Genomic DNA, 121821 nt, shown 5'->3' on the forward strand with positions numbered 1-121821 from the left:
CCCAAAACTGTATTTGTGCAATACTGCATTTGCCTGTTAATTTTGTCTCTGTTGTTGGTAACATGGCACCTGAATAACCTTTTTACGAGGCAATCTGCAGTGCGGTATACTTTATACCTAGGTTCTGAAGACTAATCCACTAATGTATATAGTTGGAACATTATTTACCCAGTTACTCTGAACAATACTTTAAGTATCTGTTTTGAATTCCAATTTTTTTTATTGGTGTCTACTCATGAAGTCTTTGTAAAAAATATGAAATCATGCTAGAAATAAGGCACTAATAAGGCACTAATAGGCACTAATAGCGCCTGGAACAGAACAACATCCGTGATGTGTGGAGAGGTCTAAAACACATCTCGGGCCACGGTGAGGCTGGAAATGGTCGCCAGGTCACAGGTGACCAAGCCTGGGCAAATGAACTGAATCTGTTCTTTAACAGATTTGATTCTGCCCAGCCCCCAGTCTCCATCCACACGGCCCCCTCTTCACACCTTTCCAGCTCAGGCATCTCCTCCCAGCTGCAGCTGTTATCATCTCAGCACCAAGCAGTCCACTCTGCCCTTCCAACTGAAGTAAAGGGACCCCCCCAACGACTCACAGCACCAGACCAGCCACCGCCCACCCACCCTCCAACCCCCCCTCTCCCTCACCCTGAATCAGGTTAGGAAGGAGTTAAGGAGAACAAAGGCCAGGAAGGGAACAGGTCCTGACAACATCACCTCCAGGCTCCTCAGGGAGTGTGCAGACCAGCTCTGTGTGGTGATGCTGTTCATATTTAATATGAGCCTCAGACTGGAGAAGGTACCAGTCCTCTGGAGGACTTCCTGCCTGGTTCCGGTTCCAAAGGTACCTCATCCTAAAGAACCGAACCACTTCAGACCTGTCGCCTTAACCTCCCACCTGATGAAGACTATGGAGAGGATCATCCTCAGCCATCTCCGCACCCAGGTGAGCTCAGCACTGGACCCGCTGCAGTTTTCATATCGACCAGGCATCGGGGTGGATGACGCCATCATCTACCTGCAGCATCGGGCCCTGTCTCACCTGGAGGCCCCTGGGAGCACTGTGAGAGTCATGTTTTTTGATTTCTCCAGTGCTTTCAACACAATTCAGCCATCACTGCTGAGGAGGAAGCTGGAGGTTGCAGGTGTGGACCAACATCTGGCTGCTTGGACCATCAACTACCTCACAGACAGACCACAGTTTGTGAGGCTGCGTGACTGTGTGTCTGATGTGGTGGTCTGCAGCTCGGGGGCACCTCAAGGGACTGTGCTCTCCCCATTCCTGTTTACCCTGTACACATCAGAATTCATCTACGACTCCCACCACTGTCATCTGCAGAAGTTCTCAGATGACAGTGCCATTGTGGGCTGTGTATCAGGGGGGGATGAGCAGGAGTACAGGGGTGTCATCTCTGACTTTGTTGGCTGGTGTAAAATTAACCACCTGGTGCTAAACACCAGCAAGAAGGAGCTGGTCCTGACTTCAGGAGGTCCCCTACACCACACTCACCGGTGAACATCCAGGGTTCAGACATTGTATAACGGTTTACAGTATCTTTGCCTCTGTTTGTTTCCTTGTTTTTCTGTTTAGGTTTGAGTTACTTCCTGTTTTATTTTGTAGTATTTCCTGTTTTGTTGTTGTTTCGAGTTTTACCTTTCCCCGTCAGTCCTGAGTGTTTCCACCAGTGTCTTGTTTCCATGTATGTATTTAAGTCTTGTCATTCCCTTCCTCCTGTGCTGGTCCATATTGTGCTGTTCCTTGGTTTCAAGCGTTGTGTATTTTCAAGTTTCGAGTTTCTAGCCTGCTTAGCAGTGAATTTTGGTTTGTAGTCATTTGTTATTATTAAAGCCCCGTTCCCCTGCAATTTCCTGCCTCCTCTCCTCTCTGCGCCTGGGTACTTCCCTTCTCCCCCGTAACACATTGAGGTTGTGGACACTTTTAAATACCTTGGTGTTCACCTGAACAGCAGACTGGACTGGTCCGACAATACGGATGCTCTGTACAGTAGGGGCCAGAGTCGCATTCACCAGCTGAGGAGACTTAGGTCTTTTGGTGTGTGCAGACAGCTGCTGAGGACCTTTTACGACACTGTGGTGGCCTCAGTGGTCCTTTATGGAGTTGTGTGCTGGGAGGGGAGCAGTGCAGGCAGAGACTTGAAGAGGCTTAACAAACTGGTTAAGAACGCCGGCTCTGTCTTGGGCTGCACACTTGAGTCCATCGAGGAGGTGGCGGACAGGAGGATGTTAGCTAACATCCATCATGGATAACTCCTCCCACCCCCTGCACCAAACTATAGAGGCGCTGACCAGCTCCTTCAGCACCAGACTGTTGCACCCACAGTGTAAGAAGGAGCGCTACCGCAGGTCATTCCTCCCCACAGCCATCAGACTGTACAACACCGTGTTAAAGGGACACTGTTAAAAATATCAATGTGAACGCACTTTCCTCACTCATACGTGATACTTCGATCCCTAACACATCAAACCCTGATCAACTCGTCTCCTCCTACAACAACCTTCTTTTGGACTCTCTCAACCATCTCGCTCTGTCAAAACTCGCCCTGTCTCCTTTTCCAAATCTGCTCCCTGGTTCACCCCAGAGCTCCGTTACATGAAAGCCAAAGGTCGCCAGCTTGAGCGACTCTATAAAAGAACTGGCTTAACAGTTCACAAAGAAATCTATACATCACATATCACTCAGTATAAGGACCTGGTTTCTACCACAAAAACAAACTATTTTTCTGAACTCATCTCCACAAACAAACGCAACTCAAAAACTCTCTTCTCTCTGATGAACACTATTTTCAACCCCCCTGACTCTCTCCCTCCCCATTTCTTTTCCATTGAAACCTGTAACTCCCTCATGTCGTTCTTTAACAAGAAAATTCAAGTCATCCATCAACAGCTTAGCTCTTCTCTCCTCCCTCCCATCCCTGACTCTTTCTCTCTCAATCACATGTTTTCCTCCTTTCAACTGCCTGACCACGAGGAAATTTCCTCTCTCATCCTTAAATCCAAACCGACCACCTGTTCTCTTGATCCCCTCCCAACATCTTTAGTTATAGCCTGCCTCCCATCTCTCCTTCCGCTCATTACTGCCATTATTCATTCCTCACTCTCATCTGGTACTGTCCCATCACTTTTTAAAACGGCAGCTGTTAAACCCATCCTGAAAAAACCCGGTTCAGATCCCAACGTATTCAATAATCTCCGTCCAATTTCCAACCTTCCCTTCATTTCCAAAATTCTAGAGAAAATAGTCGCCTCTCAACTCTATGATCATCTGAAACACAATAATCTTCTGGAACCTTTTCAGTCTGGCTTCCGCCCCTCCCACAGCACTGAGACTGCTCTGCTCAAGATCACCAATGATCTTCTCATTGCAGCTGATTCTGGCCTCCTCACCATCCTCATCCTCCTTGACCTGAGTGCAGCCTTTGATACCATTTCTCATTCCATCCTCCTCCAAAGGCTCTCCTCCCTTGGTATCACGTCCATCCCCCTCCGTTGGTTTCAATCCTACCTCTCTGACCGCACCCAATTCATTCATCTTAAATCATTTAAATCTCAGCCTTCCTCTGTCTCTTCTGGTGTCCCCCAAGGTTCTGTCCTTGGTCCTCTTCTTTTCATTACTTATCTTCTTCCCCTTGGCAATATCTTCCGTAAATTTAATGTTAATTTTCACTGTTTAGCGGATGACACCCAGCTCTATGTATCCAGTAAACCTGACTCCTCTCTTCCACCCTCCTCTCTCCACTCCTGTCTATCTGAAATAAAAAACTGGTTCACCTTAAACCTTCTCAAACTCAATAGCGATAAAACTGAGCTACTTCTAGTATGTTCCAAATCCACCCTCTCCAAAGCCACAAGTCTAACTCTTTCCATTGATTCATCCTCTGTCTCCCCCTCCCCTCAGGTAAAGAGTCTGGGTGTCATCCTAGATAGCACCTTATCTTTTCAGTCCCACATCAATAACATTACTCGGTCAGCACATTTCCATCTACGCAACATTAATCGTCTACGCCCCTCCCTCACTGTCCCCTCTGCTTCTATCCTGGTTCACAGTCTGGTCACTTCCCGTTTAGATTATTGTAATTCTCTCCTCTTTGGTCTCCCACAAAAAACCCTCAATAAGCTTCAACTGGTCCAGAACTCAGCTGCCCGCATCATCTCCAGAACCCCCTCCTTCAGTCACATCACTCCAATTCTCCACCAGCTGCACTGGCTCCCCATAACCTCCAGGATCCAATTCAAACTCCTCCTGTTCACCTTTAAGGCCCTCCATAACCTGGCTCCTCCTTATCTCTCCGACCTCCTTCATCTCAAAACCCCCTCTCGTTATCTTCGATCCTCCTCCTCTGTTCAGCTCTATGTCCCTCCCGCCCGACTCGTCACAATGGGAAGCAGAGCCTTCAGCTGCTCTGCTCCCAAACTCTGGAATTCCCTCCCTCCTGACCTCCGTAACATAGACTCTCTGCCTACTTTCAGATCTAAACTCAAAACCTATCTGTTCATTTCTGCCTTCCCATCCTGATTCACTTTTTATTTTTTCTACTATTTTTATTGTGCTTTTAATGTCTATTTTTAACCTTTGTTTTGTAAAGTGTCCTTGGGTTTCTTGAAAGGCGCTTTAAATAAAATGGATTATTATTATTATTATTATTACTCCACGGTCCCAGGGGTGTCTTTCTTTCTTTCACTCATTGATTCATTTACTTTTATTGCAGTTGCTGTTTTTACAATTTGTACAATTTACAATTTGAAAACAAAAACATTTGACCACTGCAGGTTGTGATTATTATTGTTATTATTATTATTAGTAGTATTTAATGTTTATTTAATATGAATCTCATTTTCGATAATTTCAATAATAATTGTAATTATAATTTTTAATAATTTAATATTCATAATAATTTAATATGAATGTCATTTTTATGTCCTTTTTTTGATGTTATATTATATCGAATTTTTCTGAATGTCGTTTTTGCTGCCACAGATATATGAAATTTCCCCATTGTGGGATTAATAAAGTCATCTATCTATCTATCTATCTATCTATCTATCTATCTATCTATCTATCTATCTATCTATCTATCTATCTATCTATCTATCTATCTATCTATCTATCTATCTATCTATCTATCTATCTATCTATCTATCTATCTATCTATCTAACACTGGTTTAGTTATGTCATTTAACTCATCTTTATAATGTATGTTATCAATTTGCTTTCAGTATTTTTTTAGGATGAGGACATCTTTTCCATCTCTATTGCCTTTGAAATATGTGAGTATGTTTACATATTTGAAGTAGATATTTCAAGTCTTTTATTTTGAAATTTCATGTCTGTTTATTAAGCACTGTGAAGTTTATTGGTTGGCAAAATAATTTATTATCATTTATTTTGTCTTTTAAATACATCTGTCTTAGAATCATGTAATAGTTTTTGTTTTTTCCTGAAACAAAAAAATCGGTTTTATTATGAAGCCGAATCGTGTATCCTTTTCTTCGGGTGACGTCACTGTAACGGTTCCCAGCAGCAAATCTGAGCTGAGAGCTGCGCAGCCGCTCTGCGCATCCGTCAGCTTGGCCGTTGCGGTCCCACGCAGCCATTTGTCTCAGCGACAATTTAAAAAAAATAATCTCCCGAGCGGCTTCTGTCTGAGTTCAACATGCAGCCGCGCGGGGGTCGTCGCATCCGCACCTTAACTTCCGGCTGAAATCAGCGTTAATGAAGTGCGAGCTCTAAACTTTCCCCCAATTCGACGCCTGCGCAGACAAAAGAACCCGTCGCCTGTATTTCGCCGCGTGCTGCTTTCGTCTATTCGTCTTCCCTGTCAGCCATGGAGGGAAATTTGCGGGGAGGCGACGTCGCAGCCATGCACGTGAAGACGGAAGACATGGATGAAAACCCATCTGCGCCGGTTGTGGGCAGCCAGGAGCCGCCTGCGTCCTGTGGAGATGCCGCATGCAGAGGAGGAGGGGTGGAACAGACTGCAGAGGAGCTGGCTGAGGCGGAGCTGCAGGCCGCCGCTACACCAACCCCCCTGCTGCTGTGTAAGCGCAGCTCCCCTGATCCCGCAGTCACATCTGCTCCAGCTGTGCTGTGATACAGCGCTGATGATTTTCTGTGTCAATCTGCTGTTTTTCTGCACAGATCCAGCGAACACGGATCGCTTCTTCACCACATCTGCCGATGGAAAAACATACCTGAAGATCTCTCCAAGTAAGTCCACAACCACGCGTGGAACTTAACAAACATAAAGCAAATTTCTGATGCCGTACAATGGAAAGTGGGAATTTTTAAACCTGACGGCATGAATTTTATTTTGGGCTTTTACATCTATTTTTTCTTTAAAAAAAAGATAAAGAAATAAATTAAATAATGATAAAATAATAAACACCTGCCAAATTTAACCCGTGGTTTGTCTAAGATTAAAATGGTTCATAATTCTACTGAACCCAAAATAAAGTTTTGTGAAGGTTTTTAACCCCTTTTTCTGAATTTTTGTGTGGTTATGACTCTATCATATAAGGTCCAACATGCTTTACAGTCCCTGATGGCAGCTGGATGGCTGCGATATGCATTTTTGTTGCACCAGTAATGTTAGATGGGATTGTGTGGGGCTGTATAGCAAGAGATTTAGGCTAAAAACGCCATAATCATGGTTAAAAGGCCACAGGGAACACTTTTACTAGGGTTGGGTTGATAAAATCGATTAATCGATCTCAATTAATCCAAGCTTAATACATCAATAATTGATCCATAAAAGTAGAGTTGATCTTTTATGCTTTTTCTTTTCCGGTAACAGCAGTAAAGTGAAAGTCTGCTAGCTTGATGATAACGTATAATGGAATTTCCCATAGGACGGCTAATACTAACGCTTGGTTGAGCTAACCATACATTGCAAACTAAATGAACAGCTTTATATACTCGCAGGCATGAATTTTCCAAAATCTTTTAAGGAACGATTTCTTTAAGTAAACATTTGTGGTCTTAAGCAGTGGTCCCCATACCCCGGGCTGCGGACCGGTACTGACGCGTGGGTCATTTGGTACGGGGCCGCTGAAAGAACAAAATACAAACATTACCTTTGATCATTCCCGTTTTGTTTATTTTCTGATACTGAAGTTTTATTTGGGAAAACTACCGGTGTTCACCACACCCGTCTGTCTTGATGCGTCATGTGACTTTAAATAGCTGTTCGTATTCCTAAGTATATGAACTTAGGAATCCAAAGCCCAAAGTTAATGAAAAACGAACAAAAAAACATATTTGGAAAGTTTCTCTGATGAGAAAAAAGCCAGTAAGGAACCTTAACAAGGGTCTCCGACCAATATTCCAACCATAACACCAACTGTTTTAAGCATAAAACTTTGTTTGCTTAACCCTTGTGCTATCCAAGGCACGTCAATTTAGGAGTGGGGTCTTCTGGACCCTACAAGACAGTGCGCTAGACCTTTTTTTAGTGATTCTTGATTCACTGGTGTCCTTGGATTACATGAAATCCTCTCCACCTTTATCCACCTTTGTCATGGTAGGGATAACATGTCAATGTAAGAGTGGGGTCATCTGGACACCCTAAGATAGCACAAGAGTTAAAACATTATTTTGTACTTGAAACTCAAAAACAGGTGCAAACAAACCAATTTTATCTACAGAAACTGAAATATATATGCAATTAAAACAATATCCTGATAGTTTTTTTTAATCTGTGCGGCCAGTGCTTTATTCTAGGCAGAACCGACCCGGAAGATGGGTTAGGATTAGGTTAATACTTGCTAACAACATTTAGCCACGGATGAACTTAAACTGGCATAACATCAGGATTAGGTTAATACTTGGGAGTCTCCTGGGAGACACGGGTCTCATTAGTCAGGAAGTTTGCTCACGCAGAGCAGCCGAACGGACTGCAGTCCGAACCCTTCTATGGACCGCACACCATAACAAAGCACCCTCCCCTCCCTGCGTTCATGAAGCTACGAGACTCCAGCTGCTCTGCTCAGAGACACGGTTAGCTCGTGTGGAGCAGTAGATTCATTCTAACAGCCACAGATCTTTTTACAAAGTGGTTGTGGCAAAATCTCTCTATAACACTACAAAGAATAATGTCAGACACAAAGTATGAAGGAAAAGAACTTTAGGTTACAAAAGAAAACATGAAATTTGTCCAAGTACCGTAGTGTGACAGTTTTTGTACCTTCACCGGCTGGCTTTTGTGGCACATTTTTAATGCGGTACCCTGCTCTGTTTGGAGCGCAGGAGAGAGAGAATTAATTTTGAGGGAAAATTGTTTTGATTTAATGTATGTTTGAGTTTCAAGTGCAAAAAAATGTTTTGAGCACACAACATTTTTAAAGTTTTACACTTAAAACAGTAAGTGTTGCGCTTGGAATAATGGCACAAAAATCACTCCACAGATATACCCTATTTTTCTGACTATAAGTTACTCCAGAGTTTATTTCGCAGACGCCAAAAAAAAACATAATAAAGAAGAAAAAAATCATATATAAGTTGCCCTCAGATGAAATTTATTTAACCAATAGTGGAGCAAGAAAGAACGTTTTATTTTGAAAGGCAAATCATATTATGGAAATAGATATTAATAGATTGAATATTTAGGTAATGAAACACAGAATAAGTGTCTAAAATGTTAGCACATCAGGTGAACAGTTTAGATAACCACAGCATAAAGAGTCAACTAAACTCCTTATCACTTTAAACCATTGCATTCTTTATTCTTTGTGTCGCTTTGGAACAACTCCACCGTGGTCAGTAGCAAATAATGAGACACAGACCCACAGCGCCTTCTAGTGATTGTTAGTGGGAAAATAAAGAACACATGAGGATTTTTATTTGTAAAAGAAATCACATGTTTGTTGTACCCTGGGCAACACTATTGAAAGACAAAAAAAGACATACTCTGAAAAATACGGTACCTGTAACAATTTCAAGTTTTTTTTTAATGCACCTTTAATGTTATTAACCATTAACAGTTTTATAAAAACAGTTCAAATCAATAATGCCATTTCTGCTTCCAGCTGCCATGATGCCCTCTGCTTCTGAAAAGACGCTTTCCTCCGGCTCAGACTTTTCCTCCAAAGCTGTCTTGTGCCTCATAGAGGCTGTTGGCCGCCGCTGGGGCCTCTACGAGACCCGTGAACGCTCGCAGCTCTTTCAGAGCGTCCAGGAGGAGATGGCCTCTAAGGGACACATTCTCCCCGTTGAAAAAATCCGCCGCAAGTGGAACAACCTCATCGTCACTTACAAGAGGGTTAAAGACCGCAGCCGTGAGACAGGACATGCTAAGACGTCGTGGGAGTTCTTTGATGTGAGTAGGGACCATGTTTGGTTGACTTGGTGTAAAAACCACATGGGGATTATTTGTCCGGGTGGATTAAAACTTCATAGAGTCGTGTACTTTTTAAATCATTTTAGCGTCTGTTTACTTAAAAAAAATCCTACTGAAAACAAATGTTAGTGCCGATCCCTGGACCTGAATTTAGAGGTCCTTTGACATCTTTCCAGGTTAGCAGATTGCCTTTCTAGCATGTTCATTTATAAAAGCTCAAATTTCTAACCATTTAGCTGTTTTGATTGGTTTGTGTATATATAAACTTTTCGTCTCTACTGTATATATTTCCCCAAAATTCCCTTTTACTGGAGACAGACGAAGCAGCGTCTTTCTCGTGACAGCTCAGGGCATTGGCCCTTGTATTGGCCCTTGTATAGAATGAGGTCTGGTCAAGAAATATTTTTTTATGGTAGCTCCTCCCACACGCAGCAGGAGCGTCCGATCTATGAACGCACTTTTGGACAAACTTCCAGCAGTCAATTTGACGTGACAGAACAAATCTGGTGGCTGCAAATGTGACACCTGAATCAAGTTTAACGTGAACACAGCAAACCATTGTCAGTAGAATTGAATAGTAAGGCAAAGTACTCCCACACGAATGATTTAAATGATGGGGGGGGGGGGGGGGGGGTCCAGTGGCACGCATGTGTTCTGACCTGATCTGTACAGATCACGGATCAGCTATGATCCATTGCACCCCTAGTTCCTGCTAAGATTATTAACTCAGTGTTTACATCCTTTTGACTGCCGTAACTTGTCAACCACGTGCGCAACTCCAGCAGATTCTGTTGCAGAGAAAAGCAATTTTGCACGTTAGTAATGCAGCGCACATGAGTGCACAGCCGAAATGAAAATCTGCTTTTTCTCTGCGTCAGAATTAGCGAATTCACATTGATTGCGTGAAGGGTGGAAGATTTTCGTCATGTGTGCAAACAAAAAGAATGTGTGGGCTATTCGGGTGTCATCAATCAGTTGACATGGCGTCCAGATTTATGACTTTACCAAAACATTTGATGCCAGCTTTGTGATAATCTGCGTTATTGTCATACAAACACTTTAAACCCTTGTGCTATTCTAGGCACTTTAACATTGGGAGTTGGGTCATCTAGACCCACTAGACAGTGCGCTAAACCTTTTTTCTTCAATGATTTGTGAAACTCACTGGTGTCTATGGATTACATGAAATCTTTCCACCTTTATCCACATTTGTCATGGTAGTTAGAACACGTCAATGTAAGGGTGGGGTCATCTAAGATAGCACAAGGGTTACGATTAAATTTGTTTGACAATGTGAATAATAAGGAAAACTTCATCAACGGCATAAGGATTGGTGCTGGGTGAAGGCATACCAACCAAACGGTTAGAAGATTTTCTGGTACTTACCTGTGACTTTCTTTTTCCTCACAGCTGATGGATGCCACGCTCTCCGACACTATTGGCACACAGATTGTCACCAACAAAAGACACAAAGGTGGGAACCACGTTTCAAGTCTGCCCACTCCCATAACAAAGCTCGCCTCAAAGCCCGGACAGCTTCCTCAGGCAGGGACCATCATCCACTCCAACAGTGACTTTGCCACAACTGCTGGCGTGGAGTCTGTTGCTATGGGACCCATCACAAGCCAGATCATCTCCAGCACTGCTGCTAGCTCCTCTATGTGTGCAGCGACGGTCAGCCAGATCAATTCTCCAGATCTTAAGCCACTTATTGTCCTCAATGGTGACATAGTTACCAGCAGTGTTCAGCCAGCGGCCATCGTACCAGCTCCACCTTTTCTTCCCCCGCCTTGTTTCACAGAAGCGACCTCTACTGCCCCTTCGCTTGGCTCAGCTAGCAGCATAGAACTCACCGCATCTGGTTGTACAAGTCGCAAATCCTCAACATACCCATCCGGCGTCATTCCTTTTCGCTTGAATACGACGCCGCTCCCCCACAGTCAGAGCATGCTTGGGCTCCCGTCCCTCCCACTCACATCTACGTCGTCCGTTCCCACCTCGTCTGCATCGGCCAATCCGGGAGGTGAAGGGAAGAACCAGAAAGGGAACAAAGATTCAAGCAATATCACCTTGTTCCAAGAGGTCATGCAGCAACAGGAGGAGCAGGCCTACCTGGACCGGGTGGCCCGGCGCAGGAATGAAGCCAGAGAGAAGCGGCGCGAGAGGCGGGAGGTGCGGATGTCGGAGTCCCTGAGCAGAATAGCCACAGCTTTGGAACTGCTTTCCTCCAAGCAAGACACAGTCATTGCTCTTCTCCAAAGGCTGGCTGATCGGAAGTAAAACTAATAAGACTTTTTGTTTCTATTCTGATAAAAACACACCTCAAGTTCTGCTTCTTTTTTATCAAGAGTTGTCCTTGTGGAATTGAAAATTGAATTAAAAAATGAACAAATGATAGTGTGTCTTATTATAGCAGTTTAATTTTATATTATTTTATATTTATTGCTATCATGAATCCTATAAGAAAAGTTACAGGGTAATGAAAGCAAAACAGATAATTAGACAAATTGTTATCATGAGTCGGCTTACCTCCTTATCCTCTTATGATAGAGTATTAGGGCCACTATAAAAATAAATAAATATAACTAATAAAATTGTAAAATAATGAGAAAAAAAAGTTATTATTGTACGAGAATAAACTTGTAGAATTGTGAGTAAAAGAATAATTTTTACGGTTATAAAATTATAATTTCATAAATAATAGGTTGATAATTTACAATATTAAGCATTTTTACATTTATGGGGTAAGAGGTTGTTCACAAAGGAAAATATGAACAACCAAAAAAAAATATATATATATATATATATATATATATATATATATATATATATTATATTATGTTTCCGTGTGAGAAACGTGATGAGTATTATAATCAGTTTCTTCCGCATTAGTTTCACAAATATGGAAATACGAATTGTTTTAATAAATAAAAATTGATTTATCACAAGTATTTGGAAAGACAGAGAACACAATTTTGCCCCTTCATAAGAAGATTCTTTACCTACATGGAGTGGATTTCCGGTGGGCGAGCCATTTACGTCATCGGCAGTAGAGCTGTAAATGATGTAAAGAACTCAGCCTAAATGCATTATGGGTCATGGATTCCTATGACAAAAGAAAGCCTCATGGCGTCACCATAAGTGGCTGCATTGATGGATTTAGTCCGCATGTGGATGGAGGCTTACACCATAACCTGACTATACTTTTAACCCTTGTGCTATCCTAGGCACTTTAACATTGGGAGTTGGGTCATCTAGACCCACTAGACAGTGCGCTGAACCTTTTTTCTTCAATGATTTGTGATCTTCACTGGTGTCCATGGATTACATGAAATCTTTCCACCTTTATCCACCTTTGTCATGGTAGTTAGAATGTCATGGTGCATCTGTCAGACTCTTCCCCCTCTCCTCTCCGCTTGGTTCCCTGATTCAGCCCAGCTGCCACCACTCAACTCATCATCACCGCCTACCTACTTAAGGAACTCCTGGACCAGTATTCATCGCCAGTCCATTGCCCCTGATGGTGCTCATTTTGGTCTTGCGTCTAGTTCATGTCAAGCTACCTTGTTCCTAGCCTGCACCTATTTTATCTTCTTACCTTTTCTCCAGGAAATCACAAACCACGAGTGGTCGCCTGAATCAGCCGTTGTCTGGAAACCTCACTCAGTCTGCTTCACCAGTCTCACCACGAGCCTCAGCCGATCATCCAACTCCATAGATCTCCACCGACGCTGCCCTACGGAGGGATCCACCAGTGACGCCACAAAATCCAGTCTATCGTATTGTGGACCACACGGAAACTGCTCACTCCCTAACTTTGCTGGCAATTAAATCTTCTTACACACCAGACCAGCTTGCTCCTGTGTTTTCTTCCGGGTTCCAGCATCTGGGTCTCTAATGTTCTGTAATCATGACATAGAACACGTCAATGTAAGGGTGGGTTCATCTAAGATAGCACAAGGGTTACAAAGCATAACTTTTTCATTGTTAAAATATAACTTTCTTTCTCATGATTTTATGAGTTTTTTCTTGTAAAATTGTTACTTTTTCTCCTGAGCTTACAACTTTTTTCTCGTAAAATTAGGACTTTACTCTCAAATGTATGACTTCATTCTTGTAAAGGTGCACCTTTTTCCTCATAATTTTATGACTTTATTTTCCTAAATTTGTTTTTTCTTTCATGGTGGTCCTAACATTCCGGATATTGGCCAGTTTGTCACCAGATGTAAATTGAAAAACAAACAAAATCTGTGTTCATCAATTTTTATTAATGTGCATGTAGTTTTAGCACTTTGACTTTTTGCATTGACTTTGTGACTTTGACCCTAGATGATTTTTTTATGATGACACCAAAGTGAAAATGGTGCCATCATAAAAAAGTCCCAAAGTCTTTCAGCCCGGGGGACCTGATCACCTAAAAGGGAAGATTCTTCGTGGTTATGAGAGAGTTAAATCAACCTCCATCCATCCACCCATCTTCAGATCCAGGTGAATCCCATTTGGAGTCATGGGGTTGCTGGAGCCAACCCAAATACTGATGGATGAAAGCTGGGTTCACCATGAACGGGTTGCCAGTCTGTTGCAAAGCCACGATCATAAACAGCCATTCATGTTTCTAGTTTCTCCATCAATCTATTTTAATATTTGGTTGTGCCTTCCAAATCCCTTCTCTACCATTTAGTGCAAAGGCAGATAAACAAACATAAAAATGTGCCTCAAGACAAAAGATTTGTTCAGGTGCCGGACAAAGAGTATGGCATACTTCAGTCACTAGATAGCAGCCTTTGCCTGCTTCATGCAGCAGCTGGAACATCTATGGCCCTTTAAATCTACATAAAACTGTTGTAAAATGAAGTCAGGCTGCTCTTTTGAACCAAGCAGAAAGTTAGTCTGCACAATTTCCACTTAATAGCACCACCCTCTTTCAACTGGTTTCACTTTAACTTTGAACCTTTAAAGAAAAGCAACTGAGAGAGACCTGATGAGCTTTTTGCAGACAATATAGTATCTACAATGAAGCGGGACGTTTCTGATGTACCACAACAAGATACGTATCAAGGTAGGTGTTAAGGGGGTACATTTGTGAGATTCTTAGTTTCTATTGAAGCAGTGACATAAAATATTCTTTGCTTCATGTGCTTTTTTGCTAAAAAGAAACCAAAGCTAACATGGTTTTGTCTTTTTATTATGGGGGATAACCACTCTCAAGATGATAGTCTGGGTTTACACATTGTCAAGACCAGTCAAAGGTCAACCAAGACAAATAAAACTGTTGAAAAAACATTCAAAACATGAAATACACAACTCACAATAAGTTATTGTAAACAACTCAGTGGACGTTGTATATCCTAGACAATTTTGTGTGTTCGCAGATCCCCTGAGGATCATGCTCCTTGGAAAGAGCGGTGCAGGCAAGAGCTCGAGTGGAAACACCATCCTTAAGAGGACGGCTTTCACATCTGACATGAGGCTGAAGAGAGTCACAGCCCACTGTGAGAAGGAGGTTGGGCTGGTTGAAGACAGGCAGGTCGCCATTATCGACACACCAGGGCTTTTTGAGAAAGATGGAAACAAAGACGAAATCATGCGGGAGATTCTCATGCGGATAAAGCTCCAAGAACCAGGCCCCCACATATTTGTGTTAGTGGTCCCCCTGGGAAGAATGACACAGGAGGACCATGACACCAACACTCTGATCGAAGCAATGTTTGGCCCCAGAGTATGGGACTACACTATCGTGTTGTTCACTCATGGGGATCGCCTGGATAAAAAAACGATCAATGACGTCATCAGCGAAAGCGATGATAACCTCTGCAACTTCATACGCAAGTGCAGCGGAGGCTTTCATGTCTTTAACAACAAAACCCCAGAAGATCAGACCCAGGTGACACCACTCATGAAGAAGATTCAGACCCTGATAGCCCTAAACGGAGGCGGCTACTACAAAACAGAGCTTTATCCCAGGAAGGAGAGAAAAATCAGGGAAAGACAGGAGAGCATCCTGGCTGAGGAAGCTGCCAGCATTCTCAAAAAGGAGGAGAACCTCAAAACCAAATTTGAGGGGGAGGAGCTAAACATGAAGATGAAGGTGCTGTGGATGAAAGAGGAGGAGCGTGCAAGAAAAAAAGCTGAGAATCAGATTAGAAACAGGAAGGTTCTAAACTGCTTCTTGTTGGTAACGTTAATAAGTCTGCTTCTAGGCTTGACTTTCAGTGGTCTGAAAATATACCTGTTGACAGGGGCCGTCATCTGGATTGGGCTCTTCATGTTGCCATATTTAATTTCTTCTGTAGGAAAGCCATTCTTTTTAAAGAACAAGTGAAACTAAAATGTACGGCTAAAGAGTTTGGCAAAGTTTTATTTTTTCTTTTTTTTTGTATGTGTTTCAAATTTCAACAAAATTGTAATTTACAAAATATCAGTTGAGAAAATTAATTTGACTTTTTTCCTTGTAAATCCATTATCCTTGCAACAAAAAGACCATTTTACCGTTATTTAAAGCATAAGTAAGATATAAATCATTGTAAATTTATTTTCTTAGTTCCTTAGTAATGTATGAGACAAGAAGATTGTGATGCAAAATCTTATATAAAAATTCTTCATTTTTTATGTTAAACATACAAATTTTTTAACCATACATTTTTTGTCAAACATACACATACTTGAAATTAATTAATCAAACATTAAACAATTGAACAAATTTGCTGTATTTAAAAGTTCCATCACATAAATCTGCAAGGCTGCTAAGCTAAACAGCAATATGAAACACTAGCTAGCTTAAGCGCAATATTCTGCAGAAATAAAACCATTTCTTCTTTATTTTCTAAGCATTGGTTATTTCTCCTGTGTTTTTTAATCAATTATTCAAGTGCACAGCCATCAGCCTTTTATCACAAAAATGGACGCAAACCCTGCTCCAAACATAAAATATATAAACAACTAAAGGTGCAAAACTAATTTAGTTTCAAATGTGACACATACTTTTTTTTCATTGACACATGGTATGTCAAAATCTTTAAAAAAAAATTATATTTGTAACAGTTCAAATAAAGCCAAATAAGAATTTGGTGGATTTTTTAACATCAATAAAAGCGGAATGTGGGGTACAGTACTAGTCTGTGTATTGTTTCACACCAACACCCTTCATATCCCAAACTTCCATTTCAACACATGGCAGAAATTCAGAAGTATTAAATACCGTTCCACAATTTTTTTCTTTTTACCAAAATATAATCCAACGCATAGTCTGGTGTGAAAGTCCCACAGGATCTTTGCCCTCTCCTTCTCTACCACCTTTGGAGGTGTTTCCCATTTTGACCTTGGGGTTTCCAGTCCATATTCTGCACACATGTTCCTGTATATTATTCCAGCTACTTGATTGTGGCGCTCCATGTATGCTTTACCTGCAAGCATCTTACACCCTGCAGTTATGTGCTGGATTGTTTCAGGCGCCTCTTTACACAGCCTACACCTTGGGTCTTGTCTGGTGTGGTAGATCTGAGCCTCTGCTCTCCAATGCCTGAGACAGTCACTGAGCACACTGTCAGTTGGGGCCTTGAGCTTGATTTATTCATCCATCTTGGATGTTTCATCCTGGATTGTGGCTTCTACGCTCACTAGTCCTCGGCCTCCTTCCTTGCGGCTAGCATACAGTCTCAGTGTGCTGGATTTGGGATGGAACACTCAATGCATGATGAGGAGCTTTCGTGTCTTAACATCCATGGTCTGTATCTCTTCCTTTGGCCATCTTATTATTCCTGCAGGGTATCTGATAACTGGCAGTGCATAGCTGTTTATTGTCCGGGTCTTGTTCTTTCCATTGAGCTGGCTTCTCAGGACTTGCCTCTGCTGGACCCCTAATAATAAGCAGCTGCTTCGGGGATGTCCATTTTTTCCATATTCTGTATTATGAGGGGATTTGTTGTTTTTGACACATTGTGGAAAAATAAACTAAACTAAACTAAAAAAAAAAACTAAATTGGTGGTATTCAGCTGTAGCTGTCTATCTATCTGTATATATGTATGTGTGTGTAGGTGTGTGTGTGTATGTATTATAACATGGGATAATTAGTCATGAATTGATTGTAAAATAAATATAGGCCAACATATGCATTAGTCCAAATTCAGATGGTTTAATTATAATTACCCTTAATCATAAATGCTTATTAGCTCTACATTGCATTGCATCATACTTGCGGTGTGGGAATTGCTCTAGTCTTGATGTTTCCTCATAACAGTGACTTGAAATTTGTTAGTTCTATTTGTTTACAAACTCGTAAGATAACAGTTTTCCATCAGTATGCAACAAGTCACATTCATATGCTTGGTCATCTGTGGCATCATTTGATACCATGGACATATATGTCACTGTTATTATATTTCTTTACAGTCTATTATTGATATTGCGGGTTTATTGTCATGTGACATCAGGAGCCCTGCCCCTGTGTTCTTTGTTTGTTTCTCAATAAAGCCAAGGAGTCCTGTGGATCGAGCATTTTGGCGACAATCCTAACTAGATTTGTATGGAGTGATATTTCTATTAAATTTTTACTTTAATATATATTTTTTTGCGCTTTCAAAAAAAATTGTTTTGTTTGCAAAACAAATGTTTTCGCGTGCACTGTGTCATCTTGGTTTTTTCTTATCTTTGATTTTGCTGACATAAGTTTCAGTTTAGCGTGACAAAGCTGCCATCAAACAGCCTGCTGATTGGACTAGATTTTAACCAATCAAAATGCCGTATTTATCTAACGTGCTATCTGCTACCGGGGCTCAGAAGCTGAACCAGCTATTTTTACCCTTGATTTGGAGTTGCTGGAGCCAACCCATCTACTGATGGATGAAAGCTGGGTTCACCCTGAACGGGTTGCCAGTCTGTTGCAAAGCCACACAATCATGCACAGCCATTTCATGTTTGTTGTTTCTCCATCAATCTATTTTAATATTTGGTTGTGCCTTCCAAATCCCTTCTCTACCATTTAGTGCAAAGGCAGATAAACAAACATAAAAATGTGCCTCAAGACAAAAGATTTGTTCAGGTGCCGGACAAAGAGTATGGGATACTTCAGTCACTAGATAGCAGCCTTTGCCTGCTTCATGCAGCAGCTGGAACATCTATGGCCCTTTAAATCTACATAAAACTGTTGTAAAATGAATTCAGGCTGCTCTTTTGAACCAAGCAGAAAGTTAGTCTGCAACAATTTCCACTTAATAGCACCACCCTCTTTCAACTGGTTTCACTTTAACTTAGCAGAAGAAGCATTTTTAACTTTGTTAATTTTCACAGTGCTCCCCCTAGTGGTGGAACTGCACATTTCGGCTATTTAAAAAAAAATAACTCGCCACAGAAATGGATTTAAACTTCCTAAGAATTTTTACTTTTCATGAGTGGGCCGGATTAAACCATCTGGGCCAAATGATTGACACCCCTGCGCTAAACTTAAACTCATGGCAGGAAAATCAAAGATAGGAAAAAAGCGAGATGACACACAACACATTTGTTTTGCAAATGCAAAAATACATTTGATAGCAAAAATAAACATTTTGAAAGCAAAAAAAAAAAAAATGAAAGCATAAAAAAATTGAAAGCAAAAAACGTTTTTTTGAAAGCAGATATTTGATGTTTTCTTTTGTAACTTAGAAAGTTTTGTGTGCAAAGTGGTTGCATATCCATAGAACTGGGGCTTCTTGTCTGTTGTCGTAACTTTCGGTTTCATTTCCCCGGAAATAATCAGCCGCTAAGGTAAGACTCCTGCGTTCGGTTTTAGGATTTTCTAGCTGTTATAAAAACTGCATATAAGCAGCTTTTAAAACTGACAGAAATGCTTGTGAAAAACCAACCAGCCTGTTCATAATGTTTAAATGAAGTCGGTCTCAGTTAAGGTGTTACTTAACTTAACTTTAGTCTCAACGGAACGGAAGTCAAATGAAAATCAGACGCCGGCTTCAATGTCCTGCATATCCGGCCGGACAAAAATGTCCTCGTGCTTTTATACAAACCTGTCTCCCGCGTGCGCAGATCATTCAGCACGTCATTCATAAACATCGATGTTCCATCACTGCTCCCCCTCCTTCCCTGCTTCCTCCATCATATTTCACATCATGGACACTTTTTATTGAGTCTTTTGGAAAATTAGGAGCAGTGGTGGATTTAGCAAACAGTGTGTCCTAGCTAGAAGTTATGTAATATATGAAAGTTTAATTTTTCAATGGAATTATGCAAATGAATATGCTGTATCCATGAGATGGCTAATGGGACAACAGATTTAAGCTCCAATTTAATAGTGGTAGTAACCAGTCAGTTTTAACTGTGAAAAGAGGCCTTTTGGTTGACAGGATGAGTCTTTTAAAAACGTCAGAGGATGGCGTCATGGTGTGTGACATCAACTGTCAAACATGGAGAAGGAAGTGTGATGGTATGGGTGTTGTTCAGAGAGAGAAGCACCTTGAACAAACACAGCTACAATACTCTGCAGCAACATTATTAGTTGGATCTGGTTCAAAATGAGAAGCCATCCATGCAATGCCAAAACTACCTATGGTAAACTTCAAACCCCTGATTAGTCAGAACTCTTTAGGCTTGCACCACATAGAGAGAGTCTTTTGAAGAACTTTAACCTTTTTTTTTCTCATTTGCATCCACATGTTTATATTTGCATCCACATGTTTATGCTCACATTTGTTGTTCACAGGACCAAACCCGGCGCTTTCCCTGTGCCTTGTGTGTGTAACAGACAGGCAAAAGTTCCAAAACACCAACACTCTATGACCTTTTCCTTTCTTTTTGGAAATTTTGAGAAACCTTTTGATTTTAGGTTTTAAAAGTCTTGGAAATGGTTGGGGTACGGTCTCTGAAACAGCAAAGAAGTTGGCCCAGAGGTCTCAGACCGAAAAGAAAGCAAGCTAGATATAATATATACTATAATTACGAAGAAGAAAAGCATAAGGAAAATGCTCATAATGGTGATAATAGTGACGATGAAGAGGAGGCAGAGGGGAAAAGGCAGAGGACTCCAAAAAAAGGTAAGTAGACACATGAATGTATCTAAACCCGACAACATTTTTTAAGAGCTTACTAAATCTAAATTGGGGTTTTTGAATTTGCTCAAAGTTGGCAAAAAAGTTAAACATTTGATTCTAACCTCTGTCTGAAAAATGCAGTTCTGTGGCGTGTGACTTGTGGAACCAAAGCGGGCATTCTGCACATAACAAGGCTGCAGAGAGGTAAGCAGTAAAGATGAAGGTTTCAACCTGAAAACAGTCACAAAACTAAGAAAAAAGGCAACCATACAACTCTCACTTTTGGCAAATTTCAGTCACGTTTCTGCAAAATCCACCCCATAGTTATTTCTCAAGTTTGAGCAAATATGGGTCATATATGCATGAGTTTTAATCGACTCTTAAATGATCAGAGTTCACACGGTCACGAAAAACTTTGAAAAGTTTAGGGAATTGAAAATGCAGTTTCTAGGTCCTTGAAAAGTTTGTGAAAAATGAAATCTTCTGTAATGATTTGGAAATGTCATGACATTTTAATCAAACTACCGTACATGATAACTATATGATGATTTGCAAATCAAAGTTGAAAGGCCGCAACGTGTCATAAACATGATCTGTTTTGTTCATGTGATCGTCATGATCTCACCAATCTGTCAGTCAAGTCAGAACTACATCCAATGTTTTTCACAGTAATCTTTGTGGATAAATCAGTAGGAAGAACATACGGGCACAAAAACAAAACACATCATGTTTATGACACTTTGTGGCTTTTCAGCTTTGATTTGCAGATCATCTTAAAGTTTTTCGTAGCAGAAAAGTGCCCAGCATGTTTGGAGGCTTTTGTAATTCACTGATTTTTGACAGTCGGGACGAAACTTGTCCCACATAAGAAAGTTTTTTTAATATATAAAAATCATTCATTTCAAATGGACTGACTCATTATGTTAGATCTACAGGCATTGTGAATACTGGTGTTACATTTTAGCCTAGATCATTTCTTTTTAAAAAATATATACTTGCTGAAATGTATGACTAGTGATTAGGCCCCCTTTGTTATTTCTCTTGTCCTCAGCAATTCCTAAAAGTCAGGAAGCTACACGCGTGATTCATCATATGAACAGCATTTGACTGGCCCTTGGCGCAGTCCACACAATTTGAGAGGGTTGAAAAAATGAATAATTTGTACGACACGCCTGCACCTCACCTACTTCTGCCTTACCTATTGCATGCTATATAAATGTCTGCTATGACCTGTTACTCCTAGTATGTCTATAGAAACCATGTACATGAACGTTTCTACACGCTCACTGAGGGGTCTTTGACCTTGATATTCCGTGCAGGTCACCTGCCTGCCCTGTAGAGGTTTCTCAATGTATTCCCCACAGACATCCTGTATCCACCCATAAGCATAGATGTTTTTAAGGTTTTAGATAACTCTTAGCTTTGAAGTTGTAAATGAATTCAATCAGTGAAACACCTGATCTGCAGTGAGATGAATCAAAAAAGTCAAAAAACAAGCCAATGTAAATTTTGAGTACCAAGGCAGGGCAGCCCTGTCTGAGGCCTCATGCCTACTGAACACAGTTTCAGTGCAGTGGCAGGTTGTGTGCAGCAATGGGTTGGACTCATTCTAACTAATAAACCCATTGACCTGAAACAGACATGACCTATTTTGTGAAACCCAGTCCTACCTGCTGCTGACTAGCCTGATCAGGTGTGTTTGTTTTGACAATTAGAAGCTACAACGGCAGCTTATTTGGAAGACACTGGCCCCTCGAGTCCTGGAGTTTGACATTTGTGACGTTGGTGCTACTGTATTCATTTACAGTGTGCTCCAAATTATTATGCAAATAGCATTTAAGTGTCAAAAATATCAAATTCTTTGTTTTTCTATTAAACCCGATGATGATTTTGTTTCCCTGGGCTCTTTGGATCACTGACATCAATCTCAGACACCTGTGATGATTAGTTTGTCAGGTGAGTTCAAGTAAAGGAAAAAATAACATAACATGGTTGTTCCACATTATTAAGCCGACAAACATTTTCAAGCAATATGTGAAAGAAAAAGGATCTCTGCTGCAGAAAAGCAGGAAATAGTAAATGCCTTGGAAAAGGTATGAAAACCTTGGATATTTCATTAGAAACCTAAGTGTGAGCATCGTAGTGTTAAAAGATTTGTAGCTGATTCGGAGCACACACGGGTTTGTGCAGATAAAGGCAGAATGAGGAAGGGTTCTGCCAGACAAGTACATCAGATTAAGAGAGCAGCTGGTCCAGATGGATGGAGTATGGGTGGTTGGTGGATTGTCGTTGAACCGAGGCTGCAAAATCAGCAAGGAGGTAGCGGAGTTATGTTTTGGGCAGGAATCATGGGGAGAGAGCTGGTCGGCCCCTTTAGAGTAACTGAAGGTGTGAAAATGACCTTTGACGAGTATGTGGAGTTTCTGAGAGACCTCTTTCTTTCTGTGGTACCAAAATAACTATGCTTTCTGTAACTAAATCATCTTCATGCATAAGAATGATGCAATGAATACCTCTGCATCATTGGCTGCTGTGGGCAGAAAAAGAGAGAAACTGATGGTGTGGCCCCCATCCTCCCCTATTGAGAGCCTTTGGAGCATCCTCAGGCAAAAAATCTATAAGAGTGGGAGGCAGATCACATCCAAACAGCAGCTCTGGGAGTCTATAGAAATCAAGTAGAAACTATGTGGATCAGTGAATATGAAGATTTTTATATTGATATTGCATGCACTTATGACACACGCATGTGATACGGTGTCCTTACACTGCACTTTAGCTGTTAGTGAGGTGCGGGCATACTGGCTCCTTACTGACCGTGCTCAAAGGCTGCTCGGGATGTACACGTGATACACAAGTACCTGTAAATACACGTGATACACAAGTACCTGTGAGTACATGTGATACACAAGTACACGTGATACTCAAGTACCCATGAGTACACGTGATACAAGTACCCGTGAATACACGCGATACACAAGTACCTGTGAGTACTTCACTGTTGACCTACAGTCTTAAAATGATATGAGGGCCACCTATGCGCCCTGCACAGATCTGCCCATTTCCCCCCGCAGACAGCCCGTTTAGGGCAGCTGTGACTAAGGCTTTATGTTATTACTGAAATGGAAACCTTTTTAATTTTTTTGTCTTTACGGTCTTCATCTTATGGATGTGTTGCAGGTGAGTTGTGCATCAGGTACAATGGCGTCTGGATTTCTCCGGCTGACTTTGAAACACGTGGAGGAAGAGGTTCTGCCAAAAAATGGAAAACCAGTATCTACCACAACAACAAGCCACTGGAGTTTTTCTTTAAGGCGATTTTACCTTCAAATATTTTCAATTTTATTCAAGAAAATGTCAGTACAGTTAATAAATGTTCAATGTTACTTCTTACAGAGAGGGGACCTATCTACTAGAGGTTTTAAGTTTAAAAAAACGCCACTGGCAAAGGTAACTTAACAGCAGAATCCAGCAAGATCCAGCAGAACTGTTTTTTTCTCTTCTTGAATTGATTCTGCTTCTCTCTCCCATCAGGATAAAGTCTTGGCGCTGTCTGTAGGTTTGTCTGCACCTCCTGCAAATTCTGAAGCTGGATTCAGGTATTCAATGAATTGGAATCATCTCCTAACCTTTTGCTTTTTTGGTTTTGACCGCACAGGAGACTCTGAAGCTCACTCTTCAGCTGAAACCGAGGAAGACGATGCAGAAGAAAACCGATGCGAGCTAGATCCTATTGTGATAACGGATGGCGAAGACGTGATGGAGGATGAAAGAGAAGGAGAGAAGACCGTTGAAGTAAAAGAAAGTGAAGGAAATAAAATAGATGATGAGGATTTAACAGCTGCAGTTGAACACGCTGAAGACCAACCGGCTTTAAAAGGTTGACTTCATGAGTTATCTTGAAGATCACAGTTATGAATATAACCTATATCAATACAGATATTTCTCTTTTTTTCATTTTTCAGAAATGCATCCAAACATTTCAGCAAAATTCCCACAAATTTCGGCTTATCCAGTGGTGGCCATTGAAAGACTTCCTTTAGTAAGAAAAGATATTTTTGTTTTAATAAAAAAAAAAGAAGTGTTTTGTATTTCTGCTTATTAACCCGTTTTTAACTATATATATTGTGATGGACGAGCCAATCACGGCTAAGAGCATAGGTATTTAGTCCAAAACTAAATCATTTTTAATGTCAATTAAAGTTCACAAGATCCAAATGAACAAACATGGTTTAAAGAGGTCAACTTAACAAACTCCAAATAACTTGTAACTTAGGAAAGAACTCAAATAACTGACCTACCATTACCACACACCTAAGGACTAATAAATGAATGGGTTAAATTACTAATGATACAAGGGGGGGGGGGGGGGGGGGGGTGAGACAAAAAAACAATCAACAAAAGCAGAACAGAGAAAGCCATTCCATTCCCCACAGTCTTCTAAAAGAGAAGCCCTCTTTGAGAGCTTCTCAGTTTGGCACCACCTTCAGGCCACCTCAAGCAAGTACAGCTCCACGTGAAAACTCAAGACAACAAACAAGGAATGTACACAAATAACCAAAAGTACATAGAAAATCAAGTGGAACTGTACACTATACCATAATGTTAACCCTGTGTGACCGCAGTCATCACATTATATGGGTGTCTTTTCTTATAATAAACAATAAAATCTTTACAAAAAACACGCTAAGGTGACAAATCTAAATTTGTTTTGTCTTACTGCATTATGTAATATCTTGTGTTTACATTTTCCTTTTCTTCTATGTAGCGTAAAGAGGTGGAGTCACTGTAACTGTAAAGCGCTCACCCCCCCCCCCCCCCATTTTAAATCACAAATTCATGTCAAAACTGGGTTCTTTTCATTTTTGAAGTACTCCAAACTGTGTAAACATAACTCCAAATGTGACACCTTTTCTTATGTCCTTCAGGCCGGTTGGGATGTCTGTGAGCCTCAAGGTTTGTAAACTAACTCCATCAGGATTTTCTCAGTGTGAACAAGTATAGTAGAAATTGGTTTGTGGGAACCTTCCAGTGATTGTTGTTTTGTACGATTTCTTACCAGTTCTGTCAGACGAGGAAGCAGACAGTGATGAGGAATCGGAGGTCACGGATGACAGCAGCTCTGAAGAAAATGCTGTGAACGTCACAACGGTTCCAATGCCTTCGCTGAGCTTAGAACATGTTGCTGTTCAAGAAAACAAAGAGAAGCTCGCCCAGAGTGGTGAAATCCATGATAAGCAGACAAACGCCAAAAGTACTGTAGATGAAAGCAACAGCAAAGACTGGATGGACTGTTCCACCTTATCCAATCACATTGTCATTAAAGGTTAGCACAGCAGACTTCCTGCAGGTTGGTTTTTCTTTATTTAGATTTAACTTATTATCTTTTTCACTTTGCCATGGTGAAGAAAACGTGGTGCAGACGGAGAAGAGTCCTAATGGAAAGATAAATGGTGAAATCAAAAAGGATCTAGAAAGATTTAGAGTGCACGAAAAAACCAATACGACCTCCAATGTTCCACGGAAACAGCGACTTAACGAAGAAAACCTAGAACAGATCAGTAAGTACAGTTTTGTAATTTAAAAAAAGTCATCTTTTTAATGTAAGTTAAAAAAAAAGTCATATTTTTAATGTTTTTTTTTATACTTTATAACTCTTCAGTTGAACCTCTTAGTGAACACAGTACCGCCAAGTTACAGGATGGAATGCCGAGCTCCGTGTAAGAAACAGCAGCTTTGAAACCAACAATGTTACCTCATCCACTCACAAACCTTCATTTGTTCCTGCAGCCGGGCCTCCCACCGCACCCACCCCGCATCGCCACACGCCTCAACTCACGCCAGTGTGGACCAAATGGACCTGGATCAACTGAGGAGAGAAAAACTCAAGAAGCAGCTAAAAGTTTTACAATTACAGGAGGAATATTACACATTAAAACTAAACAAGTTGAAAGAAAAAAAATGAAAATATGCTGGGAACAAAAAACTGCACAAAGCATAAATCAAACTGCTTCCATTTGATTTTCATTAAGTCTGTTATATGGAAAAAAAGTTACCAAAGGACTCGTAAAAGCTGCGTAAGAGAGCGTAAATCCTTAATAAACATTGCATTACAGTATACAAATAAAACCTTAGAGCGCATTAAATACTTAAACTACGGTATTTGAAATGGAATTGGTATGTTCCAAAACAACTCTAGTTCTTGATGTTCTCTGTTCTGATTTATTTCCGTCTTGTATTTTAGGTGAAAGGCACCTGATAATGAATGCTAGCAGGAATCCATAATGATATGAACTCTTACTGCAAACTAGGGCTGGGCGATAAAACGATATATAAATATAACATGATAGAACTTTTCTCGATAGAAGAATGAGTCTATTGCAATAGACTTTCGTTTTGAAGGCTCTGAAATGAACACTTGTGAGTCATTTTCTCCTCTGTGGCGAGTAAAAGTTTTAGGGTTAGTCGCCACATGGTGAGTAAATGTTCCAATTAGTCATGTTTATCAGCCCTCCTTTTGTCTTTTGTCCTCTCCTTCCTTACCGTCTGGCCCCGCGGTCACTTCACCTCTATGTAGCATTTAGTTTTAGCTGATGAAGCAGCGATTTTTAATACATGCAAAAAAAAAAAAAATAAAACTTAAAAATATGTGCAAGCAAAACTATTTTTACTTGAGGGAAATTTTTCTCTTTTCTGCACTCGGGACAAAGCAGAGCACCACGTCCCAAAAGCCAGCCAAACGAAGCAATACTGCTAAATGTGTATTTGAAGACGTTAACCCTTGTGCTATCTTGTGGGGTCAAAATGACCCCACCCTTACATTGACGTGTTCTCCCTACCAGGATAAAGGTGAAGAGGATTTCATGTAATCTATGGACTCCAGTGAAGATCACAAATCATTGAAGAAAAAAGGTTCAGAGCACTGTCTCGTGGGTCTAGATCAGTGTTTTTCAACCTTTTTTGAGCCACGGCACACTTTAACCTTGACAAAAATCCCGCGGCACACCAGCATCCAAAAAAAAAAAAAGCAGAAATTCATGGTCTGTATTGATCGACAGCCCCCCCCGCCCGCAATCTCACGTGCATTTTTGTGATAATTGTGGCCGGAAAAGCAGGAAGTTGCGGCTGTGTTTTTTATGAGATGAAATGAAAGTTCAATTAGAAAATTTAGAAACTGTTCGTTTGTGGTGGTTTCAAGACGTTTCGCAAGGACAACTCATTGTGCGCTGAAACACTGGCCCTTTAAGCCAATGCATCATGGGAGATGTAGTGTGAAAACTGCCGAAAAATTGCAGAAAGACTTGCGTCTCTGAGCTTCATTGTTTTGTTCACTTGTTCCACGGTCTGACACCGGATTCTGTGGAAAGCTACACCACTAAAGACGAGCTTTAGCTGGTACTTTTGTTAGAACTGAGCGACTTTATCAGCAGAATTAAGAACAAGGAAGTGAAGACTTTAAGCACTTCTGATTGGTCAGACTGATGACATGTGATTAAGCGTTCAAGAATGATTGGCGGAGACAATTAAAGGGGCGGGACTTTTCCGCAAACTGTCATAGCTGCAGGTAAATCGCTGTACAGTCATACTTATCAAAATGTCTTTAATAGAATTAAATAAACACAAAGAAAAAGTAATTTTAAGATCTTTTATATTCCTAACTCCTCAGTTTTTTATCAGGGCCTGTTTGGATGAACACAGAGCTGATTTCCTGGAGATGGAAAATGTTTTTAGATCAGTTAATGAGGGCAATTTCCCACGGCACACTTGACCATTTCCCACGGCACACTTGACCATCTCCCACGGCACACTGGTTGAAAAACACTGGTCTAGATGACCCAACTCCCAATGTTAAACTGTCTTGGATAGTACAAGGGTTAAAAACATAAATTATGTAAGAAACTGTTCCGGTTAAGGTTAGAATTAAGGTCATTCAAACATTTTCATGTTGCTAAATTCATAAACATTGTTCAACCCTTGTGCTATCTTAGATGACCCCACCCTCACATTGACGTGTTCTCCCTACCATGACAAAGCTGGATAAAGGTGGAAAGATTTCATGTAATCCATGGACACCAGTGAAGATCATAAATCATTGAAGAAAAAAGATTCAGAACACTGTCTAGTGGGTCTAGATGACCCAACTCCCAATGTTAAAGTGCCAAGGATAGCACAAGGGTTAGGTCGACGCCTCATGGAATGTCACTGCCTACTGAAGGTGATGCATTGGCGTGCCGTCGCCTTGGATGTGTCTAAGTGCGCCCGCAGTGTTATTTCTAGTGAGGAAGGCGTATTTAAACTAAAAAAAAAAACAATTTTATTATGCTTTTTAAAATAATCTGACATATGTTATTACATGATAAACAAAGAAGAATTCGTGTAATAAGCAAAACAAGTTTGGCTGTTCATTTTATTTATTTTCATTTTCTTTTTTTTCTGTGGTGTTGGGGAAAATCACATTGTCTGATTTTTAATATGCAACATATGGATCAGCCAAAATCTGATTTTTTTTTTTTTGTCAAAGAATTAGGTATTTATTTTTACAATATTCTTTTTTTTTATATAGTAGTAAATCGTTTTTTAACTCCCAAGTTTTTAATGTTCAATAAAAAAAAAAAGTTTATTTTAACATTTTTGGAATGAATTACTAGTGCAACATTTTTCTAAAGAAGCAATTGTTTTCCTAGGGTCCTGGGAATACTTTTCACCCCAGGGTGGTGGTAGTATTATGGTATATTTTTTCTTAACTAAGGCATTCTTTGCAAAATAAATTTTGGATTTTAGGAGTTTGATTAGCTTGAAACCCATCAACTCTTATGTTTTTAACAGATTAAAGTGTTGGTAGTGGCAGTATAGTAATGTGGGAGCTTCATTTTGGGCTCAATGACAATTGAGGATTATTACATTAGTTTTTGCAGCTTTATCAGGTGAGTTTGGTCTAAATACTGCGATTCTAAATGACTCACAAATATATTAGAACAAATCTTCAATACTGCCAACAGTAAAATATTGTGATCAGGACAGAACATGTTTAGTGTGAGTCATAATCTGTTACCAAGTTTGTCTTTTCAAAATAAAAGCCTATGTATTTTTTCCTATTTGGATTTGTTTTGACAAGAAAAACACATCTACCTTAAAACAACATTTGTTTACTGTCAGCTTTATTGCAGAAATTACACATTTGGGGGTGATAAACTTGTATTTACAGAGATATTTGAGCAGCAAAGTGTGGAGAACAATAAGAAAGCTACTCTGTCATATTATCATCCTCTATTTCTTCTTGTAGGTAATCTTCATCGTCATCTTCATCAAAGTATTTCTCCTCTGCATCTCTGTTGACAATATCCAAGTTGTCGTACTCGGGGTTCTCGTCCACCTCACTGTAACAGACACGCAAAGACGTGTTAGTAGGTGCAGCATTCATGCTGCGTGTTATAAGAGAAAAAGAATCGAAAAACATTCCTGTTCGTTTAGGTCTAATCTTTCTGTGGCAGAAAGAGGCTCTCCGGTCTGCAGATGCATCCTCACCTGTAGTTGAAGTCCTTATCTTTGCCATCCAAAAAGCGTTGGTGCATCTGACTGACAAACTCCTCCCTGAGCAGAGCCTTCTCCTCATCCGTGGGCTCCCATTCCTTCTGCTGGGTGTCTGAGGGGTGATAACAGAACCTTACGAGACTGGTGTGGAGGAAATAAATGCTTTTCTTTGCTAAAAAGCTCACCATCGTCCTCTTCATCCTCCTCCTCCTCCTGTGCACCGTCCTCCCTCTCCTGCTCTTCCTGCAGTCGGCTCTGAATGAGCCGCTCCTGGTAGGAGTTCAGGAGGAGGTTGGCAAGTCCTCCTGTGCCGCTGCCAGGCGCTCCCTGACCCTCGTCCGCACCGTCCGACATGGCCTCATGGGAGCGCTCTATCACCTGAACATAGAAACGTCTTCTATGTCGGAAACACTGAGACAGAAGGAGTGCGTTGGACAATAGAACTCGCCTCGTCATCGGTCAGGTACTGGCCAATGTACTGCTCGTACAGCAGAGGCTCTCTCCTGCGCATCTCTTCCTCACTGAAATACTTTCCCTCTGCGAGAAGACGGGCCGTGATATCATCAGCACAAACAAACAGACGTCCATCATGGAGAGGAAAGCCCGTGTCGTACCTTTCTGCAGAGCTCGGAGAGCGGCGTAGCGGTGGTTTCTGACTCTGGTTCTGCTGGTGCAGCAGGCCGCTCGCGTCCGCACCACATTGCTGTAGTGCTGGGCTCTGGGGTCGGAGCTGACGTGGGAAAACACAGGGAGGTGTTCGGGCTTCAGATAGGCCTGGAAACGGGGGAACACAGTTTTAAAGACTGTATAAAACTGCCTTTAGAACTATAACACTCAAAAGTTTCCTTGTGTAAAAATGTTACACCAAGTCAGATCTGTATTTTTAGAAAAAACTAAGTGTACCCACACCTTGGAATGAACCCCATCTTCAGATCAGACCTACTTTATCTATTTTAAAATTCTTAAGTTCAGTTTTTTTCATTCCTATGACTTTTATTTAATCTTGGTTTTGTTGAAATTGGCAATTTATTGTTTTCTGATCCATTTGTTTATGGTCACTTTGATTCTGCTTTTTGTAACTGAAGGGGCCAGTCCTTTGGGAAACATCCCCTGCTGTATTTAAAGGTTAAATGAGTAAAATTAAAATTTGGGGGAAATAAAACATAAAAAAAAAAAAAAAAGAATTGATCTAAAGGATCCTGTAAACTCTAAACCTTTAATGATTTAACTGCAAACTCCTAAACATAAATACAACCATGGTTCGTGCTTGTGGAGGATTAATGCAAACATGGGCTTATTCATGCTTTTCCCGCTGCACACACAGGCAGGGGCTTTTGACTTACTGTTAGCCAAAAGTAGGCAACTGATTGAACAATTATTGAAAATATTTAAAAAAAACGTATCGCCCATTATTCTTTATTTCTATCATAAAAACCCAAATGACTGAAATGGCCTAAGACTGCTCATGTCAATGTGTTTCGACCACCCCTGTAACTGTGAAGCAATGGACTATTCCATCAACAGCAATTTGGTGACTGATGAGCAAGTTTGCTGCTTATGTAAAGAGAGACCCTAAGAGGAAGCCCTGTTATCTGAGCAGCGGTGAAAGCAGTGTTGCCAGATTGGGTGATTTCCCACCAAGTTTGGCGGTTTACATTCTGGCAAAAATTCCTTTGGTTAGAATTTACAATTTGGGCAAGTTTGTGGTCAGTTCAGAGGTTTTTAGTTCCTTACTGCAGTACCTCACCTGTCATCATCCTCAACTGTCATCATGAAATGTATGCTAATAACAAAATAAATATGTCATCTAATCTGTTCTAATAATGCATTTTATCCTTAAAATCTCTGTATTTTGCACACTTTCTGTTCAATGACACTGTGTTGATGCAGTGAGCCCTGCCACACTGTGGGCTCTGCTTCTCGTCAGATTGCTCTCTCCGGGTGCCTTTTCACTTACTATGAAATTGTGTAAATTCGATTTGTGATCGTAAATACGCCTAATGTAAACATGTCAATTTAGAAAAAACACACATTTATCCATAAAACATTTTTCGATTGGAGGAGGTGGTTTTTGAGGCTTAGCAAAATTGACATGTTTCGCAAAACTGCAATGGAACCACTTTTTTTTTTTAAATCAAATGATTCAGATAGATGGTGATGGCGATGCGCTCCTTGGTAGGAACAGGCTGCACAGCAGGCGCCACAGGAGGCCCCACAGCATCACGAAGCTCACCAAAAGTTTAGCGTGTCATGCGGAATTGTTGGATCCACAGCTCCTCAGTAAAATCCCAAAATCGCTTTATCCGTAGCCCCTCCCACATGTAAGGAGCTTGTAAATCAGAGTATTGTTTACATCTGTTGCCATATTTTTGAATGACTTATCGCGGGAGATGGTTAATGTTTATTCGCATAATTATCATTTAATGGAAACAGTCTAATTCTGAAATTGTGTGTGTTTTTTACACTTCTAGAATTCATTTTTTATGACATTTCCTACATTTATTTGATGTTTTACCCTAGGTAAGGATTAAAAATAATGATCCATCTACTCCTGCAGACATCAGTGTTTCCTTGCTTGCCCCTTGGAGCCCCCAAACTGCCAGGTCCGCCGCTGTGTGCCGGACCGACCGAGGCTCCGCCAGAAACTCACGTGGTACCTCTCCAGGAACACCAGCGGCCTGCTGCGGAACTGCTGCAGCAGCTCCTGTCTGCGCTCCCCGAGGCTCAGCTCAGCCTCCCCGATCTGCTGGCTCCTCACCTGGCTGCCGCTCATGGCCACGTCTGTCAGCATGGCGTTCACGCAGCTGGACTCGCTCTGTGAGCAACAGCAGCGTTAGCGCAGCTTCAAACCAGGAAATGTCTGAAGATGTTGTACATGAATGCAGAACGTCTTACCTGAAAGTCTCGTGGGAGCTGCCGGGTTTCCGTCTGTCTGTTCTGGTCGCATCTCCGTGGAAAGTCCACAGGTTTCGCCGGTTCTTTACTCTCCGGTTCGCTCTCATGTGAACTTGGATGGGTTTTTACCGGAGGCTCGATGATTTCACCCCACATGATTATTCACAGTCAGTCAAAACAGCTTAAAACCGATGTAAACAAACCCGAGCGAGCTGTGACTTTGGGTGTTAAATTCCAGCGTTAAGCGTTTTAGAAAAATTATATCCCTAGAAATTAAAAAACCTGTAAACCCATATTCAATTAATTGTGTACATTTTCATACTTAAATTCCAGCATGGAAATATTTCCTTTGCAATTTCCCTTCACAACAGTCCGTCAGTAACACATTCCCCGTTTCTCTTTCACAACAGTCCGTCAGTAACACATTCCCCGTTTCTCTGTAGCCGAAAGAAAGGTTCCTACCCTAAACGTTATGCCTGGTGTTGCTTGGTACGCTCTCTACTGGTTGATTTAAGAGATACAACCAAACAAAAGATCCACTGTATTTAAACCATATACTTTATTATATGTATATGATTTAAATGAGAAAAAACCAAAACAAACAAAATGTTATTAGTACTTAGATCTGACATAATGCAGCACATTTAATTCAGGAAAGATGAAAGAGAAAATAAAACAGAATATCAATGTATAAAACGTTCAAGAACTTGCAAGCAGCCTCACAGTTAATTACTTTTTAACTAAAAAAATTAACTGGTGGGGAGGATCTGGTTCCCCTAATGATCACATGGTTCACTTTGGCAGCGTGCATGTATCTCCACCCCCACATGAACGTGCACACTGGCACACTGCTCCCTGTCTGCTTCCTCCTAACACAGTGTATTGATGGATAGATATCTTCTCCTTGTCTTAGTGTCAGAATTTCACTTTTGGATGTAATATTTGTCTCTCCAGCAGATCTAACATGAATGTTTCACAGCTTAAAATAATAACCTATTCAAATTAGCAACTCGGCACTTGTATCCCCTCACTCTCTCCCCTCTCTCTCCTTTTATCTTTCTTCTAAATCCCCCCCATACACACACACTTTCCCCCTTTCCCTCCCATTTAATAAAAAGAATATGTAAATATACTATCATCCAAAGATACATAAGCTCTTTTTGTAATACTAAACCTGTCCAACACAAAAGGCCTTCAGCTCTCATCCGTTTGCTCAGTTCTTGGACAGAACAAGCTGAAAAAAATAAAATAACTGATGATATATTTATGAATCATTGAACTAAATTGTAGAGAAAAGTACTTGTAACTTTACTAAAGATGGCAAAAATCCACTTTTCCATCAAATCAATTAGTAAAGACATAAATAAAATGATCAAAGAAAATTAACAGTGAATGAAAAAAGGCTTTGAAATGCATCATGTATGTGTGATTTTTCGACTATATAAAAAAGTATAAAATGAAAGGTATGATGTTTGGGAACCTTTCGTTTTCACTTTTCTTTTTTGGTAAACATTTTTTACGCATTTTGTTTCTTTCATACAGCATCTTCCCAGCCCCCTTAAACTAAGGTCATGTTTATACTGGTAACAGAAATAATAGTCACATGTAATAATAATCAAAAATAACAATAGTTATAAACTAAGGTAAAAAAAGGCAGTAGTAGATCAAATTTACTAAAATCCTTAATTCTGCATTTAGGAGATGTCAAATTAACGCACTATTCTTAATCACAGACAAACTGGCATGTTTTTGTTGTTTTTTTTAATGGCGTAATCTTAATTTTAATCTATAAGTATTATCTATTACATAAAAGATAATTCCCAACGATGTGTCCGGAAGACTGGAAGCCTGATCACATTGGACTGTTGCTTCTACAAAGTCCGTTCATTTTTGATAATGGACACCTCAAAGGGCATTAATCCACTTTTACCAAGGTCACTTACGGAAGCAATACATTTTACATTTATTATTAGTATTTTAATTTTTTTATAGGCTTGTGTTGTTTTTACAAAAAGCAGACTATGTTTTGGTGTGTTGTCATGGTAACGACTAGAGAGCCTGCACCGACCTCGCACTGCAGTAGTGCAGGAAAGTTGTATACATCCTGGATGTCATGATAAGTTAAACAAAGCATCATTTCAGAGGGACAGTTTCTGTTGTTTTTTTGATGTGTTAAATCCCAACACTGTGGACCTAATGGGGTTTTTTCTTACTGTTTGAGGTGGGAAAAATCCCTCTTGGTGGTGTGAAAGTAAAGCTCGGAAATCTGTTTTAATATAAAAATAAAGCAATTTTTTGAAATTGTATTTTGATCTTTTTCCAAGCCACAATACATTGAAATGAGGCTTTCCACAGCAATTATCAGGTTAGAATAAAAATAAGTTAATTAGATCAACTAATTACTGGTCGTGTTTAATCAATCGCACAAAAAATTAACTGCATGATTGCACTACACATATATGTGCTCAAATTAGATCTGTTTTGACAAGAACACACTGCACCTGCTTTTAAATTTACATCTTCATTTTCTGACCAATCAAAGTGTTCCAACTAGAATAAATGTGAATATGCTGTTTTTTTAAAATAAACTGAATATAGTCAGTTAGATCCACTTTTCTTGAGACACCTGCCTTCTGGTATGTGTCCGTCTGTCCCTTTGTGTGTGTGTGTGTGCGTGTGTGTGTGTGTGTGTAATCTTAGCCTGTAGAAGAAGAGGCTCTGGTTATAGCAACCAGTTGGCTTTGCTATTTAAACCTGACGCAGAGAGAACTGAAGTTAGGAAGAAACGGAGACGAAATGTAAGAGGAGACCAGCTGAGGCAGCATGTAATAGACTTAGGAACTGAAGGGGGAGTTGATATTATTAGAGCTGAATAAGATCAAAATTAGGTCAAGAAAGGTTTTAGATAGCCTTGCATGGGGTTAGCATGTTTTACTAAGAAGAAGATGAGAGATTATTGTATCAGTGAGCGGGAATCTCAGCAGAAGACTCTTGCAGCTTATTTGACACTTGATTACATCTTTGCTTTGTTGCTGGAAAATGAAACCAAAGGCAGAGGTGAGGGTTAAATTCAGATTTTACCGTACAACCTGATTTATAAATTGAGCCCTCAATGTCATGGCAGAATGACTGCAGCTGTTTATAGCAATATCAGCTGACCCTCCCCAGGCTTTTCATTCCCTCTCTGTGACACGTCAAAAAGATTTGTTCTTAAACACTCCCTATGATAACACACACTTTGGGAGCAAATCCTTATTTTGGTCACAAAAAGGCTTCTTTCTCTGTCGACTTGATCACAGAATCAACACTTTAGTCACATTCAAGCAAATCCTTGAATATGTGCTGTCAGTCTCTTAAGCCTTTCAGTTTGGTTTTGGATGAACTGGAGAGACAAGTGAGAGCAGATCATGGGATCCTTTTGCACAGACTCCAAGACTGGGTTGGCATCTCTGGATCTGCCCTAAGTTGGCTCAAGTCTTATCTGGAAGACAGGAAATATTTTGTTGAAATTGGGAGTTGTGTCTCAGACTACATGGGCTTGAATTGTGGTGTGCCCCAGGGATCGATCCTGGGACCCTGTCTGTTCAACCTCTACATGCTGCCACTAGGGCAGTTAATACGCAGTAATAACATATCTTATCACAACTATGCAGATGATACTCAGATCTATGTGTCACTGACAACAGGTGAATATGGGCCAGTGGATTCTCTCAACCACTGCCTCCAACAGATCAGCGCGTGGATGCAGAACAACTTTCTCCAGCTAAACTCAGACAAGACCGAAGTTATTGTTTTTGGCCCACAGAAACAAAGAGAAATTGTCAACAGCTACCTTCATTCTCTGTCTCTCAAACCCTCAAATCAAGTCAGAAATCTAGGGGTAATCATGGACTCTGACCTGAACTTTAACAGCCATATCAAGTCAGTAACATCAGCGGCATTTTACCACCTGAAAAACATTGCCAAAATCAAAAACATAATCTCAAAGCGAGACCTGGAGATACTTATCCATGCATTTGTCTCCAGTAGGTTAGACTACTGTAACGGCCTGCTCACCGGCCTCTCCGAACGAGCTGTAAAACAGCTTCAGTACATCCAGAATGCTGCTGCTCGAGTCTTGACCAGAACCAGGAAGTATGTTCACATTAGTCCTGTGCTCAGGTCTTTGCACTGGCTCCCTGTACCTCAAAGAATAGACTTCAAAGCAGCTCTGCTTGTGTACAAGTCTCTCCATGGCCACGCACCAAAGTACATCTCTGACATGTTAGTGCCATATGAACCATCTCGTACTCTGAGGACCTCAGGGACCGGCCTCCTGTTGATTCCCAGAGTCAGAACTAAACAAGGGGAATCAGCGTTTCAATATTCTGCAGCTAAAATCTGGAACAGCCTCCCTGAAGGCGTAAGACAGGCCTCTTCTGTGTTCATGTTCAAATCTAGACTTAAAACATTTCTGTTTAGCCGTGTATATGACTGAAAGGTCCTATCTGCACCTTTCTTTCCTTCCTTTCTTTTTAAATCTTTTTTTTTTCTTCCTTTTCTTTTAAAGTAAATTTTATGTTGATTATTTCTATGATGTATTGTGATTTTAATGCACTTTTCTGTTTTGTGAAGCACCTTGAATTACTTTGTGTACGAATTGTGCTATACAAATAAACTTGCCTTGCCTTGCCTTGCCAGATGACCTTACAAAGGCCTCATATCTTACAGTTCAAAGTCCAAATAACACCAAAGTGTTTTCAGTAAAACCCTGAAAAAAACGTGGTGTCATTGTTACAGATTCACTTCTGTGTTTTTGTTTTGGAAAATGAGGAGCCTTATGACATAGCAAAACTCTAGGCGACCACCTCCATTTGTTCCGGGTCTGGCAATCTTTTAAAGAGAAAAACACAAGATAAAAGTGTTAGGTGCCCATTTTAGCTCTTCCCTCACTGGAAAATGAAACAAGAAGGGCTGAGGGGGAAAGTGAAAACCAAGCATAGTAAGAGGAAACCTTTGAAGAAGGGGATTTTAAAGTCCCACTCTGATCATCTTTACATCTATTCTTAAAGCATTCCTAGTGGTCTTTTAAATATTATGCTATTTTACGCTAAATACAAAAGTCTGTGTTGTTTTTTAGGACATAGTTTCTGCAGAGGAGCAGGAGTTCATTAGAAACTCACCTTTGAGTTGTGGTAGGTGCAGAGCAACCCCACTCCCTCTTCTCTGTTGGTGAGAGCTCTCTGTTTACATGCACTACCACTAGCTTACAACCCTAACATAACATTAGCTGTGCAACAAAAATGGTGAGCAATATTGGAGCTATTCAGCTGTACAGTTTGGAGCCAGATTCTAGCTCAGATGAGGAAAACATATCTTATGTAGATCTAGTCGTCTACGGATGGAGGCATCAGAATGGAGCGGAGCAGGGAACTTGCAGCTTCTGCGTCACACCTTTAAACTTTTTCCAACTGCATTTACTTCATCTGCTCCTAATTTAAAACAATTTGAATAAAGAAATACTCAGAAATGCAATTTTAAGCCTTCTTTAGTCTATAAATATCCTCCATCATCCGGAAATGCCACAAGAACATGTTAAAAACACCAAAAACACATTTTTTTCATCTGAGTGGATCTTTAAAATATATCAGTTAACATAAACTATCTTTTCCTTTGTGCTAAATGCTACAGTGTCTAGCTTCTTCCATTGGGATCTGCACGTTTTAGTGAAACATTCGGAAGGGTCGTACCACTTTTTCTTCAAGTTCCTTTATTCTGTGCTGACTGTTAGATCAAATTCTAACAGCCAGTCAGATCACAATTCCATCTTTAGTTCAATATTCCAAAAACCCCTCTGCGAGTCAAACGTAAATGCCAGTTTTCTTTGCTAAATGTTTGACTCGTGATTGATTATGTGCTGACGTTAGCATTTTTCTCTAATAGCACTGTCAATCATAGTGTAGATGGTGGCATGGTTACTTTTTCTGGAGTATATGTAGCTTGCAAAATGCTTTGCCAATGGTTAATATCCCACTATTTCCAATGGATAGTCCAAGTCTAACCGTTCATTCCCACCTCCTCGACCTCTAACACCAGATCCTTAGCCCCAAGGTGAGATCAGGAATGTCCGGTGCTTGGTTGGGCAGCGAGTGCTTGTTAAGACCCCTGGTTTTGTTTGTGTATTTTTGTTTTATGTGTGTATTTGTGTGTCAGAGTTTTCAGCACCTGCAGAAGTCCAGCTTCGCCTTTACTGCCGACTCCACGTTTTGAGGAGCTGATTAAGGTTTCCTTCTCCACCAATCACCATGGGAGAGAGGTTTAAAAACTCATAGAAACCCCTGCTCCAGTGGAATCTGTTCCTTAGCCCGCTGTTGTTGAAGCCTGTTTTTTTTCTGATCTTGTGGATTTTCATTCCGTTTGTTTTACCTTTGTTTCATTTGATCTTGTGGTTTAGTTCCTGTTTGGTTTTCTTCGTTAGCTTTTACCGTATTTTCCGGACTATAAGTCGCACCGGAGTATAAGTCGCACCAGCCCAAAAATGCATTATAAAGTAGAAAAAAACACAGATAAGTCGCACTGGACCATAAGTCGCATTTTAACTTTCACAACCTTATATGACACAATCATAGCAGACTGTTTATCTAATAATTTCACAGTAATTTTTTCTCAAACTTATTTATTTATTCCTTTCATGAAGCATCATTGGCCAACTAATACTCTGTTTTCATCCTGTTTTTGTGGAAACAGTTGTCATTTTTATTGCATTTCTGAATCTATGAAATCATTGGAAAATAGAATATTATGTTATTAGCCTTCAAGATCTTACTGTAAAAAAAAGTTTGCTGATTCTCTGAGTCACTTAACATACTCTTAACACTTAACATACCTCATACATCAAATTGACCCAGGAACATCATCTCTGTTCCTCACAAATGAACATAACAGGAGGGTTAACAATGTATTTATTTCAATTTATTTCTAATAATAATTAGAAATAAATTCTATTATTATTCTAATAATAATTCTAAGTCGCTGCGGAGTATAAGTCGCACCCCTTGCCAAACTATGAAAAAAAGGGCGACTTATAGTCCGGAAAATACGGTATTTGATTTTTATTTTATTTGAATTAGTTTTATTTTTGGGTTATATTTGTCTTAGTATTTTACTGCTGAAAAGCCTGAGATCAAGAAATTCCGACATTGCCACGCTTTGTTTTGTGCCCAGTCAATTGAGGCTTCCTTCTCCACCAATCATTATAGGTGAAAGGTTTAAAAACTCTCAGAAACCCCTCCACCAGTCACCGTAATAAAAGGCTGTACTGCTATATTTGACTCTCTTGATTTTTGAATTCTTTATTTTATGACTTAGTCACAAAGGCCTTTATGGCTGGATATAGGCTGCCTGCGTGCAAAAAATTGGCCAAACCTGTAAAGGGTGCGCAGATGGCTTGCACGAAATTTAAATTTAAGATCGTAGACCACTCAGTGAGCCCATAGAGCAAAAATGTTCATTCACAACTTCTATGGGCATGCTGCAGGTCACAAGTCATAGCGAACAATTGTATAACTCACATGGGTAAGTTAAGGGTGAATTGGATGAGACACAGCCGTGTCTTCCAGATTTGTCATTCTTTCCACGTCCACCGGACCCTGTGAACTGTGCAAAGGACCTTTTAGAACAGTTCAAGTGATAAGTCTGCAGTACTTGCCCACCCTTGAGCACACGTTGCACGGTCTATGTAGTTTATGTGGTCCTATGAGCACTTAAGTATCACCTGCATACCCCATGCAACATTTGTGCGTGGTCAGTAATGAGCCAGTACCCGCACCTCACTAATGACTAGAGTGTGGCGTAAGGGCACCGTACAACAGCATCCCCGTATGCCATGAGTGCAAGCAACCTACATTATCCTTACAAATACTTCACAATACGCTTACTACACAACAACGGTATGTTCAATTTTCATGATGTCACTCAAGGTGCCTGCATTTGCCTCAAGGGGAAATGCAAGATACACCAACATTCTCTCTAAGATGGGGCCACATCAGTCTTTGACCAAGCCAAGAACCCTAGGTATCCGTGCAGGTCAACCTCTGTACAGGTATATGAGGCAACAGCATTTTCTTTTTTCTTCCTTTTTCCTGGATTCGAGACGTATTTGCTAAAAATCTTTCACCTCTTGTTGGTTTGGGTTGACACTGTTTAGACCTAGTCTTGCCTTTAAGTGACTGTTGCTGAATTTCTGGTCATAAATGACACTAGTTGAGCCAGTTGATCTGGATTGAAGTGCATGCCAATTTAAAGATGCATCCTTTAATTTCAATCAAATTAACATTGGTGGATTTTTTCCATTATGGAAGAAGCTAAATTTAATCTTAACCCTTGTGCTATCCTAGGCACTTTGACATTGGGAGTGGGGTGTCATGATTTAAAAGGCGAGCGAACCCAGATGCTGGAACCCAGAAAGAGGACCGGGACGTGGCAGGTAAGAAGGATTTATTAATTTCTTCGAGGCTGGCGAAGAGAGTTGGCGAGTTGTGATCCAGATAGTGATAGGCTGTGGCACGGCTGGAGGTACAGACGCGGCGGTCCTCGGGTTCTTCCGGACAGCAGGCTTGGGTGTCTGCGCTGACGTCACTCTTGAGCTGGATTCCTGGGACAAGGAGACAAGATTTAGAGCCAGAACTATAAACTAGGCAAGAAGTGCTAGGACTAAGACAAGACCAGGCTAGTCACCATAATGGGCAACGATCTGGCGTTGATTTCTGGCGTTGGGTCTCCTTTTAAGCAGCAGAGGTTGATGAGTGGAGTGACGGCAGCTGGGGAGTAATCAGGAGCAGAGAGGAGCCAAGCTGGAGGGGGAGGAGTCTGACAGAGGCACCATGACATGGGGTCATCTAGACCCCACAAGACAGTGTGCTAAACCTTTTTTCTTCAATGATTTGTGAACCTCACTGGTGTCCATGGATTACATGAAATCCTCTTCACCTTTATCCACCTTTGTCATGGCAGGGATAACACGTCAATGTAAGGATCGGGTCATCTGGACCCAATAGGATACCACAAGGGTTAAAAAAGTTTAGAAGGTGTTGGAAAATAGTAGATTAAAACAAATATCCAGGCAAGATGGCAGCAAACAAGGGTGAAGCAACTTACAGCTCCTCTTTTTATGGACTTTTGAGTATTTTTTGAATAACGTTTTGCTTGTGGCACCCTTTCATGGACTAGAATTGAATCTAAAGTCATATGGACCTCCTGGACTTCAGTTTCTAGAGGAGGAGGTGGTTTTTGCGGTGTATTGAAATAAACAGATTTTGCAAAACTGCAATGGCAACACTTTAGAATTTAATAAGTCATGTGACCAGTAACCAACCAAACATCAAATTCCCAGATGACACAAAAGTAGTGGGACTGATAACCAAGGAAAACAATACAGCCAACAGGGAGGAAGTCCAGAAACCTGGAGATTGGAGTGCATCAAATAACCTGGCACTAAACATCTCCAAAACTAAGGAATCCTACAACCGAGCCACCCATGCTCCACTGCAGATCAACGACGAACAAGTAGATCAGGTGGAGTCCTTCAAATTGCTTGGTGTCTCAACTCCACCAGTACCTGCTGGTGACATTCTGTGCTGATCGACCATGTGTCAGTTTGGCATTCCAGCTGCACAGAGGCAGACAGAAAGAGACTGCAGAAGGTGACCAACACTGCACAAAAAAACATTGGCTGCCCTCTCCCTAAAGCAAACTCCATCTATACCTCCTGCTGCCTCAACAGAGCCAAAAACATTCTGAAGGATCACACTCACCCCGGCTTTTACTTCTTCTAAATGCTGCATTCTGGCAGATGCTTCAGGGACAGTTTCTTTCCAAACCTTAACTGCAACTCCTTAACTCCAACTTCCTTAACTGCACTGAAAGCCAATTTTAAACCAAAGGCCACCTGATTCACATTCCTTCTGTGATTCTTGCACATTTATCTGATCTTGCACATTTTTGTCTTATTTGTTGCACATTTGTCTGATTTTTGCACATTTCTTGTAGGGGGATTAAAGCAGCTGCGCTGACTGCTAAATTGAAATCCCAATGTAAGGTGTTCTTTTCTTATGTATTCCCATGTATTGACCATCCCCATTGGAAATAATTGTACCTGAATTTTATTATACTGACAATAAAGGCTTTCTATTCTGTTCTATTCTATTCTATTCTATTCATATGAAACAATCCATTTGACTAAGCAATAATCTTCACAACTATAATACATCGGCAATGTATACATTTTTTTTCTTTCCCCAACAGTTACACTGACATCTATCTGGCATTTTCAAACTTCTCTTTGGTGATTTTTCTTTTTCCTTTCTACTTAAAATACTTTATGCTTCTGTTATTTTTTCTCGAGTTTCCTTGTCTCTGCATAGTTCCTTTACATTTATATTGTTGCTAAAGCAAACCAAAACCCCAGTTTTCAGACAAACTACTGTTTGCTAGTTTGGTTTGCTCCACATTCAGTTGAGCTTTTGCAAATAGACAGAGGGGAAATGAACCTCCTTCATTGGTAAGTCTGATTGTTTTCATGACTGACAGGAGACAGTTCTGCATGTGGGCAGACGTGCTGCAGAAGGTGGTTTTGAGCCTTAAGGAAGCTATGGCTCAGAGGTGCTTACACAGATGTGGAACACTCACCACACGCTAAGTGGAGACCAGGAGAGGAACTTAGTGAGTAGGACATAAGTGTGTGTGTTTGTGTGTGTGCGTGCGCCTGTCCAAGTCTATCAACTGTTAAAGGACGTCAGCAACAGCTGTGACAGGCGGCACGACCACACACTCACCAAGGTCTGACACACATGGAGGCTCACAGCTCCTCTGAAAATTTGGATTCATCAAAGGATTTTTTTCAAAGAAGTGGCTGCCGTGAGAAAAAACCTCTTTTGATCATCGTGGTCCAGATTTCCTCTGGACACCCTGGCATTTGACTCATGACTCATGGCTGCTTAGCTCTAAAAGAGGATTTTACTGCTCGGTCTGGTGGATGGACCGGCTCATGGCACCTGCACAAATCCAGCACTTACACTTCACTCTGGTTTTTGATCTGATTTTACTTTTTTCCAATTTCACTGAGTATTTCTTTCCAGTTTGTGATGCTGAAGAATCTGCAGTGCGTTTGCATCAACCCTGCCCCTTTTAGGCCTCAGCCAATCAGCCGCAACATGGAGGAAGGATCCATCCGGTTTGAGTTGGAACGCCAGGCCTGCCAGAGTCTCAGGAAAGGTGGGATGCCAGCATTGTCTTGTCTTTTCCAACATCACATATTTCATAAATGTGTAGTGGTACTGGACTGAGGGGTCCTTTTGAGTGTGCGGTCACTCTTGGATTAATATTACAAACTGTGGTGAGGAGGTTTTCCTCCAGGTGCCATCCAAGTTTATTTTCAATACTGTTCTGGATCGGATGGTCTCCATGTGGCTGGGTTACAGCTGGGGCTCAGCCAGCTGGTTTGCAGCTCCCTTTGCCCTTTGAGTGTGTGAACTCAGGAACCTGCAGTGCAGCTGAAGTGATACAAGGTTTCAACCAAAGTTGTGGTATGGACAGAACTGAGAGAAAAGAAAAGAAAAAAACAAAAGATATTCTCAGAGGATTTAAATGTGCTCAGACAAACCACTGCCGGTTGCTGCCATGTGATTGGCTGATCAGAAATTTGTGTTAATGAGCAGTTGGACAGGTGTGCCTAATAAAGTGGCCAGTGCCTTTACATCAGCAGTATTCTTCACCTTAATTGTTCCATCTGTTCAGAAGAATTGAGTGGTTTCAGCACAGACACAACACTAGTGAGGAGATAGGAGATGAAGACAGGCGAAGCCCAGGGTGCAGCAGCTTCTTTACAGAAGAGATCAAAAAACAGTTGTGCAGAAGATTACTGCGAAAGAACCGATGCTAACTTGACTTTGGATTCACAAATGTGTGAAACAGAGGTGTTCCAAACATCTCAGTGATGTACAATTTTAGAACTGGCTGTTTTTCAGAAGTTGATTACAGCCGGTGCACAGGTTCAACCCACTAACATGCCCACAAAACAGAGTATCTGGAAGTAACCAGATATATGCAAACTGACTTTAGACTTGGACTACATGGAGGTTCACTGTCTGATTTGTTTTAAAGAAAAATGTCTGTACATAAAGCCTAACTTTCTGATTTCCTCTTACTTTTAAAACTCCTACACAACTGGCAAGGCTAGGTGGTAGCATAGCTTTACTGATGTGGGAGCTAACAAGTCTGCGAAGTAAACAACTTTTTGTATGCTGCCTGGTAGAAATAATGGTTGCCTTGGATACACACAGCTTCTTTGGGGTGTCATGTGACTTCCATCACCTGTGTTAACTTACACATGCACAGATTTATAATTACAAAATGTCTGTTCAAACTGAATACAAGCTGGGAAGTATTGGCTTTTAGTAACACAATCTACATCTGATCATCTGATAATTTCTTTTAGCCAATATGGAAATCTGCATTTAACAGACAAAAATCATGAGTCTTTATTTACCGTTAATTTCCGGATTAGAAGCTGCTACTTTGTCACACGCTTTTAACCCTGTGGCTTATTCAATGATGTGGCTAATTTATGCTTTTTTTCTTTTTTTGAATGCATTTTTTCTAACGGCTGCTAGGGGCGCTCCAGCAAAAAGGGTTAAAGTGAGACAGGGGAAATACGTTATATGTTTCGAGGAAGACGCAAGTTTAATGTAAATTCCTCTTTTGTGAATGAATAGCATAAACAGACCCTCATCATGGAAAATGCAACAAGAAATGCATATGACACAGCTTTCAAGTTAAAAGGAATCGTTAAAAGCAGTGTGAAAAAAACCACCATCACCAACGGGTTTGGAAAAGCTGGTCTGCTGCGTGACGGAGAGGACAGCGCAAGCTCAGGAGTGAATTTGCCTCAGGATAAGAGTGACACTGACAACGACAACGAAGGAGAGACAGAGAGTGTGGCGAAGACTGACTCTATTCTAATCCCACGCTGAGGAGGAAGACTTCCATGGTTTCAGTGCACAGAGGCGCCGAAAAGTTACTGCTGCTCTCAGTGACTTTGACTGGTATGTTTTTTTTAACCAGCCCTGTTAGTGCTGTTGCTACCATATTGCTGCCGTGTTGCTGCCGCGTCACAGGCACAGTTTGGAATAGAGCTGTGACGGTGTGGGATTTTTGATCACCGCTGTGATGTAGCAGCAGGAGTTGCGGTGAACCCCCCCGCCGCCGCCGCCAAACACAAAGTCTCCCGGCGGCCGGGTCGCAAATGAATACCGGTACAAGTAATAATTCCAACGCACTATTCTTTATTAGCAAATAACAGTAACAACGAACTACTAACTATCTAACTAATGAACCAAATATATAGGTGTTGTAGAATGTGTGCGTGTGTAAGAGGAAGGAGCGCGAGCAGCGCAAGAGTGAGTGAGAGTGCACACAAGTGTTGGGGGGTGCGCGCTCATGTTTGGTGTTACAGAGTGAAGGAGACCAGTGACAAAAGGTTTCCCCCGGAAGAACAGTGTTTGATTGTTTATTACACCGCTCTGGATTACAGCAGTGACAGGATTTTTGATCACCGCAGTGATGAAGCAGCAAGAGTAGCGGTGTCGGGACTTTTGCCCCCCCCCAAACACAAAAATCCTCCGGCGGGCAGCCGCGTCGCGCATTCAAGAAGGCACGCAGCTTGTAATAGAAACGAATACAATGTAAATTACACCAGAAATCCTTGAAGTTTTAACACAGGAATCACAGAAAAAGTACCGGTAAATTATTAGCAAAGGTGAATGTGTTTATTATAGTTCAAATCCCGCACCATATGCAGAACTTTATAAAAAAGGTGATGAGTCATCACTACAGTGATGCGGTTATTGCCACACCCCTACTTTGGAAAGAAAAACTCAGGTATATTATCAAAACTTTGAAAACTCTTTCTGTGTACCGTCTATTTTGTAAATATATCTAAGGGTTAATGGGCGACGAAGTGTGCATTATCACTTTTTAACGCACGCTGTGGAAGCCTGAACCATCCGACGCAAAATGCGTTAAAAAAGGATAATGCACACTTCGAAGGCCATTAACCCGCTCATACCATGGTCACTTACAAAAGCAATAAATATGAACCAGTTTTTAGTCCTTAATTCTTGTTTTTTTTCCGATTTGGATCGCTTTTCTCACAAAAAGCGGACTATTTGTTACGTGGTGTCATGGTAGCAATTACACGTCAAAGTAAGGGTGAGGTCATCTAAGATAGCACAAGGGATAATGGGTGAATGAAAAATCCACATAGCATTTTAATGCTTCATACACGAAATCTAGTGTACCAATAAAGTTCAAACCAGCTACAGATATTTCACAGAGAATGAAGATAAACTTTACTCTCAAAAGTAATGGGAAACTGGAAGCTAAAAAACAGAAGAAATCAGACGCCAGCTTCTGCCTTGTACAGGTCTGTCAGTGAAAATATTGTCTGACATTAAACCACTCAGTGGCCTGGAAAAGGTTGGGGCCCACCCCACCATGACATTTCAACATACCTGGAAGCTGTAGATGTTGCATTCTTTTAGTGGTATTTCACCTTGAATAAAGAAGCATAATAGTGCCACTGTTATTGTGAGGATTTTGAGGGTTTTTGGTTCATGGCCTAATGTTTTATTTGGATAAAATAAATGTTTAATTTCCTTTACATCTAAGCACAGTACCCCTTTTCCAATGTTTTAGTGTTTTAGTATGTGTTTTTTGTTGTTGTCAAACTCTAGATTATTTTATTGGCATTTTTGCATTTCTAAATTTATTTATTAGACAGTCACTAGAATTTTTTAAACATGTTTTTTTCATATTACATGCCTTACCTTTAACGTATCTAAAGAAATATACTTGCAAATGTATGTACAGTGAAGTGTTTACTGTAACAGCTTGGACAGTTTCCAGCCCTCTGTGACCCCGAACATGATGAAGTGGAAGGAGGGGGCAGGGGTCATTAAAATTGCTCTTAGTCTGCATGATCTGTTGATGTGTAAATGTAAACTCTCTGCTATGTAGTGGTATTTCAGCAATGAGCACACGGTCCCAGAATAGATTCTGTATCAGCCCATTGCATCACTTTCCTGCCGCCCTCAGGGCACAAATCATTGGCCTTAAACACAAGTGTCCCGGTGGAGGTTTGGACACGCTGTGCACACGGTCATGTTCTATGATTATGCGTAGATGTTCACGCCACGCCGCTGCAGGCAACAACTGGAAAAAAGTTCACAATATTTTGACTGCCTTATTCTGAATTTCTAAATAATAAATAAAATATTCAAACAGAAAAAAAACCTTCTGCTTCCAGCTATGTTCGGTAGTTTTTGCTTCCAGTCGATGATGTCTGGCGACATCTTGTTTTCTGGAGACAGGTTCCTCTCATTTATGCTGCCGAAACTTTTATTGTTTCCTTAGTAAACTGTCGGCAAACCACTTTGCAAATGGTTTCAAAAATCAAAGAGGAAAACAAAAAAGCCTACAAACTGAAATGTTTTTCAGTTCAGTTTTTCAATCATTGCTGAGTGGAACAAAGCTGTGGAAGATCTCAGGGATCATCGATCCGTTGCCTGTAGTCCACTGCACAGTGTACTTTCTTAAGTTGTGTGGCATATGGGAGATCTTATCTGAACTTAAGTGTGGACCAAACAAGCAAATTCCAGTTTGCATGAAAACAAGAGTTTTAAACCTATTGCAAGTGTGCTTAAAGAAACCCAAAGCCGTTCTCCTGGCAACCTCCAAACCCAGACTTGTCTATCAGATTGCCAAATGGAAAGGTGTGATTCATCACTCCAGAGAACACATCTCCACTGCTCTAGAGTCCAGAGGTGGTGTGCTTTACACCACTGCATTTGACGCTTTGCGTTGCATGGTGACATGTGACTTGGATGCAGCCACTCAGCCTTGGAAACCCATTCCATGAAGCTCTCTGCTTACTGTACCTATGCTAATCTGAAGGTCACATGAAGTTTGAAGCTCTGTAGCAATTCACTGTGCAGAAAGTCGTCGACCTCTTTGCACTATGCGCTTCCCTCTCCATCAGTTTACATGGCCTACCTCTTCATGGCTTAGTTTCTGTTGTTCCCAAACTCTTGGGAGCTGACAGTTGACTGTGGAATTTTTAGGAGTGAGGAAATTTCACGACTGGATTTGTTGCACAGGTGGCATCCTAGGCAGTTCCACGCTGGAATTCACTGAGCTCCTGAGAGCGGCCCATTCTTTCACAAATGTTCGTGAAAACAGTCTGCATGCCTGATTGTTTTATTTTATACACCTGTGGCCAGGCCAAGTGATTAGGACAGCTGATTCTGATCATTTTGATGAGTTAGCGAATACTTTTTGCAATATAGTGTATTTCCAACAGCATTTATTTGTCTGCTCCTGATTCACAATGATTTGAATAAAGAACAGTCAGAAATGCAACTTTAAATGTATATTTCAACCTTAATTTATTTATATAGCACTTTCCAACACATGTCACTCAAAATGCTTGTCATAGAATATATCAAATTTAAAAGCAAAATGACAAGACAAACAATGCCGACAAACCCCCCCCGCACACACACACATACACACACCATGATATAAAGAGTCATAAAATGATGGAATGTTGAGACCTGGCTTTGTCCTGAAGTGGGGAAACAATATTTTGGGGACATGTCCACATCAGTGACCCCCCCACCCAAGTTCACGGAGTACACTACCACAGGACCGCCCCAGATCCGATTAAAAGAGTCAGACCTGGGAGATCCCATTGCAGTGACCCCGTTCACTGAGAAGGGTCAGTCACCGATGTGGAGGATCCTTCTGAGGAAAACACTGGAGTCACAAATAAAATGTAAAAGTAATAAAATTGAAATTGAAATATATTTTAAACATGAACAAGAAACAAATAATTACATAAACCTTAATAGACATACAAAATGGTAAGTGTGACTAAAAAATAAATAAATAAATACAAATAAATAAATGTATGTACATACACATATAAAACTAGTAAAAAGAGAACATAAATAATTAAATTATCAAATAAATTCCTAAAATTCAACTGAAAGCTAAATTAAAAAGGTAGGTCTTAAGCCCTCTTTTAAAAACATGAACAGTCTCGGCGGCCATGACGCTCTCTGGAAAGGCTGTTCCACATGCAAGGTCTGTAATAACTGAATGAGGCCTCGCCACATGTTTCAGTTCTAACTTTTGGGATAACCAAAAGGCCAGCACCAGAGGACCTCAGGGTCCGAGAGGGCTCATACTTTAAAATCAAATCAGAAAAATATGAAGGCCCGAGACCATAAAAACATTTATAAACCAATAAAAATATGCACCAGCTATTCTCACTGAGGCTTCTCCGCCTAATTTGAACTTTTTATTTTCAATCAGGCGAGGAAAGAAAGGTGGAGGTACAGCATCGATTGCTCTTAAAACAATATCATCTGAAAATATTTTACTCAGTAAATATTGTTCATTTGAGCATCATGCTTTTCTCTTTGGAGACCCACCTGTTTTAACTGTCAGTATACAGACCACCAACCCCTTATTCCTGTTTTATTGAAGAATTTTCTGAATTTTTATCATCTCTTCATATTAGGTACAATAGGATTTTAATTACTGGTGATTTTAAATTGCACATTGACAATTATGATGATATCTATGCCTGTGAGTTTTTAAATCCTCTGAACAGCATGGATTTTCAGCAGCATGTCACACAGCCAACTCAAAACAGAGGACACACCCTGGACCTTGTCATTACCTACGGTCTGTCCACCGGGGTGTCCTCTGTTGTTGACTTGGTCTTATCAGACCATTACTGTGTGTTTTTTAATGTCACCAGTCAAATCCAGCAGGAAGCCTCAGTGAGAACTGTGAGGAAACAGCATTTAACTCCTGAAGTGGCTGCAAGTTTTATTGATGTTTTTAAGCAAACCCCTGCTCAGATTTATCCTGCACCCTGTGATTTTATTGTTGATCGTTTTAATAACAGACTTCAGTCTTCCATAGATGCAGTGGCTCCATTCAAAACAAAAACATTAAGAACCACTTCTAAAATGCCATGGAAGACTGATGACATTAAGGGTCTGAAGCAGAATTGCAGGAGAGCAGAGAGAAGATATAGGAAGACGAAATTATTAATTCATAAAGACATTTTAAAAGAACAACTCAAAATCTACAATAACTCAGTTAAACGTGCCAGAACCTCTTATTTTTCAAAAATCATTTCAGAAAATAAAAACAACCCCAAATTTCTTTTTAAAACCATTGATTTTTTAATAAATAAAGACTTCAAGTCCTCCATGCCATCATCTAATGCTGCATGTGAGGACTTCGCAGATCACTTCATGGGTAAAATCAATGCTATAAGATCAAACATTTCCTCCATGCAATACACTGATCTTAACAGACCTCCAGCATTGTTTTTACCAGAAAAAACACTGGGGAGTTTTGTCCTGGTTGATGCGGAGATGCTTTGTCGAGTTTTATCCCAAGTAAACACTACAACCTGCCTTTTAGATCCCATTCCCACTTTACTTTTTCAAACATTTTATGGATTCTTTGAGTCAGAGTTTTTGAATGCATTGGTGAGGCCCCTTCTGAAGAAGAGTCAATTAGATCCAAAAAATCTGGATAACTACAGACCCGTATCCAACTTACCGTTTTTAAGTAAAATTATAGAAAAAAGTGTCGCTACTCAACTGCATGACTTTTCAAAAAGCCCAAAACATTTTAGAAAAATACCAGTCTGGTTTTAGGAAAAGCCATAGTAGACGGCTCTTTTAAAGATCATTAATGATTTTAGAATAAACTACGAATCACAGAAACTTTCTGTTGTGGTGCTACTGGATCTTAGTGCCGCTTTTGATACGGTAGATTTTATTAAACAGACTTGGGAGTCTGGTGGGCCTCTCTGGAAATGTTCTTAAGTATTTTTACTCTTACCTTACATTGTGACACTTTTATTTAAGTATGGATACGTGCTCTTCAAGAATCCATGAAATAAGTTGTGGGGTTCCCCAGGGGTCGATTTTAAGGCCAATACTTTTTAATCTATATATGTTGCCTCTTGGGGAGGTCATCAGGAGACATGGCGTTGACTTTCACAGCTATGCTGATGATACACAGCTAATTAATACTATTAGTTTTAGTATAGGCTATTTTATTTATTTAATTTCATTTTATGCATCTTATTCTCAGTTTTATGTTTTTATATACATCTTATGTCTTTAATTTTAGTATCTTATCATGATTTCAGCCCCAGTGTTTCTTGTGGGGATCTTTTCTGCCAGGGCTTGCCGGCTTGGCCGGTGGTTGTTGCTGCAGTTGTCTCCCTTGCTGGGGCAGCTGGAGTCTAACTTTGCAGCTTCATGGCTGTAAAGTGGACCCCAGTCTTGTCCCAGTCTGGTTGGGCGCTGTGGCGATGCTCCCATGGCCGAGCTGGCTCCTGGTATGAAGAGATTCCCAAATACCGTTTCCTCACAGCAGAGCCAGGCCTTACTTGTTTGTTTGTTTGCTTATTTATTTATTCAAACTTGCATAGTCAACATTCATTGTCATGGGTCATATGTTTTAATGGAGGGGAGTGGGAAGGGTGAAGGGTGGGTTGGGTTTTTACTGTAATGTTGTGTGTTTTCTGTTTTTAATGTTAAAGCGCTTTGAGCTGCGCAACATGCATGAGAAGCGCTATTTTATAAATAAAGTTTGATTTGATTTGAAAAGAACTTTAAAATTATCTCCATATATGTCCTACGTCATGAGAAAAATGCGACAAGAACATGCTAAAAAAAACAAAAGCACTATTTTCATTTGAGTGGATCCTTAATTCCTTTTGGGGAGACTATCCCAGCCTCTGTCGGGTGAAGGTGGCATACAACCTGAACAGGTTCCTTGTCTGTTGCCAGGCCACACAATCACACCTAGGGACAATTCAGAATCATCGATTAGCCTATGAAGCATGTTTTTGGACTGTGGGAGGAAGCTGAAGCTCGGAGAAAACCCACCAATGCGCGAAGAGGACAAGTAAACTCCACACAGAAATGTTCCCAGCTGGGATTTGAACTAGGGCTTTCTTGATGTGACAGTTCTAACCACTATACCACCACAGCCGGTTTCTCCATTGTGTTTTTTTTTTACTAACTAGACTGAGCTTTTTTCAGGCAGTAAACTCCCAACAAGCAGCTTACGTGACGCTATCAAGTGCAACAATGGAAGTCAGGCCTTATTGAACCACTTTCGTACCAATGTATAGGTGCCCTTTGTCTGAAGGCAGATTAAATTGGATCAATCCTACTTTCTTCCTTTAAAAAAAATGTCAAGAAGAAAGACATTCTGAAAAAGTTCAATTTTAACTTGAAGGAGCTTCCGTTGAGGATCAGTGTAGATTTATTTCAATACTAGCTTTTGATCTTCAGGCAGGTTGCATGAAAATGTCAAAAAGTGTATTCAGTGTGTGGCTTAAAATGCTTACAGATGTCATGTATGTATTGTTTGTGATTTTCTATCTCCCAGGAAGTTGTGTGGAAAACAGCCCTCTAAAAAAAAATAAGTTCCCATTTGTCTTATTTATCATGTCACAGTTCATGAAGTTCCCTTCCTGCTGGTTATGACTTTATGCTTTTTTTTAAAGTAGCCATAAAAACAGTGCAGGTCTGCATTTTTCTGAAGAAAATATATGTATTATAAAAATGTTCAGTTTTAGTTTCGAAAATTTGTATTATAGTTGCTTTTTGATGACAGTTTTGATCTGAAGCTTGAAACAGGAAACTGCAGAGTGTTCGTATCTGTTCTCATGTGTGCGTGGGACTTCCTTTTGTAGTCTGAGCAGAGTTGATGTTTCAGATCTAGACTGTCACACGTATCCACTACAGCTTGCAGAGAGGACAAAAATTCAGCAGAGCTGCTTATTGTTCTTTTTCTGCACAAAGTCATGCTGCTCCTTCGCTGTGAACTGAGGTAAAGGTGATGCGGGCTCTGTGAGGCTTCCCATTCATTTGATTGTCACTGACTCCTGTGCTCTTCTCTTTTTTTTTCTTTTGTCTTCAGTTTTGCAGCTTAAACTGCAACAAAGAAGAACCAGAGAAGAACTGGCAACCCAGGGGATGATGCCACGTGAGTACAGGTTCTGACAACAAATGCTAACCTTCACAAGTTATTAGAAAAAGGGTTTCAGACCGGGTTCTACCAGGTTATGACAGTGGATCTTTTTGAAATACACACAAATAAAGTATAACAACTGATCAGTTAGCATAGAACGAATCCGAATCAGTTAAGCAGAAAGAAGCTCTGTCTTTTGTCATTTTTGTGAGTCTGACCTCACATTGCGGTCTCTCCTTCCGTCAGCTCTGTGAGAATCTGTCGTGCTGGTTCAGCATTAGCTTCACAAGCTCCATCTCAACTGTTGTGTAGTGATTTGGATTGTGGTTAGGACGATGCTCTCGCCTCCTGACAGACAGTTTCACTCTCCAGAGTGATGTACATCAAAGTCACACCGCAACGGTTTTCATGACCTTTCATTCATTTTTAAGGACACTCAGAACCTTTTCTTTCCTGACCATTATTTAAAAAAATTAACTGCCACGCCACTTGAGAACCTCATGACAGTTCCCTGGCTAATATCGTGCTGTAATCTTTGGACACGTTCATTTCTGTATAATGAGTTGTTCCACAGGAAGTGCTTTGTGCATAGTGTTATCTGCCTGGAGGTCTCACTGCTCTTTCAAGAAGTTAGCTTTTGAATGAGCAATTTAGAAACTTAAAAGCACTCGTTTTGTCATGCACTGCAAGAGTACTTTCTGCCTCACAAAAACACAGATGCCAGTTCTTATCTCAACATGCAGACAGTTGGAATGACAGAATCTTGTTTGGCTAAAGAGCTGCTCCAAAATGGAAAGCACAAAACCCAATTTGCTACGACAAGCGAATAAATGCTTCTGTTGGGGGTTTTCATCGACCTGCCTGCGAATGTGCAGCGTATTTTTGAGTGTCATTGTGTTTTGATCAGGTTAGCTACTTTTAAGGAAAAACTGGCAAAAACAAAAATTCATTGTTTTTCATATGAACTAACCTGGCTGCTAACATCCTGGGCCTGTGTTGATGAAGGTTTGTGTGGTAAAATGCTTTTTAACATGCACAAAAATACATTGCACTAGATTTATCTCCAGGCAGATAACACTATGCACAAAGCACTTCCTGTGGAACAACTCATTATACAGAAATGAACGTGTCCAAAGATTACAGCACGATATTAGCCAGGGAACTGTCATGAGGTTCTCACTAGTTAGAGTCTCTAATGACTTGTTATTGGCCTCAGAAAAGGGACTACTTTCTATTCTGGTCCTGTTGGACCTCAGTGCTGCCTTTGACACTATCGACCACGGTATTTTACTCCATAGATTAGAGCAGGACATAGGGATCAGAGGATCTGCTCTCCAGTGGTTTAAATCCTATCTGTCTGATAGGTATCAGTTCGTTAATGTAAATGGCCATTCCTCTCAGTGCACTCGAGTCAACTATGGAGTCCCACAGGGCTCAGTCTTGGGACCGATCCTGTTTACGCTTTATATGTTACCCCTAGGAAACATAATCAGGAAACACAGCATTAATTTTCATTGTTATGCCGACGATACGCAGTTGTATTTATCCATGAAGCCTGACCAGAATGACCAGATAGAGAAACTGAACGCCTGCATCAGTGACATCAAGACCTGGATGACAATTAATTACCTCCTCTTGAACCCAGAAAAAACTGAGGTCATTATACTTGGTCCTAAAAACCTCAGAGATGCTCTGTCTGCTCAGATAGTCTCCCTGGATGGCATAAGTATAGCCCCTAATTCCACAGTTAGAAACCTTGGGGTTTTACTTGACCAGGATTTATCATTTAAGGCTCACATATCTCAGGCATGTAGAACTGCCTTTTTTCACCTGCGAAATATTGCTAAGATCAGAAATATACTTTCTAAGAGTGATGCTGAAAAACTCATCCATGCATTTGTTACGTCGAGGCTGGATTACTGTAACTCCTTGTTAGCAGCGTGTCCTAAGAGTTCCTTAAGAAGTCTCCAGCTTGTTCAGAACGCAGCTGCTAGATTGTTAGCTGGAACCAGCAGAAGAGATCACATCACTCCTGTGTTAGTTTCGCTCCATTGGCTCCCAGTTGATTCTAGAATTAAGTTCAAGATCCTCCTGTTAACCTATAAGGCCTTACATGGAATGGCCCCGTCCTATATTAAGGACCTCATAGTCCCTTACCAACCAATCAGAACACTTCGCTCGCAAAATGCAGGACTGCTTGTGGTTCCTAGAATTAGTAAAAGTACGGTTGGAGGTAGAGCGTTTAGCCACCAAGCCCCTGTCTTATGGAATAAACTCCCAGCTCATGTAAGAGAGGCCGACTCAGTTTCTACATTCAAAGCTAGACTGAAAACATTCCTCTTTGGACAGGCTTATTGTCAGACTAGCTAGTATTCAGAGATTATTTAACTTAATGTTAGTTTGTTTAAATTAAACTTAATAATAACTATTTCTTTTAAAAGGCTGCTAGAAGTTGAAGCTGGGGTAACTATGGTGCACTGGGGTTCTGTCCTCTTTCCTTTTTTACTTCTACCCTTCCTCTCCTCTATTCTTGATCATAATTTATCATTTAGTTCTCCATGCCTCTGTTTGGTGCAGTGCGATTCATGTATTGTCCCTCTTTTCCTCTCCCCTCCTGGGGAGTGGGAGTGCTTCCAGACTCCAGTTGGCTCATCCGTGCTCCAGTTCCTGACCGTTTACCTCGCCTTTGCTCCTGCTCCTACACCTGGCTGTGGATCCTGCCTCTGGCTCATCTCTGGCTCGTCTCTGCTCTGTACCTGACCGAGTACCTCGTCTCTGCTCCTGCTCCTACACCTGGCTGTGGTTCCTGTCTCCGGCTCGACTCGCGCCTTTGACTGTCCCCACAACCACGGCTGGATGAAGCTCGTCTGCTGGACTTTTATATATGTAGTTGTAGATTTAGATAAGTTAATTCTTCTCTAAGATTTCTGGTAAATCGCCTGTCCGTCCTGGGGGAGGATCCCTCCTTCATGTGGGCACCCCTGAGGTTTCTTCGTTTTTTCCGGAATCCGGTTTTTTTGGGAGTTTTTCCTTACCGCGAAGGGGGGTCTAAGGGCAGGGATGCCAGTATAGCTTAGTCAGTTTGTTAGTTCATTTTAGTATTTTTCTATTGAACTCTTTGTATTCGTGATCCTTTTGATTTCATGTTTTACTTCGAAGCCCATCGAGACGACTGTTGTCGTGATTTTGGGCTATACAAATAAAATTGAATTGAATTGAATTGAATTACACTGGTCGCTTAAACAGGCAAAATGATATGCGCTAAATAGTACCTTAGTATTTTTTCGTTTACCTTTAATGAACATGCTGCATGAGTGTTTTGGTGAATGGTCCTAATTTTAAAAAATTCTATTAGAGTAGAAGCAAACAGATTATTGTAGCACACTAAATTGGTGTTTTCAAGGATTTCAAGGATGAATTTCAATGGAGGAAATCCTGGAATATCTTGAAAAGTTCAAGGATTGGAAGGACCAAAAGTAATAACTGTAAAAAGCTGAAAGAGCTGAACATTTTAATAGTTGAATGGTTAAAATAGCGGAAAAATTGTAGGAGTTAAGCACCAAAAAATGGCAGAAGAAATTTCAGGATTGAATGCTATATTGCTGAATGAAAATGAAACTTAAAGTGTAATAATTGGCACAAAAAAAAACCCAATTTGTTTAATAAAGAAATGTTAAAAGTTGACCATAAGTGAAGTGAAAACAGTACAATGACAAAAGATATTTTTGTGAAAAATGCAAGCGCCGGGTAACGAACCAGCGAGCTTCTGCACCACAGAAAGAGGCAAAGGTTTTTAAAGATTCCTCATGTATTTCAACGGAGGCAAAAATCCTGGAATATCCTGAAAAGATTAAGAATTTGAAGGACCAAAAGTCATAGCTGGAAAAAGCTAAACATTTTATTATTTGAATGGGTAAAATAGCTGAAAAATCGGAAAAGGAGTTAAGCGCCAAAAAAATGGCAGAAGATACTTGATAGCATTTAACAAATAAATAAAAGTTACACAAAGTATGTGATAAATAAAAAAATATGTTAAAAAATAAAACACAAAGAAGAGATGGATAAACAAACAGGCAGCCTAAAAAATAAAGAAAAATTGACCAAAAATGTACAAAGAGAATTAAAAAACAAATACTAAAAGTGATCACATTGCAAAGGGTATTGTCAGAAATGTCATCCTACATAAAATCTTGAAGACTAGTCAAGTGGATCACTGGTGGCAATAGAACAGTTAGCATAGTTTTTTTTTAGAAGTTTGGGAGGATTTGACACCCAACTTCACAGTATACCCAGACTTGCCCCCCTGATATTCAGCAACCGGGGCTGGCCTGGCATACAGCAGATTTTTTGCCTTTTCTTATACTTGTTCTCACATCTTGAAATTTTTAATGCATGCATCATTTAAACAGCTACACATACATGAGGAGAAGTGGATGTTTTATTGTGTTTTTAAAACAAATATAGGACAGTTGACCTTATACAGCTTTTTCATTTCACACATGAGGCCAAAAAAGCCCATCTGAACATAAAAAGGGCATCAATGCCAGAGGAAGTGTTTGCTGCTCGATTTTCTCAAAGTTTAAAGACCAGTGATGCTGTGAGCCACTCATGCACATAATAGGGTCCTTTCTCTTTGACCTCACCCCAGCGCTCTCCGTTTCCTCCTCTTCATTTGCCCCTCGGTCTGTTGTTCCATTTTTTTTCCAGCTGCCTCTCCTCATTTATCGTCCCCTCGTCCGTATTTTTACCATTCTCCGTCTTCTTTAGATCTATTCATGTGTTTTTCACTTTCTAAAGCACTGTGCTCATCCATCCGTCCCCTTCCTTGATCCCACCACTCATTTTCGATTTCACTGACTGACAGACAGGTTCATGTGCCCACGAGGGGGCCGCCCTGGTGGATGGGCAGGGGTTCTTGAGGGGGGGGGGGGGGGGTGTCTGATGTCTCCAGGGTGTGTGAGTGCACGCCTACAGCGCAGCAGTGCTCAGTGACGTGAACTGAAGCTTGAGCAGGTACCAGCAGCCTTGCTCAGGGTTGTTAATCGAGTGGCAGCAACCTGTGTGTGTGCGGCGCAGTGAGACGGCGGTAGGACAACAACAGGTTTCTGTTGTGTGAGCTCCAGTCAAAGAACATTGTTAAACAAGTTAAAAACATTGCAAGACTGGGAATCTACAGCACCCGTTTATCATTTCCTGCAGTCATCCAAGCTGTTAAGAATGCCCACACTTTTCTCCACCAGAAACAAAAAGAAACTTCAATCAAACACACAACTTGACTACTTGAACTGTATGGGATAAACAAAAAAGGTTCTTTGATCCTCAGGACCTTTTAGATCATATTTCATAAACCCATTTCTAAAACCCCCATCTGGTTAGTATGATCCAAATGCTTTCTTAAAAAACCATTGTATATAAATTGGTCCATGTTTTCTGCCCTGTTTTGTTCCCCCTGCTCCTCGACAGAGGGGGCTGTCGGGTACAGCCCCAATGGGTCCTTCTCTGTGCCGGGTATAGCCCGCAACGACTCTGTCTCTGTGGTAAGGGTCTGGTGCCTGCGTTGGTTCCATGGTCTTTGTCTGTTGGGGGAGGGGGGGTCCTGGGTGCCAGGCTGCTTTGCTGTCCAGGGGCTCTTGGGTGTGGCCTCCTGCCTTTGCTGGAGCATTCAGTGTGATCAAGGTACACTCTAAGAAGCACACAGTCATTCAACCCACCTGCTTGTTCACTTTGGCACAAATATGGGCACTGGTAATGTTTTTACACCCCTCTTCAAGAATGCGGGATTGTAAATCTGTGTGCATAAGTTAATTGCAGTAGGTGCACCCTGTGAGATATGTTTTCTGTAATTAATGTACAAAAAAACCTCTAAGTAGTTACGTGTATACGATTTGTTAGTGTGTGTTAGAACTAACTCATGCAATTTACTTATGACACTCTGATGTTATAACTGTGTATCTATATCTACAAGAACCTGACCCACAAGGTGTTGAACTCTGAAGAGCCAGACATCTGCATTGCCAGTTACTTTTTGTAAAGGCATTTGGATTCTTATGACAAACCGAAGCCATTTGGTATTTGTATTAATGGCTGCATTGATGGATATTCATGAAAAATAAGATAGATGAACGCATTTGAGACCAGTTAGTAACTGGTGTGCACCAGTTATTTTTGTGAAAAATTTTTAACTTCCATTTTTTTCTTCTTTTATGTCCCTTTAGGGCAGGGATGTCAAAGTCAAATGCACAGAGGGCCAAAAAAACAAATTGGCTATAAGCCGAGGGCCGGACTGGTTCAATGTTTATTAAAACATATTGAAATGGTTGCATGTAGCCTATTGAACCAAGACCTAATACAGTGTATTATTTAACGATTAAATGAATAATCGGGAAAACATTTTTCAGCATGCACACAGACAAGAACAAACTGCCTTCAAAGAAAAATCACGTGTCCTGTACATTAAATGAATGAAGTTATATTTTCTTATGGCTCTGTCAGTAAGTTAAAGAGAAAACATTTTCAATGGGCAAACAGCAAAAAAACAATTTTCCTTCAAAAACAAAATATGTTCCTTATATTAAGAAAAATGCATAAATGAAACTGCATGTATTATAAACTGAAAATGCAATATTATGCTGCTCTATTATCCTACCAATTACTGATTCAAATAGTAAAATGAGAAAATATAGAATAAATCAAATCAGTTGTATTCCTCCTCATGGCTCTTATCTGCAATTTTCCCTGAGTCCATTAAATGAAAAATAAATATACATAAATAAATAAAAAAGATAAAATAAAATGCAAAAATCTATGGCACACAGACTCTGCACTGCTACACTGCTCTGTGATGCTCACTTGTCTGAGGATGAGCCTGATACTTGGTGGTGTCTCATCTTTTGTACAAGTTCATCAATGTTCGGGGTAAGGCTCTGAGCTGAGGAAATCCTCAGGATTGAGTGGAGGTGCTGATCAGTAAGACGGTTCCTGTGTGATGTTTTGTTTAGCTTCTTCAAAGAGAACAGTCGCTCACACAGATGTGCTGCCAAACATAGACAGCGTCTGAGCAGCTGGGATGCGCAGCTCGGCCATTTTGTCGGGGATGAAACGTGCAAACTCAGCAGCACCCACTCTGTCATACTTTTCCTTCAGTGTGTCATTGCACTGAAGCTTAATCAACTCCATTTGTAGGTTTGGTGGTGCGCTTTCCACGTCAACTGCAAAAGGATTGCCGAGCAGTTGAGACCTGCATTTTTGGGCTTCAAAGTCGGCAAATCAGCGTCGGAAGTCGGCAGCAAGTATGTTGAGTTTGTCAGCAAACTGTGCAGTCGGGAACACAGCGGTAGAGAGCTTCTCTTTCATGGTCTGGCAACTGGGAAAGTGGCTCAAGTTTTCTTTCCGCATGTGCGTCTCCCACAGACTCAGCTTGGTTTTAAACACCTGCACTGTACTGTACATATCAGAGATGACACGCCCCCGTCCCTGCAGCTGCAGGTTCATCACATTCAGATGGCTCGTGATGTCGCACAGAAATGCCATTTCACACAGAAAAGTTTCATCTCGGAGCTCTGTTGTGTCTTTTCCTTTGTTTACAATGAACAAACAGATTCCCTCACGTAGCTCGAAACATCTTTGCAGCACCTTTCCCTGGCTTAGCCATCGCACCTCTGTGTGATAGGGCAATTCACCATACTCTGTGTCTAACTCGCCCAGAAATGCCTTGAACTGGCGGTGATTTAAACCTCTTGCTCTGATTAAGTTAACTGCCCGCGTTATGGTGCTCATTACATGTTCCATTTTCAAGGCTTTGCCACACAACGACTCCTGGTGTATTATGCAGTGATAAGCTGTCAGCTCACCTGTGACGTTTTCCTCCCGCATCCTCTCACGCATCCTTGCGACCAATCCACTCCTGTGCCCACACATCGCGGGTGCTCCGTCTGTTGTCAATCCCACGAGTTTTTCCCAAGGCAGGCCCATCTCACATCTCACACATCTGGATACCTCTTCATACAGATCTTGTCCTGTAGTTGTGCCATGCAAAGGACGCAATGCCAAAAGCTCTTCTGTTATGCTCAGGCTGGAGTCCACTCCTCGAATGAAAATTGACAGCTGGGCAATGTCAGATGTGTCGGTGCTCTCATCCACAGCAAGGGAATATGCGATGAAATCTTTTCCCTTTCCCACAAGCTGTTCTTTTAGATTGGTGGAAAGCTGGTCTATACGTTCAGCAACAGTGTTTCTGCTCAGGCTCACGTTTGAAAATAGTTGCCTTTTGTCTGGGCACACTGCGTCACAAACTTTAAGCATACAGTTTTTGATAAACTCTCCCTCTGTAAATGGTCGGGCGGATTTTTCGACCTCTTCCGCCACAATAAAACTTGCCTTGACGGCAGCTCCGCTTTGTGATTTTGCAATTGTGAACAGTGCCTGCTGGGACTTAAGACCTCGTTTTAATTCTTCCACCTTCTGTAGCCTTTGTTCCGTGTCCATATTCTTGTCTTTGTCTGTGTGTTTCTTAGACGTTTCATGGTGCCTTCTTAGATTGTATTCTTTCATTACAGACAAACGTTCTCCACACAGAAGACACACAGGTTTCCCATGTACCTCAGTGAACATGTACTCTGCCTCCCACCTAGCTTGAAACCCCCTGTTCTCAGCATCCACCTTCCGTTTAGCCATTTTTCGGGGAGGAGGTAGCTAGCAGAAAGTTGACATCTGCTCTGGCTGCTAATGAATGATGAAGCCGAGGTCTGCTTGCTGCGCTGCAGTGAGTTCGCGGGTTACCGTTGCATTGTGGGAAATGTAGTATTGGTGCGTGCAAAACACCAGCGGGCGGCTACAGACTGCGGGCCGGTTCTAATAGTAATCAAATATCATCCCGGGGGCCATAGATAATTCATTCGCGGGCCGGATTCTGCCCGCGGGCCTTGACTTTGACATATGTGCTTTAGGGGCTCTGTAGCTTCATGTACAAAAGGGAGTTTATTTTTAGAAAATTGTTAAAGAATTCCTCCACCCACATAATGACATCTGCAGTCAGTCGAGAACTTCCTGTCTGGAATGGAGACAGCAAAGGTGGAGCATTACTCTGCAGCCTGAGGTGTCTGACAGAATGTGTGCTGAGTGATCAAAATTTATGTTATACTTGGCCTTGGAGGGGAAAGTCTAGACATCCTTGCCAACCCTTACTGCCCTAATGACCTAAACCCCGAGGAGCACCATATAAAGTATGGATTTATAAGTTTTGTTAGTAGTTACTTTCTGCAGAAAGTTTCTTGCCCATGTTTAATGATTCCTCATATCTCCTTATTTTTGTAGTTTTTCATCCTAATGCTGAAATCCCCATAGAAAATGACTTCTTTCCAGCTCCATTGAAATGAAATTAATTTAGTTGCCATTTCTTTGTAAAATGGATGCCGCCATGTCTGAGTCGGTCTAAGTCATTTGTTACGCCCCCTTGTGTGTCTAGGGGTGCTAGGGGGGGCATAACATAAAAAAGTAAAGGTTTGGCTACCAAGTTGACTGCAACACACAACACCAAACGAATGTCTCCATAAAATAACCAAATTTATTTACAAATAAACAACCAACAAGAACTAAAAGTGAAGCTAAAAGGCTTCAGGGTGAACCCAGGCCAAAATAACAAACAAAACCCCAACTAACTGAAAACATGTAATCTTACCTGTACAAAGGAAAAGGAAAAATAAAGACAAAAACTAACCTCCTTAACCTAACAAAAACAGGAGAAAACATGTACTAAAGAAAATGGTGGTTCACCCCTACAGCTTCACTTAAACAAAATCATAAACCAAAAGACTAATCAGAGTGGGCACAGACAAAACTACGAAGGACTACGAATACAAAATACAAAAGTGCAACACACAACTAAACAGGTGGTGAAATACAAAACAAAATGGAGAAGAGGGCCAAGCTGCAGTGGAGACTGTTGCAGCAAGGCTCCCTTCCCCCAGTGTGGAAGTCCATGGGGTGATTTAAGGCTGCCTCCTCCAGCTTTGGTCCAAATTGAGGCCACACCTTCATGCACCACACCTGTAAATAATCACAGACATACAAACAAAGATCCACAAAACACTGAAGTCCCACTCTAATAAAGAAATAATACACAAAACACAGAACAAACAGAACAAACCAAAACCAAATACGGCCACAGCCGTAACACATTATTTCTATAGAAACCAGTCTCATAAATCCGGAGTGAGCTTGATGGAAGGCTGCACTTGAAAGTGGACAACATGAAATTCCTGCTTCTTCCATTAGTTGTTCTGTTTCTTGGAGTCTCTGTTACATCCTTTAGTTTTTCTCAACTCTTGTTTCCCTTAGGAATCCTTGGATTCCAAATTTTCTGTTTCTGCATATCAAGCTAACAGTCCTTCTTGCTTCCTGTTCATGTTAACTCCATTTCACTCAGACTTTACAATAGCACATGAGCTCTTGAAACCCTTTTGCCCTTAAAACTAGATTGTACAATTTTTACAACAGTAAAAGGGTAACTCAACATTTATCTCACTCTGAACATCTCTTAAACTATTGTAAAAGGGTTTCCTAGTTGTCATTAAATTGTGATTATGCTGTTTTTAAGCAATAAAAAATAAAAACTGTGGCTAACACATATAACTTGAAGAGCGTGATTGTCTTGGACATTTCATCGTTTTCTAAAACTTTTTAGGTTTTGACAGTCCAGTGTTGGTTTTTAGAAAAGTTTTGAAGAAAAAAAATCATCTCGTTTCCTGGGGTTAGGGCATAGTGGCAGTAATAGAATTCGAAATTCACATCTAAGTTATGGGCTGGACTGTTGACGTGGAGTAAGCCTATCCCCATTTCCCATCATCCGTTTCCTTACACACTCTCCCACTAGCTTACAGACCCTCACACCCCCACATTAACATTACTGGTGCAACAAAAATGGCGAGCAATATCTAAGCAATCCAGCTGTAAAGTTTTGAGCCAAAAGCCATCTCAGGCGAGGAAAACAAAGACGTACATGGATCTAGTCTTCTACAAGTGGATGCATCTGAATGGAGCAGAGCAGGAAACCTGTGCATTGCCAATTGTAAAATTTATGTAACAACTACAAGGTTTTTCCTACTGCATTATTTTCAACAGCCAAATCCTCAAGTCTGGAACATTTCTGACTTTGTTCCAGCAAATGTCAGTTTAAAAAAAAATCTGGATATGGTTACTTCATGGAGACAATGAACATGGACTGGATAGAAAAATTGATTGACTTCATGAACAATCGATCCAGATTGCTTTATGTTAGAGGCCATAGACATTGTGTATGGGACTTATTTATATATGTACTGGTAGGTTTAGGAATATATATATATATATATATATATATATATATATATATATATATATATATATATATATATATTCCTTATTGATGTGAGTAACAAGCTCTTACATGTGTGCATTTATCTCACTTCAGAGTTTATAAGGATCTAGCAGCATGAACACATTCATAATTAAGAGACTCACAGAAAGTCATGCAGAGCAGTTTGCAGGAATTCATCTCCTTCCGGTTTGCCTGCTGGCCTGAAATCTTCAAAATTCATCCTGATCCTTCTTTGCATGCACTCTGATTTTTTGCCCTTTTTCAGCAGCTTCTGCTGGAACAAGACTATTACAAATGATGCGTCACTATGGCGAACAACCACACAAGTCTTTACACTTAGAGCAAGTGTTTAGTGTTCTTTAACTGTAATCAGGAAAAGCCTGAGCTATAAGAGCGACAATCATCCCCATCACTAAACCTAATCAAACTAAAAACGAGGAAGCGCTATTTAAAGCTGTTTTGCTGAGTCGTGTGAGCACACTCACTGCACTGTTAATACCTCCTCCCCATTTGCTTTGCTTTCTGTTCTTCCAGCGCTTAAAAGTTCAGCTGCCTTCCACAAGCAGACGGGGAGCTTGGAGCGCGCATGGGTGAGTGCGTCACAGTTGAAGCGGTCACCGGAGTCAAAGCTAGTTCAAGCACATTTTTTATTTATTTATTTAGTTTACGCTGCCTTTTGAGAAGCTTGGTGGCATATGACATCATCAAAGCAGCTCTTACATAATCCTGTAGTAAAAAAAGAGAAAATAGGATTTAGGATGAAAAATGAAGCTGGCCTTTGGGGTGTGAGGAGCAGAGGCAGCAGATGCTGAAGCGGTGGCTGGCCCCGAGGCTACAGGTGCTTCATCTGTATTTATGAGACGCTACGTGGAAGGACTGCAGAGTAATCCAGCTGGATAATTAAGAGCTGCACTTTGGATGGAAATATATGTGAGCATATTAGAAATATGCAAATTAATAGATGAATGGCGAAGAGCTATAAGCAGTTTTATGCTAGCAGAAAGGTTAGATGAGTTGAGAAGCTGAAGTAAAAGTTAGCTAAACTTTTTAGTAGAAGGGGTTTGAAACATTTGCACCAATCAGCTCATTGAAATGTTTGGATATCCTCATAAATTCAGCAGTTTCTGTTTTCTCCAGAGCGAAGAAGATCTCAAACGGAAAATTAAGAGCAAGCCTGAACAATCAGGTCTCAATCGGAGGCAAATCTTGGAGGGTAGGTGCCACACAGGACCCCCTGCCTTTTTGAAGACCACAAACTTGGTTGTTCCTCTTTTAACCCTGAAAAACGTCTTCTCTGGGTCTAATAGGGATGTCAGCTGAGACATTGTTTCTGAAGCGAGCTCGTCTCACCAAAGATCTAAATGAGAAGGTGGCTCACCGGCCGAGGCCAATCGATCTGATCCACAAAAACAGACCTGTTCAGCCCAACATCAAACAGGCCTCCACAGGTAAGCCAATAGAGGTTTTAGGAGGTTATATAGGCTAAATTGAGTTTATTCACGAAGCAGTGCTTCACAACCAAGGGCATCTCAAATCTCGAAATAGGGAGTAAAAAAATAAAAGTGACGTGGAGGGAATAAGGATTGAGCCTTTGCTTATTTTGTAGGTTTGTCCATTTAAAAACAAACAGTCTGTCATCCTAATGGTAGGTACATTTGAACAGTGAGAGATAGAAAAATCAAGAAATGAACTTTAAAGAATTTGTATAAATTTATTTAGATTTCATTGAGGGAAATAAGTATTTGAACCCCCCTGCTGGAAGAGCTTGGAACTAGGGATGGGTGTCGTTAAGATTTTATCGACACTACTCTTACTGATACTGCTTGTCGATCCGGCATCTTGCCGGTATTCTTATCGATACTTTTCTGTGAAAACAAGGAAAAAAACAGGATATCAAATGGCCTCCATTTCAAAGAACCATAACAGTGGAAATAAAAATGCACAACATTGGACCAAAATTCGAATTAATTTAAATTAATTTTACAATGCATATTATCTGACATACAATGTAAAATTTATTCAAATTAATTCAAATTTTGGTCCACTTTTCTTTATAAATGACATATAAGTCATTTAGATTTGGTGGCTGCCGCTTGGGAACTCTGAGGTTCAACTCTCTCCATAGGTTTTCTATAGGATTGAGGTCTGGAGACTGGCTGGGCCACTCCATGACCTTGATCTTCTTCTTCAGCTATTTTTCTTGGTTGCCTTGCTGCTGATTGCCTTGGCTGTATGTTTTGGGTCATTATCTTGTTGGAAGATCCATCCACAACCCCTTTTAAAAGAGGAGGTTCTCACCCAGAGTTTTACAGCACATAGCTCTGCCTATCCTCCCATACATATGGTAAATTAGCCCTGCGCAGAGAAACACCCCCAAAGCATAATTTTTTCAGCTCGATGTTTGACAGTGGGGATGGTTGTCTTGGGGTCACAGGCAGCACTTCTCTTCCTCCAAAAACAACAATTACTGCTGCGACAGGCACCAGAGACCTTGCGACCACAGCTATGAAGAGCAGCAGGGACAACAAAGGTGGAAAACATGGTCTACTTGGATCCAGAGTCTCAACCTCCCTAGGTACCTGTTTGAAGCTCTCCTGGATGTGGGAGTCAAAGACTTTCCCGACGAAGGGCTCAGCCAGAAGTTCCCAGCAGACCCTCACAGTACATTTAGGTCTGCCAAGTCTTTCTGGCCCCCTTCCCTGCCAGAAAATCACCACCAGGTAGTGATTGGTACAAGGCTCTGCCCTTCTCTTTACACGAGTGTCCAAGACGTACGGCAGAAGGTCGCCTGAAACAACTACAATAATCGACCTCCTGCCGAGGATGTCCTGATGCCACGTGTATTGATATTGATGACACCTTTGTGTTTGAACATGGTGTTCATTATGGATAAACTTTGACGAGCACAGAAGTCCAACAACTGAACACTACTTGGGTTCAGATCAGGGAGGCTATTCTTACACTGTAAATTGTAATAGCTTTCCTGACTCACATATACTTAGTTAACTTTACTCAGTAATATAAAATACATACTTCTTACTAGGTTTTGTTGAGTTACAGTCAAATGCAGGTTGAAAATAACAATTTACTTAATTGTTTGAGTGACACTTACTTGAAACAAGCAAGTAGCAACAAAGGATGCAATGACGTTATTACACCAGTGAGAGGCAGCAGTGCAATAAAGCGTACCTAATGTGCAGAAAAAAACGAAGAAAAAGAAGCGGCACTGCAAGAGCATGCGTAATTTGTACGTATCTTGGCGCCAATTCTCCAGATGTGGAAAGACGTTGAGAGGCCACCTACGTTTTTATCCGGAGCTTCGTTACTTTTTTGAAAGAAAAAGAATAATAATAAGGTAAGTAATCAAGCATGCAACATTTGAGTGAATGGTTTTTTTAACTGTCTGTTGCTAATTGTTGCTGAGCTCCTTAATGTGTAACAGTTAGCATATAATTTTGATTTATTCAGATCTTGAAGAAGATGATTTGGCCTGTTTTTTTTTTTTTTTACATATAAAACTATCAGGTACCACAACGGTTCCTGGATTGACTAAAATTTTGTTTTAATCGTTCCAAATACAATTATGGTTTTCTATTTTACCATTTTCCCTGATGCATTCCCATCTGTTGGCTTTGGTTTATAAATGATTAACGTTACAAAGCTGTTGAAATGGCGATATTTACTGTTATATGTAACAGTTTATGCAGAGATGACGTTTGTGGTTATTTTTGATATGTTTTGTGATTTCACATTAACATTATACTATTATTTTTAAATTCAGTAAATTAAGAATATAATACAAGCACTGTAAAATGTTTCTTTACTCAAACTCAACTGTTTTATATCACTGCTGATATACTGAGCCATAAATACGAAACACATACATAGTAATGTTAAAAGTGACGTTAAACTAAGAAATCTTAATATCACATGAAAATTTTCTTTTCCAACATTTTTTTTGTACTGGCACAGCATTACTGAAAGTTATCAGAGGAAACGCTGTTTTAAAATGGTCTGTACTGAAGTCACACATGCATATTTATAGAACAGCGTATTTAAAGGTATATTTTCTGTAATGCTTGTAGAATATGCACATATCAAGGAATGTGTCTTTAATTTTGCAAAGCAGAACCTGTTAATTAAATTTTGTTATTTTTTTAGAGGAAGTCCTTCTGGCAGCTGCCTCCTGATTGGTCTTCCACAAACAGGTCTTGATACACTGGTGAGGACTTTATATTTTGTTAATATTTTGTTGACTAAACCAACTTAAAATATATGTCCACTTCAAATAATCTCTAGCAGATGCAGTGGAACTGTAAGCACTGTGTTTTTTCTGAAAACAAAAGAGGACTTTTGTTAAAACATTATCGTTTAAAACATGGAGGCTTCACTCGGCAACGGCCAATACCAGAGACAAGTAAGTACTTATTCATATTCCTCTTTCGACCATGAGAAACTGAATTCTGTTTAGGTTTGTCTTTAGAATTGGACCAAACATTAACAAATGTCCACACTGTCCCAACACTCAGTTTTTTTCTTTTTTTTGTTGCATGTGTATGTGTTTGCAGAGTTTAACAGGTTATTCACCACAGATCTGCAGAGTAACGTTTATGGTGCTGTGGATCGCTACACGCCACGCTTTGTCACAATCTTCAAGTCCAAGAAAGGGACCGTTGGAGAGACATTGGATGAGCTTATGCAGCAAATGAATACAGGGGTGAGTTTACTGCAGCCTTAATTTTGTTTATTATTCTGTGACATAATTAATATAATTAATGACAGAATTTAAATCTTTGGGTGAAGTAAGCTAATTTATTTTTACTGTAGCTTTAAAGTTTCATGATCTTGAACTTGATCTCTTTTTTTTTATCTACTTCTAGAAAGAAGCAGACGTGACAGCAATGCGCACTCTTGTGCTCCGGGGCTTACCTATCCTGCTTGGTGTTGATGCCATTAACTTCTACAACACCTGCAATGTAAGTTCTCATTGTAAAATTTTTTTAAAAGGGTTACTTCTTCCAAAAAATAAGAATTGTCATCAATTGCACTTCTGTGCTCCGAAAGTTGTTTGACCAAAAACTCTACTAGTTACCAAAAAACTTTTTCATAATTTTTTTAAAGTATTAAAATAATACAACATTTGTTTAAAAATTGAAAAAACTACCTTTTTCCTAACTTTTGACCGGTAGTGTTTGCTGCCCTTTTATTGAGACATCACTTAAGATTAATCTTGATTACATCCTATGAGTGCAGTAAAAAGACGAAGGCTCCAAAATGTGGCAATTCAGTGTAAGCTAGAATGGTGATCAGAGAAAATAAATCAGGAAAAGTTTACCTTTATTTTCATTGCATTTATACAATACAAAAGTAAGTTCATTAACTGCATTAACTAATGTTAACAAGATTTTAATAAAGTATTTGTAAATGTTGAAATTATCATTTAACATACAAGATAAAGTGCAGCTTTATAAGTGCAATTCATTTTTAGTTCATGTTAACTAATGCAGTTAATGAATGTTAACTAATGAACCTGTAAGTGTTACTAAATGTGTATTGTATTTGTAAGGATATTAAACAATCAACGTCAATTAAGAAAAAATAATAAAATATTGAAAAGTCCATGAAACAATTGATCTTTTGTCTGGTAACAATTGTGACCAGTAGTAGAACACAGTGGGTCTTGGTCTATGGTGTTAAAGCATTTACAAATTGACAAACCTCCAGCAATTAGTTTAAAGACTGTTAAATAGAAGGACAAAATAGCATTCATGCAGCATTGCAGCACAAATGATCAAATAAAATGATGACAAAAGGACAAATTATAGGAAATTGCAAAGTAATTATCATCAACTTTATAATAAACTTAAATAAATAACAATATAGACAGACAGCGATGGATGGATGGATAGATAGATAGATAGATAGATAGATAGATAGATAGATAGATAGATAGATAGATAGATAGATAGATAGATAGATAGATAGATAGATAGATAGATAGATAGATAGATAGATAGATAGATAGATAGATAGATATGATGTAAAACTGTGGATTTTCACGTTTCCCTGTTGTAATATTTGTATTGTTTGGTCTTATTCAGGCATGTGATGTTGATGGCTGGCCACAAGTGTCCGTTGGGGTGCTGGCTGTTATTGATGAAGAAGATCCTCTCATTCCGAATAAACTGTACCTTGACCGAGTGTCTACTGCAGTCATTGTGGAGGGAGGTATAGTACTGGATAATCTGCATAATATGCCTCAGGCAATTTGCATCTTGTTTGGTCTGTCTTATGCTTTAAATTTGAAGTATCCAAAAGGCATGATCAACACTTTCAGACACCAGTTTGTTCTGTTTGGGACAGAACAAACTGCCACCAAAACTACAATCTCTGAAAAATCTCCTGTTGAGCTGAGATGTAATCACATGTGCAAGAGTGATGATATTTGACATTTGATTAAAAAAAAAATGTTCTGACTGGGGAATAAGAGTAGTTGATAGAGAAAAAAAAGAAAACTAAGGCACTTGTTTAAAATTGTCAGCCCATTGGTTCTTGAGCAAGTTAAGAGGCTGCCAGTGTAATCGACATTTGTCAGAGACATTGCTTTTGGCACTCGTCAACTCGTTGGTTCCATCAAGTTTGGTCTCTGAAATGTTGTTGATTTAAAGTTGTTAATTCAAGGTATGGCCCATTTACTTATATAGAAAACCTGACTATTTGCATTCTTTTTACCCCAGTGCAAACTTGTGTGTACCATCCTTGTGTCAGTTGTTATGAAAAATAAATATATTTACCTTTGAATTGTATCATTGCCTTTAATTTATTTGTCCAGTTGCAAAATTTACATTCGAAAAATTGTGAACCTATTCTCTGTGATTTATAGTAGATTGTTAACACTTAAGTTATTTGAGTAATGCTTGCTTGTTTTTTTTAAGGCAATCGGTTTGCATGGTTTTAACAAGTAAACTGGATTGCCTTTGAAGTAAAGTAAACTCGGTAATTCCAAGTTGTCTGCAGAATACATCACCTTGGCACAACTTATATAAATAAGTTAGGAATACTCACAAAGTGAAGTTTACTTGAAATTATTTAGTTGTTTAAAATAGTAATTCTGAGTAGTCTATACTAAGACAAGTACATCTAAAGTAAATGATTAAGTATACCATACAAATTTGTTTTAAGTTACTGGAACTCTCTTGTAAGTGTACTATACTAGACAGGCAATTGTTAGTTCTACATACTTTTCCTATTTCACCTTACTTGTTTTTTTCAAGGCAATCGGTTTGCATGCTTTTTTTAAGTAAGGTTTACTTATTGGATTTTACAGTGTACCAATCACACCCCCCCAGGTGCCACCGTCTTTGCCCACATGGGCTTTGAAGTACCCCAGGAGGATAATGAAGTCCCTCGTTGGTGCACTTTCCAGTACCTCTTTGAGAGAGACCCTCTTGTCCACCAGGGTTAACTCCAACCATTGGCAGCTGAGCTGTGGGCTCATGAGTAAACCCACATCCACCTATCAAGGAACTGAGTGTGCGTGGATGTTTGCCCAACTATATCTAGTCAGTACCTCTCAACCTCCTGCACAAGCTCAGCCTCCTTCTCTCCCAGAGAAGTGAGGTTCCATGTCCCAAAGGCCAAGTTCCATGACCGGGGTTTGGGCCGCCGTGGCATCCGCCTTTGACTGCCACCCAGACCACATTGCATCGGCCCCTTCTGGGCTCTCCTACAGGTTGTGGGCCAATAGGAGAGTGATCCCACGTCATTTCCTCGGGCTGGACCTGACCCATGGGAAGAGTCCTGGTCCCCAGGGGCCAATCCCAGGTCTGGCTCCAGAGTGGGGCCCCAGTGATGCTAATCCGGGCGACTTTGTGGAATCTTTAGATGTCATTCTCATAAAAGGGGGTTCTGAACTGCTCTTTGTCTGGATTGTCGCCTATGACCGGTCTGCTATGGGAGACCCTAGGGGCAAAAGCCCAAGAAATCTTTTATCCTGGGATCACTCCAGCTCTCCCCCCCCCCCCCCCCCCCCACACACACACACACAAACACACTAAGGTGGTGGGTCACAGTGGGGTATCTACTGGTTAAAATAATCTATAAATGGCATATCTCACGGTACATGGACTTGGCTTCTTTCACAAAACAAACTACTTCTCTGCACTCATCTCTACAAACAAAGGCAACTCTAAAGGCCCGTACACACCGGGACGAATTTCTTAACGCCTCGTGACTATACAAAGGGCACCAATGAGAGTGTGCACAACGACGCGAAAAAACGTCACGCGTCAAAGCGTCAAAAAAAGAAAAACGTCTCGGGTACGTTTTTTTTTTTTTTGACGCGTCACGTCGAAATCTATTCGACCAATGAGATCGGCGCTTTTGCACACGTGTCTGGAGCCTCTGAAGTTACAGTAAAACACAACTTGGGGGCGCTCAAACACAAAACTGCCTTGCTGAGCACACATACCAGCGAAGAAGATAGACGCCGAGTTGCATCTACACAGCCGCGAAGAAATAATGACGGACATTCTAAAATATCCCCGAACCAAGCACCAGTTGGAGCAACTGGTACTTGAAATATTCATGTTTTTTTTGTTTGATTCTGACAAGCGCGTAAATACTTGCTCTCTTCTTCTGAGTGAAAAGCGAATTTAAGAAGCGTAAAGTTGCGCAGCGCCACCTTGTGTACAGGAGTATTTCTGTTTTACATTAAGCGCCATCTAATGTCAGGGAATGAAATTGCATGTTCGCTCGGCTCATCGTCAGCGAAAATCGCCTGGGTGTGAACACAAAAGACGTGGCGAAAAACGCTGGCGAATATTCGTCCCGGTGTGTACGGGCCTTAAAACTCTCTTTTCTCTAATGAATAACATTTTCCACTCCCCTGACAGTCTCCCCCCCACATTTCTTTACCAATGATACTTGTAACTCACTCCTGTTATTTTTTAAATCAGAAAACTCTCAACTCCTCTCCCCTCCCTCCTGACTCTCTTTCAATCATATGTTCTGCTCTTTTCAGCTCCCTGATCCCAGTGAAATCTCCTCCCTTATCCTAAAATCCAAACCTTCAACCTGTTATCTAGACCCCCTCCCAACATCCCTAGTTGTTGCCTGTTTCCCCTCTCTTCTTCCGCTCATCCCTGCCATCATTAATTCCTCATTATGTGGTATTGTCCCATCACTATTCAAAACTGCAGCTGTTAAACCAATCCTGAAACTTGGTTCAGATCCCAAATGTCTTCAGTAATCTCCTTCCAAATGCAACTACGTTTATACAAGTTCTTTAAAGTGGATTTGAGTTTCTATGAGCCAGTTTATTTTTAGATGAGCAAACCTACAAAATCAGAAAGAGATCAAATACTTATTTCCTCTTCTGTGCGTGTGTGTGAGTGCAGTGGTGGGTGGCTGGTACAGCTACAATTATCGTCATTCTAAGGAATGTGTCCCATACAAAAGGTAACAGTCTAAGCTGAAGTGACTCCCCTTAATGTGGGTGTTAGCGCCTCCCCACAAAACTCTCACTTTACTTTGTTCCACCCAATCAGACATATTTGTTGAAGTGGACAGAGCAAACTCCCTGATACAGCCCCGACAGCCAAACCTGTCTAAAAGTGTGGGTGTGTTGTGATTTATTTTTCACCTCTAAACTCATCCTGCACCTTCCTACTGCTGGAACACACACAATGTACTGCAGTCACACTCACTGAAAAGTCACAAAGGGGCCATAACACATGAAAACTGGACACCAGGAAGTTGGGAACACAGTTTGAGGAAAAAGAAAGAGAACCTGTGCTCTGTAAAGCAAAAATAAATAATTACTGTGCTGGTTTAATCAAAGACAAAACAGAAGGATCGGAACCTTGGCCAAACATAAAATAAGTCAGGGAGGCAACTCAGCCAAATTGACTGTCAGAGTTAGCAGCTCCCTGCTAAGGTTGCCTAAGAAGGTCTAACTGTTCAAAATAAACAAACAAGGCCCGCAAATAAAGACTACCAAGGTCCAACCCCAAACTAAAATAGCAAAACGCAACAGTACAAGACTGCTGAGGACCAAGAGGAGAAAAAAAAACAACCAGCACAGCTTCAACTTCAACTCAAACCCAACTGCTGTGATCGATCGATCGACCGACCGACCTGGTTGAGGCCTCCTCTGACTCAAATACCTGACAGGTGCTGATCAACATCATTGGCCACACCTGCCAGGTGAGCAGAATGACAGGAGATGCAGCACAGACATAACACTCCCATCAGTATGCCCCTCCCACTCAAAGCTACCTTTTTGATGACAAAAATCCTAACGGTCATAGGTGAAAGTCATTTTACTAACGACTTAAAAAAATAATATATATATATATATATATATATGTGTATTTTTTAAATTTACATTTCTTGATACAACACATTTTTTTGTTTTTGCAATTTGACACTAAGGCAAAGTGTGCTTCCAATAATTGGATTTTATCCTATTGGGTTGAACATCTTGTTTTTTCAAGCATGCATACAAAAACAAACAATCACAAATAAACATGCAAAGATGCATTTTTCTGTATATGTACGGCATATCTATCTCACGAGGTTCTTTGAAAAACAATTCATAGACATGTCCTTCAAAGTCAAGAAACTTTGAAGACTTTTCAATGAGTATGACTGCAGTACATTATGTGTATTCCAGCAGTAGGAAGGTGCAGGATGAGTTTAGAGGTGTAATATAAATCACAACACACCCACACTTTTAGGCTCCTGACAGAATGTCCCTGCAGGCCCTCCATTCTCCAGCCATCATCCAGCTATGGATGCTGCCCGCTCAGATGCCTCAGCTGTGCCTCTTAAGCACACACATGCACACATTTTTCCTGCAAAACAAAGCACATATACCCAGTGCGAATGCACTCACACTGTCCCCACCTCTTTGCTTCAAACGGCAGCCTCTGAGGGCTTATGAAGTGGAATACAGTGAATCTTTAATATCCTCTCATCTTTACTTGGACAGGAAGTGAATACATCAGATCCATTTTGTCTGTCCACTTTAAAGAGTCACATTGTGAAGAAAATAAGGCCTCTTTGAATGGAAACCTTCTAAATGAGTCTTTTGGTTTGAAGAATTCGAGCTTCTTTCCAACTTAAAAAACATGAATTTGATTGGGACTAACAAATGAATCTAAATAAAGAACTTGACATGTATTTTCTGTGCTCAGTCTTGAAATGAAAGGTTTGGTGATGCTCCGAGTAGGAGATTCAATAACACCAAAAAGCTCCTGGATTATCCATCTCTGTCACTGCAGCACAATAAACATAATTGTATTACTGACACTTTGAGCTGAAGCTTTAGGATTTACAAAGTTGACATGCAGACATGGCCCACAGAAAACACGGTTGGGGTTAACTCAATGCATAATTGGACCAGAGGATATTAAATGAGCCTCATGTTGTGTTTTCATCATTGCCTGCTGATGTTGAGTTAATAGCCAACGGTGTGCTTTCAATAGCCTAACAGAAAATTCTGTAAGGCTGTCTTTTGAAGAAAAAAAAGAAGCAAAACATGTCATCATAGGAAGGATTGTGTTTTCTGAAATATGGCAAACTTTCTTGTTTTAATACCCCAGATGCATAAAGACAGTATATGCAGGTAGGGTTATGAGGGCTAAAATATCAGTTTTTCAGAATATTTCCTCAGTTTAAAGTTTAAACCCTTGAGCATCCTCTTTATTTGTAGACTTGGAGTTGGTTGCATAGATTTTTGGATTTTTTAAAATCAACTTTAGAAAGCTACCATCTATCAAATGCAGACACATATTGAGACACAAGTCCAGGGAATGAAGTTACTGCAGCTCTTCAGGGAGACTTGTAGAAGCTTGACAGACCTTGAGTTATAACTGCATAAAAGGCAGTAGTGTTCTAGTTTTCTCACATCAACAGAAAACTTTGGCTCCAATTGACAGGGAACACTTCGATTTCCTAATAGAGGATGGTTAGAAACCTTAAGTGGAACCAATACACTTTGCTGTTTTAGCACTAGGGGGTTTGAATCAAGCTCTCAATTTGCTTCAACATAAAGTAACAATTTCACACATGAAATACACTGAAAGGGGAATTTTTGACTTCAACAATCACACTCTGAATGGTAAAAAGCCCTGAAGCAAATTGATTGGAGTTTACCCAAAAATGGGCAACAGACAAAAGAAATTGAGAGTTTTGTTGAATTTATAGATTTACCCACCTTCCAATCAGAAATAACAGAATCTGAAAAATGCACAGATTTATAGCTACAGTAAAGTAATACATTTCCAAAAAGTCTTTGAAACTAGTCTGGAAACGAACCTATTTAGTGTAAAGAGTCACTGATATTAGCTCCTTGTAGTAACCATTTAACCAGCCACCTGTGGTTATTTGAGGAACTTTAGTTTTAATAATTTCAGCTTTATTTTCAAATGCAGTAATGGAGGGTTCAAAGACATCCCCAGCATAAATAAATGTATTCATGCTATGGCTTCACACCTGTTCTTTCCATTTGGATGAGTACATTTAATATCCAAGATAATAGTTTTTAAAACATAGCTTCATTTTATACATATGATTGATGTAGCCTTAAAACAGGATACTACTTGATTTGTGACTGTTGAGTATTGAGCTCTTATGTGGTCTCAATGGAGATTTTCCACTGACTGATAGATCTATTCATCCACAGCTTTGTCCATGTTTGAAAAAACAGCTTCTTTAAAAATTAAATCAAATGTATCCAAAACCAACGAATAGGTAACATCACAAAATATATGTCCATCTGTATTGTATGTACTCCTTGAATATCGTTTAAAAAATGCCTTTAAATGACAGGCAATAGGATGGCAGTGTTCACATTTAAGGGTAGTTACTATAACATGAAGGTCAGTAAAGGACAAAGCTGTAAATGTCGTTGTTGGTGAAAAGCAATATTTTTGTTCCATTAAGGATTATATGGGGGGATCATACAGAAAACAGTTGTAGTAGTCAAGCTGAGAGATTTTTCTTTCTCCCACACCTCCTCATAATCCTTCATCTTTCTCACAGATTTTCTGAAGACCTCCAGGGAGAGCTCTTCATGCGATGAGCACAGCAATGACAGTCTGTCTCCAGGACAGGCAGTAAGCCATGAGTGTCCTCTGGGCTCAGGGCTTGTCCATTCTCCATCAGAGAACCTGTCACGCAGCAGCATCCCATCTCCAACTCAGGTACAATTACCCTGCAAGAAATGGTTTATTGGTGTTGCAACAGTGTAGTAAGCAAAGATCAGAAGGCATTTTTAGAATCAAAGCGAGACTTTAGTTCAGTTATGACACAAAGCTGTTGTGTTTTTAATCAGATGCCTCCAGCAGGTCATCATTATCCACCAATTTGTGGATCATTCAACTCTCTGAAACTGGACAGTAGGACGTTGGACTCATCAACCCTCATGGGAGGTACTAACGCCCACATTACGGTGAGTCATTTCAGCTTAGACTTTTACCTTTTGTATGGGACAACCTTTGTGTTTCCTATTTGGTTTCAGTTGTGTTTAGAGAACCCGTTTAGTCTTGGCTGGTATTTTTTCTTTTCTATAATTTGTCAACATTTAAGGATTTGACTGAGAAGTAGGTATATTTTCCACATACCCAATTGGAGTTTATGAAAGCATAGGGTTCATGTCTTTCCTTTAAAAACTTTTATAAATTGGTTCAAAGTTGTATCTACATTGTCCTTAATACATGCACTTTAAACTATCCAGGACTAAATTATTTTATAACCTCATCTAGCCTTTGTAATACTTACCACAGGCACATCGTCATAGGGTAAAAATGGGCTTAAATTGGGTCTAAATTTAGTACTACAAGGAGAAAAAGTCATTAACTTGTTCACATTTGAACATGTATTTTGACATAAATTTCTATATGTTATAATGCATTGTTTATGTTTAACAGCATACTTTTTTATTTTTGCCTCAGCCTAAACAGAACTCAGACCGCACCTGTCAGAAAAACAAGAAAACCAAAGACAACAAGCCAAAGGTACACTGTTTTCCTCTGTTTTTAAGCATGTTTTAAGTTTTGGCCCCATGGAGGGTCGTAGGGAGGTGCGGCTGCATCTCAAGTGGAGCACAGGTATGTTTTGTGCACCTCGTCACCTTAAGGGACCATAAAGCATTGCATGACAATGGAATGTACGATTGTTGTGTATGTGGTTTGATACCGAGTGGTGGAGTAAGTATTTGTAAGGCTAATGTAAGTTGCACACACTTGTCATATGAGTGACGCTGTCGTAGGGTGTCCTTAAGCCACACTCTAGTGTCAGCGGTAGTAAGGTGTGTGTACTGGATCTTTACTGACCGCATGCACATAAAGGAGTGCAGGTGATGCGCAAGTGCCCATAGACCCTAAGACACCCACACAAACTACGCTCTGATTGTCTTATTTCCTAATTTTTCTAACAGACAAGCTGCACATAAGGGGTGCTCAAGGAACGTGCACTTATCGCTCTAACAGCACCAACAGGCAACGGGTTTGTGCAGTGCACAGGAATTGGGGGCATTCAAAAATAAAAAGTCTACGATACGCCTGCATCTTACCTAACTTATCCTCTCGTGTTAAGTGTTCACCACAACCTGTCGCCGCAGCATGCCAATAGAAAAAATGTGCCTGAACGAGCGGTCTACGTCTTTGATATTCCGTGTGGGCCACCAGTGTACATGGACAAGTTTGACCATTTTTCACCGGCAGACAGCCTATTTCCACCTGTAAGAGCAGTTATGACTGAGGCTTTTGTGATGTCAATAATGTAAAAAGTTGGTGATATGTGGCCCTCTAGATCAAGAAATTGAAGTACCATCAGTACATTCCTCCCGACCAGAAGGGAGATAAAGAGTCTCCTCCTCATCTGGACTCGTCATACGGCAAGATCCTCCAGCAGCAGCAGCTCTACCTGCAGCTACAAATCCTCAGTCAGCAGAAAAACCACAACTACCACACCATCTTGCCTGCACCACCCAAGTGAGTAACTCTACATGCATGTCGCCCAAGTCAGGTCTTACCTCAAGGAGCCCAGTGTCTTGTGGAAACGTGGAGGCAAATATTGCTCTACCTTATCTCAGCAGAGATCAAAAGCAGTCTTCCTCTTCAAGTACAACATCAACCTCTTCACCGCAATCTTCTGCTCCCCCCTCTACCGACCTCCCTAACCAGCAGAGCCTAATCTGTCTGAGTTCATCAGCTGAGATCAAATCAGGGTCTGCAAATCCAAATCTGGATAATATGAGGGTGAGCAGAATTCATCACCTCAAGGAAAGCAAAAGTTGTTAAGGCAAATGTGAGTGCTTCAGTTTAAAAATGCAATTTTTGTAGGTGACAGAGCTGAGGTCTGAGTTGAAACTACGCAGCTTGCCCATCTCAGGCACTAAGACCAACCTCATCCAGAGGCTGAGGAGTTACCAAGAAAAGAACCAAGGCTGTGACTTTACCTCTTCTCCAACAGCAGAGGGTACCAAAGGGCTGGAGCTCAAAGAAGGTCCAGAATCCAGCAAAACTGGTGACCATTTGTTGCAGGAACAGCAGTGTCTAAAGTTTGAAACATCCTTTTTCAACGGTTGGTGTGCTGATCAAAAGTTGCACAATATTCTCATGCTTTTAAAGCTGATTGTAAGGAGCATGCTCAGTACAGCTTCTTGTGGAGGAATTGTGTTATTTTCTGCGCTCCTTCGATCCCACTTTTTCTTCCCATTCTTGCACAGCTGATCCAAGAAACGGAGTCAGTCCTGCTTTAAGCCCAGAGCAGCCTATGAGATGTGAAGATACCAACCCCGTCCCTCCTCCTCTTACCTCGTCTTTGTCAAAGAGTCCCAAATATATCAGCTTGAACGGCGACCCACTGGGAGAACTGGTCAGGCCCTTTTCTTGAAATACATTCATAAAATGCACAGATGACCTGCTTCATCCCTATCTTACCCATGGGACCAGAATATCTCCAAACTGTTGCATCGTATCATAAGCTAATTTTACGCACTTTTGATCAAATACCAGTAACATTCTGTCAGAACAATAACTTTCTGTGGATTTTAAAGTTGGGTACCAACTAGGGATGCAACAATTCACTTTCCACATGATTCTGTATAAACCTTGACTTTTGGGTCACGCTTTTGTTTCGGTTTGAGATATATATATATATATATATATATATATATATATATATATATATATATATATGTACACACACACATACACACACATACATATATATATACACAGTCATAAATATTTGGACAGAGACACGTTCTTTCTAATTTTATTTTTGTACATTACCACAGTGAATTTAAACAAAAAGAACTCAGATGCCATTGAAGTGCAGACTTTTAGCTTTTATTCCATTGGTTAAACTAAAATATTGCATAAAAATGTGAAAAACGAAAGCATTTTTTAAACACAATCCCTTCATTTCATGGGCTCGCTAAGTAATTGGACAAATGAAACAACTGAAAACAAAATGGTCATTACTAATATTTGGTTGAAAACCCTTGGTTGGCAATGACACCCTGAAGTCTTGAACTCATGGACATCAACAGATGCTGGATTTTCTCCTTCTGAAAGGCCTTTACTGCAGCAGCTTTTAGTTGCTGTTTGTTTGTGGGCCTTTTTGTCTGAAGTTTCGTCTTCAACAAGTGAAATTCATGCTCAATTGGGTTAAGACCCGGTGACTGACTTGGCCAGTCATGAATATTCCACTTCTTTGCTTTATTAAACTCCTGAGTTGCTTTGGCTGTATGTTTTGGGTCGTTGTCCATCTGTATTATGAAACGCCGCCCAATCAGTTTGGCTGCATTCACCTGGATCTGCGCAGACAGTATTTCTCTGAACACCTCAGATTTCATTGGGCTGCTTCTGTCCTGTGTCACATCATCAATCAAAAACACTAGAATCCCAGTGCCACTGGGAGCCATGCACGCCCAGACCATCACACTGCCTCCACAGTGTTTTACTGATGATGTAGTGTGCTTTGGATCATGAGCTTCTCCACGCCTTCTCCATACTTTTCTCTTGCCATCATTCTGGTAGAGGTTGATTTTGGTTTCATCTGTCCAAAGAATGTCTTTCCAGAACTGTGCTGGCTTTTTTTAGATGCTTTTTAGCAAAGTCCAATCTAGCCTTCCTATTCTTGAGGCTTATGAGTGGCTTGCATCTTGCAGTGTACCCTCTGTATCTACTTTCATGCAGTCTTCTTTTTATGGTAGACTTGATATTGATACGCCTACCTCCTGGAGAGTATTGTTCACTTGGTTGGCTGTTGTGAACGGGTTCCTCTTCACCATGGAAATGATTCTGCGATCATCCACCACTGTTGTCGTCCGTGGACGTCTAGGTCTTTTTGCGTTGCTGAGTTCATCAGTGCTTTCTTTCTGTTCAAAGCAAAATCTTCAAATGCAAGCACGAGTCCTCTAATCAACTCCTAGAAATACTTTCGTTTTTCACATTTTAATGCAATCTTTTTGTCCAACCCATGGAATGAAAGCTGAAATACTGCACTTCAATGGCATCTGAGTTGTTGTATTTAAAATTCACTGTGGTAATGTACAGAAACAAAATTAGAAAGAATGTGTCTCTGTCGAAATATTTATGGTCATGACTGTGTGTGTGTGTGTGTGTGTGTGTGTGTGTGTGTGTGTGTGTGTGTGTGTGTCTATATATATATATATATATATATGAGCAAGTAATGAATACAAACTTTTCAGTTGGCTTTTACTATGCCAGGACTTTGACATGCCAGATTTAGGGATATCTAGTGGTAATGCTGTAGAATGCAAATAACTGATATCTTAAGAAAACATTACATTTATTTATGTTGGAGGTAAATACATGCATAATTTCCTTTTCCCACAATTTAGTTAAAACCTTGATTGGGTATTTTTGTGTAAAAAACAAAAACAAAAAATTCGGAAAAATCCTTTTTTCCAATTTGCTAATAAGCAAGTAACAATGAAGAAAACCCTGTCAAGTATCTTATAGTGAACCTGGTTTCATGTAATAAAACAAAATTAAATTTTTTAAATTTAGCCCAACACATGTGTTTGACATTTATGCACACTAATGCAGTAGGGATGCAACGATTTACTTTGCCCACAATTCGGATCAATGGTGTAAAGCACATGGTTTGGTTTGAAACTGAGAATTGTGGCATTCCTAGTAAATACCGATTTACTTTTCAAATGTAGGTTATGTATGTTCTTGACTTTTTTCTGTTTCACAATACTTGCATAGTTTCACCCTAAGTTCCCATTTGTTTTCTAACTTTATTTGTTATTTCGATGTTTAATTTTTAACCTATTCTGGTAGTATTATTGTCTTTCTATTCCTGAATACATTTTTTGTCTAATAAATCCTCATCTGCTTTCAACCACAATATATTTTTAAAGAAAACTGAATTTTGATGAGGTTTGCATTTTTAAGTTCTTGAGGCTGAGAGCATAACTGAATTACAAAAGCCCAGTTAGTTTAATATAAATGCAACTATTTAGCAATATTAATTATTAAAATGCTGTGAAAATCTAAGACAATGTGACTCAGAGTTGTAAAGTAGAGAAAAATATTTGATCTTGGTATAAGAAAAAAACAAGAAGAGGAGAAAATGAATTATTAGCCATTAAAAATGTCGTATTAAAAATGTTTTTTTTTTCTGTCTCCTCAGAGTTGCTCTCCCACTGAGTTCAACCTTCAGCCCTCTTTGGTGGCTCGACATCCTGCCAACATTAAAAAAGATCCCCCTTGTTGCACCAGAACACCTACTCACCTTTCCTTAAAGTCTGTGTCTCTGCAGAAACACTGCTTGGCTTCGTCCCCTGCGAATACGGCCGCAGCTCCTTTGGTGACAGCAGACAAAGACAGAATGCTGCGGGAGAAAGACAAGCAGATTGCAGAGCTCACCAGGATGCTGAAGCAGAAGCAGAGGCTGGTGGAGGTGCTGAGGAGGCAGCTGGAGCATGAAAGCAGAGGAGCCCCAGAGCAGAGGGTTTTCCTAAAAGTTAAAGAAGAACCTCCTGATATCTCTTGTGGCTCTCTTCAAATTTCATCTGTTTCACCTGAACTGGATTCCACCAGGATAACCATCAAGCAGGAAGCTGTTGAGGTGGATATAGGTGGAGCATCTGTGGGACCTCCCTGCCATCTTTCATCTCTGCCTCCTACAACTGAAAAGATAAAAGACTGGGTGCATCTGTCACTACAGCCTGGCCAGAAAATTCTGCAGAAAAAGCAAGATCATGTTTGTCTTCAGCAGCCTCCTCTACGGTTAGCTCAGCAGCAGGCAATTCAAAGGTGCATTCAAGGGACCCAACAGAAGCAGAAAAATCCTCAAAAACAGCAAAAAAGACAAAGAGACCAGCAGAAGCAGCATTGCCAACACTCAGAACATCCGGAGCCCAGGCAGCCGAAGCAACAAGACAAGCCAAAGCAGCAGAGGTCTCTGTTTCAGAGACAGTCTAAGGAGAAACAAACCAGACAACTGCAGCAAATTCAAATGCATCTGAAGCAGGTATTACAGTACACAGGAAACTGCAACCTGCACATCATCAATGACTCATTATTTAAAAGCATTTTTGTCATCTTTTTGTTGTTTTTGATCAGAAGTGTCCAAAAAACGTGGGCCTGCAGAGCAACTCCACCCCTGATGTGGTTATTGACGACACCGGGAAACATTTTCTAATTTCACCAAACATAAACACAGACCAAAGCAGAAACAATGCTGCTGACAGGAGAACATCCAATAACATCACATTGCAGGTATGTGAATGTTTTTTTTCATTTTAGGGTTCCTTTCAAAATGATGTCAGGCTTGACAGACACAAAACTAATTTAAATGGAATAAATGTAAAAATGAATTGCACATAGTCCCAAACAACGACCAGAGATTATAAATTGTTATCTACTGATGAAGCCAGAGAAAACTCCAGCTCACCTCACTAAAGGGGATACACCACTCAGGCAAAGTCAGGCTTGAGTGGCATGAGGATAGTTTTCAGTAAAGTCAGAAAAACTTTTAAAAAGATGGATGTCAATGTAAAAGGAAACTTTTTTTGCCGATCACCATTGCCAAGATAATGACTCAAATTCACTTGGCTTTTTCATTTTATCTACTCAATATTTTTTTTTACTTTTGACTTAAGAAGGCACTTCATTTTACAAAAAAAGACATTTGCATGCACCCACATTTTAGCACTAATATACTAAGTTTATTCGAATGATCGTCATATTTTTACTTGATTTTACTCATTTATAAAAAAAAAATACTTCACTAATTATTTCAGTAAAAACTAATTATTTTGAGTGTAAAAATGTTGCATCCATTTTTTTAAGTAGGTTTTACTTAAGCAAGAATTACTGGCAAATCCATTCACACACTTATTTGTTTGTGCTCATATATAATTAACTCTGGATTATCTTGCAAGAAACACAAGGAATTAAAAAAAACCTCCAGATTCACTGTTTATCTCTAAGTCACTCTGGTTGAATTTTTGCCTAAAGATGAACTGGATTGATTCTAGGTCAATGATTTGGATAGTTCAAAATGAACCCAAATTGAAAGTGAATCGTATCAGCAAACACAAATTATGACATAAATTCAATCTTTGTAAAATTAATCCCAACACCCTAAATAAATATCCTTTCATTTTTTTTATTAAAAATACATAAATAAATAAATATCTTTTCAATTCAATGAAAATTGGCTTTTATATACTGGGATGCTAATTGTCCCAGTATTGACCATCTGTATCTATAGTATCATTGCAACTAATGCAAGCTACCCTTTTGCCACACATGGGAAAATACATCAGCAAGAATGAAAGTAAAACATTCAAATGCTGACATGACAATCACACACATCACACTCAGTTAATGAGGCCGACCTGTCTGAATGCTCAATAACACAAATTTCAATCACATGGCAGCAACTGAATGCATTTAGGCATGTAGACATGGTGACATGTAGACATATAGACCAGGGGTCCCCAAATCCAGGCCTCGAGGGCCTACATGTTTTCCAACCAACCTGCCATTGAATCTCCTTATTGGCTAGACACACATGATCAAGGTAATCTGCAGCAAATAAGGCAGGTTTTCTGGAAAACCAGCAGGACACCAGCCCCGAAGGCCTGGATTAGGGGACCTCTGGTGAAGACAATGTGCTGCAGTTGAAACCAAGCATCAGAATGGGGAAGAAAGGTGATTGAAGTGAGTTTGAACATGGCAAGGTTGTTGGTCCCAGACTGGCTGGTCTGAATATTTCAGAAACTGCTGATTTACTGGAATTTTCACCCACAACCACCTCTAGGGTTAACAGAGAATGGTCCAAAAAAGAGAAAATATCCAGTGAGTGGCAGTTCTATGGGTTTTGTAGGCATGCCTCGTTGGTACAATGCACACAGACTCACCAAAATTGGAAGAGCATTGCCAGGTCTGATGAGTCTCCATTTCTGCTGCAACATTCGGATAGGGTTAGAATTTGGTGTCAACAACATGAAAGTATGGGTCCATCCTGACTTGTATCAATGGTTTAGGCTGGTGGTAGTGGTGGTGGTGTAATGGTGTGGGCAATATTTCCTTGGCACTCTGTCAAGTGAATTTCAGTGAGACAACTCTTGCAGAAGAATATTTATTTCACAACATCTTTAGGTTGGCATTCACAATTTGATTCACAACTTCGTTTTGGCATAAGGCTCCGTTCAATTCCTTGAGAATTCTTTTTTCCTTACACTTTCGGGTAACAAAACCCCGTAACGGAGCCCACAGGTGGAAGCCGGGGAGGAGGGAGGGGCAAAAAATGAACGCTGAAGGTAAGAGAGAATGAACAATTGTACAACTGACGCTGAGCAGGTGAGTTAATTGACTGACCCGCCCTAGGGGAGTAACCTGTAATTCTGCAGAGTGTCTGCCCGATAATGCGACGAGTCGCTATTTGTGAACTGCGTGCTCCCACGCTAGCAAAGGGACAGGACTGGACCCAGGATTTCACTCTTTCCAAGTTTTTTATTGACCAGTTTATTGCTGATGCAAATTATAGTAGTTGGTAGCAGATAGTAGTATATAGTAGGTGAAAAACCTTTAAAACAATCAGAAACAAGGTAATAAATAAAACATGCAAGTATATTTATCAAACATAAGGTAAACCAGGTGAGTAAATTAAGGTGAAAATTAAACCAACGATTTGTTAACCAAAAAACTCAGGGTTACATTTTGGGAAACTTAAAAACAAATCACCTTAACTTTTAAGTAGATTTTTACCAATAATTATCCTTATTTCAGGCTAATGAGTATCATTTTTAATACACACATTTTAAGGAGATTGTACGACATGGATTTCTTTGCCTTTTTTTTCTGAACCCAATACAACAATGTGACAAGTATGCCGTCATCACAGATAAACCTCAGGGTTTGTTAAAACACATGAGGACTGTTGACCTTCAAAAACAGACTGATTTAAAGAGCAGCTTGGTGAAAAATTTGGCTACATATTTAGTTCTTTCACCCTAACAACTTCATGATTTCAACAATGACATACATTTATGGGTATGAATAAAATAATACCTAACAAATTCTGAAATGATCCGTGGTCTTATCAAAAAGAATCTTGTGACTCATGTATTGCTCTTATTTTGAGAAGGTCTGGCGAGAAGAAGTAAGTAGAAGAAGTGGGATTTGTATACAAATCTTGTTGGAACAGGCAGGCCCACTCCTCCATTCCTCAGTAATTTTAATGATTTAAAATTTGTATTAAAATCTGAATTAAAAGTATCGCTTAAACATGCATTTGGCCTACGGTACTCACACTGGACTGTTGCTAGCCAATACGGGCACATGTACTCACAGTCAAAGTGGTGCAAAACTCACGAATATTTCTCCAGGCTTTTTTTTTTTCACTGCTCTTCTGCGATATAAGAAAGACTTGGTGTCATATAATTTTAGCCGGGGATGAACAGCAATTGTTAATTTGTAAGGGTGTAACTATCAATCGATATATCCATTAATCGATTTCTATTCCTGGGACTGAATTAGATCGATCTGTCTGAGGCAGAATTGAATCGAATCGACCAGTACCATTAAAAATTTGTTTCAAAATGAATTGATAATTGATTCAAAATTGGACAATACCATTTGGATTGAGGCCTGGTAGGCTTATTTTACTGTAACGTGAAAACAACCAAGTGCATCACAGCGGACAACACAGTTGTGATGGCAGCAAAAAAGGATCAAGCTATCATCACAGATCAACGTGTTGAAACACATGTGGTGGAATGTTTTAATACTGTTCCCGTCGTATTGTCTTGATGTGGCAAAACAACAGTGGGCTGAACTTTAGGAAACTAAAATGTGAATGGATTTGCCATTAAGTCTTGTTTAGTTGTTTGTTTGTACACATATTTAATTAACATTTGATTATCTTGCAAGAAATACAAGGAATCTGGAAAATTTCACCCGAACTACTATATTAAAAATTATAGAAAAAGTAGTTTAGTCTGTTCACAAACCTGGACAAGTTAAATTTCAAGGTAACTAATATTTTATTTCGGACATATACTGTAAAACAAATATACTTTAGCTAAAAACAAATCCCATTGGATCTAAATTATGTTAGTTCTGAGAGGATAAACAATTCTGGATCAAAATAAAGGGGTTGCAAGGTGGGGTAGTAGTTAGCACACTCACGCCCCACAGCAAGAAGGTTCAGGTTCATATCCTGGCAGGGTCCTTTCAGTTTGGAGTTTGCGTGTTCTTTCTGTGCACGTGTGGGTTTTCTCTGGACATTCCAGTTTCCTCCCACAGTTCAAAAACTTGCTTCATGAGTTGATTTTTGTCTCTAAGTTGCCCCAAGGTGTCCATGTAATTGCGTGGCCCTGCTTCAGACTGGCGACCTGTTCCTAGTGTTTTTCAACTTTGCCCAACAGTAGCTGGGATAGGCTCCAGCAACCCTGCGACCCTGAAAGGGATTCAGCAGCTTCTGAAGATGGTTGGAACAATGGATGGATAAATATACATTTGATATTTGTTTGAATGCTAACTTATGGATAGATTAGTAACACCAAAGGAAAAAAGATTAACCCATTAAATAACAGTGATTTATTTTTATTTTTTTATTGGCAGCTCCCAGTGTTACAGGCTATTTTAAAGCATGGAGCCTGGAGTCTTTTATTTTCCAGCCTCTGGTGCAGAACTGAACATCCTGTTAATACATAGAATGGGAGATCTGCTGCAGCGCATCCAACGGCTGTGAAAGTTAATTAAATGTCCTGCTTGAGACAGTGACAGCTGTTCATGATAAGGAACTGACACCAACCCCAGGGCTGGTTATTATTACTTTGCTAATTACACCGACAGCATTCTCTATTACTATGATTTATGGAGCAAAGTGGTGAGGAACCAAAACTCCAACGCAGAGGTTTACAGTGTTTCCTCCTGATGCAGGTCCATGGGAGAACTCATTCTTTGGGACAAAACCTGGTTTGGAAACATCAGAAATTATTGGAACACTGTGAGCTGCAAACATTCTTCCTTTAGACTTATTTTTTTCAAAAATTTATTTTTCAGAGGTGCTACAGAAATGGAATTTACAGATAAAATTATTTATGAAAGTATATGAAATATAAAATCTCACAGCAATGTGCTTAAAATTCTATCTAAACACTTTATTGTTTTAAGAAAAAGTTACGATCCTCCCTCATCACACATGTAAAAAGATTCATTTAGCCATGTGCTAATGAATGATCCTCATTCATCCAGGTATCATCTTGATGTTGAGTTGTGTTATCTGGACTCACAGTCTCTTCTAAGCTACTCGGATGAGAAACGTTTCAGGAAGAAAATATTATAAGCTATAAATTAACGTTAAGAAACTTTTGTACAATCAATCCCCACTTTTCCTGAGGATCCTTTTATTGACTCTCCCCTTCACTTTCATTTACAATAGAAATTAGTAACTTTTAAATTAATTTTGCTACAGATTGATACAACTAAAAAAGGAACCAGTTCTACAAACACTGGTGCTTTTTTGAGAAAACACTATTATCCCAAAGGTCGTAGTGTTCCCCTTTTTAACCCTATATAGTCTGTTGTATCATATTTGATAGACACATTTCTGAAGCTCCTATCTGTTTAGCATGATCCAAGAGTTCCTTAAAAACCTAGTGTACATAACTTAGTACAGGTTTTTTTGCCCTGTACTTCATCAGCATTCCCCTAGGGGCAGCAGAGGGTCTTTTTCTGCTTATTTCAAAATGGTTGCTTCCATGAAATCTCAAAAGCACTCAAAGGTTTTATTGCTTTTCTAAATTTTATGGTGAGAATAACTCATCTATTGTTATTGATTTTATTAAATGATTATTTGTTGTATTGAAAGAATATATTTTTTTAAATAGTTCTTTATAATACAGCCATGCCATGTTAAAAAAATAAATAGATTGAGATAAATTGGGTAAATACGTTTTTTTTTCTGAACATCAATGTCAACATTTTTGGATCGTAAACCAACAATGTTGTAAACAAAAACTTATGAAATCCCCTAATTTATATCAATGGATACTGTATCTCATAAAAAATTATATCATTTTATGTATAAAAAAGATCTTAATTCCAAAAAAGTTAAAATTTTCCTGACAATTCTTTGACATGCTGGGCTTTGCAGGGTGAAAGTATTGTAAATCTCTGACCAAAATCTGCACTTTAGATTTTTCTCAAAAATCAACATATAATAAACATTTTTCTGAGTGGATGGCAGTCCTTCCAGCTCACAGGTTGTTGCTGTGTACCGTGACACAGCATTTTTCAGTGATTTGACATTTTTTTAAGCATTTGTTGTTTTCTTCCAAAGTTGTCATGAAGATCATACAGAACTGCCATAACAAAGGCAGTTTTGAATCTTGTTAGAGAAAATAATTTATTTAATGTCATGCATTTTCCCTTTTTTATCATTAGTTGCCTCAAACTCTAACATTTCTTTAGAAAACACCATTATTTACTGTTACTGGAGAAATTGTAGAGTTTCACGGTAAAAAATACTGGTATTTTATATTACCAATATCAGGCAGGAGGTTCCAGGAAAAGGGATAATAACTAACACAAAACTAAACAAACTACCACTTCAGCATGCAGGCAAACTCGAAACTAGAAAACTAGGGATGGCCCGTTTGACACGGACGCTCCGGCGCTAGTTTCACCTTCATGAAACAGAGTGGTTCGGCACAATGTTTCAGGGAGTGTGTCAACTAACGCAGACCACGTGGTTGATGACGTATGAAGCGCATTGTTGGGTCGAACCAGGGTTCAGATGTGACTTGTGTTTGAACAGTTGGGCGCACAATTCTCTATTAGTGGGAAATGAATCCCGAACGTTTCCCGACCAGTTCTATTGTTTCCCCTGTATTGGAATCAGCGTCAGGTCATTGCACTTTACCATGGCTCCTGGTAAAAAACCTACTGTGGCTTGGGATCGTTTCAGCTCGGTTTCTCCTAAAAAGATAATACACTACAAACATTATTTAAAAACAGAATAGTTATATGAATTTATAATGGCGAGTAATATTTGTTATGATAGAAATATCTACGTGGGAAAGTCAATGGTGTCTGCATCCAGAGGCTCTGGGTTCACATCCTGCATTTTACAATGTTTTCTTTTTTGCCTTGCGTTTCTTTTCTTCATGTGATGTGTGTTTTGTTGTGTCAAGCACTTCTCAGAGAAAACGTCACACGTTGTGTTTAACTTTTTTTTAAATTATCATTAACAACGTCGTTTTGTTTTACGTGTTTTCATTATCATTTCCACATTGAAGTGCTACAAGGAGCTAAGTTGAAGCAGATAATATTTGTCCAGTCCGCCACCAGATGCCGCTATTCTGTGTGGTTTCAAAGCCCTGAATGGTTGGTTCATCACAATTACATAAACTCTGTGAAAGCTTCATGGGGCTTCTTTTCCCATCCCTTTTGACAACTTACAATGACACAAGAACTAAGGGACAGCAAACTACATCAAACTATGGAGCAGCACAGGAGGAAGGGAATGACAGGACTTAAATACATACAGGACTGACAAGACACAGGTGGAAACAATGAGGGCAGATGGGGACCAAAAGTTAAACTCGAAAACACGACACAATACAGGAAACCCTACAAAATAAAACAGGAAGTGAACTCAAGACATGAAAAAAACAAAATGCAACTAGAAAACAAAAGTAAAGAAACTAAAACCATGACATTTATTGCTCTTTTTCTCTTTTGTATCAACACAAAATATTATTATGCTTTCACAAGTGTGAGTTTACACAAAATGCCAATGTATGTGCTTCATGTTTGAAGCCCTTTTTAGCAGTCAAATTCAATCAATCAATATATATTGATGAAGGGTAAAGTGTACAGTAATTACATTAACATCTGAGTGTGTAAACAAGAACAAGTTGTGAAATTAAAGCTCAAACATATTTAAACTTGACAAACAACAGCAGAACTTTCTTCTGTTGTTTCTAATCCAGCATATATTTTGTCTTTATCTTATTAAAGGGGCAGAAGGGATCAGCCCAGGCCTTCATCTGTCAACCACAACAGGAAGGATCTGACTGTTTGGGACCTCCTTCCAGTCTGCAGCCCTTTTTTATGGATCAGGACCCCGCTTTGAGGGGCAGAGACAACACCACACCACCCTTTCAAAATGTAAGCAGTGACCCTCAAAAGAAAATATTTATTCATGGTGTTTTAGTGAAAGGAAAGGTAAAACTTTTGTTTTTCCTTAGGAATTGTGCAGTGATTTGGATGTCTTGTTGAGTCCGCTGTCTCCTGCTTCTGTTAAGACAGCTTCTTCTCTGCTTGATGACCATGTAAGGACAGCCTCATTCTCCTCCTTCATTTTGCCTGTTTGAAGCCATGAAAATCCAAGAGCTGATGAGCAATCATCAGAAAATCCTTGTCCACGTTTTAGTCCTTTATCTGATTCAATTCATTGGAAATTACATTATCTTCAATGCAACTTAAAACTTATTCAACAGTTGTAGCATTAGTGCACTAGCCAGGATCACACACTTTTTTTCTGCGATTCTTTGACAAAACAGGACGGATAATCTCTGATGTCACACAATGAATTCTGGAGGGTGCCACAAGTGGGACGGCCTCAATGTTTGGTCCACCAAAATCGACAACATTCCAGAAACTATACCTGGCTGAGACAAAGTCAAGTTTAAAACTCTGGGAACACCCAGCTGACATTCAAAAATGAAAATACACCTCTAAATACAGAGGGACCATGCATAACGAATGCCTGAGAGAACAAACCATAACAACCTGTGCAGAAGAAGCTTGCATACATAAAGAACCATATACTGTATTTAATACAAATATTGATTTGATTACCTTGAATGTAGAACAGATTACACGATTTCGTAGAAGTCACTGCGAATTTGTGTTTTGGGAAAACAAACACCTCACTAAATGAAAGCACTACTGACACAAATTGTGTTTGTTATGCAAGATCTCATTATAAGTGCAGGACTGGCACAAGGGGACCACGGTTCGATTCCCAGGTGGTACGATGAGCTTCACCTAGTGTGGGTTCTTTAACAATCCCCTTCATGCTACTGCCTATCTATGTAGCCACAAGGGGACCCAAGTCTGGGTCTCCCTGTGCCGGTACCCAGCCTGGATAAAATACAAGGTTTATGACAAGACGGGCATCCAGCGTAAAAATCTTTGCCGAACCACCTGTGCAAAATAGTAAAAGCCTTTCCTTGTGTCAAATATCATTCAAAAAGGAAAAACTTCAAAATAAAGTTGAATAAATGTGTTTAGTTGCAAGGATAAAAATCAGTCTTTCAGGGAGAAATCTGCTAGTGTTTACCAAATTCACATTATAAGATAAAAGACATTCAGTTGTTCTTTGGACATGGTCACTTGAAAAGTCTGATAACATGATTTAAACAAACAAATCTTTGATTTCAATAAATTCTGTCATTATTTTACTATCATGTAAATTTTTGTCAGCAGGAACAAGAGAATGAAGACAATATCATTGACATCATTTTGCAGGCAGGAGGTATGGTCAATCATTTTTCTGAAGAAAATAATCTCTTTGTACTGCAATTGTTGTTTTGCTGTAAAATCTGTTTTTTCCTCCAGAAATGTCCTTCAGGCCTTCCACTGACCCTTCTCTGGACTCTCTAGATTCAGCTTCCTTCTCCTGCCTCTCTCCTACCCCCCTACCTCACCTATTGATTTCCCAACCCATCCCTTCCAGCCCTGATCCCTCCAAGCCTGCTGCCTCTCTTCAGCCTGAGCTGCAGGAGGAGAAACATCACCTCTCAACAAATGGACGGCTGGAGGACTTCCTGGAAAGCACAACTGGAAAGCCTCTGCTGGGGGTGGAGCCAGGGGGGTTGATCACATTGATCGATGACCTACACAGCCAGCTGTTGTGCACCCCCAGCATTCTGGACCATCCTCCTTCTCCCATGGATGCCCTTGATGATGTAGGAAGATGGGGGTTTGACAACAAAGGCTGGCTGGATCTCAGTACAAGGGGAGACTTGGATGAAGACACGCCCACCTTGGCCCCACTGGGTCCGCCAACACCCGTCAGTGTCTTTTCTATGGACTTCCTGGATAGCGCCGACTTGCACTTAAACTGGGACTCCTGCTTATAGCAGGACTGTGATGACGGAGCACCAACCAACAACTGCGACTCGCAGGACAACCCCAGCAATTTGATGTCTCTGTGTTTCATAGATGCTGCTGCACTCATGGTTTCTTAATTTATTATCAGGCAGTTCCAATCCCAATTGTTGCGTCTTGAACAAAGGTCGTGTTTACACACATGCTGGACCTTTGTGATTTTAACCCTTTAACAACAGAGTTTTAGCTTCAGTGTTGACATTCTTTGAATTATGGTAACTCTTCAACTATTTACGTAATTAATGTAATTCAACTGATTCTGATGTGGATGAAAGTAGCTTTCTGCTACACTTTACAGGAATAACATGTTTATGCAATTGGTGTTAACCAAACCCCAAAAGCACGTATCAGAGTCGCCCGTAGAATCTGTTAAGTTAATTTAGAACAGTCAAAGAATAACAGTAGTTCAAAGAGCGTGTGTTATTTTGTGTTGCTGGAGACAATTTCGTCAATGAAGGGTTAACCTGAACTACAGTCCTTATTTACTATTGTATATCCCATAGGTCAGAGTCATGCCTATGTCAAAAAGGTGGATTGACAGGACTTTTCCTCATCATAATGATACTTTGGGACAAAAACCTTTGTCTAGCAACTGAAACCCTACAGAAATTTTTTTTAGATACAACACAGTCTTGCCTTGTCTTGACCTAATTGAGCTTTTTCTGAGCCTTTATAGGGATGTCACTAAAATAGTCACGGGATTTGTTTTATTCTACGGAATAAATGCAGGTTCGTGAACACGCTTTTAATCAATCAAACTTTATTTATAAAGCACTTTTCATATAAAAATATAACACAAAGTGCTTTACATTAAAACACAACAAATATAAAAACAAGTATTGACGAATTAAAAATAAAATAAAAATTAATAAATAAATAAATAGGGCCCCCCTCCCCGTACCTAGCCCCCCACTCCTTTCACACCTCCCACCCCTTAAGTGATGGCAAGGACAATGAGAAATAGGCTGAGCACAAAAACAGGATGCTGGAAACGCTAATAATTGGAACCTCCCCCTCCGTGAACAGCCGCATAGACAGCCAAATGCAGCATCACAGGTGGAGACCGCTCCACCACAGCTAAGTGGTGATGCAGGTCCCCATCCAGAGCTGCAGTGGCTGAACAGCAGCTGTCCCAGAGGGAGAGGTTCCAGCTGAGGAAGCACCGGAAATAAAAATGAATAAAAATGAGAATAAACAAGTAAACATATTGATAAAAACAATAAAACATTAAAATAAGGTTAATTAAAATAATGCGTTAAAAATCAGGTTCAAGTTCATAAAACAAGATAAAATGGATGAATAAATAAATAAAATAAAAATAAAAAGTACATATAAATAAATATCTGAATAAATAAATAAATAAAAGTAGTAAAAAATTAGCTAAAAGCCAGGTTAAAAAGATAGGTCTTAAGCCTTTTCTTTAAAGCATTAATGCTCTCTGCGGCTCTCAGGTCCTCCGGCAGACTGTTCCACAAACGGGGGCCATAGTGCTGAAATGCAGCCTCTCCATAGGTTTTAGTTTTTGCAGTTGGAATGGTCAACAGACCAGTGCCAGAGGATCTCAGGCTCCGCGAGGGTTCATATTTAGCTTTCAATGTTCACACTTTCAATGTTCACACTAGATTGTTGCAACAAATACTCGGCATGTCTTCACAGTTGGAAGAGTGTCAGTGGGAAATGTCGAAAATGTAAATCTTGTTAATCTTGATCCAGGCTTTTCTTTCCCAGCTCTTTTCTGATATATAAAAGACTTGGTGTGATATAATTACGGCCAGGCACAAACAGCAACTGGTAATTTCTCCTCCATGGTTCATTTTCAAAGGGTTGGGACTTTCATGGTTCAAACTAAATGCCATCCATACTTCACTACCAAATCTGACTCCCTGGTTGATCAAAGTTTAACCTGGTTTCACTTTTTAACACACATTCAGTGGCCACAGGTTTTGTACATAGAGCCCAAAAACGGACTCAACCCTTGTGCTATCCTAGGCACTTTAACATTGGGAGTTGGGTCATCTAAACCCCACTAGACAATGCGCTGGACCTTTTTTCTTCAATGATTTGTGATCTTCACTGGTTTCCATGGATTACATGAAATTGCTCCACCTTTATCCACCCGTGTCATGTTAAGAATAACACGTCAATGGTCATCTTGACCCCATAGGATAGCACAAGGGTTTAAAAGCATTCTCAGCGACCCATAAACTTCATAGTTTTGAATGGGATTGCCCAAAATGTGCATTTATGTGCGTTTACATAGACCTTTCATTTAAAGTAGTCTTTTGAATGTGTGTTACTGAGCCCGGTGTGAACGCAGCATTAGACATGACTGCTTTCTTTTGCTTGAAGAGACTTAATTAAAGATTTTCAGAATGATGACAGAAATGTTTTTTCTCATCTGATCTTGGAACTTAAGCAGAGTAGAGCCTGGTTGGCTGAGTGGGGCTACCAGATGCTGTCATTTACTGCAACCACACAAGGCACATTCCAGTATTTCCATGTGCCTGTCCGAAGTCCGGGTAAATGCATAGGATTTGGTCAGGAAGGTCATTTGATGTCAAACTGAAGCCAAATCATGTGCTTGAATATTTGCTTTTGCCCCTGAAGGGCACAGCTGGTAAGAAAAAACAGAGGAGGAATTTTTTAAGAGGTGAGAAGAGCAGGGGCATCGTAGATATTTCCCTAGGACATGAGGACTTTTTGTCTTGTTGCTGGGGCCTAGTGCTTTTTACTAGCCTTTATAGATCTTATTTAAAACCAATGAACACATTTTCCTGAGATGTGAAGGTTATTTTGTGACACATGAGACCTAAAACTGCATTCTTAACATGAGGCAGAGATTTTTTCTTAAATGTGACCTGCTTTTGCCAGATGATTTTTCTGACATAAATCTTCCAGGTACATGACACCTTTTCATAAGTTACCGGAAATGTTACTTTTGAAGACATTGTAAAATTGTTGTTTGTAACACTTGATAAAAGTACAACAGAATTCAGACTTAAAGCTGAAATAGAAAACTGTTCTTTAAGCCCACAGCAGATTTCTGTGAAGGTTTTGAAAAGTATTTTAACTTTATGCACCTAGTTTGCTTGTGAAAAAACGAGTGTAAATTTGACAACAGGCAAAGGCAAGTTACACGTGATTTAAAAACTGGGGTTCATCAAATGGAAAAAATAACAAGTGCAACAGATTTTGCTTATTTGCCTTTAATGCCTCTACAATACAGGTGTTTTTGACGCAATGTGCAAATATGTGACGTGAGTTTGTGATGTTTTGTCTCTGAACTTTCTAGGTTGGAAGGCAGGTAGAAACTAGCATAATTTTAAAATATGAACAAACAGAAATGGTTGCAGTGGCTGTTTGAAGGAGGAGACATTTGTACAAAGAACCAAGAGAGCCCATCTTTTCTGCTTCCAGGGTTAGGGGTAAGCATCCAGTTTTACAATGTTTGAGCTTCTGAAAGAGCTACAAAACTTCTCATTGTAATTACAGCTGACCTCCTCTATGTCTATTTTCCCCTTTCTCGCCAATGTCAGAGTCTGTCCCAGCTACTGTTAGGCAAAGATGAGGTACAACCCGGATAGGTAGCCTGTCTGTCACAGGGAACAAAATCAGTCCCGCACACACTCACAAATGCACACCTAGGGACACAGAGTAACCAATTAACCTATATAACCTGGACCGTGGGAAGAAGCCGGAGTGCATGTAGAAAACCCAGGAATGCACAGGGACTACATGCAAACTCCACATAAAAAGATCCCAGCTGGGTTTTGCACACTATGTTTTCTTTTACATACTGCATATCTTTCATTACTAACCCTGGTGTTTATTCAAAGAACTATTTGGAAAGCGAAATACCTGTGGTTGTTGGAATCTGCCCATTATTTGTCTTGCAGACAGAAGGCTGATGGGAAAATATGGTTTCATTTTGTGGTAAGGTGTGGTACTGTATTTTTTGCAACAACTCTGGATAAATATTTTAGGATTTGATGAAACTACCAGTACAGCTGTATATGGTATGACCAATTAACGCATTTGTCATTGGTAAACTGGGGTCACTACAGACCGGTGCTTAAAGGAGGCAGCTCCTATTGGAAACAATTTGGTGCTAAAAACAAAAATGGCAAGCAATATTGGCGATATCCAGCTGTACAGTTTTGAGCCAGATGCTAGCTCAGACGAGGAAAATGAAGACGTACATGGATCTAGTTGTCTGCAAGTGGATGCTTCAAAATCATTGACAGTAAAATAAGAACTGGACTAAAAAAACCTCCCCCTCGCGTTCCAAATTGGAAGGACCAGCTGCTCCTAAAAAGCCAAAATCACATAGACTTCTAATAAGAAATAAAGAGCTATTATTATTACTTAGTCATTATGTTAGTCAGAATCAGAATAACCATTTTTTTTCTACTACCTTTTATTACTTCTTACTAATCCAGATTTTATTCATAATATTTTTGTTGTAACACAACTTATTCAAATTATAAACTGACCAATCAGTTACCTCAAGAAAAGTAGGTGGCCTTGTGTTGAACGTCGAAGCGTTTGACAGATTCTCCCGAGCCTGCTTTCAGTGGTAGGGGTGTGGCCTTCTAACATGCTTACTCTTGATTGAAGCGAGTGGTTGCCATAGAAATGTAGACAGGCCAATCACAGCTTACTAAAGACATCTGCTTCCAACATAGCAAGGGACATATCATGAAAAAAAAGCAACTAAATTGACTTCATTTGTTTAGAACCTGAACCAAGGCATTTTCCATCAGTGACACACGATTACTCCAGTTATATATTATACAGTACAGTCAATGATCGGACTAGAGCAGGAGCAGGAAGCTTGTAGCCCACTCAGTGTATTTTCCATAGGCATTTTTTCATCTGCTCCTGATTCACCAATCATTTAAATAAAGAAATACTCAGAAATGCAATTTTTACCTCAATTTTCTTGATGTGTTTCCTTCATCATCAAAAAAATGCCACAAGAACAAGTTAAAAACAGCCTTTTAATTGGAGGAGGTGTTTAAGTTATGGAAAATGGGCATCAAGACGGACCACCATGGTACTTCTTGTTGTAGCAAAACCTCACTGAATAGCACTTGCAGTCACCTTGTGTGATCACATAACTGTGCAATCTTTATTTGGGATCTTAGTAAATAAGGTCATATGTTTTAAGATCTGTACGGCGTAAGACTGCCTTGTTGTGCTTTCATTATTGAGCAAACTAAGTATAAGTTGAGAAACAAAAAATAAATAAAAATGCATTGTGCTCATGCTAACTGAATGATTGAGTTAAAAGTGTGTGGTGTTTCTTTTTTGAAAAATGTAACATAAAAGTGAAGACAAAGTGTAAAAAATGGAAATTGTGTATGTTTATGTTTGTTTATATGTTGTGTGAATGCATTGCAAGGCTATCTAAATTGTCTAACCTGATCTGATGCTAATAGTCCTCTATGTTTGGACTGGATCTTGTCTACACTCTCAAAATGAAACTCCTGCAGTATGAAAAAAAAAGGAGCCGGGATGCGATTTGGTTTGATAAAACAGACCAAATTTTTGAAAACTTGACGTTTTTGTGAGTGTCTCGTACTGTATCAGTACCAATGAAAACAAAAAAATGTGCTTTATTAAAATGTCTCACCTGTTTGAGTTTGCATTGCTGTGTCCACCCGGAGACTGGGGGATTTGGGGTTCAGACTAATTTAAAAAAAAAATACATAAAAAGGAGAAATAAAATCATTTGCAAGTCCCACCCCGGCCAAACTATGCAAAAACACTTGACTTCCACTCTGAAAAACACAGAACTAGAAAACTGTTCTGTGCTGTGGTCCTTTAGCTGTGGCTGCTAAAGTCAGTTCCCTTTTTGGTAAAAGCAAAATCTGGCCCAAATTTGCGTGTCAACTACGTAATATGTGTGCCGCATACACGATGAAAAGTTATACATCGATGGTACATGCGTAAAAAGTCGTAGGCGAAATGGTCGTGGAAAGCCAAAATTTATGCAATCTATCTCGCAACAATCCCACACAACTGCGTACCATTTACGTAATAATTGTAATAATTAACTAAATTAATAAACTATGAACAATACGCGTAAACTACATAAATATCAACCGACCAAAAATTTTGAAAAGTTTAAAAACGAATTCCCGTAAAGACCCGTCGGCCAAAATATTACACGGAAACCTGCGCACAGCGCCGAATGAGGAATGCAAAAACACTTCTGAATTGCGCATGTATGATGAAAGAACAAAACGGTCTCAAAGGTCTAATTGTCCTCTTTATTTTCTATTTCTTGCACATCCATCTAAATCTTTTGCACAGATATTTGGACATATGTTCTTTAAATTGAGTTGTTTATATGAAGACTTAAGTCGAATCCCTGGACCACAACACATAGACCACAATCCCTGGAATGAATAGATTTGTTCCTGGATTATTGTTCAAAAAGTGCTGACCACTATTAAAATCGTTGAATCAAAAATGCTCATCGTTTATATAAAAAAGTCAAAATATTCAGCAGGACACCACAGGGAATCACTTTAGCACCCATTTAACACTTCCAAGCCTGATTTCTTTCTATTAAAATGTAATTACTAACCTGCACAAGCTGATTCCTCTTCATCGTAAAATTTTACTGTCATCATTTTTGCAATCTACCCTCATGTCCTTGAAGATCGACCGGTCGATCACGATCAATGTAATGAGCATCCCTGATTTAGAGTTTTAAATGTGTAATCTTTTATTGAGGTTAGAAATGACACTCCCCTTTCTAAAGTTTTGTGTAATCAGTATACATCCCCCTATAAATAAAGCACATGAGTCATGGCTCGGGCTCAAAGTCAAAAAAGGAGTTTGTCAGTCATGCAAAGTTTTTTTTTTTCCATTGGTTTTTGAAGCAGTTTTGTTTTACATCAGCTTTTCTTTTGCTTTCAGTGGGACCAGCAGATTAAGCACCAGCATTTTGTCACACTACAATAACTGTAAAGAATATACTGTCTCTAGTGGGAACAGCAGTTTTGAAGGAAAAAATAAGTTTTACCGTGAAGCGAGTTTACAGCTGCTCTGCTTCAGGACTATTCAGCTCTGCCAAATAAGCAGAATGATGGGGGTGTAAAGGAAGGGATTGATTTGTTAATAACAGCTGCCTTGAAAAGAAAAAACATTTCAGTCCTAGTGGAGATCAAGCTAAAGCCAGATTGAGCTAAAACCCAAACAGTAGTTAATGGACTAAGTGAAAGGAACAGTGGATGGCTTAACGAGGAGTTTACATGTAAATGCATGCGCAAAAAGTCAAAAGTCAAAGTCAACTTTATTGTCAATTCTTCACATGTGCATCACATACAATGAATCGAAAATCCGTTTCTTACTCTCTCGTGTCTGTTCAGGGGAAGAAAAATAAAAACAAAGTATACGTTTAAAATAAAATAAATAAGTAAAAAGAAAGAAAAACAATTTACAATTTACAATATACAACATATATATTGTAAAAAAAGCTAATATTTTGGTTCAAGTTTTCAAATTCCATGCAGCCTGACATTTCTAAAAATGTTCATAAAAGCCAATCCAGATAACCGCTACACAAGTGTGGAGGCACACGGTCGTGTTTATTGGCAAGAAAATGCACACACTCTTAAATCCAGCGTTGTAATATTGGACGCCGCTCAGAGGCATTTTTCTCCATCAGACAGCCTCAAGTGATTCTGCAGATGCTTTGATGCTTCTCAGCTCTACTGCAGGGTGTGTGTTTCTGATGTTGAAGCATGCAAACACAGTGACAAACACATCTCTGCACATATATGCACTAAACACAAACAAGGGAGTTAGTATTAAGCACAGAAACGGACACGTGTATTTTTAAAACTGGAACAGGACAAAAACAGAAATGAAAAAAAAAATTCTGCTAATAGAAAAGCAGAATAAAAGATGTATACCATTTTCATTGTCATTCTGACCTAGGTTACCGGTATGTCTTTTATAATGCAGATAAGATAAATCTGAGACAACTATAAGTAATAAAAAAGAAACTAACTACAGTACTTTATATATTTTTTTTAAATTGCAGGATGTTGTGAATGTGTTGTAATTTGTGCAAATTGCTAAAAAAATCTAACTAGTTTACTAAAAACCTGACTAGTTAAGCTCAGATGGTTTCCTGCTTCCTATTTCTTAATTGCACTTCTTTATGTTGTTAGATTAGGAAACTGTAAGGCCCCAAAACAGAGCTTCGGGAGCCAAAATGGGCTAAAACTATTCCAATCAATTAAAAATAACCAAATGAAAAAAATGTACCGAAGGTTTTTCCAACCACTACATCGAACATTACGAGATCCAATGCTGACCCCGACATTTTTACAGGGGTTTAATTATGCAATAAGTAAGAAGACTTTCTACCTCGAAGAGTCGGCGGTTCGGTCCCAACTATCCCCAGTCAACTGTCGTTGTGTCCTTAGGTAAGACATATCACCCTCCTTGCCTTCAGTGTGGCTCCACTGGGGTGTGAACGTGCATGAATGTCCCGGTGATGGTCAGACTAGGCGCCAACTGGTAGCCACGCCTCTGTCAGTCTGCCCCAGGGCAGCTGTGGCTACATCAGTAGATACTGTCAGAATAACAAACTACTGTCCACACAAAAAGTCAAGGTGCTCTCAATCTTTATGTCGTTTTTGTCATGATTTTCCTAGCGTGGCGGACCCAGGTGCTGGAACCCAGAAACAAGACAGGTGAGTAGCAAGTAAGGATAGATTTATTTCTTCCAGGATAGTGGGGTTTGGAGTTAGCGATGGTCCAGATAAGACTCTGGCTTGTGGCGTGGCTGGAGGTGCTAGCGCGGTCAGCGTAGGCCGAGAGGTCCGCCGGTTTTCCGAGGGAATGATAGGGAGTCCAACTAACGTCACTTGTGAAGTGGTTTTACTGAAGAAAGAGAACAGCGTTAAGAACCAGAACGAGAGCAATGACTACAACAGATAATAACATGACGAGACCAGGCTCAGTCACAATAAAGGGCAACAAACTGACGTTGAATGATGGGGTTGAGTCTGCTTTTGAGCTGCAGGGTTGATGAGGTTGAGTGGTGACAGCTGGTGGTGGTTAGGAGTGGAGCAGAGCTGGAGGGGGAGGAGACTGACTGAGGACCATAACAGTTTTAAGGCAAAATGTGGGGATAAATGCACCCATTGAAAATGCTGTGGCAGGGATGCAGCCTACAGTGCAGCAGCATGGAAGCCAGACATCACCAGAAAGAGCCTTCATCTTGAAAAGAGGTGCTCTTTTATAGGTGGTTGGCTCCACCCCTTACCAAACAAACACAATTAACAATCAAAATCAAACATTTCCTAAAAAACAAAAGAACAATTACATGCATTTTCCTAATTACAAATGCAATAATTAGAAAAGATGTCCAAACTTTTGTCATGTTTGAGTTCTGTTTCCTATTTTATTTTGAAAGTTTTCCTGTTTTGTCATGTTCTTGAGTTTTACTTCCTCTGTCCCAATCTGCCCTGATCATGTTCACCTGTGTCTTGTCATTCCTGTTTGTATTTTTATTCTTGTCTCTGCCTTCCTCTTGTGCTGGTCTTTTAACGTCCTTAATGTCTTTAACGTCTCTTCCATGTCCGTCTTTTCACAGTAAGCCCACAGTTGGTTTTGGTTTTGTAACCCTGCTTGGCAGCGCTTTTTGTTATTCTATTAAACCCCTTGCCCTGGAAACTTGTGCTCCCGTCTCTGCATTCTGGGTCCTTCATGCTACCACAGCCCCCCCAACCTGACAGAATGGACCAAGTAACCTGACAACTTTAACAACGTTCTTTTTCCTGGACCCAACAGGGCGGGACATTAGGTTACTGGATGCCTACTGCCTGGAAGCAGAGAGGACCAGGTCTTACTGGGACTTTGACCAGGTCAAGTTCTTCGCTCCTGCCATGGTGGGGACTCGTCTTGCCATGAGGGGGGGTCGTCGTCGTCGCTGCCGCCGTCCCTTTCAACGTCCCGTTCTTGTTCCGGTGGTGGTCCTGGATGCACCACACCCTGTTCCAGTGGTGGTCCCAGATGCACCCCAGCCCCTTCCTGTTCCGGTGGTGGTCCCGGATGCACCACACCCTGTTCCAGTGGTGGTCCCGGATGCACCCCAGCCCCTTCATATTCCGGTGGTGGTCCCGGATGCACCACAACCAGTTCCAGTGGTGGTCCTGGATGCATCCCAACCCCTTCCTGTTCCGGTGGTGGTCCCAGATGCACCACATCCTTTTCCAGTGGTGGTCCTGGATGCACCCTGACCTGTCCCTGCTCCGAGGAGGGTGCCGGACGCACCCAGACTCGCCTCTGCTTCTATGGGGGTGCCGGACGCACCCAGACTCGCCTCTGCTTCCATGGGGGTGCCGGACGCACCCCGACTCACCCCTGTTTCCAAGGGGGTGCCGGACCCACTCTGGCCCGACCCGCCGGAGCTGGACGACCCGCCGGAGCTGGACGACTGGCCCGACCCGCCCGAGCTCGACGTCTGGCCCGACCCGCCCGAGCTCGACCACTGGCCCGACCCGCCCGAGCTCGTCGACTGGCCTGACCCGCCCGAGCTCGACTACTGTCCCGACCCCTCAGCCGACTCCATGCCTGACCCGCCGGCCGACTCCATGCCTGACCCGCCGGCCGACTCCATGCCTGACCCGCCGGCAGACTTTATACCTGACCGGCCTCGTGCGCGGCCTCCCGGCCGTCCTCCGGACCTGTCTCGCCGGACTGCGCGGCCTCCCGGCCGTCCTCCGGACCTGCCTCGCCGGACTGCTCGGCCTCCCGGCCGTCCTCCGGACCTGCCTCGCCGGACTGCTCGGCCTCCCGGCCGTCCTCCGGACCTGCCTCGCCGGACTGCTCGGCCTCCCGGCCGTCCTCCGGACCTGCCTCGCCGGACTGCTCGGTCTCCCGGCCGTCCTCCGGACCTGCATCGCCGGACAGCGCGGTCTCCCGGCCGTCCTCTGGACTCTTCTCGACCTCGCCGATTTGCCAAGCCCGGCCTCCCTGAACTCTGTTGCCTATCTAAGTTCATCTCACATGCCCCCTCCTCCTTGGTTGACTTTTGGAACCTCGGAGCGGTTCCTTGAGGGGGGGGTACTGTCATGTTTGAGTTCTGTTTCCTTTTTTATTTTGAAAGTTTTCTGTTTTGTCATGTTCTTGAGTTTTACTTCCTCTGTCCCAATCTGCCCTGATCATGTTCACCTGTGTCTTGTCATTCCTGTTTGTATTTAAGTCTTGTCTCTGCCTTCCTCTTGTGCTGGTCTTTTAACGTCCTTAATGTCTTTAACGTCTCTTCCATGTCCGTCTTCTCGCAGTAAGCCCAGAGTTGGTTTTGGTTTTGTAACCCTGCTTGGCAGCGCTTTTTGTTATTCTATTAAACCCCTTGCCCTGGAACCTTGTGCTCCCGTCTCTGCATTCTGGGTCCTTCACGCTACCACAGCCCCCCCAACCTGACAACTTTAACAACATTCTTTAAACAAAAATGCAAAATAAAAAGAAATCATTTTGAATTTAAAACAGGCCTGTCAAAGGAAACCAAAACAATAGGTGGGTCCACTGGACATTCTGGATACAGGAAGTACTCTTATGAAATCAGGAAGTAAACAAACAAGACATGGAAAACAACCAAAAACAGAAAATAAACAAAGTGAATTGCAAGAACTGTTGGAGGTTTACAGCTATACAGTGTGTGCACCCACTGATGCTGTTAAAAGCAAATACACTTTATTTAACTCTCAAATCGTGACAGACTTGTGCTCTGTCACATTACTTTCCCCCTCTCTGAGTGCTGCCATTGTGGGAAATCTAGATAAGTAGTCTGCCAAGGTGTTGTTTCTTCCAGGCTTATGGCGTATGCTGAAACTGAAAGGTTGTAAGGCAAGGTACCATCTCATAATCCTGGAGTTATGATCCTTCATAGTATGGATCCATTGCAGCGCTCTATGATCTGACTCCAGATCAAAGCCTCGCCCCAAGAGATAATATCTCAAACTGTCCAAGGCCCATTTGATTGCCAGGGCTTCTTTTTCAACAGTCGAGTACCTGGTTTCTCTTGGCAGCAGCTCACGACTGAGATACAGTACAGGTCTTTCTTGACCTTCAGTTTTCTGGGTCAGAACTGCTCCAAGTCCAACATCTGAAGCATCCACCTGCACCAAAAAACGTTTCTGGAAGTCTGGACTACACAAAACTGGAGAAAAGGCACATGGGATTCTTTAAGGCATCAAAAGACCTTTCACAATCAACTCACCATCGTATAGGATTCGGTGACGATTTGCGGGTGAGATTCGTAAGAGGTGTTGCCATGGTTCCAAAATGTGGGATGAATCTGCTGTACCAACCAATAAGTCCGGGAAAAGATCTCAGCTGTTTCTTGGTGCGGGGTCGTTCAGTCTTCTGTATTGCCTCCACCTTATCAACCATGGGACGAATGTTGCCACCGCCCAGTTGAAATCCAAGGTATTGGGTTTCTGTCCTCGCCCACTCGCATTTCTGTGGATTGAGTGTTAGTCCTGCCTTCTCAATGTTTGTGAGAACATTTTTAAAATGTCTCTTGTGATCTTCCCGTGAATGGCTAAAAACCACCACATCATCTAGATAGGCAGAACAGTAACTTTCACAACCCCTCAGAAGTGTATCCATTAGTCTCTGAAAAGTGGCAGGTGCTCCATGGAACCCAAATGCCATCACTGTGAATTGATACAAACCCGCTGGTGTTCGAAAAGCTGTGTATTTCCTGGAGGCCCCTTCCAATGAAATCTGCCAATAGCCCTTACATAGGTCTAATGTGGTCAGACAGTGGGCTTTTCCGATACGCTCCACCAGGTCATCAACACGAGGCATGGGGTATGCATCAAAGCGGGACACAGCATTCACTTTTCTAAAATCAATGCAAAGACGCTGGGACCCATCCTTCTTCGGAACCATCACCACTGGACTAGACCATTCACTTTCAGATGGCTCAATGACCCCCAAGTTTGTCATTTTCCTTCATTTCCTCCTTAAGAGAGTGTGTCAGACACTCAGGGATCCTGTAAGGCCTCTGTCGAATAGGTGCAGAATCTTTTAGATGGATGGTGTGTTGGACTAGCGAAGTCCTTCCTGGTCCATCCTTAAACAGGCCAGGTACTTGTGCCAGTAGATCCAACATCTCCTGTTTCTGCTGAAGTGAAAGATGATCCAATCAAGGCTGCATAGAAGAAGAAACATCTGGCATACAGGTAATAGGGTCATCACCATAGTCGTGTATTTGGCACACCATTAATGTCTGTTGAGATGGTAGTTGCTCACGGTCTTTCCACTCTTTCAGCAAATTGAAGTGATATATTTAACTGTGCTTTCCTTTGTCTGGGTGTGCTATTTCATATGTTACTGGACCAACCCGTCTAATCACTTCATATGGACCCTGCCATTTAGCCAAAAGTTTGTTTGCTGTCAGCGGTAAAAGTATCAAAACTTTTCCTGGTTCCAACTCACTCTGAAGAGTTTTCTTGTCATACCAGGATTTTTGGTCTCTTTGGGCTCTGGTGAGGTTCTCTTGTGCCAGTTCCCTGTACTTTTCTAAACGATTCCTCATCTGAAGTACATAGGACAGGATTCCCTCAGCTACTGGTTTCTTACTTGCTTCCCATTCTTTTCTAAGCAAATCCAAGGGTCCCTGGACTGGCCACCCGTACAGGAGCTCAAATGGGGAGAAACCTGTGGAAGCCTGGGGAACTTCTCTGTATGCAAACAGGAGAAAAGGCAACCATTTATCCCAGTCACATCCAGTTTCAGCCACAAACTTGCGCAACATCTGCTTGAGACTCTGATTAAATCTCTCCACCAGGCCATCAGTTTGTGGATGATATGGCGTTGTCCGGATTCCTTTGATGCCCAGTTCTTTATGCAGTAGTAACATCAGGTTGGAGGTGAAATTGGTACCTTGATCAGTCAGGATTTCGCTCGGCACTCCTACACGAGAAAAAAGCTGAACAAGAGCATTTATTATTGCCTTCGTTCTGATGGTACGTAAAGGGAAAGCTTCCGGAAAGCGGGTTGCATAATCACAGATGACCAGAATATATTTGTTTCCAGAACTCCTTTTTCTCCAGTGGTCCTACAATATCCATGGCAATGCGCTGAAAGGGGTACTAATAACTGGCAGAGGATGTAGCGGTGCTTGTTTAACCTTATTTAAACTGGTCAGCTGGCACTGAGGGCATGAAGCACAAAACGCTCTTACATCTTTAAACATACCTGGCCAGTAAAAGCGCTTTGCTAATCTTGCATATGTTTTTAAATGGCCCAGGTGTCCTGCCCATGGAACTGTATGAGCTAGGTGCAAAACTATAGATCTGCATCCAGTAGGCACTACCAACCGCTTACCCGTTTCTCCCTGATTATACAAAATATCGTTATCTAACCCACATTTTGTATCTGTCAAGTTTGTATCTGTCAAGTTTGTATCTGACAAGTCTGTATGCCCATTCAGTGTACGCCCAACCCCAAGTCTTTGCAATCCTCTCAAAACGGAGTAAAAAATTTTCAATATCTTCCTCAGGCTGATGTGGTAGCATCTTGGGGTCCTTCCGACGGAAGGGTGGTGGTTGCATCATGGAGGGTACAGCTGTCATGTCCATGTCAACTTCATCGCAATCTTCTCGACGATGTGGGGGCGCTGGTGTTGGGAGTGGCAAAAAGGAGGCCTCACTCCTAACTGAGCGTGGAGAGTCACTCACATCTGATGCAGGTTGTCTTTGGGATTGGAGAACCACCCTCAGGTTCTTCAGTTCAGCCAACAAACCCTCTTCTCTGGTCCTCTGAGCGCCAAGGAACTGCTGGAGCATTTCCACCATCTTAGGCTGCTCCACATCTCCACTCGGGCCGGGACACTCCGCTGATCTGCTCATCATCATCGGTTTCCCAGTCTGGTTCCTCTTCTTCATCCTTCACCGCTTGACTTCTGGTTCGTATTGTGGGACGTGTGTAGCTCCTCTTTGGGTCTTTGCGGCTTGCCATATTTGGCCTCCTTCTAAGACACTGATCCCACTTCTGACACCATATGTCACCTTCACACAAAAAGTGAAGGTGCTCTCAATCTTTGTCGTTTTAAGGCAAAATGTGGGGAAAAATGCACCCATTGAAAATGCTTTGGCAGGGGACAGCCTACAGTGCAGCAGCATGGAAGCCAGACATCACCAGAGGGAGCCTCCATCTTGAAAAGAGGTCCTCTTTTATAGGTGGTTGGCTCCACCCCTTACCAAACTACACAATTAACAATCAAAATCAAACATTTCCTAAAAAACAGAAGAACAATTACATGCATTTTCCTAATTACAAATGCAATAATTAGAAAAGATGTCCAAACTTTAACAACATTCTTTAAACAAAAATGCAAAATAAAAAGAAATCATTTTGAATTTAAAACAGGCCTGTCAAAGGAAACCAAAACAATAGGTGGGTCCACTGGACATTCTGGATACAGGAAGTACTCTTATGAAATCAGGAAGTAAACAAACAAGACATAGAAAACAACCACAAACAGAAAATAAACAAAGTGAATTGCAAGAACTGTTGGAGGTTTACAACTATACAGTATGTGCACCCACTGATGCTGTCAGAAGCAAATACACTTTATTTAACTCTCAAATCATGACAGACTTGTGCTCTGTCACAGATACCATCCCCACATATGAATGAGGAGTAAATGAAAAATGGACACAATGTAAACGCTTTGAGCGTCTGGAAAAGCGCAGATAAATCCAATCCATTATCATTATTATTATTTTAGTCCCGGGCCGTAGTTTGCCCACCCCGGCTCAAGCCTGTTTGTCTGTGACTCCCTGTTTTCAATATTTCTGTTCAGTGCTGATTCCTGGACGTGAAGCAAGACAGACAGATGAAGGAAGTGAAACACTCACACTCAATGTATGGCAGAGCCAACTAATGTTATCCAGGAAAGAAGAGGAATGCTTTTTTGTAATTAAGTCACTCATTGTAAGGCAAGTTGGCAAGGTGCATTGCATTTTTCCATTTTGTCAAGGTTTCTGTTTTTGTTCAGTTTTTAACATTGTCTGACTTTACACATTGCATATCAAAGACTGTGTGCTGTATAGAGAAATTACTTGAGCTTATTAGACAACAATGATGTGTTTTGACAATGGGAATGGGATGGATTCTTTCAGCCTTGGTTCAGTGTTGATGAGTTTATGAGGCATTTGGATGAAGAAAGATTTCACTGAAGGCCTGGGCAAAAAATGCTAGACCGCCACTGGCACATTGTGACTAATTGGAGTGTAAAACAAACCTGACTCTGAGGGTGCAGAAATGTCCCGCAACAGTTTAGCAAAATCAACACCAGGAAAATAGGCTGTTATTTTGCTAGCCTCTGTTGTGCAATAGAAGTTCAGTTTGAATTAATAAAGTGGCTGATTTGAAATGTAGCTAGTATGTCTCATAGTTTCATAGTCAGATATAAACTGATGATAGATTTCTCCAGTGGCAGAGCTAAAACATTTTACATGGGGGTGGGAGAGGGGCAGAAGTCTTTGGAAAGGGGCAAATGAGAACAGAAGAGTAGAAGGCCTTCACAAATGAAAAGATCAAAAATACATATTTCAAACAGTTATTATTGTTAGTAAAAACTACAGTTCTTTTAGCTATGACAGAGATTTTTTCTTTTAAATACAAAAGATACAAACAGACGACAGATCAAGTGCCTTTTGTTGTCACACCCTTGTGTGCCACTGTCTTTCCCTCTATATGCCAACTGGAGCATGCATGCCCCAGGTTGCCGACTCCTGGACTAGAGTATGGCGAAGGGGTACTGTACGACCGCATCACCTGTACCTCATGCATGCATGCAACTGACATTGTCCTTACAAATACTTCACAATGCACTTACCACACACATGACAACGGTACATTCCCTTTTTTATGATGCCCCTTGAGGAGGTCTCCCAACCAGAGGAGCACTCTGGTTGGGCAGGAAAGGAGCTTCCACTCTCTTTCCACCAATGCCTCCCGGCTCTCCCGCCTGGGGGGGCCCTGTGGTGGTCCCGCTGGCCCTGGCTTGGGCAGCGGGTGTGATTGCCCGGCGGGCTGGTGTTGGGGGGTTCCTGGCTGCCACTACTGCGGCGGGGGCCTTGGTTTTGGGATGACTGGGCACTCTCCCTCCTTCTTTTTACATTTCATCATCCACCTCAGAAGAACAGAAACACTCACTCGAGCACAGGTGCTAGCTCACCTTGGCACAAAAAGTTTGCATGACTGAATGAAATGTTTCACATGTGTTGGTCGGAAAGCATACGTGTGTGAACATTAGTAGTCTTGTGTACATGTTGACATGTTTGAATGTGAACATTTTCGGAACCAACAGGTATGTATGTAACATTTGAGTGTGTGTGTGGACAGGCCCCACCCTTATAGACTTGTATTACATCTGAACCTAACCATAATGATTATAAACATCCATCAACTTGTTGCTTTATGCTGCTTCATGGTTTTAACCCCCCCCCTCCCTCTATATTAACCCTTCTATCCCCACCGCTCTAACATCCCTCTCTGTTCTTCCCTCCTTTTCTTTTCAGTCCTGTCCAACAAAAAACAGTTACAAATATAAGTAAGATGAATAAAGTTTAGCCTAAATTACAAAACATTTTAATTCAAATATACATCTGGTATGTCAAAAGATTCATAACCCTGTTGTAACAGTAAAATATATCTAACACAAGAGGCTTTCAGCTCTCACCTGTTTGCTCAGCTTTTGGACAGGACAAGTTAAAGAAAATAATAAATAAATAAATAAATGTGACAGCCATTTGAAAGTTTAGGTCATTCTGGACTGCACACAGCAAGTATTCATGATGGATGAAAACGGTCAAATTAATTCATGGTTAACATTTGGGGAAAGAATAACTGTCTAATAAAGAGACATTCTTTTCAGGTGCAGAAAGAGATACACAAAGAGGAGATCTGTTCTTTGTTAGAACTTCAAAGTCAATAAGATGAATAATGTGGAATGTCCTAAAAAAAACTGCATATGGTCAGGACCATAAATATTTGGAACGACACGTTTTTCCTAATTTAGTTTTGGGGACTGTATAAAGACCCTCCTTTTAGTCAATTATTGCGCTGCTGCCTTCCTGCCACCCAACTGTCACTGAACTGCCCACTGCACGGCCTTAAATTGTGCCCGGGCGGCCACTGACCGATGTCAAAAAAATTGTCCGGTTGCTGTAAAATTTTAATTCAATTTAATTCAATTCAATTTTTTTTTCAATTATATTCATTCCTCACAAAAAGAAAACCTCAAAGCTGTATTTTGATCCATTCACACATTTCTGAGCATTCCTCTAAAAACCCGCGCTCTTCGCATCAGCCCCTCCCAACCCCTTAATAACGAGTGTGTTCTCAAGCCGATGTAGACAAGTAAGAACAGCCCCTTCCAGAGAGAGTCTGCACTGCCAGCATTACCCCCAGGCTAACACACAGACCCAGTATTTCAGCGGAGCTAGCGATGATTGACAAAAATGCTTTCTTTTATATGCATATGTACATTCAACTCTAGGTTGATGTCATGAAATGGACGGCACCCACACGGAGCAAAAGCTGGTGCCTCAGAGATTGAGTCGTCTCATCTATGGGTAGGAAAATAGCTTGTGAAATTACTGATATTTAATAAATGTTTAATTTATTATTATTTTTTAATTTTTATTTATTTATTATCATACACAAGAATATTGTTAGATGTGTTAGTGTCAGGTGTGAATGTGAGAGTGCATGGGTGTGTGATTGTGGCCCTGCGACAGACTGGCAACCTGTCCAGGGTGTCCCCTGCCTTCACCCGCAAGTGGCCGGGATAGGCTTCGGCAGCCCTGTGACCCAGAAAGAGACAAATGGCGTAAATGGCGTATATTTATATAGCGCTTTTCTACCTACAAGGACAAAGCGCTTTACAGTCACAGACTCATTCACCCAGTCACACACACATTCACAAAGCGGATTGGAAGAGGAAGGAAAAAAAAAAAGAATATTGATTACTATTAACAGCCTAAGAGTGGCATGGCATAGGCCAATTAACCTTTTCATAAAGCCTCCATAGCCACTGCACAGCGTGTGAAATGTTGCCTAGTGGCCACCTGCCAAATTTTCTGAAAAACGTTGCATTTCATTTCCATGCATGAAATAGGATATGTGACTGTAGTCATATACTGTTGGCGTGTCATAAAATGTGTTCACTGACAATGTTTTCTAGTAAACTAACATTTCAATTAGCGCTACTGCTAGCACAAAGCGACCAACTGCATATTTTGTACAGTAGCAGAGAAAAAGAAAAAACACTTTTGTGATGACATAAGATTTCTATAAAGTTGCTTGAACAGAGTAATAAAAAAGAATAACTGAAAAAAGATGTGTTTAATAGAACTTCCTTTGTTTACTTTGCACAAAGGATACAATTGCTAAAGCTAAAAATATTTTAGCCGGTGGTACAAAACAGGCCAGTCTCAAGCTAAGTTCACACTGAGCGTGATCTTTAGGGACATCCAGTTTCAAAGTGAAGACAATGCACAGATGCGATTAGAGGTCATGCAGTGCAATTTAAACATCGGACGTGGCTCATCGGCCTGGCAGTAGCATGTTTTGGACATTGCGATAAGTTTTCAGAGTTTAACTGTATATACTTTGGCAAAGAAACTAAGTCAATCAATCAGGGACTTACCTTTGGCCTGTGACTTGATCAGTGGGTGGAGTACAAAACTATCATGGAGGAGAATCGTAATATATTTTTTTCTTTTTTTGTATTAGGACAATAATAAAAAGTTCCTCCAATTTTATTCTTTTTTTAAATTTGTTCCTTCTTGGACCAAAGTGGGACAACATGTGGTCAAGCTGGGTCACAGAGGAATGGAATTACTGTTGACTGCCGTCATTCACACGCACCTCCTACTGTAGATGACAATCCTTAATGTACTGGGAGTCTATGAATAATCTCATGAACTCAGACATGCAGACATGATTACTGAAGTGTTTATAGAACTCTTCAAAAAATACTTGATCTCTTAACATCATGCATGTCATTTATGCATTGTAAATTAGATTTACAGATAGTCAATGCCCTGATGTTCCGATAAGGCTAAAAACTATTTTAAAAAAGCAAAAAAACATTGTATGTTATTCTACATGTTCTCTGACAATTTCAAAGAAATTCAAATTTCAAATTCTTCTCTAAAATACAATCATTTCTCTTTTGCATGGGTGGATATGTTTCCAAACACTTTTAAAGAAAATTGAAACACATGAAACCTGTCAAATAAGAAAAGGAAACAAAAAAAAAAAAAAAAAAAAACACAACAGAGTTTAGTATGGCTTTAGTATTTGTTTATCCTTTTGACACTGAAGAAATTTTTATTTGTCATATATTGCAAATGTTTCTACAAAACCTATTCTATTGCACTCAACCTGGTGTGAAATTAGTTGTTGGTCCAACGTCAGTTTAATAATTGCTAACACGTGGTTAGCTATATATGTGTATGTGCTTTAATAAGTTGGCTTTCTTGTTTCATTTTATGATATGTCAGAGCTTTGAGTCTTCCATGTGCTCCTTCGCCAATCTGAGAAAGTGTTTGTAAATGTAATCATGTTCAGGAAAAAGCTGACACTTCAGTTTAACACACAAAAAGGAAACAAAGGAAAAACTGTTTAAAAAAATGATACAGGTTCTTTATATATCATGGGGGGACACGAGGATTGGTGTGGAAAAAAGTGAACTTTTCAGCTCAGAGTGAGGTTTTGACAGCTGAGATGATATGTGAGCTAGAGAGACAGAGAGAATGACATGGAGGGAAAAAGGAAGAGAGCGGATAACAGAAATAGCTGAAGCTCTTTATTATCACCTCCACCTGTCTGCCTTTCGCACTTCTAATTACTTCTGCAAATAGCACAAAATGAGGAGAGTATGTAAGTGTGCGGGGGTTCATTCTCGTGTGTTTGTGTACTGAATGTTTCTAATTCTTTCACCAGTTCTTGCCTGGCTTTACACGTTTTAAACATGATTTACATATTTAAAAGTGTCTTGTAAAGGCTGCGTGTCGAGTCCTTGCGCGCCAGAACTTTTGCTTCGTTATTGTGTGTATGTGTGCACAGATTATATGTCTGCTGTTACCCACCTGGAAAGAGGCGGCCTGGTGAGAGGAGCTTAAGGAGAATCTAATCCTTGCCTTAATGTGACAGCAGCATTTCTGTGAAAACACCATCATTATTAAACTGTTGAGCATTTTGGTGCGAGTTAGAGCAGGCCTCAGACGCACACCCTCACATCCTCTTGACAGCAAGCGTTGTGCGGGAGGACACAGCAAGGCTGGCTCCGAGTGTCGGCTTAAGCGCGCTGAGCATCCGATGTAGGTCAGGAGTATTGCAAAGTGCGCCTCAGACTCTTCTCTGACTTTTGCTTGAAACCAAATTCTACCAGAGGGATTATGCAGAGACAGCTTCAAACCACCCCTTGCTCATACACACACACACACACACACACACAAACACAAATGTCCAACAGCACACTAACTTGTTAAGAGCTTTTTTGAATCTAGGTCAGCCAAGAGGTGGAGATATTGTTGACCTTTACTACCTACAGCATACTCAACCTATGTAGGCAAAGAAAAACACAAAAAGGCCCTGCCTGCATCTAATATGCAAGTATTTTTATTATATAGTCCCAAATAGTAAAACTTGATCATGTGAATAACAGGAATTTCGACCATCGGCTACAATGCCAGCTTGACGGCGACATATTAAGCTATGTTTATAGACGATGTGTTTATACTGCCTTTGAGAAATTAATAGTTGCAGTTTGTGCCCGGCTGGAATTATATGCCACCATGTCTTTTATATATCAGAACAGAGCTGTGAAACAAAAAGCCTGGAGCGAGATTCACGAGATTTGCAACACTTGGACACAGGCCACGACAGGCACCACAGCTCCGAACAGCAGCATAGACAATAGAGGTGGAAAACTTCGTCCACACGTGCTCAGTGTCACAACTTCCCTCGGTACCTGTTTAAAGCACTCCCGGAATTGGGAGTTAAAGACCTCCCTGATGGAGGGCTCAGCCAGACGTTTCCAGTACCCCTCCAGAGAGACACCAAGAAGCCAGGCTACTTCAAACTGCTGGTTGGCGCATAGATTGAAACCACAGTCCACCTGTCCCCCACCCAAAGGCAAAGGGACATGACCCTCTCATCCACCAGTGTGAACTCCTACACTTGGCGGCTGAGCTGGGGGCTCATGAGTAAGCCCACACCAGCCCGCCACCTTTCACTATGCACAGTTCCAGAATGTTAGACATTCAAACCCTTCTCAAAGGATTGAGTTTCAGAGCCCAGGCTGTGCGTGGAGGTGAGCCCAACTGTGTCTAGGCAGTACCTCTCAACCTACCGCACAAGCTCAGGCTCCTTCCCTCCCAGAGAGGTGACATCAATGTCCCAAAAGCCAAGTTCCATGACCAGGGTTTTTGGCCGCTGAGGCACCCGCCTTCGACTACCACCCAAACCACATTGCACTGGCACCTTTTGAGCTACTGGAGAGTGTTCCTACGTCGTTCTTTTGGGCTGGACCTGCTCTACATTATTACTCATAACAAAGTTCCACAAAATTTGATAAATTCCAAAGAACTGAACTTTGTTTAATTTGCTGCATTATGAGGTCATTTTTAAAGGCTAAAACTCAGAGGCAGAAAAGCCAGATCAAGAAACACCAGGGGGACAGACCAACTCTTAACCAGGGACAGAAAAAGGAACTGTGAAATGCTGGATTGTAAGCTAAGGTACAACAAACTGGCAAAGACTGTGAGGAACTGTCAGTTCTAAATACCGTGGCTCACAGGTAATGTTCTCCCCTTTATTATGTCCCGAGTAATAATTTGAATAAGTTGAAGACGCTGTTAAGACAAGATGTTGTTACAGGAAGTCGCCCATCTTGTATTTTCCTCTCAGCAAGCACACAGACTTAAGTTCATCCTCTGACATCTACTTCTGTGTTCAGGCTTTTGACATCATCGTCTGCAAGTTGCTTTATTTTTACTAGATGTACAATATTGAGTGTTTATTTTTGTAAAAACGTTGGTGGCAAATATATATTTGTTGACTACTAGATGTTTGAACGATGGTGGATTAAGCTAATTTTATTCATATTGGACTTTTCTAAGGACAGGTTTATTTTCTGTTTTACAGTTTTTTCTCTTTTTTGGAGACATTGTTGGAGCAACAAATTTGGATCTATGGACATCCTGACTTTGCTCATGTTTCTGAAAGGAGTTATTCTTACTGCTGAATTGCGTTACTCGCAGGCAGAGCAGGACAGTGATTAGGCTCACCAGAAGGGGACTGGGAGACTGGAGAAAAACTCACCACAGATCATGACACACACCCTCATAGATATTTTGTTTGAGGATGCTCCAAAGGTTCTCAATAGGGTTGAGGTCAAGAGAGGATGGGGGGCATACCATCAGTTTATCTACTTTAATGCCCATAGCAGACAATGATGCAGAGGTATTCCTGACATGAGATGTTACATTGTTATGCATGAAGATGATTTAGTTACGGAAAGCACAGTTCTTTTTCAGTCAGAAACTCCACATACTTTCTGTAGTAAATTCTTACACCTTCAGGGACCCCGAAGGGGTCGACCAGCTATCTCTTCATGATTCCGGCCCAAAAACATGAGTCTGACACCTGCTTGCTGATGTTGCAGCCTTGTTGGGACATGGTGGCTGTTGCACGCAAAGATTTTTCGCTGTTTTCTTTCTTTTTCCCTATGCATATGATCCTTGAGCTGAGTGGGCGGAGTGTACTTACCTGGTGGAGACCTGACGAACTGTCCAACCACACACCAGAGCCTGGCACCAGGATTGCAAATAAGCTCCTTAAGATGGATGGGAATGGGGGGCTCATTCTTGCTTCACTACTCTCCTGTGAATGCTTGTGTGCAGCTCAGTCCCCCTTTGTGCTGGAGTGTGTTGAAGGTTTGTGGACAGGTAAGACACCTCACGTAGCCTCTCGTAGCCTATCTTCTGTTATCCACAGTAGGCAAGTTGGTTGGCGCCACCTCTTGTATAATTTGATTCCATTTTTGTAGAAGTCAGAATTGTATCTTTTTGACACCTAAATGCAATTTGTTTAAAACATTTGAATTTATTATGCAATGTATATCCTCCTTAATGAGAAAAATGCTACAAAAACATGTTAAAAAACAAACACAATTTTCATGGGAGTTGGTCTTTCTTTAGGTATTTCGATTCATTCAGTAACCAAGTATTAAATAGTTTGGCTTGGTGACACATGAAGAAGCAAACCACAGTGTTTAACCACATGATAAATATCTTAGTAAAACTGGTATTTAAGTAAGAAAGTTTTTTTATTAGGTAATGTTTAAAAACAAACTGAACTGAACTGAACTGAACTTGTGCCTGAAGCCTATCGCCAAATGTTCAGACAGCGGATAAAAAGTCCGTCACAAACTCATGAGGAGTTTTTTCGTGAAAAGAGCATTCTCTTTGATAAATGGTGCACAGCATCAAAAGCTGATGATTTTGTTTCTCTTCGGGAACTTATGTTATTGGAAGAGTTCAAAAAAAGTTTGCCGGAGAGTCTTGTTGTCTGAATGAGCAGAAAGTTAACTCTGTGACAACGGCAGTGGTGCTCGCTGATGAGTATGTGTTAACTCACAAAACATCCTTCCCTGTGCCAAACAACCACCTGCTGTACCTCAGCCAACTCACAATAAACCATGTGCATCCAGAGAAACAAGCAAGTGTTTTTATTGTCAGAAAACTGGACATTTCATTGCTGACTGCGTTCTCCACCAAACTAAATCTGAAAACGCCCAACAGAGTCCTTCTAGTCCAAAAGGGATGGGAGTCATCTTAAATTCAGGTAAAGGTAAGAAACATCCAGCCTCCTGCTTTAAACCTTTTATATTTGAAGGTCTTATCTCGCTCAGCGGCAAGTGCTCAGTGCGCATTTTGAGGGACACAGGTGGTTCCCAGACCGTTATTTTGGCAAATGCACTGCCGTTTCCAGTTTCATCCTCCTGTGGATATACCTGAATACTTTGTGGTATTGGCATGGAGTATTCTCCACGCCCTGTTCATCTCGTATACCTAAAATCTGAGTTAATTACAGGTATTTTTCCCATGGCAGTTTGTCCGGAACTGCCCATAAAAGGTGTTACAGTTTTGCTGGGAAATGATGTGGTTGGTGAAAAGATTGTGCCACATCTCGCGGTACTGCAGAAAATCACCTTAGTGCCGCTGAAACGTCAGCGCAGAACCCCAGTGCGCCATTACTCGCGCGCAGCCGCGAGATGACTTGTCTGATGGTTTGTCTATGCCTCTTCTTTCAGGAACTAACCGTGTCACGACGTCGTGTGAACATGACAGGTTTTCTTTCAGACAGGTGACAATAGGAAAGGATCAAAGGGAGCCGTCTGATTTGGGGCACTCTAAGTCTGCGTATGCACACAGCGACGTGCCGCACGGAGAGCTGATCCACTTGTACGCACAGGTTATTTCGGTAGATGTTCAGGCCTGAAGCATGAGTTCCGGCTCGGAACTCCCAACCTGCTCCTCCGGCACACGGTTTTGTTGGAGAGGAGAGCCAGTTAGGTGATGACCTGTCTAGATTGGATTCAAGTTCTTCCTTTAAAGTAAGTTGTGCATCACACACTTCATTTGTTTTGGTTGGTTTGCTTGCAAACCTTTATATTTAAAGGTTTGTTAGCTTAAGGGGAGGGGTATTTCAACCCCTGGTATTGACTGCTTGTTTTGGGTGTGTGTATGTGTTTGTGTTTCTAGCTCCTGCAGAAGTCCAGCTCCTGCACAGACGCTGACTCCGCCCCCTCTGCAGTGCTGATTGAGGCTGCTACCAATCGCCTGGTTTTGAAGGAAGCTTTTAAAGCTCCCAGGATCCTCTGCTCCAGTGGCAGATGCATTCCGGTGTGGGAATTTGTATCTTCAGCCTGCCCCTGCTGTCTGCCTGGCCTTAGCTCGAGAAAGCCTCTGGTTTCCCCCTTAGTTTGATTTTGGTTTTGTCCTTTTGTTACATTTACTCTTGTGGTCTTTTGTTTTCATTTTGAGTTATTTGGTGTCTTGCTGTAAAGCATGAGCATTTAAGTATGCCATTAATTATTCCCCCTTTGATGCTTTGTTGGTTATTTTTCTTTAGATACCTTTCATTTTTATGTGTCACCAAATAAACGGCTGTGTGGCCAACCTTAACCCCGCCCGTTAATCATTATTTTCTTTATGTTGCACATTTCTCCCTCCTCCCTAAAGTAGGAGGTAACAGTCACAATCGTACACCCATGCACACTCACGCCTATGGACATTTTAGTGTAACCTATGAAGCATGTATTTGGACGGTGGGAGGAAGAAGGCCGGAGTCCCCAGAGAAAACCCACACATGCACAGGGAGAACATGCTCCACTCATTGATGTGCACGTCCCCCAGCCGGGACTTGAACCGGGGGCCTTCTTGCTGTGAGCTAGAACGGTAACCACCACACCACCGCGCAGCCAATCCAATTGTCACTTGGATATTTAACAATAATAATGTCACTTATCAAAACAAATCCAACCTAAATTCCCCTCACAAGTGGAGTATCATCTCATAGAAGACACGTTACACTGTCCAGTATGCATGTTTTCTCTGCAGGCCTCTTTTCAGTACATATTTTGTGGTGTCAGAAAGACATATAACTTTGATGCAGGTGTTTCCTGACCTCTTTTTCTTAGCAGAGCAACTGCTTTCTACAGTCTTTAGAGCAGGAAAGTGCAAACGCTTACAAATTTACAAATTTATCAAAATAGAAGGATATATTATAAGAAAAT

At 40.6% G+C, this 121821-nt stretch overlaps 6 protein-coding genes and 2 long non-coding RNA genes across 15 annotated transcripts; 6 read left to right on the forward strand and 2 right to left on the reverse strand.

Annotated features, from left to right (window-relative positions):
- The first annotated feature begins 5537 nt into the window (after nt 1–5537).
- LOC110015508 (uncharacterized) lies at nt 5538–11752 on the forward strand. Its single transcript, XM_023957720.2, has 4 exons — nt 5538–6063; nt 6164–6232; nt 9049–9338; nt 10770–11752. The coding sequence occupies exons 1-4, from the start codon at nt 5850–5852 to the stop codon at nt 11637–11639; spliced, it is 1443 nt and encodes a 480-aa protein (XP_023813488.1). The 5' UTR covers nt 5538–5849; the 3' UTR covers nt 11640–11752.
- A 1191-nt stretch (nt 11753–12943) lies between these two features.
- On the reverse strand, nt 12944–13307 carry LOC144994131 (uncharacterized). Its single transcript, XR_013657554.1, has 2 exons — nt 13205–13307; nt 12944–13095 (listed from the first exon to the last, which is right to left on the reverse strand). It is a non-coding gene; the product is annotated as an uncharacterized LOC144994131 (long non-coding RNA).
- A 944-nt stretch (nt 13308–14251) lies between these two features.
- LOC105354614 (GTPase IMAP family member 7) lies at nt 14252–16467 on the forward strand. Its single transcript, XM_011478445.4, has 2 exons — nt 14252–14418; nt 14732–16467. The coding sequence occupies exons 1-2, from the start codon at nt 14373–14375 to the stop codon at nt 15679–15681; spliced, it is 996 nt and encodes a 331-aa protein (XP_011476747.1). The 5' UTR covers nt 14252–14372; the 3' UTR covers nt 15682–16467.
- Nucleotides 16468–19011: 2544 nt separating this feature from the next.
- LOC101163662 (uncharacterized) lies at nt 19012–26485 on the forward strand. Its single transcript, XM_011478444.4, has 13 exons — nt 19012–19101; nt 20051–20381; nt 20520–20582; nt 23556–23689; nt 23772–23825; nt 23910–23934; nt 24034–24255; nt 24341–24417; nt 25304–25331; nt 25438–25701; nt 25784–25936; nt 26038–26095; nt 26166–26485. The coding sequence occupies exons 2-13, from the start codon at nt 20192–20194 to the stop codon at nt 26338–26340; spliced, it is 1443 nt and encodes a 480-aa protein (XP_011476746.1). The 5' UTR covers nt 19012–19101; nt 20051–20191; the 3' UTR covers nt 26341–26485.
- Nucleotides 26486–29516: 3031 nt separating this feature from the next.
- ccdc97 (coiled-coil domain containing 97) lies at nt 29517–33285 on the reverse strand. The gene is made up of 7 exons (XM_004071764.4): nt 32802–33285; nt 32557–32721; nt 30521–30680; nt 30355–30443; nt 30092–30284; nt 29901–30018; nt 29517–29752 (listed from the first exon to the last, which is right to left on the reverse strand). The coding sequence occupies exons 1-7, from the start codon at nt 32955–32957 to the stop codon at nt 29620–29622; spliced, it is 1014 nt and encodes a 337-aa protein (XP_004071812.1). The 5' UTR covers nt 32958–33285; the 3' UTR covers nt 29517–29619.
- Nucleotides 33286–43540: 10255 nt separating this feature from the next.
- LOC101163415 (myocardin-related transcription factor A) lies at nt 43541–96183 on the forward strand. Of its 7 annotated transcripts, none has more exons than XM_023957715.2 (18): nt 43541–44051; nt 53865–53930; nt 65803–65858; nt 66406–66481; nt 66576–66716; nt 78316–78476; nt 78608–78724; nt 79227–79289; nt 80086–80267; nt 80369–80534; nt 80619–80859; nt 81005–81153; nt 83950–84792; nt 84885–85040; nt 92802–92951; nt 93032–93115; nt 94272–94323; nt 94407–96183. In XM_023957715.2, the coding sequence occupies exons 1-18, from the start codon at nt 43922–43924 to the stop codon at nt 94928–94930; spliced, it is 3357 nt and encodes a 1118-aa protein (XP_023813483.1). In that variant the 5' UTR covers nt 43541–43921; the 3' UTR covers nt 94931–96183. The 7 variants fall into 7 exon arrangements, with proteins under 7 accessions (XP_023813483.1, XP_023813484.1, XP_078806956.1 ...); XM_023957716.2 differs by having other exon boundaries at nt 94275–94323; XM_078950830.1 differs by having other exon boundaries at nt 80372–80534; nt 94275–94323.
- Nucleotides 68369–72069, forward strand: LOC111947781 (uncharacterized). The gene is made up of 6 exons (XM_023957719.2): nt 68369–68623; nt 69430–69490; nt 69568–69685; nt 69837–69985; nt 70149–70244; nt 71370–72069. Exons 1-6 carry the CDS (start codon nt 68505–68507, stop codon nt 71715–71717), a joined length of 891 nt encoding a protein of 296 aa, XP_023813487.1. The 5' UTR covers nt 68369–68504; the 3' UTR covers nt 71718–72069.
- A 20621-nt stretch (nt 96184–116804) lies between the features above and the next one.
- LOC110015507 (uncharacterized) lies at nt 116805–121210 on the forward strand. 2 transcript variants are annotated; one of them, XR_013657555.1, is made up of 3 exons: nt 116805–118969; nt 120337–120639; nt 120788–121210. It is a non-coding gene; the product is annotated as an uncharacterized LOC110015507 (long non-coding RNA). The 2 variants fall into 2 exon arrangements; XR_002290718.3 differs by having other exon boundaries at nt 116805–120639.
- The last annotated feature ends 611 nt before the right edge of the window (nt 121211–121821 follow it).

Source organism: Oryzias latipes, chromosome 8, assembly GCF_053564925.1.
Source record: "Oryzias latipes strain Hd-rR chromosome 8, Olatipes_Hd-rR_3.1".
NCBI classification, from domain to species: Eukaryota; Metazoa; Chordata; class Actinopteri; order Beloniformes; family Adrianichthyidae; genus Oryzias; species Oryzias latipes.

Bases quoted from the DNA above. Each gene is read 5' to 3' on its own strand.
- LOC110015508 (XM_023957720.2), top strand. From the start codon at position 5,850: ATGGAGGGAAATTTGCGGGGAGGCGACGTCGCAGCCATGCACGTGAAG. The intron at 6,064-6,163 runs GTAAGCGCAGCT...TTTTCTGCACAG, and splicing joins ACCAACCCCCCTGCTGCTGT to ATCCAGCGAACACGGATCGC. The intron at 6,233-9,048 runs GTAAGTCCACAA...TTCTGCTTCCAG, and splicing joins ATACCTGAAGATCTCTCCAA to CTGCCATGATGCCCTCTGCT.
- LOC105354614 (XM_011478445.4), top strand. From the start codon at position 14,373: ATGAAGCGGGACGTTTCTGATGTACCACAACAAGATACGTATCAAG. The intron at 14,419-14,731 runs GTAGGTGTTAAG...GTGTGTTCGCAG, and splicing joins ACAACAAGATACGTATCAAG to ATCCCCTGAGGATCATGCTC.
- LOC101163662 (XM_011478444.4), top strand. From the start codon at position 20,192: ATGGTTGGGGTACGGTCTCTGAAACAGCAAAGAAGTTGGCCCAGAGGT. The intron at 24,418-25,303 runs GTAAGAAAAGAT...TATGTCCTTCAG, and splicing joins CCATTGAAAGACTTCCTTTA to GCCGGTTGGGATGTCTGTGA. The intron at 25,332-25,437 runs GTTTGTAAACTA...ATTTCTTACCAG, and splicing joins GGATGTCTGTGAGCCTCAAG to TTCTGTCAGACGAGGAAGCA.
- ccdc97 (XM_004071764.4), bottom strand. From the start codon at position 32,957: ATGTGGGGTGAAATCATCGAGCCTCCGGTAAAAACCCATCCAAGTTCA. The intron at 32,722-32,801 runs GTAAGACGTTCT...TGTTGCTCACAG, and splicing joins AGCTCCCACGAGACTTTCAG to AGCGAGTCCAGCTGCGTGAA. The intron at 30,681-32,556 runs GTGAGTTTCTGG...CCCCGTTTCCAG, and splicing joins TGTTCCTGGAGAGGTACCAC to GCCTATCTGAAGCCCGAACA.
- LOC101163415 (XM_023957715.2), top strand. From the start codon at position 43,922: ATGCTGAAGAATCTGCAGTGCGTTTGCATCAACCCTGCCCCTTTTAGG. The intron at 53,931-65,802 runs GTGAGTACAGGT...CTGTTCTTCCAG, and splicing joins AACCCAGGGGATGATGCCAC to CGCTTAAAAGTTCAGCTGCC. The intron at 78,725-79,226 runs GTGAGTCATTTC...TTTTTGCCTCAG, and splicing joins GTACTAACGCCCACATTACG to CCTAAACAGAACTCAGACCG.
- LOC111947781 (XM_023957719.2), top strand. From the start codon at position 68,505: ATGCGTAATTTGTACGTATCTTGGCGCCAATTCTCCAGATGTGGAAAG. The intron at 69,686-69,836 runs GTAAGTACTTAT...ATGTGTTTGCAG, and splicing joins ACGGCCAATACCAGAGACAA to AGTTTAACAGGTTATTCACC. The intron at 69,986-70,148 runs GTGAGTTTACTG...ATCTACTTCTAG, and splicing joins TGCAGCAAATGAATACAGGG to AAAGAAGCAGACGTGACAGC.